Source organism: Carcharhinus amblyrhynchos, chromosome 10 (genome assembly GCF_965287045.1).
Source record: "Carcharhinus amblyrhynchos chromosome 10, sCarAmb.v2.hapA, whole genome shotgun sequence".
Classification (NCBI taxonomy): Eukaryota; Metazoa; Chordata; class Chondrichthyes; order Carcharhiniformes; family Carcharhinidae; genus Carcharhinus; species Carcharhinus amblyrhynchos.
The window spans coordinates 43,271,389-43,396,749 of NC_137333.1; the positions used below are offsets into that span (position 1 = coordinate 43,271,389).

At 40.9% G+C, this 125,361-nt stretch overlaps 1 protein-coding gene across 4 annotated transcripts; it reads right to left on the reverse strand.

Annotated features, from left to right (window-relative positions):
- Positions 1-6,106: 6,106 nt before the first annotated feature.
- On the reverse strand, positions 6,107-118,734 carry cep126 (centrosomal protein 126). 4 transcript variants are annotated; one of them, XM_080196938.1, is made up of 12 exons: positions 118,523-118,734; positions 101,032-101,148; positions 90,000-90,151; positions 83,373-83,484; positions 79,997-80,204; positions 48,856-51,169; positions 37,915-38,076; positions 29,954-30,084; positions 19,287-19,362; positions 12,917-13,126; positions 11,243-11,304; positions 6,107-10,806 (listed from the first exon to the last, which is right to left on the reverse strand). In XM_080196938.1, the coding sequence occupies exons 1-12, from the start codon at positions 118,549-118,551 to the stop codon at positions 10,696-10,698; spliced, it is 3,684 nt and encodes a 1,227-aa protein (XP_080053064.1). In that variant the 5' UTR covers positions 118,552-118,734; the 3' UTR covers positions 6,107-10,695. The 4 variants fall into 4 exon arrangements, with proteins under 4 accessions (XP_080053064.1, XP_080053065.1, XP_080053067.1 ...); XM_080196939.1 differs by lacking the exon at positions 37,915-38,076; XM_080196941.1 differs by lacking the exons at positions 83,373-83,484; positions 90,000-90,151; positions 101,032-101,148; positions 118,523-118,734 and adding an exon at positions 81,904-82,015.
- Between the last annotated feature and the right edge of the window lie 6,627 nt (positions 118,735-125,361).

The window sequence follows — 125,361 nt, forward strand, 5'->3', positions numbered from 1 at the left end:
AGTGCAGTTGGTGGTGCCGATTGGAGCTGCAAGGTTTTGGCTGTGTTAAGCCCTGCCCACAAGCCTGTGCAGCGTGATTCAGAATTGCTGATATTTTTGTAGGCAGTGTGCATATGGAGGCACCCGAGAACGAGTCTAAAAGTTAGCTCTGTAACATTCCCAGTTTCAAGTTTGCCCAGTTAGAATCAAAATGGTAAAATAAGACCAAAAATAACACAACATCCATGTGGTAAGTTAGTTTGCAAATTCTACATACAGAGCAATAACTGAGATTATAGTTAAAATCATTGATACTTTGTATGAAACCAGCCATGGAAAATGTGGTTAAACAGTTTCAAACTGGAAATCAATTTTTCAGTGTCTCATAGGCTTGAATTTTACACTTCCTCCAGTGGTTATCGAGGTCGGGGAAAGAGCATGAAACTGCATGGACTGGATTCTTTCCTGGATCCTGCCTGCTCTGACCTGAAAGCAATTTTACAGTGGGATGGGCAGGGCATCACATAGGAAGTGTGCCCTTACCCTAATTAAGGCCATTAAGTGGCCACTTAAGAGTCTTTTTCTGACCAGCCTCAATTTGTAGGCTAACGGGTGTCAGATACTTTTCAATCCTTGATCTTAGACAGGGTATTGGAGATGGAGGTCATCTTTTTCAGAAGCCTCTGTCTGACTGGGTGCATGCTATCCTCAAGGAATGGATAGACAGTTCTAGACTTCCCACCCTCAGCCTATTGAAAGGTACCCCAATGACCTCCCCAGGAGTACTCTACCTTCTCCAACCCGGGACCCCTGCCACTTACCTGACTCCCATCTCCCTTCACTTAGTTCTAGGTATGTTGCTGCCGTGCCTCTTCTAGCCACTGGAGCACTGTACCTGGATAGGGTGGAGAACTCTGGCTTCCGTTTGAGCATAAAATGGCAGTGGGCCTGTCCAAGTTGGCGGAGATGTGCTCCCCAGTGATTCTCTGAATGGCAGGTGTTGAGCCCCCACCATCTGAAAAAACATAAAACTTCGCCTGAAATTGTCTCTAAGTAGTTTTTACTGCAACAGATGATGTGACAGGGGAGCAGCATTCTATCAATTTTTTCTATGCAAGTGCAGAATTTTACTATATTGCCGGCCAAGGGAATCAGAGCAGGCAAGGGGCAGACCATGAAAACGTCTGTTAACCTGGGGCAGGATTTTCTGGTTTTGGGGTGAGAGAGGCTGGAAAATCCCGCCCCATGTGTTAAAATCCCACCAAATTAATAATTGCATTACTTAGATTGAACCAGGTTCACATGTTTCTTACAAGATTCAGTAACTACCATGTGAAAATGTTTTGTAATTCACTGTAGTTAATAAAGCAGGTATAATAAATCAGTCCTCAAATGACTCCAACATTCAGGTTAAAATTATAACTATACAATTAAACCATTGTTTCACTTATGGGAATATCAGAAAGACTAACTATGATTAATTGATTAAGATCAACAATGAATAATCTTCTCACAACAAAACGTAACTGCTGCTAAGCAACACAGTATTACACTGTGAATCAAGATAATGGTTAAACATACCTATATAATAGTTACGATGGTTCAACTGACCAAGTGTATGGGAAAGTTGTATAAGTTTTACATGGGAAGCTACACAAGTTTTAAATAATTAATTAAGACATTTTACTAAATTGCTAATGTTAATCAATCTCTGACGGTTTGTGTAACTACTGTACATTGTAAAAAAAAATTAGAGAAAAAGCATATATTAGATTTCATAAATCAGTGGATAAGTTAGCTTTACTTCCAACAATTTTTAAATATGTTTCTAGTAATAAACTTTTGTCCAGTTAAAAAAATCAGAAACATAAAAAAATATTCTTTTCGCTGTCTTGTAAGGCTTGGTCAAAATCAGGAACTAATCATTGAAGAAGAAAAATGATGGAAATTAGACTTAAGGAGGCCTTGAAGTTCAGTTCATCTAGGCCAATGGTAGCTTTACAATGGGGGTGATTAATCTACTTAAATTCCACTTCTCTGCTACACAAGAAATACACATTGAAGTACAATATGGCAGCAGGCCATTTGGCACAACTAGTTCACATCAATGACATCCCAGGAACTAGTTTTAATCATATTTATCCTACATGTTTTCACATCCCTTCATCCCCATTCAATTATTGAATGTTGATATAGTTTGTGCCTCAATTACTAAGCCCGGATGTAAATTATATAATCTCACAACTCTGAGTAAAGAAGTAAATAATCAGAAAAAAATCAGATACATAAAACCCGCTTGATAGTATTTTAAAAAGTGGTGGTGCTGTAATACTCTGGGGCTTTGGTGGAATGAAATTTGCATCACTTACAAGTAGTGCAGATTCTCCAACTTCAGTAGCAATAAACACACTGTGGACATGAAATTGGTTGAAAGTTGTGGTTTACAGTTTTATTTTTGGAGGTTAGACTTCTGCTAGCTGGGAGAAGCCCATCTGCACATGAAATAGAAATCTACATTGTCAAGTATCAACTGTAGAAAAATTGCAGCTGCAACTCTGATGCTGCTTTTGGAAGCACTGGCAAAAATCATCTCTGGAATCAGCAGCTTGTCCCCATTAACGTTCAAATATATGGCTGAAATTCTAGCTACTAATGCATGCAATGCTATAAAATTGTCATTAGTTTTAAGTGTTTTACATATTTGCTTTATATTAAAACATTAAATTTGATTTATTCCCTACACAATGGAATGATAGGAGGGAGTGCTGTTGAGTCAGTGCTGTTACCAAACTCCATGAGGAATTTGATGGACAGCAGCTTATAGGGACTTCTTTGCCCATTTGTTCTTTAGAATGATTAATTTCTTTTCGCTGTCTTGTAAGGCTTGGTCAAAATCAGGAACTAATCATTGAAGAAGAAAAATGATGGAAATTAGACTTAAGGAGGCCTTGAAGTTCAGTTCATCTAGGCCAATGGTAGCTTTACAATGGGGTGATTAATCTACTTAAATTCCACTTCTCTGCTACACAAGAAATACACATTGAAGTACAATATGGCAGCAGGCCATTTGGCACAACTAGTTCACATCAATGACATCCCAGGAACTAGTTTTAATCATATTTATCCTACATGTTTTCACATCCCTTCATCCCCATTCAATTATTGAATGTTGATATAGTTTGTGCCTCAATTACTAAACCCGGATGTAAATTATATAACCTCACAACTCTGAGTAAAGAAGTAAATATTGCTTCAAATTACACATCTCTTACACTTAACCTTGAAACATTAGACGCCTCAACTTCCGAAAAAATCTCACCCTTTCATTATTTTTAATACTTATATTGTATTGCCCTGGAATTTGTTCTAATGAGAAGGACTTACTTTTTTGAAATCTTTGTATTTGTACTTCCTTATGCCAGGCAGCAATATAGTGAACCCGTGTTTAATCTTGCCTAACACTGCAAAATTACACATAATGTTTCAGTCCAAAGTGGTGTCAATGTGCCAGCACACATTTGTATTGTGGTATACCAGACACCATGTTGGTGAGCATGGGTGCTGGGATCGAGTGCCAGAGATATGCAGAGTGCGCAGAATAACATATGCAGCAGGACGGACCATTCTGCTATCCTCTCTACCACCAGCACAATTTAAAGGGAACATTGACTTCAGGTTAGTTATTGTTCGATTTCTGTTGGATATCGTTGTTAGTTTCATGAACCAGAATTTTATACACCTCACAAGGTGGGTTCTGAGCTGGGGAAGCATAAAATTGTATGAAAGGGATTCTTCCCAAATCCTGCCCGCCCCAATCCTTAGACAGAAGCCCACTTATGCCCCTAATGGCCACTTTAGGGCTTTTTCTCACCCAGCCTCAACTTTTAGGTTGATGGGCATCAATTGGATCAGGGTGCCAAATAGAAAAAGTTAATAATCTCCATCTCAGGCAGGAAGGCAGGTGGGGTGAGGAGGGGGGTGAGCCAGGCATCCCAAACTGAAGTCCTCTTCAGATTTGGGCACCCTCTCCTCAGAGACCTGGGAGTTTCAATCCTCCCTCCCTCTTAAGATCATACCTCTCCCAACCCCCTTTCCTCCCACTCCATGGACCCCTGGTATTTGGCTGAAGTGGGTTCCTAGGACTTAGGATCAGGCATGGTGCTATAGTACCTCCTCTGGCCAGGGCAGCGCTGTGCCTGAAGGGGCTAGAAAGATATTTCTACAAGGTGGACTTTCATTCAAGGGCAGACAGAAGTCCTGCCTGCTGCCAATCAATGCTGAAATAGTATGTGAAATAGCAGCTGCCTTTCAGGGTCAGCAGGGATGTGTTCCCTGAGCACGTGCCATCCTGAAAAATTCAAGGTCTGTTTTTAACTATTATTCAACTTTAGTGAGATCTACAGGGAGTGATGTGGCATGTGGTGAAAACTTTGGTTTCCACTTCAAAGGTTCTGCTCGTATAGAGAAACATACGCAGAAAATCAAAGCAGGAGTAGGCCACTCAGTCCTTTGAATCTGCTCTGCTGTTCATTATGATCATGGCTGATCATCAAATTCAATACCCTTATCCCATCTTCCCTCCTCCCCCCCCTCACCCCCTTCCCCCAATCCCTTGATCCCTTTAGTCCCAAGAACTATATCCAATTCCTTCTTGAAATCATACAACATTTTGGCCTCAACTACTTTCTATGGTTGAATTTCACAGATTCACCACTGAGTGAAGAAATGTCTCTTCACTTCAGTCCTAAAATGTTTATCCCTTATCTTCAACCTATGACCCCTAGTTCTGAACCTCCAACCACTGGATACATTCTTTCTGAGTCTACCCTGTCTAACCTGGTTCAAATTTTATAAATTTGTATGAGATCCCCGCTCCCTTTTCTAAACTCCAGTGAATATAATCCTAACTGACTTTGTGTCTCCTAATATGACAGAGCTGCCAACCCAGTAATGAGCCTGGTAAACCTTTACTGCACTCCCTTTATAGAAAGAACATCCTTCTCCAGATAAGGATACCAAAACTGCACACAATACTCCAGATGTCATCTCACCAATGTGCTATACAAATGCAGCAAAACATCCTATTCTTATACTCAAATCCTCGCGCTCTGAAGGCTAACGTACCATTAGCCTCCTTTGCTGCCTGCTGTATCTGTGCGCTTACTTTCAATGACTGATGCATGAGGACACCAAGGTCTCGCTGAGTCTCCTTACAATTTACACCCATTTAAATAATAATTTGCTCTCCTATTTCTGCTAATGAAGCGGATAACCTCACATTTATTCACATACTGCATCTGCCATGCTTATGCCCACACATACAGCCTGTTCAAATCATGCTGAAGCATCTCTACATTGTCCTCACAGCTCACCATCCCATCCAACTTTGTATTATCTGTGAATTTGGAAATAATGCATTTAGTTCCTTTGTCCAAATCATTAATATATACTGTGAACAGCTGGGGTGTGGGGTCCTAGCACAGATCCTGCAGTACCCTCGTCACTGACTGCCAATTGGAAAAAGACCCATTTATTCCAACTGTTTGCTTCCTGTCTGCTAACTAGCTTTCTATCCATTTCAAGACACTACTGCAAACCCATGCATTTAGCTTTACAAGGTAATCTGCTTTGTGAGACCTTGGTGAAAGCCTTCTGAAAGTCAAAATAAACCACATCTATTGGTTCTCCCTGGTGAACTCTACTGATTACATCTCAAAGAATTCCAGTAGATTTGTCAAGTATGATTTCCATTTCATAAATCCATGCTGACTTTGTCTGATGATACAACTATTTTCCAAATGTTGTTTTATGAAATCCTTTATAATGGACTCTAGCAACTTCCTTACTCCTGATACTAGGCTCACTGCTCAAATTACTGCTGATGTGGGTATGCTGGCATTGGACTGGCGTAAACACAGTAAAAAGTCTGACAACACCAGGTTTTAGTCCAACCGATTTATTTGATAATAGACTCACAAGCTTTCGAGGTTTCCCTCTTCGTCAGGTGTCTGAGGCCAGAACTCTCCATTCACCTGACGAAGAGGGAAACCTCGAAAGCTTGTGAGTCTATTATCAAATAAATCGGTTGGACTAAAACCTGGTGTTGTCAGACTTTTTACTACAAATTACTGCTCCCAGTCATGAGTGCTGTAGTTTCCATCCCTTTTAGTCTGCACATGCAGAACACAACAAAGAGCAAGTGCTCAAAGAATGATGAGGGTGAGAAGGGCTCTTAGCAGGAGGTGACATCTGCCCAGAGTCTTCAGGAAGACAGTCTTCTACCCTAAGTGAGGAGCGTTGTGTGCAATGCCTCAGCTGAGGAGGTTATTTTGGAAATGTGGCAGGGAAACCTACAACCTCAGAACAGAGTGAAGGCAACATTGCCAATAGCTGTAAAGGTTATCAGAACCATGAACCTCTAGGGGGGCACTGGATGGCATGACTTGCATGCAGCATGGGAGGTTGGTGTGTGAATGAAAAGATTTGAAAGACAAGGACTAATATTAAGCAAAACAACTGGATGAAGTCCCAGAGAACTGAAGTGGGCCTTGATGTTCAGCAGCCCCTGTGACCACCACCAATCTGTATCCAAAGACAGTGCACCTGGCTCCAGCACACAACCATTGTCCCATCCCCACTCAGAAATGAATATCATGCTTTTTAAAGCATATTTTCCTGAAGCTGGTGGACCAAGTTGGAAATTTTTCCAATTCCTAACAAAAAATCCAGCAGAGAGACAGAAAACTCAAAATGTCGAAAATTTAAAAGTGACTGTAGATTTTGGCAAGGCAGAGTAAAATATGCCTTCAACAACTTGAATGCATTTTGTGATGCAGAATTGCTCTGTTTCAGGAAATGATCATGAAATTATTTGTGAATTCCAACATAGTTCAGTTTCAACAGATTATAAACCTGGCCTATTGAGTTATCCCAATCTAAACACATTTGTGTATATAAACAATCAATTTTCATTAGAAGAGGCAAGGAATCAGCCTCTGAGGTTTGACTGCTCATTTTTCATTCATTGGTAAAAAAGCAAAATATTTCATGAAGATGGGGTTTTAGAGTAATACATTCTCAAAGAATAGTCCCTGGATGGTGTTGTAATATTAAAGCAATTGAACTCTATATTAGAGTTGGAATAAACTGCCTTGCTAATATAGTTGTCAACATTTTAGGTTAACAAACAACTATTTTGGTATCCAATTTCATACTCTATATCTCCCTTACCTAAAACATAGCAGATGAGTTTCAGGTACGTGGATATTTTGGTTGTAATTTTCAAAAAGAATTACACAATTACAAAAGAAGAGAAATACAGTTCAGATGACACAACATATCAAAAATAAAACAACAATCAGGCAGCAGCATTCGCAACTGAGCTTGTATAATTTAGCAAATAATGCACAACTATACAAGCAAATAAGGTTACAGTCACAACAAATTTCAACAAACAAAACTTTGTAAGCAGGATCAATACACACAACACTGTGGTAAGGATCAAAATGTAACAAAGAAGTAACTTCAAGCTTACATGTTTAAATATGCATGTAGGCTTAAATTTGATTTTATGACTACACCACTGTACATCTTTGTGACTTGGAAAGTGTACAACACTAAATTAGATTGTTTACATCATTTTCAAAATACATTTTTCAAAATTCAATGCAATATTAAAGGATATTTTAACTTCAGTTTGTCATTATAAAAATCAAACTATATTCACATGTTAGGCGCATGAGCCGACTGCACCAAAAAAAAGTTTCAGGAAGTGTCACTCTGGTTTGTCATCCCATTAACCAAAAGCTTTTTGGATTTGTAGATAATCAGTCAAGATAATTATTCCTTTCTGATTCATAACATAGAAACTTTACATGGAATCTTCCCCATTCCCCCCGTGGCGTGTTTTTGGGCAGCGGAGGCAGCTCGCCATTGATTGGCGGCGAGATCTCTGGTCCCACTGATGTTAATGACATTTTGTGTTGTTTGTCGGTCACGCCACCAGGGAACCCACCGTGAGGGTCGGCATTGGTGAGACTGTAAGATCACGCTGTTGGGAAGGACCAGAAAATCCTGCACAGTTTCTGATCAAAGGGAAGAACCTGATTTTTGAATCTATCTCAGCTCTACTATTAAGAACAGCCAATGAGCCCACAGTTGAAGCATGGCAGTTCTGCATAGTTTTATATTGAGATAGAAAGACACATGGAAGCATGCACATGCAAGCACACACACACACACACTCACACACACCTTTACAATTTGCACGTTTTGCAATTTGCTTGTGCTTTGTTCAAGTCAGAAGCTGAAAATATTGCACCATTTTATAATTAATGTTTAGGATTCATCTAGCTTCCAACTAAATAGTCATTCGTCATTATATATCGATTGGAAGGAGAAAGGTATTACAAAATATTGGAAGAACAACAACTGGAATTGTTGTCCCTCAAAACTTTGATTATTAACAATTAATTACTTTCCCACAGAACAATTAGCAAGGTAAAGTGTTTCAAACTGATACTTTCTGCATCTTGACTAATTTAAAAATACAGAATATTCTACAATGAGCGTGCAAAAATGTTCCCCTTTTGAAAGAAGTATCTCTGTATACCTCAGCAATGATAAAATTGGCTTTCATATCCCTGAATAAACAGGCACCTCAAGTTTCTAATGCTGATTGCTACTCATTTATTTGTGCTGGATGTGTGCATATCAAAAAAGAACAAGCAAAGGTGGCCCCACATATCAGCTTGCCTGTTGACACTTACCAGCTCTTTTACAAGGATTACAAATGAAAATTATTTACAATGATGGAGATGTAGCTTCTGTTCACTAAACTTTACTATGGCAAAGCATATTTTTATAATTTCAGTAAGCAAAGTTAAGAGGCAAAATTATAGAAAAGAAAGTTACTTCAAAGTTCCAGAATCCCTTTTTATGGTCACTGATCACACCTGCATCTACCAAAATATAACAACATAACAATGAAGGTAATGGCCCTCAATGCTTCTTTATGTACAAATGGTACAACAATTTCAAATGCAATGAAATGTGCTGTTAAATGTAGTTATCTATAAGCTGTCTGTATAGCTATCAGCTTTACATTTACAGCATCCTGTTATCAGCCCTATCATTCAAATGCATTAAATAGTGTGAAGTTTTTTTTAACCCAATCCAATTCAATCAAATCAAGTCCAATTCAGAGTCTCAACAAGTGAAGCATTCCCGATCCAAGTTGACAAAACAGGGCTCTCACCTCCTTTCTAGGGCTTGATCTACATGATTCAAGCTGATTGGAGTAAGCATTGCACCTCCTCCAAGGCTTGATCTCATTTGCCAAGATGCTGCTTTAAAAAAAATGATGTGAAGTTGCATTATTTTCTTGATAAATACAAACTAAACACATCCATGGAAAGCCATGTCTTGTCCATTTCAGTCTAATTAACTTTTTAAGAATGTGATCATTGTTAATTATTGTCAATCAATCCCTTCAATAATGAAAATTAAGTATGGAGTATCACTTCTTCAGATTTCCACTGTTGAGATTCTAAAAGGGCAAACTGTAATTTTTATGTTTTTCTTTTCCTTTTGTTTCTTTACTCTCTCAATCCAATTTTCTTTCCTTCTGTTTTTGTACCTGATTTGACACTGAATTCACCAACTCTAATTTGCATTTCCTTCTTAGTTCCTTTGTTGTTTCTCTCACTGTGCTATTATCAGCTTGCACTCAGAGAAAAAAATTAAAACCTAAATGTGCAGGAGCAAATCTAATACATGGCATATGCCATGAAATTTCAAATTATTGCCCACTATCTATTTTGACATTAGTGGCAGAATGCTAAGTTTCACTGAACAGTGAGAGGGTGACAGAAATGGGTGTTCGTGTGATATGTTTTTCAGAGGCATGAATGAGGTAAATGATTAAATGAACAAATTGCCTTGCTTGGATCAAAGCTAATATCTATTGCTTTACATAATTTTTTTTAATATTTGATTTTGTTCTTATTCTATTCAGATTATGGATATGCACACTCATTGCTAATGAATGAATCAAGAAAACAAATCCAAGTGAGAATATGATAGATTTGCAAGTTAGAATCAATTTGTAGCATCCTCACTGCTTTTTTCTTGGAATAGTTCCAACAATTATATCTGGTTTGTCAATGCCACCTTTATGTCATTTTATAGAAACTAAATATTGTAGTTGTGCAAAACAAGAGTCTGCATCGTCTATACATAGTCATGGGAAAATTATTTCCTGTCTCCCCTACCCATCCCTGATAACAAGTTTTCATACAGCAAACAGGCTAACCTGCTTGTGACTTCCCATATTGCAGTTACATTCAGTGCAAGCAGTATACGCTACAGCAACATGACTCAATAAGTAATGTTTCATATGTACTCTTAGTTCAATCATCCAATGACAATCACACCAGGAACTATATATAGGGAAAAGTATTTTACTGTCATATTAATCAGATAGATTTTTCAGGCACTTTTTACTAATATTTTCAATGGTAATACGGAGAAATAGAGCAGGTAAAATTGGTAAACTTCACTACCTTTTGTCACCGAGGTAACAGCTTTCTAAACTAAACATTGATTTTGTTTTAAAGTGCATTTTAAACTTTAGGTACATGTTTAACATCTTCACCTTAGAATAAAGTCCATAGTACACAATTATGCAGCTCTTTGTGGTCAGCTAGTCTCATTTCTTCAATATTTTCTTTCAATGTGTGCATCAGTAACAAGGCTGCGATGTTTCTGTGTGCCACCAAAGGATTGCCCTGGCCTGGACCTTGAGCCAGAAACACCATTCGACATGACCTAAAAGAAAATTTTGACAGGAATGTTGCTTTATTAATAACATAATTTGTACAATTCACATGCACGAATGTGTTGGATGATAATGTAATACAATATAATATCAGTAGGTGGGTGAAGGTCAGATATTGTAGATTGGGAGGAAGCATTTTGTTTTTCTGCTGGCTGGCAAATGGGCTCTGCTATCCATCTTGCCCTCTATTCACTGCTTCCTGCCATCATTGTTACTGTAGTTAAAAGCAGGTCTAACCCCATTAATATTTGGCTTGATATCTGGGTAACATTCAATGAAAACATCTCATACTAACTCGTCAGATTCACAAATAATGTATTGGTGACATTTCAGAGTATTGGGTACCACATCATCATCAAAGGTAATTAGTACAGCAAAAGGCAGTTGGAAGAAATGACTTCGAGCAGAAGAGAATGCACTACTTACAAAAGGAGATGAAATCCGTGAAAGGCCATTAGATGGACTTTTCTGAACAGTTTCTTGGATATCTAAGTGAGGTTGAAGAAGAAAAGCAGTTTTTTAACTTTCCATAAATATTGCAGTGTGAATTTTCTGTAGGAAACCAAGCTTTCCTCGCTATCTAAACTATTATTTTGTGACTATAATGGGTTTGAATTTTCAGGTGTGGTTTCCTGAATGCGATAACTTTAGTAGAAGATTTCTCATCCCCCCACCAAGCCCTTGAGAAACAACATAAAAATTGAATGCATGGATCCTTCCTAATGACACATGCAAAGCATTATGTGTAGTAATCCTAACATATCAAGACAGGCCCATGTCCTGTTCTATGTTGGGTTGATTATTCTCAGGCAGAGTAGAAATTGTAGCAGGCAGTTTATCTTCACTGTTTTTGGGTTGGAAAAAGAACAGCAATTTGCTGTTCAAAAATGGACATTGAGTGAGACTGAGGATGGTTTTAATAAATCTCTTGGCTGAATAACTTGGTAACTTATACTTTCAGTTGGCAATTCCAGCTGCCTTCAGAAGAGGAGGGTAAAAATAAGAGTATATTTCAGTTCCTGTGTGAGTAATCTGTATTATTTGTGCACAATTCATTGGAAATAACATTCTTTAGATATATATAGTGAGTAAGTTTATTACTGTCAGTTGTTTGATTGCATCTCTTTTATTTAGTTCTTAACAGGAATGTAGGATAGCCCAATATTCTTCCTGTTTCCAGTATTTTGCCTCAATCAATTTGCTAAGGAGAACACCTGATCAATGTGGGTAAAATATCTAAAGTGTTCCCTCTAAGCAATTTTTCCTTCTTTTGATAACCCAATTAATTTACACACGAGAAGTCACGAGAGGAAATCCCAGCCAACACTATAATTCAAGTTTAGGATTGTTGATGGGAAATGCAATAAAAAAGTTGCATATGGTCCATTAGAGAAAGATAATTGGTTAGATATAGCCTAAGGTACACAACTCCATGTGGTAGGGCAAGGAGGCAAGTGTCCATGAACTACACAACTGGTGCCGGGATTGAACCCAGGCTGTTGGAATCATTCTGTATATCACATGTTCACCATTTAGCCAACTGAATTAACCCAACCTACAGCAAACAGAATCTAGGACCAAAATAACACTACTGTTTCTCATTAAAAGCAGGATGATTTTTTTTCCTGTTAAATGTAGAGTAGCAGATAGTTATAGAACAAAAGTTGGCATTTTTTCCAGCAAAATGCAGTGAGCAGAGGATAGTTACATACAAATTATGTAAGTAAAATCAATCCCAGTCACTTAGAGTTAGAAACATGATCTCCAGTGTAATGACAGGGAAACTATATTATAATGATCTCTAATCTGTCTAGGTCTAGTGGTGTCACAGCCAGGGGAACTAGGCAAGTGTGTTAAACTTGCAGAAAGGTCACGGTACCTCAGATTCCACTTACAATATTTGCATCACTCATTTAGATGAACAATGTACTACATTTACATCCATGATATAGCATAACATGGTCCTTTGAACTAAAACTATCAAAGTAAAGCCAAAACGTTTGTGAACTTTAACTCAAAGGTTTAATCCACTTGGGTCAGAATTCCTTACATTGGATTGGGAAAGTTTTAGTTCAAGAGTTCCTAGATTAAGCGACTTACAGCGCAATCTTTGATTGAGACGGTCTAATGACTGAAGAAGCTTTTGTTCTTCAAATGACAGTGCACTGAGGCCTAATCGTTGTACTTTGTTTTGAAGAAAACCATATCGCTGAGTCTCTATTGCTTCCATAGCATCCAAGATGTCACTGTCTACAGCAGATGTTTCTACCAGGTTTTCTGCTAGCATAAATTGTTCAGTGCTTTCTGAAACTGTTGAGGAAATAAGCAGAGAAAAACAGTTAATCTTATTCAGCTTTTAAAATTTCAATTTTAATGCTATTAATATATAAACTGAAAGTTAGAACTCCTCGTAGAAAATGAGGAACAAATAAAAGTTTATATCAGTTTAAAATGGGACTTTATACTCTTTATATTAAACAAAACTCACCACATTATTAAGATTGACAGCTTTGGTTTTAAACTAATAAAGTTTAACAACACAACCCTTCCCCATTGTGAAATTAGGTTTTATTCTGACAGTACCATTTAAAGACCCAAGTAAATTTAGGACACAATTAACAGTCACTTGGATATATACAGATGAATTAAGAAAAGCCAGCATGGATGTGTTAAGGTCAACTTGGGTTTAACAAATTTGATTTGAGTTTTTTTTTGATGAAATAACAGAGATGGTTGATGAGGGTAATGCAGTTGATGTGTTTGTTGTACATGGAATTCCAAAAGGCATTTGATAAAGTGCCACTCAACTGGCAAACTTGTAAGTGAACTGATAGTTCATGGAATAAAAGAGGCAGTAGCAACATGGGTATGGAATTGGCTGAGTAATAGGAAACAGAATTTTGGCGAACAGTTGTTTTTCAGACCAGAGGAAGTTTTACATTTGGGTTCCCCAGGGATTGAAAGGACCCCAGCTCTTTTTGATGTATATTAATGATTTAGATTTTTGCCATTCTAGGCAGCCTCTCCGTTGTAGGAAATGGATGCAATCTCTAAGTCCCGTTGTTGAGCACGGCATTTCCTATCACTGAGACAGCTGGACATTTAAATTATCAACTGCCTCCACTGAGCGGGATTTTTGAACCCTAGCTCTGGGAATCCCGGATGGACAAAGCAGACCAGTTGAGAGGAGGCCTGATCTTTTTAAACACAAATTAACTCAAAATGTCAGGTTCTCCAGGAAGTAACAAAGGATACAAGGTGGGTTGATGTGGATGGGGTAAGGGCAATGGGAGGTAGGAGGGGGATATGTTGTAGCATAGTGGGTATGTGGGGGATGGGTAAGGGGCATAAGGGTAGGGGAGGCCATGAGAATGGATGGAGGAATGGGTTGGCATAGGTTAAACCGTGACTTGCCTGGGTTTGCAAAACCTCACTTACTGTACTGTCTGGAGACAATACACATCTCTGTAACCTGTGATCAGTGCTCCTTCCACTCACATTGTCAGCCACTTCAGGTCTTGAACAGCAGGGTAGGTGTAAGGATTCGCATTCTAATCAGTAATCTTTAAACTGTCTGTGCTTTATATGCTCTGTCTGAGGCCAGAACTCTCCAATCACCTGACAAAGAGGGAGACCTCGAAAGCTTGTGAGTCTATTATCAAATAAATTGGTTGGACTAAAACCTGGTGTTGTCAGACTTTTTACGCCAGTCCAACACCGGCATACCCACATCTTGGCATAGGTTGGCATGGATAGCACACTGTGATTTTGTGTACGATATGGATTGGCATGATGGGGCTGAGGGAGTGTGCATGGGGTGGGAGGACGGCAGTGGAAGGAGTAAAGACTAGGTTTTCATTTGTTTAATCACTTTTTAAACTTTAAACACAGAGTCAGAGTCTCCTAGCCCACCTCTGCACCCATTCCACAATCACCTGTCCTGATTTCTATTTCTGCCTTCACACCCACCCAACCAAAAGTCCGACTTGTGGGCAGCCATTCTTAATGACTGGGTTTGCTGAGCTGGGAAATCTCGAAGCCAACCCAGGGACAAAAACTTGAGCCTTAGACTTTGGTGTACAGGGTAACATTTGAAAATCTGCAGATGACACAAAACTTGCAAGTATTGTGAACTGTGAGGATAGAGATAAACTTCAAGAGGGCATGGATAGACAGGTGGAATAGTCAGACACAAGGCAGACGCAGTTTATTACAAAGAAGTAAGTGTTACTTTCAGTAGGAAGAATGAGGAGTGGCAATTGAAGTAAAGTGTACATTTCCAAAGTGGTGCAGGAGCAGAGGCACCTGCAGTTATATGTACACAAATCGCTGAAGGTGACAAAGCAGGTTGAGAAGTGGTTAAAAAAGCTTATTCAAGGAGGTATAGAGTACGAAAGCAAGGAGATTATGGTGAAATGTTATAAAGCACTGCTTCAGCCTCAACTGGGATCTTGGCCTGGATTTTCATTCTCAAGGCAGATAGTGGGAATCTGGAAAATTCCTGGTTTGACCCACCCACCTTTGGAGAAAGTGTCCATAAAGGCAGGAACTTCAATGCTGGAGGGAGTGGTGGGGTGAGGGGTGGTGGCAGTTGAAAAGACCCACCTCATTGCTGTGGGGCTTTGTCACAGCTAAAATTAAAATACAGAGGCCCTCCGTCCCTTATCACTAACCTATCACCAAATACTCTCCATGCCTCATCATTCCATGTCACACCCCTGCCCACACCCGATGGTATCTGATGCCCCCATGCCAAGTTCTGTCTTTTCAACTATCGTTCCCCATGACCTCTCATGTCATCATGCCAAGTTCTGCCTTCCCCTTGACCTCTCATGCCCTAATCTGCACTTCCACCCACTCCATGGCCCCCATGTCCCCTTTGTCAACCTATTCTCTTCCATCCACCCATGCCCCCTATGCCAATCTATGGCATTTCTGTGCCCATTATCCCATTATACATAATTTGGACTAATGACACTGTGGTGATAGTCGGATGTGCGTTCATTACTTTCTCATATGAAGAAAAGAAAGTTATTTCTTACAAGCAAAAAGTGTCCATCATTCAGATTCTTTGAAGTATGAATAATCAAAACCACAAACCTTTGAAACCATTTAATTTGCATAAAAACACTGTGAAATTGACCTTAGAGATAAAAACCTGAACTCTCCATGAAACAATGTTTTCTCTGGGGGCTTAGCTGTTTCAGTAGGATTTAATGGACATCTGGGGGCACTCCCAAAAAAATCTAAGTGCTGAATTCTCATAAAAACTTGAGTAATTCCTGCTGGCTTTTTAGCAGGATTTTCAAAATGAATCTCTCACACTGAGAACTGCAGAGTATCTTAGAGAGATTCACATTGAAAATCTGTGAGATGGGCACATTCCCGCTGGAGACGCTGGCAACATTGCATTGAGTGGGCCACTGCATGTGTGCTGATCTGTCAAAGTGGAGTTTGGCACATGCACTGTAGCCCCACGTTACGGGTCTCTAGATCACTGGCCAGCTCGAATGCTGGCCAGTACTGCAACCCCATGCTCTGCTTTTGCTGACCCTCCCCTGACCCCTCCCTCTTCATCTTCTTTAATACATTAACAAATCCTTTCAGCAGCCGATCACCATTGTGGATTTGGGGTCCCACTACAGGGTGGCCAATGGCTGCAGCTGAGGCAAAGTAGACAGAGAAGCACCCAAAGCCTGCCTGGGGTACTGTCCCAGTATCTGTCTTGTTCTTGATGTTTCAGGAGGCCCAGAGGTCAACTGGAAAATTAATTGGTGTTCAATGATCCTTAATTGGCCATTTGCCACTTGCAGCCCTTACCCTGCCACTTTTGATGGGATTGTAAAGGTAAACCAGCATGCTGGCCTGTGACTTGAATTTGTGCCCACCTTCCTCTGTGCTCAATTTCACCGGGGGCTCAAAATCCTTCCCTTTGTTTTAAATTTGTGGCAACAATCCTGCTGTAAAATAAAAGTACTGGCCTTGAAATTGCAGACTGAGTTGCACTGTTGTGTCTTTCAATGGTCTAGAGAGGATTTTACACTAAACTTTGTGTGTAGCTAATTTCTGATTTAATTCCGAATTAGACCAGCTGTAACTTTAAAATTATGCCCCCATTGGCCTGATTCCCTCACAAGAGGAAATGTTTTCTCTGTTGCTACTCTATGGTGTCTCGTTATCAATTTGAAGTTCTTGACTATACTATTCCTTAACTTTCTAGACTGAGCACAATACAAACCAAGTTTGTGCAACCTTTCCTCACAATTTACCTCTTCATGTCCTAGTATAATGTGCAGTGCACTCTACTTAAAATCCAAATTTCTTTCTTGACATTTGGTGCCCAAAACTCAATGCAATACTCCAGGTAACATCTATCCAAGTCTCAGCATAACTTATTTTTTATTTATTTTTGCATTCTAACACCTTTGAAATAAATTACGACATGGGCACATGGATACCTAAATCCTTTCATTCCTCCATAATTCCTAATTTCTCACCATTCATGAAATAGTCCACTTTGTCTTTCATGGATCCAACTGGCTGGTTTCATCCTTCCTTACATTGAATTCCATCTGCCACAGTTTTGCCCACTGACTTAGTCTATTGACGTCCCTTTGTAATTTCCTACTCCTACAATTTACTCAGCTTCCTAATTTTGTGCCATCTGGATATACAGGTCTCAGTTCCTTCAACCAACTTATGAATATATATATTAGTGAAAAACTGAGGCTCCCATGCTGACACTGACAACTATTTGACTGCACTTCCTCATATCCTGTTGACTGTAAGGAGACTATTTTCCAGTTTTTTCCATCACTATCACATCTGTTCTGATGACGTCACCTTCTATATCAGTGACTCCAATATAGCCATTTCCTCAACCAAGGATTCTCCTTCACCACGGTGGATTGACCCCTTGATTGTGTTTGTCCAAGTTCCTGCACTTCTGCTCTCAGCATTCCCTTCCCTCCCTCTCTCCCAGAATTACAATAAGCATTCCTCTAACCTTGTCTCCACATTCATGGCCATTTCTGCCACCTCCACAAAATTCATCTTCCCCCTCCCCTTTCAGTAACTGAAAGGGCCATTCTTGCCCTGATCCTCAGTCACCCCGAATTACCCCTTTACTTTCTATAAGATTACCTTGTGCAATTGAAGGTGATGATACACCTGTCCTTTTACTTCTTCCTTCCCTTTGTCCAGGACCCCAAACACTCCTTCCAGTTAAAACAGTGACTTACTTGTACTCCTTTCAAGTTGGCATACTCTATTCATCGTTCATGGTACAGTCCTCTTGATACTGGGGAAGCCAAGTGCAGTTTGGATGATCATTTTGTAGAATACTTCCAATAATTCTGCAAGCATGATCCTGAGCTTGTCATTTTAATTCTCATCCCTAGTCCCACTTTCTGTCCTCAGCCTTCAACACTGTTCCAATGAAACTCAAAATAAGCTTGGGCAACAGCATCTTTTCTTTCAATTCGGCACTTTGTAGACTTTCAAAATCATCTCTGAGTTCAATAATTTCAGATCATGTCCTTTTTTGGACACTAGCTGTTGTAATATTCCTACTATATCCATATACATCTTCTCTAGAAATATATTTCTTTACTTGTCTGATTAATACCCCTTTTTAACTTGTACCATCTTTCCTTCATCAATTATTCTCTCCTGCCTTCCAGCCTATTGCACACCGTTCCTTTTGTTCTTTCCTGCACCTCTCACCTCCACCTACCTTTGCACTTGCTTAAAATCTGTTACATTTATATTTATTTCCAATTCTAATGAAAGGTCATTGACTTTTGAAATGTTACTTTGATTTCTCTGTCCACAAAAGCTGCCTCACCTGCAGAGTATTTCTAACATTTTCTGTACTTATCTGTTGCTCTCTTTAACCCTATTCTCTGTCTTCACCTCACTTATCAACCCTTACCACAACTGCAATGCAATCCACTTTTATTTTTGCTAATAATCTGTTGGGCATAACCTTATCAAAAGTCATCTGAAGTTCATAGACTCAAAGTCCACTGGTGTTTCTTTATCCACCATGTCAGTGTTCTCCTCAACAATCTCAATAAATTAGTCAGAAGTGACCTACCTGTCACAAGTAAAAGCACTGATCAAGAAATAACTAAAACATGCACAAAAACCTAAAAAAAATGAAGATAAAACATTAATGCCCTAATTAAAGCAATATTGCATTGAACTATCAGAAGTCTTAGCAATTTAGATTTATTTTTTGGAGTGAAAAAGGGACATTCAATACCGTTCTGCAAAGTAAAACTAGCTTTTAATTGGTCTAATAAACCAATGTATAGACAATACCAGTCACTATTTCTTTTACACCTAATGATTATCTCTGTACTTGTCAGCATTCAGAATATGTTATCAGTGAAAGAGTGTATATGTTCAAAGCAGTCTGCACTTAATAAGCCAACATCTGTTATTTTTCATAAAGTATAAACTGCACCTTTTTCAGTGTTTTGAACAGCATTTATTGTTTGGACTGGATCAAAGGCACTTGGAAGTGGACTAATCTCGATGTTCTGAAAAACAAAAAATAATTTACAACCTCTGAGTTATGATAACCACTATAGTTACGATAATTTTACAAAATTACCATGCAATTTTGGTCTGTATAATTCCCTTTCTTAGTGATAGGTTAACAAAGTAATTAATTTGGAAGAAATTTTGGGGAAGATTTCTAATATTTGCACTATTTCTAATGCAAATGATCATACGTTCAATACAAATTCTATTTTACTTGGTATTTTGATGGAGGCAAATTTGCATTATTGTTGCATGGTGAAGGGATCATTTCAAATACATTTCTGACATAGTTCTACACTGCATAGCTAAAGTTATAAAAGCAAAATATATTACCACATATATAGTAGGAAATTTAAAGTAATAATAAACGAAACCAAATTTTTTTTGGTTCAGGGACCCAGAAATCCACATTCATTTATAGACCATGTATGTATCCCAGGCTGTAAGTTCTGAATTTAATTTCTCTGCATTGCAATTCATCTACATTTCCTTTATGATGTGGTAATGATATAGGTTCTATTTCCAGATCACATCTCAATTTTTCACCATTATCCTCCAGCATCTTGTCCTCTTTCCAGCACCTCACACTGTTCCAAATCACTCACCTTTGTTATAATACCCTTATTTTCTACTGCTCTCCAAGTCCCAGCTTGAGTTTCACCCAAGAATATCCTTCCTTGTTTCCTCTATAGCCTCTACCGTTAGTGAATCTTATCGTCTGTAATTTCCATTTCCTTTCATCTCTGAATTTATCATTCCTTCATTACTCCCTAAATATTTCCCTCCATAATAATTTATAGATATGCCCTTGACACTCATTTCCTGTGGCCTCTCTACTCATGTGAAAGTTTTATTCTCTCTAATCCCAGTCATTCTCCTGACATAGCACCCAAGAGCCATAAACTTTAGCAGATCTGGTCCACAAATAGCTTAGCCATCTATCAGCAGCTATGGTTAGATGTCAAGTTTTATCTATGTCAATCCTCTACCAAAGCTCAGCTTTGGTAGAGCATTGACATTGAGGATTAATTCATTACATTTCCACAAGAAAATCCAATCTTTACTTTTATTTATCTGAAATTTAGATATTCATGCTTAATTAATCTTTCTGATAAGCAAAGGTCCTTTCAATTAATGAACTGCCCATCCTTATTTTGGGAACCTTCTCCCCAGTGTTTTGAATTCCTTTATTTCCATCATTACCAATTTTTATTAACTTTTTGTTTGCTGCTGCTTTTCTTTATTCTGTTAAGGCAGTATTAAATTCATTAATTTTAGGGGATGGTGGCATACTAATGATGTTACCAGATGAATATTCACAGCCTGGACTAATGCTCTGGAGACACGAGTTCAAATGCCACAAGGCAGATGTAGGAATTTAATTTCAAAAGATTAATCAATCTGGAATAAAATGCTCATCTCCTTAATTATGATCATAAAGTAACCAGATTGTGTAAAAATCCTTCTCATTCATGAATGTCCTGCAGGACAGGAAATCCTCCATCCTTATTCGGTCTGTCTGACGTGTAACTCCAGAAAAACACTTCATGTGACTCTTCACTCCATTCAGATATAAAAATATGATAGAAAATTTGACATACAATAAAATTGGACAGACCATATAGTCTCGCCCAAGCAGACACCAGAAACACAAAGGACAAACCCTGCCCTGGTGATCCTACAAACACCAACTCGCCAATATCTGTGTAATCATACCATGAATCATATAATGGGAACACATAGAAGCATGTAAAGATGGCATTCAACCCATTGGGCCTGATTTTACCATTGGTGTGAGGCGAGTAGTGTGACCCGTGCCCGCTTCCGCGCTGCTTCCCTCTTTACTAAGGCTCGAAAATGGCTGCAATTGGGACCGTGCCCGAACCAGGGGCAATGGCCATTTAAATGCATTTGCATGCATTTAAATTGATTTAAGGGGCTGCATGCCCAGCCTTACCAGCACTTCCCCCTTTGCCACTATGTTCACCCATTCAGATTCAGTGCAAAACAGACATGCTCTACAAAAGTCCGATTCAGGCACTCCAGTTCGTGAGGAGGTAAGTGCCGAGATCAGTGGAGGGGCAGGGGAAAGGGGGATCCGCTGCCACTCTGCTTGTGATCATTGAGGGGGACAATGTCGGGGGGTCTGTTGCCACTCTGCCTGTGATCAGTGAGGGGGAAGGAAGGTTCTGCTGCCACTCTGCCTGAGATCAGTGAGAGGGAAGGGGGGGGTCCACTGCCACTCTGCCCAAGATCAGTGGAGGGGGGCCCACGATCAGTCTGGGAGATGGAAGGGGTGGGAGGGATAAAGGGGTCAGTAATGTGTGAGGTTTGAACAATGTCTGTGGGGGCCAGGAGGAGGTATTAGCTGGCCCGGGAGCGATGTGGCAGGGGAGCACATTCTATCTTTTTTTTCTGTGCACGTGCATTTGGAGGTGCTGATTGGAGCCGCAGGAATTCAGGTGCATTAAGCCCCGCCAACAGGCTTGTACAACACCATTTGGAATTGCTGATATTTTTTCAGGCAGAGTGCATATTGGGGCACCTGAGAACTAGCCTAAAAATTGGATCTGAAACACTCCCAGTCTCAAGTCTGCACAGCACTTAGAATTAAAATGGTAAAATAGGGCAAGAGATGTTCAGTTAATTCCATCTTTCTTTTCCTCACAGACTTGCAAATCTCTCTTTTCATATAATTATCCAGCAACCCTCTGAAAACCATGATTGAATCTGCCTCCACCACATGATCAGCCACTGCATTCTAGATTCTACTCATTCACTGCATAAAAGGTTTTTCTTAATTTTGTCTCTGGTTCTTCTGCCCATCACTTCAAATTGGCCCTTGGTTTGGACAATTCTGCCTCTGGGAACATTGTACTGTGCCTCTACTTACAAAGCCAAAGATTCTCTATGCCTTCTTAAGCATCTCAAACTATCCTGCCACCTTCAAGATTTGTGCATATATATCTACAGATCTCACTGTTCCTGCAACCTTTTGGAGTTTTATATCCTATTTTATACTCCTTTTCTCATTGTTCCAACCAAAATGTATCACTTCATAGTTCTCTGTAATAGATTTCATCTGCCACATGCCCACCCATTCCACCAGCCTGTGTTCCCCTAAAGTCCATCATTATCCTCTTCACAATTCCAAATACTTCCAAGTTTTGTGCTATCCGCAGTTGAGATTGTGCCTAGCTCCCACAAGTTTGGGTCATTAAAATAGATCAAGAAAAGCACTGGTCCCAAAACTAACTCTTGGTCTACATTCCTCCAGTTTGAAAAGCATCACTGTTTCCTGTCATTTAGCCAACAACCTATCTATCCTGCTTCTGTCCTTTTCCTTCTATGGGTTTCAACTCTGTCTATAAGCCTGTTATGTTGCATCTTATAAGAAGATAAGAAAACGCAGAAGTCTATTCAGCTCACTAAGATCATGGGGCAGAATAATTCCAAGGATTCGTAATCCTTTGAGTGAACAAATCTCATCTCAGTTCTAAGACAAAGATCCTGCACGTTATTCTCCAGCCATGAGAAGGTGCCCTTTACATGACACCTGTAGACAACACAACTTTTGGAACTCCCAGTAATGGCTGTAATGGATAGATGGCAGTATCTATCCTTCTGACTATACCATCCCCAAAAGCTTGATCAAACATCTTTTAGAAGTCTATGTTTCCTGTATTGATCACATACCCTCATCTACCTTCTATGTTATTTCATCAAAAAACACAATCCATATAGTGTCCAAGTGACTGTTAATTTTGGTCCAGGTTGTTGGTGATTAAAAGGCTAGAAACAAGGTTAAACTGACTGGTCTGTAGTTGCTGGATTTATCCTTACAGCCTTTTTGGAACAAAGGTGTAACATTTGCAATTCTCCAGTCCTCTGTCCAAGAAGGGTTGGAAAGTCATAGCCATTGCTTCTACAGTATCCACTCTGACTTCCCTCAAAAGCCTGGGATGCATCTGGTCCTGGTGACTGACAAAATTTAAATTCAGCCAGCCTTTCTAATTTTTCCTCTTCTCAATGTTTAACCCACTCAATTTCTCAACTATCTCCTCTTTCGCTGTGATTAGGCAGCAGCTTCTTTCTTGGAAAAGAAGGATATAAAGAAATAATTAGAACCTCAGCCATGCTCTCAGTCTCCAGATGTAAATCTCATTTGGTCCCTAATCAGCCATAGTCCTCCTTTTATCACCTTTCTATTACTTATATGGCTATAGAAAAGACTTTTGGATTCTCTTTTATGTTAGCTGCAATCTCCTTCATGCCTTTCTTTGCTGCTCCTATTTCTTTACTCGTTCTCTTCTGAACTTTCCATATTCAATCTGATTCTCACTTGTATTATCAATCTGCCATATGCACCTTTTTTATGCTTCATCTCACTCTTCATCTTTTTTGCCATCCAGGGATCTCTAGCTTTGTTTGTCCTACCTTTCCCCTCGTGGGAAAATAATTCAACTATTTGTTCTCTTTAAAAACGACCCATTATTCAGTTATGGTTTTGCCTGCCAAACTCTGATCCCATTTTACCTGAGCCAGATCCATTCTTGCCCTTCGGTCCTCCCTCAAGCAATTGCATGCACTCTTGATTGTTCCTCGTGCTTTTCCATAGCTAACCCAAATCTAATGATACTATGAACACTGCACCCTAATGTTACTTGGCTAACATTTAGCCATTCCCTCATCCCATAGAGCCAGATCCAGCATACTGATGTAGAAAATTGTCCTAAACACCTTTAGAGACTGTTCTACTCTTCTCATTATTGTGTAACAATTTGGGCCTATATTAGGACAATTAAAAAGTCTCCCTATTATAACTGCTTGATAGTTTTTGCACACCTCTGAAATTTCCTTGCAAATATGTCCCTCTATAACTTTCCCAATAATTTTTTTTTAGTTTTCTATTTTATCTTTTATTTTATTTTGCAACTACTACACATAAGGCATGGTACCACAACAGATCAATGTACATAATCTTCTCATGACCAGCATCCGAGATGCCTTTAAACTGATGGTCTTAGAATAAGATATATAATCAGAAGCGTTGAGTCCATTTGCAATGTAAGACTCAACAAAGCCTGATCAGAACTACATCTTCAGCAATCGTTCACCTGAACCTCTTGCCTCATCTTTTGTCTTTTATACTTCAGCCTGCGCATAAGCTGCTTCCACCACTTAACTCTCATGTTGACAAGGATCAATTGATAGTGTAAGTATGTAGTTATTTTGTTTTTATTCCAATTCAATCCAATCAAGTCCAATTCAGAGTCTCGACAAGTTGAGACATTCCCGATCCAAGCTGACAAGACAGGGCTCTCACCTCCTGTCTTGGGCTTGATCTACATGATCCAAGTTGATTGGAGCAGGTATTGCTCCTCCTCCAAGGCTTGATCTCATTTGCATCTTAGTCAAAAGACTGAGATGCCGCTTTGAAAAATTGCTTGAAATGAAGCTGAAATGTAACCTAATGACTTCAACCAAGCACAGCATGTCGATACTACACTTAATCTTAGCCAAAAGGCCGAGAAGCGACGAACATGAAATTCTCAACCACGTGGATGCACTGCAGCTGCCACTCAAACCCAGAAATTCTGAGTTTGAGCTGCTCCAGCTGATGGCACTTATTGCATTTTGTGGCTGTCCAGGTCATGTGATCTATCCTGGAGTTCCTAAATTGAACAGGATGTAGTATATTAGACTATCAACTGACTTAACAGAAATAAATTTAAAGACTCAACAGCTGGATACTAATCAGCTGCTATCATTATGGCAACATCAATTTATTTTGTATGTATTTAATAGAAATGTATTCAATTCTAGTTATCTTTATATTGCAGTTTTAAATTACCAAAAAATTTAGAACCCTTCCATCGTCACAATGTCATGTTATTTAATTTAAACTTCATCCCCTATTTTTGATCAATTCATGGAACATTGATTGTAATTATGTGATAAATTAACAATTTGGTTTTAGTTTTTATACTAATAAATCGATCTAGTCTAAATTTATAATTGACTGATTTAACTTAAATTAAAATACAAGCTTACCAATATACTTGCCCCAATTGACTCCTGAAACTGTAACATCACGTCACGATTTTGTTATTTTGTTCCTCCTGTTCAATTTAGATTTATAGTAGTGTTGCTCTGATTTGGAGCCTCTCCTTTTGTCTGATTATTCAACAATTATTCAAGTTATATTAATTAGTTTAGCTGGTTAAATTATTAATTTGATACAGTATAGTTTACTGGTCCAAGTTTAAACCACTACACTAGTTTAGACAAAGGATTTAATACTTACTAGTGAATCATCCACCTGCTGTCCTGTGAAATCACTTTTTTTTTACATATACGCTTGTAAGAAATGCCTTGTGACTATATAAATTCAGGAATTAATTGGATATTTTAGAAATAGGTCTGTCTCTTTATCCTCAATGAAAACAATTCTTCAGCAGTCTGCTAGACCTTCCAGAATAGTTTTTGCTTTCATCAGGAAGCCAATTATCTGATTAAGGACATAACATATAAACTAGCCTTTGTGTAATCATTGGTAGACTTGATATAGCGGAATTCAAGCCCACTTACTAAGTAACTGTCAGGGTGAAAGTAACCAGACGTCTTTCCAAGATGTAACCCAAAGGGTAACCTGATTGGATCAGAGGTTGGAGTGAAAGGGGCATTTTTGAGAATCTATCCTTTGATAAATGGACAATTGAATGGGAAGATGTCATTGAATTATGGACTGGCATGAGATACCCACCTACCCCAAGAAATAACATTTGTAAATGAATAGCCAAAATGGAAAATTTGAGGGTTGCTAGTTTCAGCTCAACATTTTAAATCAGCCTAAATCATAGAATCATAGAATCCTACAGTGCAGGAGGAGGCCATTCAGCCAATCAAGTCTGCACGGCCATATTCCCACCCAGGCCCTATCCCCATAACCCCATGCATTTACCTTAGCTAGTCCCCTGATACTAAAGGACAATTTAGCATGGCCAATCAACCTAACTCACACATCTTTGGACTGTGGTAGGAAACCAGAGCACCTGGACGAAAGCCACACAGACACAAGGAGAATGTGCAAACTCCACACAGACAGTGACCCAAGCTCAGAATCAAACCCAGGTCCCTGGCGCTGTGACGCAGCAGTGCTAACACTGTGCCACTGTGCCGTCCCAGATGCACAACAAGTTGTTACAGTAGATAGCAAAGGCCAATCAAAGATATGGAAACCTTTTCACCTGTCACAGATCATGTGTCTGCTACATCTATCCAATGTTTTAGACTCGAATTGTCATTTCTCAATAAAACACTTTTAACCTTTAAACTGAACTGCTTTCACTCCTCAACTCTTTTGAATAATTTGTTACCCTGATTAAATCTTATACCTGCAACTGCCGGTCCTGTTGATCAAGTTCGCACTGTTTCCCACTCTCTGTTTTGTGCTCCACCATTGCTGCTGGCGCCTCCAGTCAGGTCAGCGCTCTTTGGGTATGTTCTGGCTTTTTGTCATCAGCAAACTTGGATATGTTACTCTTGGTTTCTTCGTCTAAGTCATTAATATAAATTATAATTTAATCTGAGGCCCCACCACTGATTTTTGTGGCTCTCCACTAGTTAAAACCTGCCAAATTGAAAATGTACTATTAATCCTACTTGCTGCCCATTAACCAATCTTTCATCTAGGTTACTTTATTACACACAAATCTGTGAGCCCTTAACTTGCGTAATAACCTTTTGTGTTGCACCTTATTGCTTGGCTTTTGGAAATCCAAATATCTTACAGCCCTTTTATCTATCTGACAAGTTACAGCCCCAAAAGGCTCTAATACATTTGATTTCCTTCTAATACAAACTATGTTGACTCTGTCTTAACATATAATGATTTTCTAAGTACATTGTTAAAACTTCCTTAATAATAAATTCTAACATTTTTCCAATGACTGACATCAGACTAAATACCCTGTAGGTCCCTGTTTTCTTGTTCCCTCCTTTCTATGAATAGTGCTATTACATTTATGAACTTTTCAATCTGCTGGAATATTTAAGGAATTTTGGAAAATCATGACCAGAATAATCTGTGTAGCTAACCTTTTTGAAACCCTAGAAGGTTTGATTTGTTGGCTTTGAATCCAATACTTTTTCTCTGTTAATATTAATCCTATTTTATGTTCGTCACCATTAATAACCTGTTGGTTATCCTCTACGCTTGGTAGGTAAATTGTTTTCTACTGTGAAAACAGACACAAAGGATGGGATTTTTCCAGAAATTGGCAAAGGCCAACGATGGGTGGGAAAGGTGGCACTGAAGCTGCCAATGGCAATGGTGACTTCCTCCACTGTATACTGCAGCACTTTGAAAAACAATGTTTAAGAATTGAGTCCCACGATGTACTGTTGGTGGCACCTCTGACTTGCCCACTTCACCAACAACTTAGAAGCGTGAGGTTTAAGCACCAATTTTAAAGGTCATCCCAGTGCACAGTGAACAAACCAGTTAACCCTGGGCAAGCTTTGTGTCTTGCACTCATCAGGACAATTCACAAGAATTCTGAATGCCAAAGGAACAATAATTTATACTGAAGAGAAAGTGCTGATTGGGTAACAAGTGGACTCTGATTGGTAGAGATGTTGTCATGGACAATGTATCAATTAGCTGATGTCAGTTAACTTCTAAGCTTTGATAAAATTCAAATCAGGCAAGTTGACTCTGATTTGACAAGTTCTGAGTATGAACCAGAGAACAGATGTTGTCTACTTTGTTTAGTTGAAATAAGCGCAACATGTGTACATGTTCTTCTGTCTGCAAAGGACAGGGCCCTGTGTTTTAAAATATGTAGTCTCAACCACATGTAAGTTAACCACTCTGCAAGCTCAACTGATAATCTTACATTGGTTGTCAATGTAATTCTTAGCACAATCAGAATTGTTTAGCAAACAGTCATCACATCACAGGTGTCTTAATAACTATTGTTTCTTAATTCTGATATCAATCATTACATAGGTGGGGAATATTCAAAGAAGACAGAGTGAGAACAGTTTGAGGCAATAACAGCCATTTTCCTGTACACAGGTTTGGGGTGGCCAAATTTCAAAATAAATTGTCACCTTTAGTGCCTTCACGTTAATTGTGGCCAGGGTCACAGCTCATATTGTTAGAATGATTTCAAAAAAGAAAATGCTTGATAAATTCAGCAGATCTGGCAGCATTTGTGGAGAGAGAAACAGTACGAATGGGCCCGATTTTATCATTTTAATTCTAAGTGCTGAATCTGGGCATGATTCAGATCCGACTTGTAAAACTGCCCTCAGGCACCCCCATACGTACTCAGCCTGAAAAAAAAAAGTGAGGCTGAATTGCGCTATGGGTGGGGCTTATCGCACCCAAAATGCTGCTGGTCCCTTTGATCGGGGCATTCAACTGCACATGTGCAGTAAAAAAAAATTGCAAAATGCTCCCCTGCCACATGTATGCACCCCAGGAGTGATGGCCTCCACAATCCCCCTTATCCACCCACAATCCCCGCTACCCAGACTGATTGCAGCCCACTGCCCCACTCCCCCTCCACCGATTGCCTGCAGTGTGGTAGCAGATCCCCCCATTTCCCCTCCCACGCATACCCCACACCCTGCCTCCTCACCAGAGATCCATCTAGCCCACCTCCTCATCCCAAACCCTCCATCCCACCAGAGAATAATCTGGTCTCCCTCCTCCTCCCCCTCATCACAGAATGATCGGGCCTCCGTCCTTCCCCCCACCACCAGAGATACATCTGATCCGCCTGCCCCCTCCTCCACCCTCCCACCAAAGAACAATCTGGCTTTCCTTCCCCCCTGCCAACCCCCCACCACCAGGGAATGATCTGACCCACCTCCCTCCTCCTCCCCCCAAGCAGAGAATGATGTGGCCCACATCTCTCCTCGTTCCCACTCCCCCCTCCCCCTCCCCCACCGTTCCCCACCACTGATCTGAGTCAGAGAGCCGCCAGAAGCTCTGAACTTACCTCTTCAGAAGCTGGAACGCCAAAACAGACCTTTGCTGACCATGTCTGTTTCGTGCCAAATCTGGACGGGGCGAATACGATGGAAAGGGAGGAAATTCTGGTAAGTTTTGGCATGTAGCCCATTAATTCCCAAATTAATAGCCTATTAATAGCCGAAAATGACATTGTGCCTTTTTCAGACGCAGTCCCGATCACGTCCATTTTCGGGCCTTGGTAAAAGGGCAATCGGCACAGACACGGGCACGGATCGTGCTATTCGCCTCACGCCCAATTTTACCAAGTTTTCATGCCCGAAAATGGGCACAGAACAATGGTAAAATCGGGCCTAATGTTTCAAGTCCATTTGATCCTTGGATTCAAAACATTAACTCTGTTTCTTCCTGCCTAGATGTTACTAGAAGTGCTGAGTTCGTCCAGCATTTTCTATTTATACTTCAGATTTCCATGAACTGCAGTATTTTGATTTTATTTATTTCAATCTTTAAGAAGCAAATTTTCCAGGTAACAAGCCCTACAGTTTAATGGAAGCAAGACCAATTCAGAGACATTCAGGTATGGTATTATAAGAAAGTACCTGTCCTATTTGATCAGATTTATGCATGGCCGAACCAATACTCATTCTCCTTTGCTCAAGAAGAGCTCTGTGTTTTGTTCCATTGTTGTGAGTATCTGTGGAGTACTTTCTTCTAGAAGCAGTCACAAATGCTTCAGGAATAAAAGATATAACAATAATTAACAATTGAAAATATAAGATATATTTCACCAAAAAATTAAAGATATCCCAATCCATCAGCTTGGTACATTCTGGCACATTGGAAGAAGGTCAGCACAATAACTCTGAGATGAGAACATTTCTCATTTCCATTTCCTGCATTAGCTAATATTTTCTCGTTTCACATTTTCAAGTCTAGATTCTAGAGCAAAATTTTCAGTTAGTATAATTCTTTAATATAAAACTTCACTAACAAAGAATAATATCTGGTTAATTCAATTATCTCTCTCATCACATATCCTTGGGTTAAATTGAAAGCAATGTTTACAAGGTAAACATCAAAATCAGTATATTCCTTAGCACCTTACCCTGCTTTTTAACCTTGATATTATCCTTTCTTGCAATATTGGACACAACCTATTACTTCCCATCACCCCATTTTATTAAATCCTAATTATTCTGCATCTGAATTCATAGAAAAGCTTGTTCACAGAAACAGCTCTTCAGCATTGTTTGCATGCAACACACAATCAGTTGACAGCTCGGTCGAAAGAAATCCAAACTTGCCTTAATCTTGGACACGAGTCAGAAACTTGGACTTTCAATGCATGCACAGGCTGGCAGTGGGCCGCACATGCACGGTTCTATATTTTTATGTTCTTCAGGCCCAGGTCTTGTCCAATATGCCTGTGCATAAGAAGAGAACTGCTGCAAAATCTCATGTAACTGGGTGCAGAGCACCGCAACCAGCATGTGTCCCAGAAAGACAGACATGGGAGCAGGCGGGGATAGGTCCCAAAATGAAGGGAAAGGACAAAGGCAAGGGGCAGAAACAATTCCTAGTTAAGCAACGGGAAAGAGGAAGAGAAATAGGCTCCAAGCAAGGAAAAAGGTTGCAGGGAACAGACTTTGAAGTGGGCTTGGGAGAAGCCCTGTTAATTAAAATGGACTAAGTGGAAGCTCTGGAGGTACAAGAAAGCTGAGGTAGATTGGGGATTCTATACTGTGACCTGTTGGGGCAAAGATACCCCTTTGGAGCCATAGTGTTTTGCTTGAAATGGTGGAAGAACTGAAATTGTGCTTGTGAATTGGGTTTGGGTGTAGACTTGGAAATCTAGCAGAATGGAATCTCAGAAGATGAGACTGAAACTCTGAGAGATGGGCCATCTTTGAAGTGGTCTGAGTTGGAGAGACATTTGGACAAAATTTCAAAGTGAGATGTCAAAGGCAAAGATTGGAAACTCGCATGAGGGGGACAGAGTTTCAGTGAGAATGGTTGTTCTGCAAGGTGACTAATGTCTAGGTGGGTTGAGAAATCCTTTTTGGTAGCATCTGTCATTTATTCTGTGATGTGCTGTGTCTGACCACATTTTGCCCATTAATTTATATGTACCTAATATTTACCTTCAAAGTTAGAGTATATGATAGATATTGTACATTGTTTTATCTTTCTAACGTTGTATAATAAAGATTATTTTTGTTTGTTCAATACATATGGAATCTTATGGCTTGATTCTATGGCAAGTATCTTAAATCTCAAACTTCATTTAGTTTAAACAAAATGTTATTAATCCCTAACCACATTTCACCAACAACTTAGGGGCCTGGCCAAGGATCATAACAAATTAGAAAAGGTCTTAAATGAGAATACAGCAATTGCATTGGGATAAGGGTTGGCTATGATAGATTTAGAAAATATATTACAAAATAGTACTATAAATAAGCAATGGTGAATACTTAAAACAGGATTTCACAAAAATTTCAGGCTAAGGAACCATTTTGACCTTGCAAGAGTACTGACGGAACCCCTTAGAAATATTCCTATTCAGTTGAAGAGTTAAACCACAAAAAATTGAATTGTTTTAGATAAACATATAAAAATAAATTTATAAACTTCTTTTTTATTTCTCATATGTATTCATTTTCTATAAAATATTTAACCTTTTTGTCCTTTTTCTCTCTTGCACACACTCCCACCTCTTCTCTGTCACACACACACACACAAACACACACACACACACACACACACACTTGAGTGTGGTTTTTCACTACATTGATTGTTCAGAGGTTCATTAGAGCCTATGTACAGTCAATGCAGGGAGAAACCAGCCTCTGAATGGATAAACAGCCCCATAGCATTTTTCAGCCTGTCCTACCACAGAATCCCTGGATGCATCCAATAGAACTCAGATTGGGAGTCCTAATTTAACTAATTAATTAATTGTTCACAACAAACATTAATTTCCTTAAGGAATAAAATAATGATAGGGCGGCATCGAGGTACAGTGGTTAGCAGTGCTGCCTCAATGCACCTGGGACCAGGCTTCAATTCCAGCCTTGGGTAACTGTGTGGAGTTTGCACGTTCTTCCTGTGCCTATGCAAGTTTCTTCCAGGTGCTCTGGTTTCCTCTCACGGTCCAAAAATGTGTGGATTAGGTTGATTGGCTATGCTAAATTGCACCTTAATATTAGGGAGATTAGCAGGGTACATATGTGGGGTTATGGGGATAGGGTCTGGGTAGGATTGTTGTCAGTGCAAGCTCAATGGCTGAATGACCTCTTTCTGTACTGTAGGGAAACTATGATTCTATGAAAAAAATGGTGGAAAAGAACAAAAGGGTGAAAGACAGGTGAGATCAAATGACAAAAGGGAAGTTAACATAAGGCAAAATGAGACAATCAAAGGGAATGGTAAAATGTAAAATGGTAAAATTAAAGGGGAAGCACAGTGGGTAGCACTGCTGCCTCATAGCGTCAGGGACCCGAGTTCAATTCCTGTTTTGGGTGACTGTCCATGTAGAGTTTACACGTTCTTCCTGTATCTGCATGGGTGTCCTCTCGGTGCTCTGGTTTCCTCCCACATCCAAAGATGTGCAAGTTAGGTTGCTTAGCCTAAATTGTCCCTTAATGTCCCAACAGTAACTTCATTGCAGTGTTGATATATGCCTACTTGTGACTAATATATAAACCATACTTTTACTTTACTTTAAATGTATTGTTCAGGAGAATTATAAGGCTGAATACATGGGGTTCTGGGAAACGGCCTGAGTGGGATTGTGGTTGGTGCAGAGTAAATGGACCAAATGGCCTCATTCTGCACTGTAGGGATTCTATGATTCTAAAAACATAAAACATATTTTAAGAAGCCTTTTTAAAGTTCTTCCTTAATCGCCCTTGAACTGATAACTGGTGTGATCAGCAAGTTTGCGGATGACATCAAGATGGCTGGACTTGCTGATAGCGATGAACATTGTCGGACAATAAAGCAGGATATAGATAGGCTGGAAAATTGGGTGGAGAAATGGCAGATGGAATTTAATCCAGATAAATGCGAAGTGGAAGATCTAACTTAGGGGGGAGTTATACAATAAATGGCAGAACCATCAAGAGTATAGAAACACAGAGGGACCTAGGTGTCCAAGTCCACAAATCCTTGAAGGTGGCAGCACAGGTGGAGAAGGTGCTGAAGAAGGCATATGGCATGCTTGGATAGGATGGGGTATAGAGTATAAAAGCTAGAGTCTTCTGTTACAGCTGTATAGAACATTGGTTAGGCCACATTTGGAGTACTGTGTCCAGTTCTGGTTGCCACACTACCGGAAGGACGTGGAGGTCTCAGAGAGAGTGCAGAGGAGGTTTACCAGAATGTTGCCTGGTATGGAGGATCTCAGCGATGAGGAGAGATTGGGTAAACTGGAGTTGTTCTCCCTGGAAAGACAGAGAATGAGGGGAGACCTAATAGAGGCGTTCAAAATTATGAAGGGTATAGATAGGGTGAACAGTGGGAAGCTTTTTCCCAGGTCAGAGGTGACAATCACGAGGGGTCATGGGCTCAAGGTGAGAGGGGCAAGGTATAACTCAGATAACAGAGGGACTTTTTTTACACAGAGGGTGGTGGGGGCCTGGAATGCGTTGCCAAGTAGGGCGGTGGAGGCAGACACGCTGGGATCGTTTAAGACTTACCTGGATAGTCACATGAGCAGATTGGGAATGGAGGGATACAAATGAATGGTCTAGTTGAACCAATGAGCGGCACAGGCTTAGAGGGCCAAAGGGCCTGTTTCCTGTACTGTACTGTTCTTTGTTTGCTCGGCATTTCAGAAAGCAATTAAGAATCAACCACATTGTTGTGGATCTAGAATTACATATAGGCCAGATGGTAATAATGGCAGATTTGGATAGAAGCAAATTACTGCAGACGCTGGCATCAGAAACCAAAAGAGAAAATGCTGGAAAATCTCAGCAGGTCTGGCAGCATCTGTAAGGAGAGAAAAGAGCTGACATTTCGAATCCAGGTGACCCTTTGTCAAAGCAGATTCCCATCTCTGAAGTGCATCAGGGAAACAAGGATTTTTACAACAATCAATGATAGTTTCATGATCATCATTACAAAGACTAGTTTTAATTCCAGATTTTAATTTGAGTTTAAATTTCTCTAGCCCTCATCTTGGTTTTTGAACCAGTGTCCACAGAGCATTAGTCAGGATCTCTGGACTACAACATTGTCTCTCAGGATTATCCAATGAGGGAAGATTGAGTAAACAGGTCCTATATTTCCTAGAAGTTAGCCGAATGAGAGGTGATCTCATTGAAACAAGTAAAATTCATAAGGACCTTGATATGTTAGATGCTAGGAAGATGTTTCCTTTGGTTGGGAAATCTGGAACTAGGGGTCCAAGTGTCAGAAATTGTTTTAAAACTGTTTGCCTTGGAGAGGTCTGGATGCTCAGCCACTAAATATATTCCAGACAAATCAACAGATTTTTGGTTTCTGTAGAAATTAATACCGTGTGTCACATGTTCTGTAGGTCTCATGAAGAGGTTCTGAGTTTTGCATGGTTGAATATTAAGTGTTTATTGATAATACACAACTGCTATGAGCTAATTCCATGCTTGCTTCTACATAGGTCTCTGTCCAGTCCACAACTGGTCTAATCTCAAGTCATATGACTTTTCACATCACCACAGTGCGCATTACTGTTTCCCAGCCCCACATTAACCCTTGCTATTTCAGATACCCTTCTGCTACAATTAATTTGGGGTTGGGGGGAGGGGGGGGGCAGAATTCACCCACCCTGCCATGCTAATTTTCTACTGCAGCGGGGTGGGAGAATCTCGTGGCCAGGCATGAGTGGCGTTTGCACGTGCGTTCCTGGCCCGAGGCATCTCCCAGTGCCGGATTTCTGGCTCCATCAGATCCGCGCTGGAAACCGGTGGGAAGATCAGGTACGTCATTTAAATCTGTTTTCAATATCACTTAAATGTGATTACTGGGCCTGGGACTGAATTCTCTGGGCCTGCTAGCCTCTCCCACAGTAGGTCCCCACTTTCAGGGAATTATCAGGATGACTCCACTGGAGTGAAGGGGGGGACAGTCGGGGCCCCGCCAAGGGTCGGGTGACAGGGGGTGGCACCCCTTGGGCATTCACATCCTGGCAGTGCCAGCTTGTGCCCCTGGCACTGCGCAAAGGGAGAAACACCCATGCCCTGGGGCACCTTGGCACTGTCTACCAGGCATAGGGCAGTGCCAAGGGGGCAGGGCAGATGGGTTGTGGTGAGGGGGCATGGCCTAGGGGTGATCGGTGGCAGTGGGGGCTCCTGCTGCCATTCTGCATAGGGATTGGTTGGGGCAGGAGGGAAGCCAGCGATCAGGGTGGGCTGGGAGATAGGGGTGGGGTCAGCCGGGGGAGTCTGTCTCCCAGGGAGCCTGCACTGTGGGAGTGGGGGGCAATCATCGCAGGAGGGAGTGCTGGAGATCAGAGCAGGCTGGGGCTGTCTGCTTGCTGAGAGTTTGCCACTGCCTGGGGGCCGGTTGGGACTGTTTGGGGGGAAACTTTTGGGGGGGGGGGAGGGCTGAATATCAGGGTGGGTCAGGAGGGGCTGGGGGTCAGGGCTTGGCCTGGGGATGGTTATGGGGTGTTGTGATCAGGCCGTGAGGGTGTTGGGGCCAGGACTGGGCCTGGGAATGGTCATGGGGGGGGTGGTGTGTGATCAGGCCATGAGGAAGTTGAGGTTCAGGACTGCTGGGGTTCTGGGCTGGCCAGTGATTGAGCTTGCAAACAAACAGCAGGCTAACAGTTGCGGGCCACTGCACATTGTAGCCAAACAGGCCACCTAAATTGGCGTTTTGTAAAGCACTCTGGGATAACTGGGCAAGAAACTAAACCGACAGGCTGCAGTTTAAAGACAGACAAACAGGCTGCAACCCTGATGAGCGAATACACAGGATATGGGCCATCTCCAGGATGAAAGAGACTGTCTGATCACACTGGGTTGTGTGCCAGACATAAAGGCACCGTGAATCCTTATTTAGGAGGAAGGTATGTGACCTATGTGCCTACAACACATACAGGCATGGCCGCCAGGGACACACCCAGAGATAGGTGTGGTAGCACCTGATTGGACTCTTATCAATCAGGGTGATCAAGTCCTGATCGATTGATTGGCAATGGCCAAAAAAAGGGCGTGAAACCAAACGGAGTATAAAGGATGCTGCACAACCAGGAATCTCTCTCTCTCTCTCTGATCCCACGAACGAGCTACAACAATGGTGAACATCGCCAGCAAGAGGAGAGCCACCACACCCGAGAAGGAAGAAAGAGAGACTACAGCCAGAATGCCAGACCAGAGCAAAGGACCAAACTACACAGACAACTACCAAGACCAGCATACAGATAAAGGCCAGTATCTGTTTGGGTATTTGTCAGTCACACACAATTAAGTCAAGGTCTTGTATTGTACTTGAATTCTAGTATTTTCTGTAAGATAACTTATTGTTGGTCGGGTGGGTGATTATTGATTTTGTGGGTTTAAATAAATATTGTTTGTACTAATAAGACGTCTACTCAAAGTTATTTGTCCACCGTATAAGGGTTAAAACAGGCTGATTTTTACAACAGCATGCGCAGAGTCTTGCTGATGTCAGCCTCCTGGGCAAGAATAGGCCCCACCCCCTGAAAACAAATGATATTCATGTTGGTGGCCCCTGCATTGCATAGAGTATAGGAGATTCTAGTGTGAACTCGCACTGAAAAATCCAGCATGAATTACTTCAGTTCTCCCACAAATTCAACACTTAGAATTTTTTTGGGTGAATTCCGGCCGTGATATGCGACAGTACCAGAAAGTGATGTTGATTTTGAAGATCAACCATGATCTGACTGTTCAGCAAGCGTGAGGTGTCAAATGGCTTACTTCTGTTTCTATTTATTATGTGTACTGCATGACCTATGACCCCTGGCAAAAGTTTATACCAATGCCTTTCTTTCTCAGGATACTAAAAAGTGCCTGATAGATTCACTCAGAAGTTGTTTGTTTGGGATATAGATAGTTACGCCAGCATTCCTTCTTTTCCTCTATCCCCTCACAACTCTTAGTTTAGTAATTCATCATATATAGAATCAATGGGAAAGAACCAATGTCTTATCAGCTGCCAAGACATAGCTGAGCACAAATTTCCAATTCAAATATTCAAATTAAAAATCATTCAGATTGATTTGGAGATAAATAATCCACTTCTAAGAATAAATATCAAATCGAGGTAGTGAATGTTGTTAGTGGGAAACCCTTAGCTGACTTTATCAGTCTTAAGCCAGAGTCACCATGATATTTGGTGCTGAGATTCATTACAACGCCAACCTTCCTCTTCCATAAACCTTATTTATGATATAGAGATCAGATACAGATTTCATTAAAAATCCTATTAGATTACACACTTTACAATTCTGTGCTCGTTTTCCTTAATTACCTGAACTGAACTAGGTACTTGATTCTAAACACTAATCGATCCAATATATATTTAGCTTACACTGAAAGATTCTTACCACCAGAAGGAGCAGAAAATAATCGGCCTACTCTGGAAACTGATTGTACGCCATTCAGTAAGCTGCTTCCATCAATGGTCAATTGAGAAACATTAGTTCGGTGAGGTTGCAAATTTATTTTACGCCCACTGTTCCGAGATGATGGGTAGTCTCGAGAATCACCTTAAAAAGGAAATTCAAATTTTGCATCACTGTTTGCAGCGCCCTGCCCTTTACATGCTTTGTGACCAAAGTTACAATATATTTGTTTTATATAACTGGATTGTTTATGAAACAGTGCAAAGTTGGCAACAAATGTAAAAATTGCGAATCAACATTTTTCTCCTCAAACTTAGGGCAGAATTTAATTGGCCCCAAGAGTGCAGGGAGAGAGGCAGGCAGGGGAATTTAACCGGGCAGGAGATGAAACATGATGTTCCCAACATCAGAACAAATTTGCCAAATTGAGTTTGTTTGGGGAAGCTCACTGGAACAGTGAAGATGCTTCTTGTAGTGTGGGTTATGGCTGTCCATGGGAGGGTGTTGGCTAAACAAAGTAAGGTTGTGGCTGACAGGGGGAGTAAACTGGATGACGGGGAGGTCAAGATTGACCCAGGGTGCTCAACCTAGATCAAAGGGAGATCAAGGTTGTTGGAGACAGATCAAGGGTGATTGCCATTGAGGACAGTTCGAAGATAGGGAGAGGGTTGAGGATGAAGGTGGCCAGGTTGAGGATGATGAGTGGGGTGGTTCAGGCTAAGGGTCACAGATGGAAGATAGGGGGTTCAAGGGTGATAGTGATAGAGGATAATGGATGGAGGGTCAGAGGTAATGAAGGGAAGATCGGGAGTGACAAAAGGAGGGCGGAGAGTGGTGGCTGGTAGGCTCAAGGTTATCTGGGAAAGTTTCAGCAATAACAGGCTGAGGGAGCAAGCAACTACATGAGATAGAAGGGGTCATGGTGTGTGGGAGGAGAATAAGGTGTGGGTGACAGAAAGCACAGGGCTTCCCACTGGTTCACATCAAGGAGTCATGTAGATAATGGTGCACGTACCTTTGTCTGCTTTCTGTCCACATTCACTTCTGAAGGATGCATGGGTCTATTTTATCAGTATTTTTGGAAATTCAGACAGAGAAGGTGAGGAACTGGGAGAGAATGACTTGGCCCATGAGCATCAATGTCGAGATCTACAAGTGATAGCACAAGAGGGTACGACTGCTCAGAATGCAGACAACTATGGGCCAATGTGACAATGAGGAATGGTGTATCGTTGATTGTGCTAAATGCAAAAAAACTTTAAGATGTCTGACTGACAATGTCAGAAATGATTAAGGGTGGCACTGACGGTGTGCACTTATTCATGAAGATCTATAGCACCATAGAATGGAAGGCAATCCAATGTCAATTCCCTCAAAAGTCATCATGGCATTGAATTTTTATGCCACTAGATTGTTGCAGAGCTCCACAGAGGACACGTGTGCCATCTCACTGGCAGCCACTCACAGATTTATCAGGGAGATTATCAATATCCTGTTCAAAAGAGCTGATGAATTAATTGGATCCACCATCAATTTTGAGAACCAGATCACAAGATCTGTCGTTTTTGTGGTCATTGCAAGGTTCCCAAAAGTGCAAGGGGTTATATACGGCACGTATGTGGGAACAGCTAGCAGCATTCATCAATTGCAAAGATACAACATCAAGGTGTAACTTGCCTGTGACCACTGCAAACAAATCCTCCAAGTAAGTGCTTAGTTCCTAGGGGCTCTCATGATTCTTACATGTTCCACCAGTCACAAGCACCACAGCTGTTTGAGACACCTACACAAATGCAAGAATAGATCTTGGGGACAGGTGCTATCCACAAAAAACATGGCTCATGGTACAAGTATGAAATCCACAAAGTCCAGCAGTGGACAAGTACAATGATTCTTATTGCTCCACTCAATAATCAAGCAGGCCACAGAATGTTAAAGTTGAAGTTCTGTTGCTAGCACTGCTTAGATATCATGCCTTAGTATGTACCTCAGAGGCAATCCAGGTTCATTGTGGGCTACTGCGCATTGCTCAGTCTTATGCTGCATAGGGATGAGGAGTTGTCAAGCTGGATGTTGGAGGAGACACACTCCTCCTTGGATGAGGTGGAAGAGGAAGATTCAAAGGGTCATGAGAGCAGGCATACTGTGTCTCAATTAGGAGATGCCTGAGTGATGGAGAGACGTGATGGGGACCTGTGATAGTCTCATTCTGACTACTTCTAGCCAGTTGAAGCCTCTGAAAGCATTGATGGTCACTGACTTACACACCCACTGTCTTGCACACTGTCTTATGCACCCAACTTGCCAGCCTCCCTCCAGAACATCCCATTGACCCATGACCCCTAACACCTGGAAGGGAAAGGGCTGCAGTCATTTTGGAATCATATCTCCACCTGTAATATCCCCCAAAGCCGCACACCCTCTTGACTTGGAACTAGATCATAAATGCCTCACTGCCACAGGCTCAAGATCTTGAAACAGTCTTCGTAACAGCACCATGCATCTACCTATTCCAGATGAAATGCTGCGGGTCTGGCAACACAGCATTTTCTTAGGGGAAATAAGGGAGGGGAATTATATGCTGGCTTGCTAGTGATGTATACATTCTATGAAAGAAGAAAGCACAAGAACATTTTATCATTGATGCAGACATGCCACTACACCCTTGCCAACTCAATAAATGAGGTGTTACCAACTCTCTTTCATCTATAAATGATTGCCATTTTTGATGTAAGCCATCACCTACCTAACCAAGTCTGATTAACATGACCACTTGCCACATATGAATAAAGTGGGAAAAAGCATATATTTATACATAATATAAAAATTCAATCTTGGCTGGGCCAGAGGCTGGAGGGATCCATCCTGGTGAAGATCTTCTGTCTGGCTTGTATGGATTTCTCCATGATCCATATAAGACAGTGTATAACCTCTAGCATTTTTGCTGGATTCCCCTGCCTGTTCTTGCTTCTCCAGCAGGTTGTTTGTGGTGAGGCTTATCATGATCCTGGTGTCCAACAATCCTCCAACTTTCACATCCCTCAACTGTCACAACCCCCATAAACTGCTGCAATATTTGCTCACCAAATTGACACTCTAAGCCTAATTGTGAAAGTGTGCTCCCCGAAATGACTGCTTTGGTGTTGATGGAGGGTGCAGGGGAAGGATATGATGGTTTCATCCTCAGAGGTGGACTGCTGGGTTGTTGTTACTAGAGTTGGCTGTTCTTCCAGAATACAAGGGCATGCAATGGGGAACACAAAGAGTTAAGTTCAAGCCATTCACTTTTCTGATTCCCATTGCTGTATTGTGTGTGTTCTATGGGCCAGTGGTTAACACCAAGCTGAAGCGGCTTCCCTTTGTGTTCCTGCCTTGCCATTTGCATTGATAAGGCTGCTTTGCTCCCTGGTCAGATCCACACTCTCCTCCTCTGTAGGGGCTAGGATATGAATTTTGGCCACTTCTCCACCCATCTTTGCATATTTCTTTTCGTTATGCACCAGTTTCTCCTGTTGGCAGAGGATAAGATTTAATGTCATCTCAATAGGTATCTAACACCCTTATCTGCATATATCCCTCTATCAGATAATGAGGCCTGTCTAATAAGTGGTTCACACATGCACTTTCTTGCCACTTGAACAACTTTGTCTGCCTGATCTGACTTAGGTTCACTCAGGCTTCATGCTACATATGGTGCTAAAAACACATTCTCCCATCTGACCTGTCTGTCCCCTCACAGTGGATGCATTGCTTGATGACTTCATGAGAGCCAGTTTGCTGTAAAGTCATCATTACACTCACCCTTGCAATGAGGAGTGGGTCATTTATCCTTTTCCTACATTGGACCCAAGTGCACCTTTGGATCCCTTGGCTGCTGACCGCCGCTGCAATCTGTGTTCAGGCTTCCTTCATCAAGCAGGAGAGTCTCTTGATGTTGTTCTTGGGGAAAAAGATCTCCTGTTGTTCCCAAGCTACCTGGAGAGAATCTGTAGGGAGGCATCACTAAATTGTGGGGCCACATGTTGTCTGCTCTGAGTCATATTTCATCTTATTCAGGCAGTTAGGTGGAGGTGACAAAGGGCAAAGGAACAGTCTGGAAGGCAACTGTGACTCTGAGATTAAGGTAGATTCTGAAGGCCAATTGGAAATCCTGTGGCTCTGCAGCAGACTCTTCAGAACAGATATTGCTGGCTTGGATGCAATTCATACTTGTCCAAATGTTGGTTAAATATGGTGCCTGGAACTTCAATCTCATCAGCTGAGTATGGGTTCATTAACCTTCTTCCCTTCCCAACCACACAGCTGACTGACCACCTCCGCCGTTCCCCCCCCCCCCCCCCCCCCCCCCCCCCCCAATCTCAAACTTCTACAAATCTAGTTGGCTGGCTGTGTAATTGCAGAGTAAGAAGTCTCACAACACCAGGTTGAAGTCCAACAAGTTATTTGGCAGCATTAGCTTTCGGAGTCTCAAGCTCCTTCATCAGGACTCACTGATGAAGGAGCTTGAGACTCCGAAAGCTAGCGCTGCCGAATAAACCTGTTGGATTTTAACCTGATGTTGTGAGACTTCTTACTGTGCTTACCTAGGTCCAATGCCGGCATCTCCACATCATGTAATTGCACACAGCTAGCTTTTCCCTAATTGAAAATGCACACAGCAGTTGCAAAAACAGCAATTAAATGAATGACCAGTTAATCTGGTTCTGAAAAAGGGTCATATTGAGCTCAAAACATCAACTCTTCTTTTCTTTCCATAGGTGCTGTCAGACTTGTAGAATTTTTCCAGTGCTTTGTTTTTATTTTGACAGGAAAATGTCAGCAATCAAACTCTATCAATTTTATGACCTTTACCACTGTACTGCATCCTACTTCCACTTGGTTCAAAAAACTCTGCCCTCTGTCTCTAATAACACCAGGTTAAAGTCCAACAGGTTTATTTGGTATCACAAGCTTTCAGAGCGCTGCTCTTTCATCAGGTGAGTCATCACCTGATGAAGGAGCAGCGCTCCAAAAGCTCTTGATATCAAATAAACCTGTTGGACTTTAACCTGGTGTTGTGAGACTTCTTACTATGTCCCCCCTCCAGTCCAACGCCGGCATCTCCACATCATGGCTACGTCTCTGATGAAGTTAGTCTCTTATGATCAGATGTAAACAATTTGGATAATTTAAAATATGATACATTACTAGAAAGAATTACCTGACGTAGTAAGATGACCTAAATCACTACCTTTGAGTTCAGAAAATATACAGTATAGATCTCACCAGTAACAGCATACACATTTCTAAAAATGATGCACATGGGCTGCTTTACTTCCTAATAGCCATTTAAACATGTTTTTTCTTGTTTAAAGGATAAATAAAGGTCATATTTACATTAAAAAGCCCGTGTTACATAGAATTGTAATGTATATTCTTTCAAAATATAGTGTACTAGACATAAAGATTCACTTTTCTTCAATACTTGTGTTCAAAGCTCAAATATTGATGCAAACAAATCTGACTCTGTCAAGTGAATTACGTGGGGAAGAAGTTTGCCAGCTTAGATTTATAATGATTCCCTGAAGCTATTATTGAAATGGTGCAGTCTGCCCCTCGGAAATTCACGTAGTCTATGTAGTGCTAGTAGCAAGTGGTGCGAATGCAAACATATTCTTCCCCCCTATAAAGTTGATAGATATAACGCAACAGAAAATGGAATACATGGTCCACAGATACCATTTGTTATCTCCCTTCATCAGAACAACTTTAGATACTCTTCTCTTTTCTAGGTCTCCTTTCATTATATATCATATTCCAGGTGAGAAAGAAAGCAAACTGACTTCAATTAATCACTGCTAGATGTAAAATAACTCTAGCTGCTGCCCCTAGATTTTTGTTTGGAGAAGTTCCCGGTTTCTCATCATCTTAGGTCACCATCCTGGTCTCAACATTCAGCATACCTAGAGTAGACATTTACTGCACTAGCTTTGCTTTAAGGCCAATGTTACTTGTATTAATCTGCATCTTGTTTCTGTTTATAGGTGTTTGTTTATATATACGCTTCATGCAACAGGTCTGGTTAAAAATCCACTTTCATCTCTATGGTGTCCTAGAACACAGAACATAGAACATTACAGTGCAGAACAGGCCCTTCGGCCCTCGATGTTGCGCCGACCAATGGAACCAATCTAATGACCCTCTAACCTAAACAATTCCAATGTTATCCATATGCCTATCCACTGACCATTTGAACGCCCTTAAAGTTGGCGAGTCCACAACTGCTGCAGGCAGGGCATTCCACATCCTTACTACCCTCTGAGTAAAGAACCTACCTCTGACATCTGTCCTATAATTACCACCCCTTATTTAAAGCTACATCCCCTCGTGTTAGCCATCACCATCCGAGGAAAAAGGCTCTCACTATCCACCCTATCTAACCCTCTAATCATCTTGTATGCCTCAATTAGGTCACCTCTTAACCTTCTCTCTAACGAAAATAACCTCAAGTCCCTCAGCCTTTCCTCATAAGACCTTTCCACAATACCAGTCAATATCCTGGTAAACCTCCTCTGCACCCTTTCCAATGCCTCCACATCCTTCTTATAATGCGGCGACCAGAACTGTACGCAATACTCCAAGTGCGGCCGCACCAGAGTTTTGTACAGTTGCAACATGACCTCACGGCTCCGAAATTCAATCCCTCTACCAATAAAAGCTAACACACCCGACGCCTTCTTAACAACCTTATCAACCTGGGTGCCAACTTTCAGGGATCAATGCACATGTACACCGAGATCTCTCTGCTCGTCGACACTACCAAGAGTCCTTCCATTAGCCCTATATTCTGTACTTCTGTTACTCTTACCAAAGTGAATCACCTCACATTTTCCCACATTAAACTCCATTTGCCCAGCTCTGCAGCTTATCTATGTCCCTCTGCAAACTGTAGCATCCATCCTTACTGTCTACAACTCCTCCGACTTTGGTGTCGTCAGCAAATTCACTAACCCATCCTTCTACCCCCTCATCTTGGTCATTTATAAAAATGACAAACAGCAGTGGCCCCAAAACAGATCCCTGAGGATCTGAACTCCAAGTTGAATATTTCCCATCAACCACCACCCTCTGTCTTCTATCAGCTAGCCAATTCCTGATCCAAACTGCTAAATCACCCTCAATCCCATGCAGCTGCATTTTCTGCAGTAGCCTACCATGGGGAACCTTATCAAACGCTTTGCTAAAATTCATATACACCATGTCAACTGCCTTACCCTTATCCACCTCTTTGGTCACCTTTTCAAAAAACTCGATAAGGTTTGTGAGGCACGACCTACCCTTCACAAAACCGTGTTGACTCTCCCTAATCAATTCATTTCTCTCTAGATGACTATAAATCCTATCCCTTATAATTCTTTCCAAAACTTTGCCCACAACAGAACTAAGGCTCACCGGTCCATAATTCCCAGGATGGTCTCTACTCCTCTTCTTGAACAAGGCTATCCTCCAGTCTTCCAGCACTATACCTGTAGCCAATGACGACATGAAGATCAAAGCCAAAAACTCTGCAACCTCCTCCCTAGTCTCCCAGAGAATCCTAGGGTAAATCCCATCCAGCACAGGGAACTTATCTATTTTCATACTCTCAAGAATTGCTAACACCTCCTCCTTATGTACCTCAACCCTGTCTAGTCTAAAAACCTGTATCTCAGTATTCTCCTCGACTACCTTGACTTTTTCCTGCGTGAATACCGACAAAAAATATTCATTTAGTACCTCTCCTATCTCTTCAGGCTCCACGCACAACTTCCCACTACTGTCTCTGACTGGCCCTAATCTTGCCCTAACCAATCTTTTATTCTTGACATACCTATAGAAAGCTTTAGGGTTCCCCTCGATCCTATCTGCCAAAGTCTTCTCATGTCCTCTTCTAGCTCTTCTTAACACTCACTTTAGCACCTTCCTGGCTAATTTGTAACTCTCCAGTGCCCTAACTAAGCCTTCATGTCTCATCTTTACATAAGCCTCCTTCTTCCTCTTCACCAGGGATTCAACTTCTTTAGTACACCACGGTTCCCTCGCTCGACCACTTCCTCCCTGCCTGACAGGTACATATTTATCAAGGACTTGCAGTAGCTGCTCCTTGAATAAGCTCCACATTTCAGTTGTTCCCAGCCCCTGCAGTTCCCTACTCCAACCTATGTATCCTAAATCTCACCTAATAGCCTCATAATTACCTTTCCCCCAGCTATAACTTCTGCCCTTCGGTATATACCTATCCCTTTCCATCACTAAGGTAAACGTAATCGAATTGTGGTCACTATCACCAAAGTGCTCACCTACCTCCTAGTCTAAAACCTGGTCTGGTTCATTACCCAGTACTAAATCCAGTGTAGCTTCACCTCTTGTTAACCTATCTACATACTGTGTCAGGAAACCTTCCTGCACACACTGGACAAAAACTGACCCCTCTAACATGCTTGAACTATAGCTTTTCTAATCGATATTTGTAAAGTTAAAGTCCCCCATAACAACTACCCTGTTACTTTCGTACCTATCCAGGATCATCTTTGTAATCCTTTCCTCTACATCTCTGGAACTTCAAAAAGGCCTATAAAAAACTCCCAGCAGAGTGATCTCTCCTTTTTTGTTTCTAATCTCAGCCCATACTACCTCAATAGACAGGTCCACATCAAACATCCTTTCTGCCACCGTAATACAGTCCTTGACTAACAATGCCACGCCTCCCATCTTCTACCACCTTCTCTGCTCTGACTGAAGCATCTGAACCCCGGAACCTGCAACAACCATTCCTGTCCCTGCTCTATCCATGTCTCTGAAATGGCCACAACATTGAAGTCCCAGGCACCAATCCAGGCTGCAAGTTCATCCACCTTATTGCATATGCTCCTCGTATTAAAGTATACACACTTCAAACCACCCTCCCGCCTGCCAATACTCTGCTGCGACCTAGAAACCTTATCCATGACATCCCTATTCTCATCCTCCTGTACATTGGAGCTACAATTCAGGTTCCCATTCCCCCTCTGAATCAGTTTTAAACCCCGAATAGCATGGGCAAATTTGCCCCCCAAGACATTAGTACCCCTCTGGTTCAGGTGCAGACCATCCCTTTTGTAGAGGTCCCACCTACCCCAGAATGAGCCCCAATTGTCCAAGTATCTGAAACCCTCCCTCCTGCACCATCCCTTTAGCCATGAGTTCAAATGTTCTCTCTCTATTCTTCTCCATGCTATCCCACGGCACAGGTAACAAACCAGAGATAACAACTCTGTTTGTTTTAGCCCTAAGCTTCCACTCTAACTCCCTGAATTTCTGCCCTACATCCCCATCCCTTTTCCTACCTATGTCATGGGTGCTTACATGAACCACGACTTGGGGCTGGTTCCCCTCCCCCTTAAGCATCTCGAACACTCGATCAGAGACATCACGGACCCTGGCACCTGGGAGGCAACATACCAACCGCGAGTCTCGCTCGTTCCCACAGACTCTCCTATCTGTCCCCTTAACTATGGAATCGCCAATCACTAATCCTGGTTCAGGATTTTCCCACAAAACTTGGGAATTTCATGAGGCTAGTATTCCAGAGGCCACTCTGGGATGTGGTTTTAAATCCTACCATGACAGTTGATGGAATGTGAATTCAATTAATAAACATTGAACTTTGTAAAAATCATTTAGTTCACTAATATCCTTTAGAGATCAAAACCAGCCATCCTCACCTGATCTTGCCCACATGTAATTCTAGACCCACTGCAATATGGTTAACTTTTTAAATGCCCTCTGAAATGGTCTAGTTAACCACTTTCAGGATTCCGTGAAGGGTCAAAGGAACCACCGTTGCTTCCCCGGTCCACAAGGAGCACTCTAAATAGCCTTCAGCAGCTGGAGTAGGTTATTCCCATCTCCATTTAGCTGTGAGGTTTCCCAAGTCTTGTAAACACAGCTGGCATCTGTTAAATTTAAATCAAACTTGTCCAGTGTTTATTGTTTAAACATTGTAATGAAATACGCTATTTCTCCAAGCCTTGCATGCCACGGAACTTACCATTGAAGAAGCAATTTTATTTTAGGCCTGCTTATTGTGGAGGTGTTAAGATTGGGAGTCTGCATATATTAATTGAAAAAAGTAATTACTAAGTAGAAAAATAATGCTACGGATCAATATCATATATATTTCTCCATGAACAAAATGGTGAATGCTACTTCTACCTGGATTATACCAGGTGAAATCAAGGCAATTCTAGCCCCTACATTTTCCAGAACTTTGACTTAGCAACCATGAAGGGACAGTGGTACGTACTCAAGTCAGTATGGTACATGACCTGGAGGTGCTGATGCACCTGTTGTCTTTGTCCCTTTAGCTGTTGTATGTTAAGGGTTTGTAATATGCTGCTGAAGAAGCCTTGTAGATTACACACACTGCAGTTACCCAACATGGCTGGTGGAGGGGTTGGACATTTAGACAAGTGAATAAAATGCCGGTCAAATAGACTACATCATCTTGGATGACACCATGCTTCGAGTAGAAAACAGAAAACAACAAGTATTCTATCATGCTCTGACTTCCATCTTATTTAAGTGATAGGAGATTTTCAGTAGTCAGGAGGCGAACATCTTGCTTAAAATTCCATAGCCTTTAACCGGTTTTAATAGCAATGAGTCTTGCTTACATGTGGCTTCACATTGTGGTTGACACTTATTCTCTCTAAAGTGGCAAAAATTACAAAAGCAATTATTCTTTGAAGGACAATTAAAAATTGACATTGAATATGACAGAAAATATTATGCTGTAAATGTGGCCCATGTACCTCAATATAAAAATGATTTTGAAAATAAAAAGCACTACACTTTTTATGAAAGAATTATTTTTAACATTCTTCCATTTTTAAAAGGAAATGACATATTAGTAATTTTTCTCACCACTTGCTGAATCCTTTTGTGTCAAGGCACTGCGCACTCCCTTCCAAAGCAATGTAATTTCTTCATCAGTTGGTGTGCAATCCAAACACAATCTATTCCCTCCATAATTAGCGTCTTGTTTTGTGCCATTATATATATCATCTTTCTGGGATAGAGTTTTGGCAGCATTTACTGAATAGCTTGCTTTCATAGCAGTTTCACAAGGAGACACTAAATAGGATGAAGGAGATGTTGTGATGGTGATAGACCTGTTATTCAAAAAATCTACCTGAGGCCAAAGGCTGGGGACTACAGCATTCTCTGCACTGTTTTTACTGGAAGTATGATGATCTTCTGGCGTGATTTCCCTTGGTGACATGGAACAGACATCAATAACATTAGCAGGGTGTATCTGTGATTGCCAAGTACTATTAAGATTTCCAGTTGGCCTTTGGCATTGTTTACTGTCAATGGCTGGTTTGGGTGGAGGATGGGGTACCATTATTTTACCCTGAGATTTTATTACCTCACCAGCAGACTGGGGCCTGATTATGGTACCTTTCCTGCAGTTGCCTCCTGAACGAAAATAATTCTTAGCAGAATGGGCTCTTTTGATCACTTTGGCATGTTCTACCCTTGCCAAGGGTTTCTCGGGTTTGGAAATAACATTCTTTGCTGTTATTTTGTGGTCTATGCTTCTAGCTCCTGTGGATACCCAAGCTTGTTCAGTAAAACGAGAACCAGGTGATTTAGCTGGTGTTATTCCATTGGACACAGAGTTTGGTTCTGTGACAGGAGCTGTCACTTTAAAGGCTTCCCAAGTTTCATTCTGCTGGTGGCCAGGAAGATTATAGTCTACAGCAGAATGTAATGTATTCCATTTTGATTCTGTTCTATTATTCACAATTGACTGAACACTATGGTCATTACTTGCAAAACAAGATGACTGTAATCGAGTCTGATTTGTTGATCCTGAACTTGTATCTATTGTTCTTTCCGGTTCTTCTTCAGCAGCTCCACCTTTCCCCTTTTCAAACTGATTGGTTTGTTCAACCTCGTCAAGCCATCTCAGCTTTTTCTTTGTTAGAATTTTGTCAGATTCTACTTCTTTCATTTTTATCAACTCCACACTGTCCCTGATGGAGGATGCCATTTGAATCCCAAGAACACCACTTGTAGACAACAGAGATTTAGAATAACCATTTTCGTACTTTGAAACTTTCTTAAGTATCCCCTTCAGTAGACTGAAATTATTTTTTTCATGGCAATACTTTTTATTGGCTTTTAATTTTGTAGTAGACATTGATGAATGTGCTAATAGTTCATTTTCTTCTGTTGTATTATTTCCAGAATCAGGTTCTGATGGATTAAATGTTGCTTGAGAAGGAACAGGTTTCTGACTGGCTCCTTCCGAAACATGTCTGCTTTTAACGTTGAAATTAAGTTTGTTGAAAGAAGTATAGCTGTCCTCGGTTTTGCTGAGAATGTCAGTGTTTTGGCTCAATGTGAAAGGAGAAACAGTAATTCTATTAGCTGCATCATCACATGCCAATCGATGCATTTGTTGGATCTTTTCACTATCTTTTATACTGTCAGTTCTTGTTCTGTCACAGCATTTTTGAGATTTCTGACTCAAGGTTAAAAACATAGGTGTTGCAAAAGGTAATTTTAACGGATGCATCGATTCAAGTTCATTTTGATGAACAGGTTCTAATCTGTCATTCACATCCGATAGTTGTGTTGTTTCCTTAAGTGTTGGATCTGGCATGGACCAGGCATCACAAAGTACTGTTGCAGAATGAGCGGGTCGACAAAAGGAACTTTCAGAAGAATCTGTGGTTGTTGGATGATTTTCTATAGGATGGGAATTACTAACTGCTCTTTTAGGTTGGTTACTATTATAAAATTTGGTTGAATATATATTCTGATCTCTTTCAGCAGAAGAAACAAAACTTGAGTTAAAATATTCAGATCCAGTACTTTCAGAAGCTGATGCACGTAGCTTATCATTCAAATATTCATTTGCATTTGAAGTTTCAGTTTTGTTTGTTATTGCAATCCCTGAAGAGAGGTGAGTTCTACTACACTCCAAGTTGTTGATCCATGCGCTAACATGTGCCTTTTTTAGAGGATGAAAATCACTCTTACAAGAATCAAGGAGATTTTTTACAGGTGGGTGTGGCCTCATTCCATTATTGGAAAGATTATTTTGTATTGGAAGAGAAATTGAGTCATCTGATTCAGGGTGTACAATATGTTGTCCCTCAGTTTCTAGGCTGTCAAGACTTGATAAGCTTTCAGGCTGATTAAGCTGGTTGATTTCTTGTTGAAATTCCTGTGAAATTCAAACATACAATTACTTGTTTATTAATTTACAAAAATAGAACATGGCCAAAAGGCTCAAGTAAACTGAATCATCTGACCTTATTAAATTCATCTATGCTTGTTAATTTCCCATAGCTGTTCAACAGCTATGGAGCAGAATTAAATGCTAGTACAACACAACACTGAAGGAATGTTGCACTGTAAGAGGTACTGACTTCTGGATTTTTTGCTAAAACAAAGCCCAACCTGCCTAGATAGACAAAGATTGAGGAAAAGGACAGCATCTCCAATGACCAAATCAACAAACATCTCTCCAGGTAGACCACCAAACTTGATTATAAGATTATCCATCCATCTGCTATTTGTGGAAATTGTTGTTTGTAAATTTGCTATTGTATTTGGCTACTTAACAGTGACCACCTTTCAGTAATTTATCACACAGAACTTTAGGATATTCTAAGGGCATGTTTAGTGCATTTTAATGCAAGTAGTATTGAAGATTATGAAGAATCTGCTAATTCTTAAAAGTTTCTTCTGTTAAAATCGGCATTCTTGATCTCTTTAAGAGCTACATAAAAACCACATTCTGCACAGCAACAATCACCCAGATGGCAAAATCCCACTGATCTTTTTCCATGGCAAACAAATACTATTTCTCCAGATCCAGGGAAGTCCCAGCAGAGACTAAACTTTGGTCAGCAGCTCTTGGAGACAGAACATTGTGCCTTAGAGTAACGGGAGCCCCAGTATCAGGTAGTTAATTGCCTGAGTGCAACAGAATCCATGCAGAGCAGCTGAGTCAAGGTTGCCCCGGCTTACTTTTGAGGACTAGAGAGAACCGGACCTATAAGGGACACCCTCCTGGGAATGGAGGATAAACGGAGCACAAGGCTGAAGACTTTCACTTATCACTGGGGAGCAGAGAGCACAGAACCTGCGAAAGACATTCTTCTGGGAGCAGAGGATAAAGGGTGTAGGAAGCTTAGCGGTCTGCATGTAACACTCTTCTGGGAGCAGATGATAAAGGGAATGTGAAGCTCAGGTACCCTCATTTACCTTTGGGGAGCATGAGACTTGGGAACTTGCGAGGGACAGCCGCCAAACAGTGCGCTCACTTTGAAAAATCCAAGAGTGACATCACAAGAAAGTTATAAGCTGATCAGTTGGTGAGTAACTGATATTAGGGACGGTCTTGAAATAGCTGAAACTTAAGTAACTAAAAAAGGATAACAGTTAGGGAACAAAGCTAGGAGGATAAAGGAGTAAATATAAAGTGAATCTAACAGTAGAACCAAGTGGTTAAAGGACTGTAAGAAAAAGCAGAGTGTAAGTTACATCTCCTAAGGAAATCTAAACAGCTATTTGGTTGAGTACATTTGGGCAGGTACTTACTGCTCCTGGTTATAATTGTTAAAATATCATTCTGTGATTCATTGTTTGTAAGAGACATATTTTATAATAACAAAGAGCAGAGAAGAAGGGCCATACTTGATATTGTTTAATATTTAAAGGGATTAATTTAACTTAACTGGGTAAGATGTGTTAAGGTACCAGAAACTCCAAAGTATATTATGAAGATTGACTAGGCCCCCAGCAATTTTTCTATTTTGGCATTAATGTAAGAATAGGATTTTTCACTTCAGGTATGGTTCTAGTGACAAAACCAAAGCTTTTATCAAACAAATTTTATTTAACAACACAGATTTACTATAACAAATGAATTAGCTTAACTTTTAACAATTGAACAATACTTAAACATGGCAAGATACAATTCTTAACTAATAACTCATCACTGAGATCCAATCAAGCAAAATTTTCCTAATGGACTTAAACCTCTCTTTATAATTAGTGAAACACAGATATTGCTTGTGACTTAGGTTAACAGACCCAGAGTTTTCATAAAACCTCTAGAGAGAGAGAGAGAGGAGTGAGACACAGAGAGACATCTATTTCTTCTAGCAGTTCCAGGCAGCAACTGCTTGTATTTTTAAAATGTAGATGAAATTAGGTTTGCCTGCAAGCTTAACGCCTCCCATTAATCACATGACTCTGCCTTCAATCAAGCTAATCAAAAACTCATTCTGTAAACCTAATATAAAATCTCAGAAGAACCTAAATAAACACAAGGTCCATTCACTCTACAAAGTAACACATTCCCAAATAAAATCAGTTATTAGACTGCATTCTTAGCTTCTGCTACATATTTACAAGACAAATCGACTTTCGTAACAAAATACTTCCTCTTTAAGCAACCCCACCTTAAACATAATGCATCAAAATAGCACAGTATCATCACACATGGCAGGAAAGTTCCAAGTTGTGGTCTGCTCTTCTTGCTCCATGTGGAAGACCAGGAATGTTTACAGTTCCCAGGACCAGAATGTGTGCAGAAAGTGTCTCCAGCTGCAGCTCCTGGCAGCCTGAGCTTTGGACCTGGAGCAGCGTCTGGGGAAACTGTGGAACATCCGCAAAGTGGACAGTTTTGTGGATAGCATGTTTAGAAAGGTGGTCACACTGCAGACTCAGACTCCACAGGCAGGAAGGGAATGGATGACCAGCAGGCAGAGCAAAAGGACTAGGCAGACAGTGCAGGAATTTCATGTGGCTATTGCCCTGCAAAACAGATGTATCATTTTGGATACTGTTGAAGGGAATGGTCTCTCAGGGGATAACAACAGCAGCCAAATTTATAGCACAATGGTTGGCTCTGCTGCACAGGGGAGGAGCAAAAGGCACAGAAATACAATCGTCATCAGGGATTCAATTGTGAGGAGGATAGATGTTTCTGTGGTTGCAAAAGAGATTCCAGGATGATATGTTGCTTTCCTGGTGCTCAGGTCAAGGATGTCTCAGTGCATTTGCAGGACATACTGAAGAGAGCAGGTGAATAGCCAGTTGTTGTGGTACATATTGGTACAAACTGCATTGATTAAAAAAAAAGGTTCTGATGCAGAATGTAGGGAACTAGGAAGCAAATTGAAAGTACTTATCTCAGGATTATTAGCAATGATATGTGCTAGTCAGAGTAGAAACAGCAGAATATGTAGGATGAATACATGGCTGAAAAGCTGGTGTGGCGGGGGGGAGCTGGTGGTGGAATGTTTCAGATTCCTGGGCCATTGGAACCGGTTCTGAATGGGTTACATCTGGACAGGACAGGGACTTAGGGGTGTATTTGCTTCAGTGGTTGGGGAGGATTTAAACAAAAATGTCAGGGGGATGGGGACATACATATGGATCCAGAGCAGGGGGAATCAAGAATAAGAGAAAAAGACAGCAAGAAGAATAAGAAATCAAGGGCCAGAATCAGACACAGTGAACACAGTGAAAAATAGAAGGAACGGGAGAAGGAACATTAAAAGGACCAGCCTTAAGGTTTTGTTACTAAACGCTTGGAGCATTCAAAATACAATGAATGAATTTGTTGCGCAGATAGATATAAAGGAATATAATATAGTTGGGATTAAAGAGACATGACTTTCAGGTGACCAAGAATGGAAACTAAACATTTAGGGTTATTCAACATTTAGAAAGAATGGTGGTAGAGTGCATTGTTGATTAAAGAAGATATTGATAGAATGTTGAGGAAATATATTAACTCAGACAATGTGGAATTTGTATGTTAAGAAACACCAAGGGGCAAAAAAAAATTGTGGGAGTGGTATACAGACCACCAAATTATAGTGGTAATGTTGGGAACAGCATCAGACAGGAAATTAGAGATGCATGTGATAAAGAGACATCTATGATTATGGGTGACTTTAATCTGCATTTGATTAGATCAGTTAAATTAGTCACAACACAATAGAGCAGGAATTTCTGGAGTGTATACAAGATGATTTTCTACACCAATATATTGAGGAACCAACAAGGGAACAGGCTATCTTGGACTAGGTATCCCGCAAAGAGAAAGGATTAGTTGGCAATCTAGTTGTGGGAGAACCCATGGGGATGAGTGGCCACAATATGATAGATTTCTACATCAAGGTGGATAGTGAGGTAGTTTATTCTGAGACTAGGGTCCTGAATCTCAATAAAGGTAACAGTGATGATATGAGACGTGGGTTGGCAATGATGGACTGGGTAACATTACTGGAAGGAAGGTCAGTGAACAGGCAATGACATGCATTCAAGGAATGAATAGATGAACTCCAAAAGTTGTTTATTCCTATTTAGCACAAGAGTGGAAAAGGAACTGTGTCCAAACCTTGTTTTTCAAGGGAAATTAAAGATTGTATTGAATTGAAATAAGAAGCATACAAATTGGCAAAGAGGGAAAAACAGACCTGAGAATTAGGAGCAGTTTAAAACCCAGCTATCGTAGACCAAGGGCTTGATTAAAAAGGAGAAAATAGAGAATGAAATTAAGCCAACTGGGAACATAAAAACTGACTACAAAAGTTTCTATAGGTATTTAAAAAAGATCAACAAAAACAAAATTAGGCTCCTTACAGTCAGAACAGGGGAATTCATAATGGAAAACAAATAAATGGCTGAGGAACTAAATTTGTACTTTGCTTCTGTCTTTACAAAGCAAAGCATGTTTAATTTACTGGAAGTTCTGAAAAACACAAGTTTTAGTAAGGATCTGAAGGAAATCAGTATTAATAGAGAGATGGTTTTGGGGAAATTAATGGGATTGAAGGTGGATAAATTTCCAGAGCCTGACAATCTTCATCCTAGAGTAACAAAGAGGCAAACAATATAAAGGTGCAAAACAGGGCAGGCAGGGGTTAAGGATGTCCCCATCTCCTCTATGCTATGAAGGATATGGTTATCTGCATCATGGGGCTGGCAGTGACAGGGGCCTTGGCAACTAGTGGTGTGATACATAGAGAATGCTTTATGCTCCTTTTTAACATGCAGCTTGCCCTCATCCTGTTACCTGGCATGATATGTAACCTGCAGATCATGTGACTGTGAGCCTCATGCTTTCCTCCCCATCTTCTGACAATCCCAATCACTAGTTCCAATATATGTCCTGTGTGTATCTTCATGGCAAGTATAGCATTGCCATCTGCATGTGACGAGTCAGTGGTTTTGAGGGACTACAGTCAGATCAAGGAGAAAGGATAGTTTGTGCGCCAGCTCACCAGAGGATGAAATCACAGATGTGTTCTGCGACAGAGTACTTAGATGAGGATTTTCATGGGATAACATGCAGGAGAACACTGCTGATGCACTCTGCGATACTAGGTAGATTGGCTGCCCTGTTAGACAGCCTCCTTTCATTGTTAAGGAGTATGGTGTAGTCCAGTTCCAACTTGGCAAATGGTATCGCATGGAGCTTGTCCTCTTTACAGCCTCTACTCCAAATCTCTGCAGACGAACAGGCACTGCAATTATAGCTCATATGTCTGTTGCATATGAATGCACTTTCTCTAGTGAAGTGATAAATATCAAGGAAGACCAGAAACTTTTTAAAAAAATTCAAACTCAATTATTATTTGAAAGAATTATGCAATGATGTTTCACATTTCAAACAATATTTTTTACTGTACAAGAGTTAAACAAAGCATGTACTAATTACTGACCACTACATTCTGTAAACATTCCTTTAAACACAAAAATCTCAACAGACCACTTCCTGTTCTACTTTTATTTCCACCCAAGAGTTCCCCTATCTTTTACAAGATCTTGAAGGTTTTTCCACTTCCTCTGGGACCAAACCAGCTACAGCTCTCAATAATTCACTTTGATTTGTCTTCAGTGCGCCTCCTATTCTTTAAAGTAAGAAGTTTCTTAAGGTCCTTCCACCAGCATCCAGCTAGGCAATCTTCCAACTCTCCTTAAGCATTTCATTCTTGTAGACAACCCAGTTCAAGCAGGGGCTGTACTGTTTCCTTGTTCAGAAGCTCTAAAATTGAATTGCTTCAGGTCTACAGCTTTTGGCAGATTTCTCTGCATGAGTGAAAGCAGCTTCCACGCTCCAACTGACGGCTTCTACGAGAAATCATGCAGATAAAATCCAACCAAAAAACCCAGTTCCCTTGAATCTATCTCTATGGCAATGTAGCATTCCTGGCCCCCCCCAACAGGAACTGCACCAGGTGGGCTTTATTGTTGCTAATCACAAGTGCAGAATGGCATGCTAAACCCAAGGGTCTAGGGGAGGGGGCTAAGTGGGGAGAGAGATGAGTATGGGAGGGTTTGAGGGGATGTGGGAATCTGAGGGAGGTGTCTGAAGGGAGGGGGCTAAGTGCAGGTTCTGAGGGGGAAGTGGACTGAGCAGGGTGGCTGCAAGGGGGGTGTTGGGTTGGGTCACCCTCATGCCTGCATGGTGTGGGGGAGAAGTTTAACTCATTATTTCTGGGTGGAAGGAAGGATGCCCCTCTTTGGTAAGGAATTAGTGGTGCTCCTCTGGTCACTGGGGTGACATTACTTCATTTTTGGGGGAACAGGGCCAAGTCTCTCAGCGGGAAGATTGGGGTGCTCTTTTTAGCAGGTCTGGCCAATGGATTGTATGAAATGAGCTTATTAGCATCTTTCAGTTGCATGAATCCCATCTAACAAATGCTCCCAGTGCTGGCAGGAAACTCTCTCATTTTCCCACAGATGCGGACATTTGACTTGAAAATGGGAAAAATCTGTCCCTTGTCTTCACTAAGAAACTCAGAAAAGACTCACCCGTTGTTTAGTATTTTTCCACTTCCAACTCTAACTTTATCAAATAAACACATACCATCTTTTACTTTAAGTTTATTTATCAGCTTCTCATCAGGGGTTTTCATTTATCTTGCATTTAAAGCTTCAATCTTCAAACTGTGGTCTTTGGCCACAAGCGAGGTTCCAGAGGAATGGAAAATAACCAATGTTGATCTCTAGTTTAAGAAAGAAAGCAGGGATAAGCCAGGAAATTATAGGGGGTGAGCCTGGCATCATGGTGGGGAAGTTTTTGGAGAAGATACTGAAGTACAGGATATATGCACATTTGGAAGAAAATGGACTAGTTAGTGACAGGCAGCATGGTTTTGTATGGGGAAGGTCATGTATCACCAACTTGAGTTTTTTGATGAGGGAAGGGCTTTGGATGTAATTTATATGGACTTTAGTAAGGCATTGACAAGGTCCCACATGACAGACTGGTACAAAAACTAAAATCACATGGGATTCAAGTGGACTGTCTAGACAGATACAGAACTGGCTTGGTTATAGAAGAGAGTAACAGTGGAAGGATTTTGTTCAGAATGGAGGAGATTTGTACTGGTGGTGTTCTGCAAGCATTTGTGTTGTGACCTCTGTTGCTTGTAGTAGATATAAATGATCTGGAGGAAAACGTGGGTGGTTTGTGGATGACATGAAGATTGGTGGAGTTTCTAATAGTGGCAAGGACACAACAGGATATAGATAGATTGGAAAATTGGGTGCAGAAATGGAGTTTAATCCAGACAAATGTGAGGTGATGCATTTTGGAGAATCAAATTTAGGTATGAATTACACTATAAAAGGCAGAACCCTTAGGACCATTAACATACATAGAGATCTGGGCACGTACGTCTACAGTTCCCTAAAAGTGGCAACATAAGTGGCTGAGGTGACTAAGACACATGGCAAGCTTGCCTTCATCAGCCAGGGATTGAGTACAAGAGTTGGGAAATCATGTTGTTATATAAAATCTTGGATAGGCTGCATTTGGAATATTGTGTGTAGTTCTGGTCACAGCACCACCAGGATGTGGAAGTTTTGGAGAGAATGTAAAGAAGGTTCACCAGGATGTTGCCTGATCTTGAAGGTGTTGACTACGAGGAGACATTGAATAAACTAGGATTGTTTTTACTAGACAGAAGTTGAGGGGAGACCTGATAGAGGTCTACAAAATTATGAGAGGCATAGACAGGGTGGATAGTCAGAGGCTTTTTTCCCAGGGTGGAAATGTCAATCACAAGGAAGCACAGATTCAAGGTGAGAGGGGTAAAGTTTAAGGGGGATGTTTTTCACGCAGAGATTGGTGGGGGCCTGGAATGCACTGCTAGAGGAGGTAGTGGAAGCAAGCACATTAGCAACATTTAAGAGGCATTTGGATGGGTACATGAATGGGGAGGGAATAAAGGGATATGGAGTAAGGCTGGAGTTGTTTTTAAGTTTAGTTAGGGCATCATGATCGGCACAGGCTTGGCAAGCCAACGGGCCTGTTCCTGTGCTGTACTTTGTTCTAAAAGTTATATTCCTAAAGCATTTGGGTGGCATGGTAGCACAGTAGTTAGCACTGCTGCTTCACAGCTCCAGGGACCTGGGTTTGATTCCCTGTTTGGGTCACTGTCTGTATGGAGTTTGCACGTTCTCCTTGTGTCTGCGTGGGTTTGCTCCGGTTTCCTCCCACAGTCCAAAGATGTGCTGGTTAGGTTGATTGGCCATGCTAAAATTGACCATAGATGCATAGGTTAGAGGATTAGCGAGTAAAATATGTACGGATGTGGGGGTGGGGCCTGGGTGGGATTGTGGTCAGTGCAGACTCAATGGACCGAATGGCCTCTTTCTGTACTGTAGGGTTTCTATGATCTGAATCATGAAATTTGGTATTTTCACAACATGCTGAATGAACTTACATCCACTGCAAACATTTAAGTTTAGCAAACCTGGTATACCTGAGTGAAGTCATGACAGCACCAATTCAATGACTTCTAGCGATTATATTAGGATATCTACATGAACGCCCTTCTCAACTTGGCATGCTGTTTGGTCATGCTGAGAGTAGCTGGTGGCACAACTCATTACGTATGCTTGGCTGAGAGCCCAGACAATGATTACTTTTGTTGAAATAGCTGTGTTCCAGAAAACATTGTTTGATTGACAGCTCTGGTTCTCTGATCTAAGGTGTCAATTTCACAATATTTATTCTCACAAGGTTAAGTGATTTCAACAGCTTTTGGGTTTTTTAAAGTTTATAAAGTTTTAGTTTGTTATTATTGTTACAAGTAGGCTTACATTAACACTGCAATGAAGTCACTGTGAAAATCCCCTAGTTGCCAAACTCCAGCACCTGTTCAGTTATGTCAAGGGAGAATTTAGCATGGCCAATGCACCTAACCAGCACATCTTTTGAATAGGGGAGGAAACCGGAACACCCAGAAGAAACCCACGCAGACACATGGAGAAGGTTCAAACTCCGCACAGGCAGTGACCCAAGCCGGGAATCAAATTCAGATCCCTGATGCTGTAAGGCAGCAGTTCTAACGACTGCGTCACCTTGATGTCCCCATCCATCCCCCTCTCCCACCATGCTGCCCCTAATACTTGATACTTTAGAGGGTTTGGATAATTTACATTTGTAGAATAGAATGTCCATTTTAAAAATTAAAGTTTATTTATTAGTTACAAGTAAGGCTTACATTAACACTTCAATGAAGTTACTGTGAAATTCCCCGAGTCGCCACAGTCCGGCACCTGTTCTGGTCAATGCACCTAACCAGCTCCTGGAGGAAACCCATGCTGACACAGAAAGAATGTGCAAACTCAATACAGACAGTGAACCAAGCCGGGAATTGAATCCAGGTCCTTGGTGCTATGAATCAGCAGTGCTACTGTGCCACCCCTAGTGCAATTAGTGCAATATTATGAATGAATTACCTTTAAGAAAGCCTTTTTCACACATCCTATATTTATCAGTCTTATACAGGGTATAGTCATTCAATTGACATGGAAGTGCCATAGCTTGGCATAAGAAGCCATGGAGGGTAGATTGAAAGACACAGCTCGTTATACGGCACATGAAGAAGATCTTCTTAAAAGGTCCCTCATACCAACTAAGGTTCTGGATTCTTTAAAAATGTGGTCCAACTCCATGAAAATTGTGGAGAATTAGGACATGCCTATCGCTGCAATAGAGCCAGCCAAGTAAGCGGTATCTGGTCATGCTTTTGACAGCAGCCATCCTACACTCTTTAAAGCCACTCCAAAAAATCAGAAAGCCCAGGAATGTAGGTCAGAAATTTTGGAAATGGCACCCATCTACTATTTTTAAAGAGTTCTCAAGTGTTCCTGACTCAATAGGATTATCATCCCTTTAAAATGGCCAGGAGATTCCCAGAGGCTATTAAAAGCAGTCTGGAGAATTTTAAAGCGATAACATTTGGATTCCCTATTACTTAATCAATTCCTGGCAGCCTAGAGTCCATTTAATTGAAGACAGCACTCCTGGGCAGGTGCAGCCAGTTTCATGACATAAGACATTTACATCATAGCTGCATAGGCATACTGAACTTGTGGATATTGCTGCTTGCTGCCCTGCCTGACAGCACCAAGTCTGTCCGAGAGCAAGCAGAGCCAAATCAAGCCGCAGATCAAGTCCTCGAGTGATTCACTTGAGACTTAGAGAGGGAAAAATCAATAAAGGAGACAGCTTTGCCAGGGGGCAAAGAAGTGGGTAATAAGGCTGGGCAACTGATTTGTTTGAATTTTCACCTACTCTTGACTGGAAAATATAAGTCCTCCACCAGCCTGGCCCAACCTAGAAGTAGCTCACTGGATCCTGGCTGAAAAACAAGTTCTGAAGGAAGCCAAAATCACTCAAGATAAATTAGAAAGCTTCTGCTTCCAGCTTCTTGCTTCACTGCTGGACTACAAAGCTTGCATTGATTAAAAAGGCCTAAAAGACCTTATTGCTTTGGCAGAAAGCTGAGACATTTGATGATGTCACCATATTTGTGGGGGGGGGAAAAAGATCTCCCAGAATAGCTGTTTACCAAATTGGCATCTTCTGACTTGGTGAAAATTCAACCCAACGTATTTTTAGTCATCAATTTCATTCCAGCAAGCACTTGCATTATTTTGCATTGCAAAACTAGGAAAATATCCCAATACGTATCACGGGAGCAATGTCAAACAATGTTGACACTGAGCTACAAGAATTGATACCATGACAGGTAACCAGTAGTTTTGGCAAAGAGATTTTAAGAACATCTTAAAGGAGGAGACAGGGGTAGAGGAGAAAAGCAGTTTAGAGAGGGAATTCCAGACCTTGGGTCTAGGGCAGCTGAAGGCTATGTTCTATGTTTTTCATTCTATCTTACTCCCAGTGTGTTTACGTTACCCTTCTTACCTTTCCAACCTTATTATCCTTATACCAGTATGTTCTAAAGCTATGAAAGCTGTTAACTTTCAAAACATCCTGAAACTTCCAGGTTGATTCATAATCAGCAGTTTGCATTCAGAATCTTTGTTATACAGCTCCAGAACTTTGCCCTTAAACAATCTAACGACTCATCTGATTGCTTGAAAAATGTCCAATGGATTTGACAGGATCTGTAATTCTACGGTCTCCTGTTAAAGCTATTTTCATATATATCTAATTTCTTCCCAAGTTGCCCTAAGCAGTCACTTACTTGACTCTTTTAAACATCCATTAATCCGCCTAACCTTGACTTCACCTTCCTCTGGGGGTGAAACACCATCAGTGTGAGGTACACCCACAATGAATTAGCAGATAGGTTTTCACCGCACCCAATCTTTATTTCAGTAAAAAAAAACGATAGTTTAAACTTTGGAGGCACATTTCCTATTCTTACTGTTGTTTTTCCCTAGTAATTAAAAATCTTGACAATATTTCCAAAGGTAATGGAAAATAAAATTCTCTTCCAGCCCCCCCTACCCATTTCTCACTGCTGGAAAACACCAATTTCAACGGCTCAAGCTCTGGAAAATAACCCAATGATTTTATAAGCCTTTTCCCTAAATCCAAGTTCCCTTTCCTCTACTCACTACAATCTCTATGTGATGTCAAACTAATTTCAAAGACATTCTTCTAAAAATTTTCTCAGACTCCTGGAGAAATACAAAAAAAAGTTCTCTTTTTCTGATTTCTTTTTCTTTATAGTATGTGGCTACTGATTTATTGCCAATCCTGAATTGCCTCCTTGAAGATGATGGTGTGCTGTCTTCTTGAAGTTCTACAGTCCATGTTTTGTAACTGTTCAGGATTTTGACCCAGTGACAGTTAGGGAGCAAGAATTGTAGTTCAAAGTCAGAATCTTATAGATGGTATACACTTGCTGGCACTGTATGTCAGTGGTAGAAGGAATGAATATTTACTGTGATGGATGGAATGCCAATCTAGTGAACTGCTTTCCCCTAGATGGTGTTGGGTTGCACTCATTCAACTAAGTGGAGATTATTCCATCATGCTCCTGATTTGTGCCTTGTAAATGGTGGACAGGCTCAGGAATGAGAAGCTGAGTTACTTTTTGCAGAATTCCCAGTCTCTGATCTGCTCAGTTCAGTTTCTAGACAATGGTAACACTCAGGATAGTGATAGTGAGGGATTCAGCAATGATAGTGCAATTAAATGTCAAGGGGAGATGGTTAAATCTCTTGTTGGAGGTAGTCACTGCTTGGCACTTGTGTGGACACTTATCAGCCCAAGCCTTACTATTTGCCAGGTCTTGTTGTATACATACACAAACTGCTGCAGTACCTGAGGAATTGCGAATGGTGCTGAATAGTGTGTAATCATTAGCAAACAGCCTTATTTCTGACCTTATGATGGAACGAACATCATTGATGAAACAGCTAAAGGTATCTGGGCTTAAGACATTACCCTAAGGAATTCCTGCAGTGAGCCCTGAGATTGAGAGGTGACCTCCAAAACCATAATCATTTTCCTTTATGCTAGTAATGCTCCAACCAGGACAGTTTTTTCTCTGATTCCCATTGACTTCAGTTTTTGGAGGGTATCTTGGGGTCATTCTCAGTCAACTGCTTCCTTGATATCAAAGACAGTCACTGTCATTTCACCTCTTGAGTTCAACTCTGTCCATCTTTGGATGAAGGTTGAGGTCAAGAGCTGAGTGGCCCTGGCAGAACACAAACTGAGCATTAATGAGCAGTCAAGTAAGTACTACTTGATTGTACTATCGACATCACTTCTGCTGATAATTGAGAGTATGGGATAGTAATTCGTTGGGTTGGATTTGTCATAATTTTAGTGGACAGGACATACCAGAGCAATTTTTGCCACTGTTGTAGCTGTACTCCTCACAGGCCTTCAAACTCCCCCTTGCTATAAAAAAGAAAGAGAATGAAACAAAAGATAAAGAAAAAAGTAATTTCTCTTCATAAAGTGCTTTTCATGACAAAAGTATCACAAAGAATCAATAATGCGATCACTATTGTAAAGTAGGGAAACGTTCCAATTTATGCATAGCAAGGTCCGACACAAAGCAGTAATTGCAGATAATCCGTTTCTTAGCAATGCTGAGAGATACATGTTGGTCAGAACACCAGAAGAACTTCCTTAAATAAAAGCAAAATACTGTGGATGCTGGAAACAAAAACAGAAAATGCTGGAAAATCTCAGCGGGTCTGACAGCACCTGTGGAGAGAGACTAGGGCCAACATTTTGAGTCTGGATAACTCTTCATTACAACTGAAGACAAAGAAAATGCGATGAGATTTATACTTTAGAAGTGTTGGGGCAGAGGGGAGGTTGGTAATTGACAAATATGTCAATGATACAAAAAAGGAATGTAAATGGTGGTGATAAAGGCTGAGAAGGGTGCTAACAGCAGCCCAATAATAGATCAGAATGTGTAAATTACAGAACAAAATGGACATAACAAATGACGCTAGTGGCTTACAGGGTGGAGGGGTTGAAACAAGATGGAAAGCAAGATTTTAAAAATGGAAGAAATTAAAATTTAAATACAATATATAAAATGCTTTGTTAAGATGGCGGCATGGGCTCGTTGGGCCGAAGGGCCTGTTTCCCGTGCTGGGTTGTTCTTTGTATAATAGGATACAAAATAATAAAAAAAGATAAAATTTATTGAAAAATACATGGAAATGGGGTAAAGACGGAGGAGAGAGTTCATGCTCTGAAGCTGTTGAACTTCATGTTGAATCTGGAAGGTTATAAAGTGCCTAATTGGAAGATCAGGTGCTGTTCCTCCAATTTGTGCTGGGCTTCACTGGAACATAGCAACTGGCCAAGGACAGATATGTGGACAGCAGAGCAGGGTGGTGTGTTGAAATCGCAAATGACAGGAAGTTCTAGGTCCTGCTTGTGGACAAAGATGTTCTGCAAAGTGGTCACCCAGTCTGCATTTGGTGTCTGCCATGTAGAGTAGAACTGCATTGAGAGCAGAGAATGCAATAGACCAGATTAAAGGAAGTGCACATGAAGCGCTGCTGCACTTAAAAAAGGGTATTTAAGTCCTTGGCTGATGAGTAGGGAGGAGGTAAAAGGGCAGGTATTACATCTTCTGTAATTGCACGGGAAGGTGCCGTGAGCGGTGGGTGATGTGTTGGGCATGATGGAGGAGTGGACAAGGATATCCTGGAGGGAATGGTCTCAGTGGAATACAGACAGGGAGGATGTGTTTGGTGATGGCATCACGTATCAGTTGGCAGATACGGCAGAGGATGAATGTGAATGCTGGTGGGATGAAAAGTGAGAACAAGGAAGACCCTATCCTGGTTCTGGGAGGGAGGGGAAGGGTGAAAGCAGTGACACAGGAGATGGGTCAGACATGGTTGAGAACCCTGTTAACCACAATAGTGGAAACCATGATTAAGGAAGAAGGAAGGCATACCGGCAGCGCTATTTTGGAAAGTGGCGTCTTCAGAACAGATGCAACAGAGTCAGCAGTGCCATTTTGTTCTTTTCTAAATTGCTTCCTTGCTCTTCTGTAACTTGTGAAAATTAAACATTTCATCAAGGATATTCAACAGTGCAGCATTCCCTCAGTATTGTACTTAAGCTATATGACCATTCTAGTGAAATGCGCCAGGGATTAGTTATCCCTCAAGCTTTTGTTTAAATTCAAATCATGGAAGTTGATTCCAATTGGTCGAAGTGTTGCCACAGGGAATGCATCTGGAACTTTGTCCCTCAAGCTTTTGTTTAGTTGAAAAAGGCACAATGCCTGGATATATTCTTTCTGCCTATGAAGGATAGGGCTCTGCGTATGAATAAATGTAGCTTCTAGCACCCAATAACGAGCCACACAGTGAGCCCGACAATCTTGACTTAAAGACAAAATACTGAGAATGCTGAAGATCTGAATTAAAAAATATTTCTGAAGAAGAATTACATTGGACTTGAAACATTAACTGTTTCTCTCTCCACAGATGCTACCAGACCTGTTGAGTTATCCAGCAGTTTTTGTTTTTATTACTGATAATGTTAAATTGGTTGTTAGCATAACAGGCATATTCTAATAATTGCAAACAACTGTTTGATACAATCCACCATGTGTTGGGATGTAGCCTAATACTTGATATCACATTAGCACTGAAATTCAAACACTACATTGGTCATTTGTGTGGCAGACAGAATAACATTTTGGCTTGAAGGCAATCATCATGTTAATGGAGAAAACCACCAATATTACCACTGCATAGTGGCAACATGAAATAGCTGGAGACACTTTACTCTTCCAGGGTAATCTGAGGTAGACTCAGAATTTTAATGACTAAATATGGTGGTCTTTGGCCCATTCATGATTTTGAGCAATATACAGTGAAAATTCTGTTTGGGATGGCCATTATTCCACAGGGTAACCTTAATGTGCCCATCTTTGGCATCATGCTTGCATGGTGAGCAAAAATGGCTCGGGCCTTATTTACAATGTTGCTGAAAAGGCCAGTTTTGTAATGCATGGAGCTATAGGAATCTCGACATGTATACTGACCAGTGAAGGCAAACTTGTAGTGGACAGCAGTATAGAATCGATTAGCAGATTTCTCAACTAGTCTGTTGACAAAAGGGAGCTAATTAGACAGCTCCATTTCAAAGGTGAATTTGAGCATGGGATAAGACACAGTAAGATGTTTAAGGCACTTTTACATGCAGGTGCACATTGAAATATAGCAAATTTATACTACAAAGCCATCCATGTACCGGAAATAAACCAGGGGTAGAAAGTTAGGGGTCATTCTATCAAAAAATGAATCACAGAAACTAGCAAAAATGTTACTAAACCGGGCTTAGAGACAATCTTATAGCAATAGCATCTTTTTGCTGTTGTCTGTATTTGGCCTAAAAGCATAACTTGTTTTCTTTTCTTTAATTTGTCTTCATTATTACTCTCAATGCTTTTCTGAACCTTTTCTTTTGTTCCTTTGAAATATGCTGTTCTTATGAACCCCACTGATGTTCAATGGGCCTGATTCTCCCATCCTGACATGCATGTTTTTTGGTGCATCGGGTTGGGAGATATGAGTGTTGGCCATATGTGGGATCAGCTGGAGAGCAGGCACAGTCGAGACCTCACTGGAAAACGGCAGGAAGACAGGTAAGTGATTTGAATCTGTTTTTAGTTTTATTTAAATGTCATTATTGGGCCTGGGGCTGAATTCTCCAGGTTCAGTAGCATCTCCCACCCTGCCAGGGGTTTTTCATTCTGGCGAGGCGTAGAGTACTTCCCCACTTGCGGGAAACTAGCAGGAGACCCTGCCAAAGTGAAGTGAAGGGCAATCATAGCCCCCCAGGGGAGTAAGGGCAGTAGATGCATGTTGCCTCTGGTCATGGGCACACTGACAGTGCCAGCTTGTGCTTCCAGTACTGCTCAAGTAGCAAAATGCCCATGTCCAGGGGGCACCTTGGCACTGCCCACCAGGCACTGGGCAGTGTCAAGGGGTGGCGCCAAGGGGACAGGGCCTAGGGGTGATCGGTGAGGCTGGGGTGTCTCACTGCCACTCTGCAGATAGGAGCGGTTGGGGTTGGAGGGAGGCTAGCAATTGAGGTGGGCTGATGGGGGTGGGGGGGAATCGTCACTGCAGGAGGAGAGGGAGATTTGGAGATTGCAGTGCTCTGGGACTGGGGAAGTGGGGGGAGGGGGGTTTGTGGCTGGCCTGGGAATGCTTATGCGGCCTGCAATCAAGCCATGGGGGTGTTGTGAGGGGCAGCAGTGCTAGGGTCCCAGCCATCGAGCTAACCAGCAAACTGTAGTCTGACAGTGCAGGCACACTGTGCATGCGCAGAGTAAGAAGTCTCACAACACCATGTTAAAGTCCAACAGGTTTATTTGATAGTAAACGCCACAAGCTTTCGGAATGCTGTTCCTTCGTCAGGTGAGTGGAGAGTTCTGATGAGAAACAGGGCATATAAAGACACACACAGTTTACAGAATACTGATTAGAATGCACAGAGGCCCAGAACTGTCAAACTCTGGCATGAATACGCCCCACCCCCAGAGCTTTTAATGATATTCACGATTGTGACCTCTGGATTGCACCGAGTGTGGGAGATTCGAGTCTGAGGTTGCACTGAAAAAACAATTGTGAATTACACCATTTCTCTCACCAATTCAGCACTGAGAATTTTTTTTGGGAGAATCGGGCCCAATTTGAGCACATCCCAAATCCCAGGAGGAAAACTTGGAATGCTGGTTCTTAACTATTTATTATTGTGATTTGGAAAAATAAGAGAAAAGAGATTAACCCCAGTGAGAAAATGGGCTAGTTTTGTTGTAAATTATTCAAATAACAGAACATTTATTAAACTTTAAAACCCACAACAAGGGTAAAGAACATTTATAATTAACTACAATAATGGTTACCCAGACCATTATAGTATGCTTACATTACCACCTAATCCAAATCTACTTTCCTTAGCTGAGGAAACACTTCCCCAAAACAACATCCCGTAAGTTTTAACACTCTAAGCGAAATCCAGCACATAATTATCACACAGGACCTGTAGTTTTCCTTTGTGAAACTCTATTTTAGTTTTGGCTGGAACCAGTGGGGTCTGACATAGGCAGACATCTGCCTTCTTTCTCTGCACAGCAGTTTGATTCTGTCAGAGAATTCTGCTTTGCAACTGGGAATGGCTATGATTCAGGTCCTTACACTGGTAGTCTACATCTTGCTTAGCAAAATATGTTTCATCCTGCTACTAGGTTAATCTGCATCTGACAAATCCACAGCACAGCTAAATCTCTATTATTTCTTTTTTAGCCAACTTCATTCCAACTTCCTAACATTGTTCAAACCTTTCTTTTCCTGACTTATATTTCCATTGACAGCCCAAAAGGTGGAATCTTGCCCAGTCTTTCTTTCCTCCTTCCACTCTTAAAACCAAAAGTTAATGTCACCTAATTTTATAACATGAGATTTGAGATATTTTACAAGTGTTTTTGGAATTGAATTCTGCCCAGATTTTTGGAAGAGCCACAAAACGGATTATGTTGAAGGATGCCAGTGCTGAAGTCTTGATACAAGGCTGTGAAGATGTTAATACATCACTAATTCCTGATATATTTAGTTTTTTTTAATTCCTTAAATGGTGAATTCACAATTGACTCAATTCCTACATTATGATTTCACAATTAAAGTAAAACAAACATGAAGATTTTTAACGTAGGCCGGAATGAACTCCCTGATTGAGCTCATTATTGTCTGCCTAATCAGGGAGTCTTTCCTGTATATATAACTGGGAATGTCACCTGGCATTTCAGATTCTGACTGTGAACCTGAAACACTTTATGAACTGGAATAGAGCTTGTAAATAAAAGGGAATCTGGTGAAGGGACATCAGCCTCTGAAAACTTATTTCAGAAACCATTCACGCAAAAACCCATCTGGTTCACTAATGTCCTTTAGGGAAGGAAATCAGCCATCCTTATCTGGTATGGCCTATGATCCACAGCAATGTGGTTGACTCTTAAATGCCTTCAGGGATGGGCAATAAATACTGGCCCAGCCAGCAATGCCCACATCCCATGAACGAATTTAAAAAAAGGCAGGGAGACATAAGAATCAGAACATCAGAATGACTCCAAATGTTCCACAGATCATGCGGGAACTGACAAGTGTGGCAAGATGCAACACTACTGTACCAATCAAGGACATTATCGGTAAATGAGCAGCAGGAAATAAGGTGGGTGGAACATTTTTGGAAGATCATCAAGCAGCCCAATCCCAGCTCTGTGTTTGAATTCACTAACACCCTCAGCAACTGAACGTTATCCTGGGAGAAGCTGCCACATCTGATGTTCAAAGAGCCAGAACTGCCTGAAGAAAACCAAGCCTGGGCTTGATGATATACCAGCAGAGCTACTGAAACATGGCAAGAACAATATCACAACAGGATTCAGGGACCTTTTCAATAAGATCTGGACTGTTGAGGATATCCTAGAGATGAGGACTAATCAGCAAGCTGCCAAAGAAAGGGAACCTCAGTGTCTGCAAATTGGAAGGGCATAACACTGCTGTCAGTACCTGGCAAGGTCTACAGAATAGTGCTCCTCAATAGACTGAAGGCAGAAACAAACAGTGTGCTTCGTGAAAAATGGGCAGGTTTTTAGCATGGCAGAACAAGCTGGGATCAGATCTTTACCCTCAGGAATATCATAGAATAGAGAAGGCACAAATTATCAACTTCACTGATTTCAAAGAGACTTTTGAGAGCATCCGTCAGCAGATACTCTGTACATAAGACAGTATGGCATGCGGAATAATGTATTAACATCTTCACAGCCTTGTATCAAGACTTCAGCACTGGCACCCTTCAACATAATCCGTTATGATTCCAGTTGATGTCATAACTGAACAGGAAGATCCCAATTGGATCCTTGGTTCAAAAGACCGTAACTTTTACTTTTTTATACAAAGTGGAGGAACAGAGTCATAAGCCCGCTAACTCATTTTAACAAGAAAAAAGCATGTATTAAACATGAAAAATTGGATTATGATACAATAGTCCTTTACTCCACTTTTAGCTTAACAACTACACACAGATTTTAAAATTAACACGAAATACAACGCAAGCTATAATGGTCTCATTAATACACAAAGTCCCAATTAAGCATACAAGATGACTGTGGTAAGACACATTCCTCTATGAACCTAAGTGAATGCCAGTGAAGCTTTCCTCAAAATCCCCCCAGTTGATTTTTAAACCATGAGCCACCTTGTCTCATTGAACTCTGGCTTCCACGAGTGATTTCAAAATCCACTTTCAAAAAGCACACTTTCAAATCTTTTCTTAAATTATGCTTTTCTTCCTCTGTTTCCATCAATGTTTCATTTTCAGATTTTACACCTCTTTCTTCAGGTTTTTTATGTCTTAAAGGCTTTCACCCAAACTTCAAGGTTCAGCCACTGATTCCCACAATAATTTCAAATAATGTCTCCAAACTGGAGTAATTTCTCACAAACCTGAGCACTACTGCAGGTAACTTTCTGGCTTATCATGATCCTATGCCTTTTAAACTCCCTGTGACTTTACTGAACAGTAATCTGTTCTGGTTCCAAGTTTCCCCTGTTCCATTAACTCCAGACTTGGAGCTTCTCTAGTTTCCTTAACTTGCTAAACCTTCCGGCACCTGTTTTCTTAACCATTACTCCATAAAATGACATTTCTTCTAACAAGGCTGAGAGACGTTCTTTCTTTAGCCTTTTAAAACCAACTACCTCTAGCAGAACTGTGAGAGTGCCTTCCTATCTATCTCCTGAAAACAAATTAATGAAATGAAAACTTAAAAGCTTCTTTACCTTATAAGGCCCCAATTGCTAAGTCACCAATGCTCGTTTATTTACTTTTAACACTATTGCCTTCTCTTAGCACAATAGAATCACAGTTGGAATTGAAAGCAACCCGCACAAATACAAAAACCTTTGTTCAGTATGGATATAACTATAGCTTTTACCCTTCAAGGCATAGAAATATTAAATGAAACACATGTAAAACTATTTCTTATGTAACCAACATAAATATAAATCCCTTAAATCTAACTTCATTTTCCTAACACATCACAGGAGAACAGCAAACGGCTGCATATCTTTCCCATTTCTGTTCCTGTTGGTTATTGATTTTATCATGAGGAAGGTAATGGTGGATGCAGACTTCGGCATGAAAACACATACCCTTCTTAATATTCATAGAATTTATCATCTTGAGATGTAATGGTGAGATCAGAAATACTCCAGAAAACATTTCTACATTGCCAAAAAGAAAGCATGACAGTGACTACACTGAATATTTGAAACAGATAAAAGACAATTGTCTACAAAAGTATTGTAAACAAACAGCGTAACACAAGAAGGAATTGCCTAACAATGTTCAGTGCAGGTTAGATAAGGATTAGCTGTCTGGAAATAGATAGTTATCTAATGTTTATGACATCTTTTGGCTCCAATCAGCAATTATGTCAAATGCCTGATATTTTGGTAGGCCTGTACAAGTAAGTACAGTGATTTTAGTTAAAAAGATACTCTTAAACTGCAGCAAGAAAACACATGCAGCTATACTACAAAAGCAGTAAAATAGATACTATAGAGGATGCAAAAACATGTTCTATGTATTCATGGGATTTGGGCCTCGCTGGCTAGGCCAGCATTTGTTGCCCAACCCTAAATGCTCAAGAGGATGGTGATGAGCTGTCTTCATGAACTGTTGTAGCCCCTGTAGTGTGAGTACACAGGGCTGTTAGGGAGGGACTACCAAGATTTCAACCCAACAGCAGTGAAAAAGTAGCGATATGTTTCAAAGTTAGGATGCTGAGTAGCTTGCAAGGGAACGTCCAAGTAATGGTGTTCCCATGCATCTGCTGCTCTTGTCCTTCTAGATAAGAAAAGTTGTGGGTTTGGAAGGTGCTGTCAAAGGAGCCTTGGTGAGTTCCTGCAATCCATCTTGTAGCTGGTAGCACTGCAGCTACTGTGTGTTGGTGCTGATGGGAATAAATATTTGTGGATGGGGTGTCAATCAAGAGGGCTGCTTTCTCCACTCACCCAGCTAAGTAGAGAGTATTCCATCACATGATTGACTTGTGCCTTGTAGATGGTGGACAGGCTTTGGGAAATCAGAAGATAAGTTAGATGCTGCAGGGTTCTGAGCCTTTGACCTGCTCTTTCAGCCAAAGTATTTATATGGCTAGTCCAGTTTAGTTTCTGGTCAATGGCAACCCTCAGGATGTTGATAGTGGAGAATTTGGCAATGGTCATGTCATTGAATGTCAAGCGTCGATGGTTAGATTCTCTTTGTTGGAGATGGTCATTGCTTGGCACTTATGTGTCACAAATGTTACTTGTCAGCCCAAGCCTGGAGGTGGACTGCTTCAGTATCTGAAGAGCAGTGAATTGTGCTGAACATCAGCGAAAATGCCTATTTCTGACCTTATGATGGAAGGAAAGTCACTAATGAAGTAGCTGAAGATGGTTGAGCCTAGGATATTACCCAGAGAAACCGCTGCAGTGATGTCCTGGAACTGAGATGATTGACCTTCAACAACCACAACTTTAGTGCTAGGTTTGACTCCAACCAGCAGAGAGTTTTCCTCTGATTTCCATTGACCCCATTGCCTTAGAAGGCTGTGGAGGCCAGGTCATTGAGTGTCTTTAAAACAGAGATAAATAGGTTCTTGATTAATAAGGGGATCAGGAGTTATGGGGAAAAGGCAGGAGAATGGGGATGAGAAAAATACCAGCCATGATTGAATGAAGGAGCAGACACAATAGGCCGAGTGGCCTAACTCTGCTCCTATGTCTTATGTTCTTACGGACTCCAGCTTTGGCAGGGCTCTTTAATGCCACACTCAGACAAATGTTGCATTTTCATCACTCTACTGATGATCTTGAGTTAGTTGGTACATGCTTTCAGACTTCTGTATCTTTTTCATGATGGAAGAAGGTGGAAGGGAGTATTCCCAGGGTGCGTGGGGATCTTGATTATGCTGGCTGCTTTGCCATGCAGCAGGAAATGTAGATGGAGTCAATGGATGGGAGGCTGGTTTGTGTGATGGACTAGATTATGTTCACAACCCTTTGTAGTTTCTCGTAGTCTTGGTCAGAGCAGGAGCCATACCAAGCTGTCGGGAAAGAATGCTTTCTATGGGGCAATTGTTAAAAATTGGCGAGAGTCATAGCGGACATGCCAAATTTTCTTACCTTTCTGAGAAAGTGCAGACATTGGTGGGCTTTGTGGTAATGGTAGAGTGGGGAATATACTGGACCATGAGATTACAAATTGTCATTGACTGCAATTCTGCTGCTGTGAGGACACAGCACCTCATGGGTGACCAGTCCTGAGTTGCTAGATCTGTTCAAAATCCATCCCATTTAGCATGGTGGTAATGCCACATAACATGATGGAGGGTATCTTCAATATGAAGACTGTGCAGTGGTCACTTCTACTGATATTGTATTGGACAGATTCATCTGCCTCAGGCAGGTTGGTGAGGATCAGGTCAAGTATGTTTTTCACTCTCATCACCTACTGCTGACCAGTAGGACTCGGCCAGCTTGGTCAGTAGTGGTGCTACCAAGCCACTGTTGGTGATGGACATTGAAGTACACAAGTAATGTTCTGCATTCTTAGCACCCTCAGTGCTTCCTCCAAGTAGTGTTCAACATGCAGGAATACTAATGCCTAGAGACTTCAGGGGGTCCAGAGTTAATATTGCAGTTTCTGAAGGAAACTCCCTTCCTCCTGGTCCTGGTGGGATAGGACAAACCTTGAGATGGTGATGGTGGTGTCTGGGACAAAAGCTATAACAAATGATTCCATGCACTTGGCTATGTCCAGCTGTTGTTTGACTAGATTATAAGACAGCTCCCAATTTTGGGAACAGCACCCTGATATTAGCAAAGAGGGTCAAAAGCGTTGAGCTTGTCATTGTCATTTTGTGCCCCTGTCAATATGGGGTGGCCCATCCAGTTTAATTCCTTTTTGTGGCTTTGCAGCAGTTTGATATAACTGAATGTCCTTCTAGGTCATATCAGAGGGCATTTAAGAGTCAAGCACAATCCTGTGGATCTGGGGTCGCATGTCGATCAGGCCAGGTCAGAATAGCAGATTTCCTTTCTTAAAGGACCAGATGGGTTTTCATGACAATCAACAATGGGTTTATGGCCATATTAGAGTCTTCAGTGAATTCAAATTTCACCTCAAACCCAGGTCCCTCCCCCTGCCACTCCCACCTCTCCCAACACACACACACACACACAGATCTCTGCTAGTCCAGTGATAATACCATTAGGCCAGTGCCTCCCCTGTGATGAGTGGACCAGCTGGAAAACCAGTAAGTTTTTCTTAATGTAAAACACGTGTTACCTCCCTCATAATCCAATCTCACAGACAAATTAACAAAAGAAACATGTAATGTCATAGAATTTAATCAACCCTAAATCAGCATATTAATAATACGTTGTGTGTTACATAGTAGAACTCTGAGTGATAAAACTAATTATAAAACAAAATCCAGTGATGATCCACTATTTTTATAGAAAATGTACAAACAGGCCTGTAACTGCCTCAGAGTGGCAATCTTTGGTGGATTGCTATTTTTGACAGACTTAACCTCGCTGTAATTATAAAGTTTCAGAGGTAAGTGGTTCAGACATTGGGAGGATTGGTGGGTTGGGTCGGAATGAAAGGAGGGGATTTGGACTGGCGGGGGATTGGATCAGCAGAGGGAGTTGGGTCAGGGTGCGGGTGTGTGAATGTCCCACATTTGGCTGGAATTTAAATTGTTTTTTTTCCCCTTCCAACTCTTCTAAAGTTAGCGATTTAAATTGCTTCTGTCAGATGGTTCCCAGATTGGTGCAATTGTCCAGGGGAAGTTAACACTACTGGATAATTGTTGGGTCAACCCTTAAACTGGAATTTCCCAGAGTGATTCCCCAGCACATCACTGGGGTACCCCCTAAATGTGACTCTGGGGAGCTAGGAAGTTACAGGCCACTTTTTGTCATACTTTAAGTGGAAAACAAACACTTCACACAAATTTCATTGACTTAATTTGTTCTACCTAAATTCAATCTTTTTTACACTTTATCATTTATCTGCAATCTTAATCATTATATGACTTTATTAATTACAATTTGGTCACATGGATAATTTTAGAAAAAGCAGACAGAACCAATCAAAATGTCCATCTGCCATTTTTCTCCCATAGCCCCTTATTAAAATCATAAATAAACTAACACACAAACAATGTTTTAACTCAAGACAGAAATGTGTTGATTATGTTACTGAGGGACCAAATTTTGTCATGGCTGAGGACAGAAACCTAAAGCTCACTCTGAACCATCATGCACCATTCCAGTCAACACTTAACTTATAGTTGTGCTTTTTTTCCCATCATGTTCATTCCTACATTATTCAGATCTGCGGCTAGTTTTACAGTGGTATGCAAGACTACTCAAACTTATGAGGATATGTAATTTATTAATGTTTACAAATTGATAAATAAAGAGTCTATATAATTGTAGCCTGGATTTAAGCTGATATCGAGACTCAAAGATGGATACAAAGATGGGATGCAGTGAATACCATGGTCAAGCAACTGTTTGGAGCCGCCCCAGTACCATCACCAAACCCCCCTTGGTGCCCCTTCCTATGCAGTCAGAACATGGAATGCTCTACTAAATTCTGCATGGGATCTTACTTGATCTTGGTGCTGCAAGATCCTGCAACTCAACCAAACAGTGGTGGTGGACCCAACTTTATGAAATTCCAAAATTCCACTTTTGCTGATCATCCACTCATGCTGCCAAAATCTATGGCCTCAAAAATGCATTTCCTTTCCAGACTACTCCCACCATAAAATTGGAGACAGTCTGCCTAAATGGTTGGAAAATTTAACTGGTCGAGTGAGAGTCTCCAGTTAGCCTTACAAGGTCTTTGGTGCGGAAGGAGAGCAGGGCATGTTAAGTGATTCCCTGCGTTGATAATTCTCACTTACTCTGCCACTAATGAGACCCAGCGTAAGTTGGAAGAGCTAAAGCTTGAATATAGAATCCAGTTGGAACCGCGATCTGAACTCCAGGAAAGGCCAATTTTGCTTTCAGAATTTCAATGCTGCCCTTTTACAAATTATTGGATCTCTTGTAGACACTGAAGGATTATAATTATTTTAATAGTCTTTCGAACTTTCAAACATAAAGGTTTAAGAAATCTCTTAACTGATTCCAGATAGATTTGCTGTGGACATCAACACACCAAATTCTACAAAATTAAAACATTAGCTTGCAAATATGTTTCTGATGTGAATCATTCGCAACAACACACACCATGGAATGTACAGCATCACACAAGAAAATAGCAGGCAAGCAGAATTCAGATCATTTCTGTGATCAGAGTTATACAGTGTACGTCTTTATATTTATCTTAATCTCCTGGGATAACAAAAATAAGCATTGCTTCATGTTTATCCCCTCAGTACCAGTTCTGACATCCTATTATTGTAAGGGATGAAATGTCACTGTTTGTTAAGAATTCTTATAATTTATTTCTTAATTCATTTACGGAATGTGGGCTAATTCACTTGGTTTAAGTGCTTTAAAGGCTACAAGTTAGAAGACTAGATATCTCCTTCGAAATGCAGTCATTTTTAATTGAAATGCTTTGTCAGAATGACTATCTTCAATTCGCCAAACCACGGTTTGCAAGGAGTCAAACACTTAAGATACTTGACTTGTTTTATTGTCTATAACCATTTAGTATGATTGTGTGTACAGAAAAGGAGGACTGATAAAGATCTTTCAGCAGCCACAATGAATGGGAAATTGCTGAATTTAAACATATGCTCATTGCCAAGGAATGTCTATCATCATTACTTGAACAAAGAATTGGATGCCTCATTGGATATTTGTAGTTTATGTTCACTTTTGATAGGACAATACAATCTTGTCCCATCAAACATACAGCCTACATTGGAAAGAAGAATTTCCAATAGCAGGAAGTTCAGAAACCAGAGACACAGTTTTTAAGATAATTGGAAAATTAGAAATCTTTTCCTTACAATTTTTAAAGATCAGGAACATTTAGCAGATTTAAATAACTGAGGTCCAAGCCCTAATCCCTTTCGTACTGGCTGGTTACAGCCTGCTAAATGCTCAATGACCTGTTTATCCCTTTTCTTCATGAAATTCCAAAATTCCACTTTTGCTGATCATCCACTCATGCTGCTAAAATCTATGGCCTCAAAAATGCATTTCCTTTCCAATAACTAGTTTTCAATCCATGGTAATATTTTGCCTTCAAGCCCATGCATTCTATTGCTGTGTAATAAGCTCTTGCATGGCAATTTTTTGAATGCTTTGAAAATCCAAGTATACTTTAGACACTGCTTTCTTTTATCTACACTCCTAGTTACAGCTGTAAAATCAATGTTGATGACTCCTGATAAAATGATGATAATTTAGTCGGGTTGGCACTGCCAGGGTTTCAGAGGATACTACTAGAGCACTGCCCAGCCATGTGCCTGGCCAATGAGGGCTCCAATGGCTTCCAATTCTCTGGCATGGTCAGATTAGTGCACTGGCCATGTTAAATTCTCCCTCAGCGTACCAAAACAGATGCTGGAGTGTGGTGATGAAAGGATTTTCACAGTAACTTCATTGCAGTGTTAATGTAAGCCTACTAGTGACTAATAAATAAACTTTATCCATTCATGGAAACCAGTAGTGATTCTTGCCAGCTTCACATTCCACTGGTGGGTGGGATAATTGAAGGGGGCCAGGTGAAAGCAGCTTAAAGTCGATTCTCCATATTTAGATGCCCTTCCTGGGCATGAACCAGATTATGTTGTTGACCAGGAGGCAAAAGCATCTCAAAAATGAGTTCACCCTGGCACAAATCGCATTATGGCCCCTCTCATAAGATTCTCACTCCATAATGCGATTTGCACCTGCTCGCACGAGGCTGGAGAATCGTCCCCTGTGACTGAGAATGGAGATGATTTGTCCATTATGCTGCATCACGCTTCAAGTCCCAATATCTTAATGATGAGGCAGAGTGATGGCACTAAAAGGAACAAAAGGAAGCAAATCGGGTACTCTGGATTCCATTACCTCACTTACCTAATGATCTGTGGCTTGAAAATCAGCTGGCTCAGTCACATGGAGATCCATCGTAAAAACTCCTAACCCTGAGTAGGTGTCACCCTCGAATCACCAGATGCCACATCAAGATGACAGCCAGGTACCAGGACAAAGGTGTAAAGGTGGCACGATGGTTAGTGCTGCTGCTTCATAGCGCCAGAAACGCAGGTTCAATTCCAGCCTTGGTGATTGTCTGTGTGGAGTTTGCACATTCTCCCCATGTTTGTGTGGGTTTCTGCCAGGTGCTCCAGTTTCCTCCCACCAGTCCAAAGATGTGCAAGGTGGCAGACTGACCATGCTAAATTTCCCCTTAATGTCCAAAGATGTGTAGGTTAGGTCGATTAGCCATGGCAAATGCACAGTGATGTGGGATGGGGTGAGAGGACGGGTCTGGGTGGGATGTTCTTTCAGAAAGTTGTGCAGACTTAGTGGACCGAATGGCCTCCTTCAGCACAGAAGGGATTCTATAGTTCTGTGAAACCAGGCCTGGGATTAGGTACAGACAAAGGTTGAATAGGGTGCATAATTAATGATTGTCTATAGGACAAATGTCCCTGACAGATACAACTAGTTTTTCATATTTCCAGTAATCTTTAATACTCCTTTGTGAGAACGCCACTCCCATTTACTGCAGCAATTAATGTTTCTATAACCTCTACAACAGCAAATTTTATGCAGTTAGACATCCCTCCAACCCCAACATTTTCTTCTGAATGCTTTTATTTGAGTGTTGGAAGCAGTTTGTTCTTTATGTTCCCATGATTTACTTCCTTAATTACAATATTTTCTTCTTTCCCTCACTACTTCCTCCTTACTTATAGTGGATGACATAGTACATATACATGGACAATCTCTAATTGTTGTTAATATTGAAATACTCTTTATATTGTAAACAAATATCAAAAGATTATTAAAGTGCATATTACGCAAAAGCTTAATTATTTTCTGGTTGTATAAAATTGCGTTCATTCAGGACAATTCTAAGTTTTGATTTCCTCATTATTTTTGCATGTAAAGCAGTTTACTAAAGAAAGCTCATCAACAAACATTAGAAACATTATATCTTCTACAGTACCTGTAAACCATTCAGTTGCTGCTCTCCCAGAAGACGTTGCGCCTCCTCCAACTCCTGTTGAAAGCGTAACCGGCTGTTTTTCAGATTGGCCCCACTCTTCTCTTGCATAAGTTTGGCATAAGCCTTAGCTGCTGAAAGTTGTTTCTGATAGTGTGAACCATTTCTAATCTCTCCACGAGCTGACAGACTCAGAAATGAATCAGTTGTCCTAAGAATACAATTCCATAGAAATTATGTACAATTTTTTTTTAAGACCGTGTGATGGAATTGCGTTATTCATAATATTAGTCAAACTCTTAGTTAAACATATATGACCAAAGTATTCTATGGGGAAAAGCTTAGTGGAAATGGATACAGCATAAAAAACCCTCCAAATTTTGCTGTGACACATTCCTAACATATCAAAATAAATGCAGATATTTGGGACCAGAATATATAAAAGGAGGATTGAATTTACATCTGCACAATCAAATTACACAGTGTAATTTGGAGGCGATCTTACCAAAAGAATTCTAAATCCAGGACGGGTGTGAAAATGGGACAGTTTCAGATCAATTTTTTGGGTGAGTTCAAATCTGCTACCTTATCCACTTAAGAGTAAAAACAAAACAGCAGTAATGGTTTTCTCATCTATAGGGGAGGGAGCAGGATGCTTAAGTCATCCAAACACTGGCTGAGAGCAGCAGAGAGTGCCATTGCACATGTGCAGGTCTCTAACAGCAGAGACTTGTCACTTAGCTTCTGCTGTGCTCAGCCTGCCTCCAAGAAAACATTCTCCCACCATCTACTGCAGGGGCCTGTGGCCTAATGTGACCCCCACAACATGTCCAAACGATTGATCCTGTGACAGCCCCAGGGGACCCCGATCCCCCCTACTGCTGATCAGCTACCCAATTACACCCCCTATAATCAGCCACCTGACTCAACACTCTGGTCAGTGTCAGTCTGACCCTCCCACCCACGGCCAGCCCTGATTGTCCCCCTCCCTCCCCAAGATCCCTGAAGCAGAGTCGCAGTGGGTGCCTCTCCCTTCCCCATCAATCCTTAATGCAGAGTTCACATTGGTTTCCCCCCCCACCACTCCTACCACTGACCAGCTGCTCCTGGTCTGGCTCTGCCCCCTCTGACCCCCACACCCTTGGCACTGCTCAGTGCCTGGTGGGCAGTGCCAGGTTAGCACTGCCCAAGGGTACCCCGTTGCCTCCAACCTTCGGAGGGCCTCAATGGCCTTCAGTCTTAACAGTGAGGCCATAACAACTGGTCCCCATTGCTGGGGGACCAGCTGTGACCCATGCCATGGAGAACCTCTCCTTACAAGGTCACACGGGTAACTGAGCCTGGGCTCATGAAATCAATATAAATTCAAATTATAGCAAATTTAAATGAATTATTCAGCCTCGCACCCGAAATGGGCGTGAGGCTGATTGCACCAGACATCCAATGCCGGTAAGATCGTGAGAGATAAGAAATCAGGCATAAACCTGCCCATCAACCAGTGGGGCGCAACGGGAAGATGCGCCTTTGAACCTACTTCAATGGAAGACCCCATCAGGTCCTCACATGCTCTACTATGAGAAATCAATATGTATTGTATGTGTGTAGTACAGGGATAGCAAATAGTGATTCTGTAGCATTACAAAATGAATATTCTTTTAAAAAGATGCAAGAAAGGTAGTTTCACTCGTTATTTCAATAGCAACTAGTTGCAACAAATTTAGTATGATCACAACAGAGGCAAGAATAATTGCAGTGGATTTTGGTTGTGGACAGGTTTTGAGTAGAATGACTGAGTAGCTACAGGCTGTCTGATCATTTAAAAAAGGTGTTCAATTCGTTTTGACAAAATGATTTTGTTATCGGACTTCTGATGTAAAATGATTGCCTTAGAAAAGCTCATCAGCTCTTACGTTATCACCAGGCTGGAAGGTAGAAAGCTGGTGTCGCAGTAGCCCATGTTGTGTCAGTGGAGCCTGGAAGAGCATTCATGCACCTTCTGCCTCCACAATAATGAATTACAAGTTGTCAGCCAGATTCTTCTTTAGCTGGACCACCAGTTGATACTGTACAGATTGTGCATAATGCGCATGCGGTACTATTATGGTCCTAAATAATAACAAAAGTTTTATCAGTGTCGTAGGAGTCTCAAGCAAGAGCTCCCCCACAACCCACAAGTAACAGGGGATTCTGAATTTGGTATTGGTCAGGTGTTTGAACAGGACTATATACTTTTTCCCACCATTTTAAGAGTGTTATTTGTTTCTGTCCAATGGTGCATCTGAAAATCAATCTCCCTGTCTTTATCTGGAGGGTAGTTGGAATATTACATCCACTGTCACAGGCCATTTCTGAATCAAAGCCCATGTTTAAAGAAAGGGGATAGTTACGTAACAAAAAGGCTATGAGGAGAAAGCAAGAATGGGATTAAACTTCAAGGTTTAGAGAGGAAAAAACACTACCACTGATATTTTGCAGATAGCCTATCACTCTGGAATAACTATGATTCTACTTATCAAAACATTTGAAACTTTGACAAGTGTCAAAAGTATTTTACTTTTAAGCTATGGGCAGAATTCTCCATAAGGGGCTAAACATGGGGCAGGGAAGGGGAGTGTTACCCATGACAGGAAACGTCACATCTTCTGGCCCCAACCTCATTAATTATGCACCTGGGAGTTTAGTGCCCTACTCCCTGATGGGGCAGGCTTGATTGGAGGTGTCCTGCCATTATATCTGACTGCAATATTTAAAAGACGGTGAACATCACTGAAATAACGTTGAAGAAAGAAGATAGACCTTTTGAAGAAAGAAGATGGATGTTCAGGAAAATGCTAAGATTAGAAGATGGATTTCCTCAATGACACAGAGGCTGGAGAATTCACCCGATAAATGCTTCCCCCACTTGAGGTATTCAAGGGAACAGTATCGCTGGTGGCCTCCATCCCAAACTCTGGAGATAATCCCAGGCATTCTTCTGGTATGTCCCGATGCAAATCAGTTTTGTGTTGGCCAAAGCGATTTCCAATCTGCTATGAAGGGCACCAGCGGAAGACCACATGAAAATTCACACTGCCGTAAAACCTATTTTTGGGCCTGCTGCCAAATTCTATCCCCCTAAATCAAAAGCTTATAGGCATCATTAAGTGAGACAAAATAACGCAATATAAATATATGCTTCAATTTTATTTTAAACTAGATATTCATCAAATAATTTTTTAAAATTTTGTGCCACCAAATGCTTTGAATGGGACTCTGTCGCATATCTACCAGTCTCTTTGGGAGTTAAGCAACTTGCTTACATTCATATAATATAAGCCTTTTGCTGTTTTAAAAATCTGCAAGATACATTCAATGCGATAGAGAACACTCGCCATCTTACCCTTCATTGACTGTGGATCTGGCAACAACAGATGTTGGAGGTGCTGATACATAAGGTGAACTTTGAATCTGTTCGAGAGCTTCGTCTAATCGAGTGGCCTGTTTTCTATAGCCTGAACAAATGAGAAAATATTTGAACAATTAAATGTTGATTTAGCTTTCATAAATATAATTATCATGGGCATGGTTATGGTGAATTGGAGCACACATTGCTTAATAATAGGGAGTTCGGGTTTAAAGTTGCTGAATAAGTGAAATGTCATTTTTATTGTATGGTATTCTTGGATTTTTACTGATTTGCAGATTGAATTTCACAGCTCTTGCTTATTCTTTGGTGAAAGTTTTAAAAATTTGAACTTTAAGTACATATTTCTTTACCTATATGTGTTGCATTTTTATTTCAACAGTTTCAACACTGCAAATTTATAGCCAGACATACCAGATGAAATTTTACATCTCATATTTAATGGTAGTGGATGTGACAATAGGGCTTGGCTATACTGGAGAGAATCTTGTATTTTAGTAGCACAGTGGGCTGTTCTGAACTGTGGTATTATTGGAGTTGGCTCCATGGCTTTGTCACAGACAGACTATCTGGACAGACTCTACGGCACTGAGAGCTGAGTTTGGGCTTTGGAAAAACTGGAACAGAGTTCTGGAATTTGGCAGCATATGAAGCATGCCCTGTGATCCAGAATCACTGTGGAAGAGAATCCTGGGATTTCACAAGCTGGGGACAGAATCATGTTACTCATCAGCAGTGAGGAAAAGGGAGAAGCATTTACAGGCAGCATTGGTTGGGGCGGACATAGAGGGCATCTCTAGGTCTCGCAACACTGACTTGTAATTTCTAAGCGGTTTTGGCAAATATTAAATTTGATGTTGTGATTTGCTTCTGTACATCTCTCTGTACCTGTATATCTCATTGGTTTCTGCAAATTACAATTTATGTCAATAACAGGGAAATTAGAAGCATTCTGCACACTTTCAAAATTAAACTCATTTATTTAAAACAATGATTGAATTGTGGTGACACCATTCATCTCCTATCTCATATTAACACAAAATATTTGAGTTTACAGCGTGTCTATACTTCGAACAGAAATGCTACAACAGGTGTATAATCAGCACTGTATTATTATTTTGAAATTAAATAAAAGCTCTATTATTATTTTACTAACACAAATGCATCCTGAGAAATTGAACACACTGGTTAGCTCAAGTCACTGCTCTTTTTCAAGTGCATGCCCAAGCTTTTGGAATAGACTAAAGTCTTCATGTCAAACCTTTACTAAAATATATCAACACAAAACCACTCCACTAATCAATTTAGCAATCTATTTTTAAATATGTATTTCCTTAACTTCATTTTCCTTATTAGAGACTTCAGTTGTTTATGAAAAGGTGTTTTTTTTCCTGTAGAAAATATTCAACAAAACCGAGAGAGCTTTTTGAAAAGGTAGTTGATTTGATGTATGGGGAAAAAGTGTAGTGGACATGAACTTTCAGAAAGTCCTTTACAAGATATGGCCCAAGAGACTACTGGAGAAAATTAAGGGGTATGAAACAGGATTACAAGTGGTTTACAAATTTGCAGATTATTCTACAATATGTGACATTGCAAATTACTTCTATACACTAAATAGAAGCTGAATGGGCATGTGAGATGGCTGAATACTGTTAGATAATGCTCCAAAGGCCAAAAATTGGCAGATGCAATTAACATTAGGAACCTTTTTGACAGCAATGCATGTGTATCTAGACCAGATGGAATGCAGCAGTTCAAGGACACTGCTCACCATCACCTTCTCATTGGCAATTAGGAAAGGGTAATACATGTTTGCCAGTGACATTCATATCCCATGAAACAATTATTTTGAAAAACTTTTGTTAAAAAAAAAACTTTGGGGGAAAATCGCTTGATAATGAAGGGCAGAAAAAAAATGAAAGTTCAATTTCACAAAGACCTTAAATACAGCAGTTTACACTTAAGGCCATAAAGAAAAGCAAAGGAAAGGCATAGCAAATAAGAGTTGAAAAATGACAGTGAAATTATATAAAAAATTCCTAAAGTCATAACTGGGAAACTGTGCGCAATTAAGGACTCCAGCGTGTAGGAAGGATGTTAAGACACAGAGAGGGTACTACAAAAATCTAGGACCACACTAACTGGTTTGAGCAAACACAAATACAAAACAAAAGCTCAAATGTAACTACTTTAGACAGGATAAAGGAATGGTTGCTATGTTATTAAAATTATAATGGGCTGGGACAATGCAGCTAAAAACAGCAAGTGAAAAGTCTAGATCAAGAAGGGTTAAGGCACAGGAGATGGTAAGTGCCATACTGCCCAAATTACACAAGGAAACTTGAAGCAGCTGCAGAACTGTTTTGCAATTTGTGTATTATGAGGAGGTTTTCTGAAGTCAAGATAAGTAACTCTCAGACCAATTGCGATGCTAGTATGTTAAAGTTAAACATTTATTAAAATAAATTAAGATACACTTAAAACATTAGACAACCTTTACAGTTAACAGTACTTCAAACAAAAAATTCCTAAAAGATTTTGGCTAAAATACATTCATAAGCTAATCCCTGTTTGATGGCAACAGTCCTTACAGATTTTCTAATCTTTAAAATTCCAGTACCTTTACCAGACAATGCCTGCTACTATAGGGTGTTCTTTGAGGGCAAGAGCTAACTCACATACACAGGTCTGACTTCATCCACATTCTCTTGTTCAAGATCTCACCAACCATTATACACACTAATTGTCTTCAATGTTTCCTCTAATATGTTTGTCCCATTTGATCTTACACTTCATTGTGTTCTACAATCGTTTAGAAGTTCCTTTTCCTAGAATTGATCAATACGCCTTTTTAAAGCTTACTGGCTACTATATTTTAAAAGTAAACTTCCACTATTTTACCTAATCTATCTAACTTAATTTATTTGCAAACTTCCAACTGTATATGTTCCCTTTTGAAATACCGGCAACCAACTTCAATCCACTTATTTTCTTTACTTTACATATTTCTATCCAAACTCTCCTGGCTTTCTGTTCGTTGCCATTTCAAACCAAACCATAAGATCAAAGGCAGGAGATGAAAGATATATAAGAATTTGTGATTGAAGTAATGCCATTTTAACATTTAAGAATAGGTTAAATAAGTAGTTGGACAAAAAGGGAAAAAGAGAATACAGAAACAGAACAAAAACATGAGATTCAATTATTGTGGAAGATATACACCAAGTCCCTTGGCTGAATATTTCTGTGTTGTAATTGCTATGTGATACTGCTCTGCTACAGTACTTTGAGACAAAGTTGCTATGACATCATGCATCTTGGAGTTATGGGCAGTAATGGTTGAAGCTGCAATTTTCTTTCCATCACATGGTTAATCGAGAACATTTCCTGCTCCTGTCAACTGCTATTGGTGTATGTTGGATGAACTTGCAGGTTAATACTCAACCTTTTAGTTGCATCATGAACATGCCTTCCTTGGCCATCAAATCCTGGCTAGAATAAAAACAGAAAATGCTAGAAAAACTCAGCAGATCTTGCTGTTTCTGTGGAGAGTGAAGCAAAGTTAATGTTTTGAGTCCGTAGGTTTCTTCTTTAGAGCTGGGTAGGTGGTGGGTACAACTTGATCCCAAAACATCTGGCTCAGATTGCAGGAGTGTTACACATTGTGCCACAACATCTCCTTTAGTTTCTAGGCAACGTGGCTAAAGATACAATTTTGTTACTATGGCTCCATCTGCTGGGAATCATGTGTTTGGATTTAAATGATCCTGTGTCCTTTTCAGCATTATATTTAGCACTTTACTCTTATACAAACCTAACAATTAATACATACAAGTTACAAAAGGACAATGAAAGAATTACTGAATAAAACAAACTTGGCTATTCTCCTCTTTGAATGCAGCAGAGTGGAGGATGAATTCTTTGTTCAAATATGGGAAATGTTTAATGTATTTGCAAAGGAATTTCAGGGAATTGTTCTTTTCTGAGAAAGGAAGTAGTTTTGGTGAAAGAACAGTATCACACAGATTGAAATGGGAAAATGTAGTTTAAAGCAGAATATGAAATGAAAAAAAAAAGGTGAAAACACAGTTCAGCTTCAATATTGTAAGAAATTCAGTACTGAAAATGGAAATTAAAGGACATTAAGGAAGAATTAACACTGAAATTGTAGTTAAATACATTCTTCTAACCCAAATTAAACAACTGCTCTTTCTTCCACTAGTTCCTTTCTGATTCAAATTGCCACTCTTCCTTTCCAGTTCCGACTGATGTTTCCCCGGCGGTCAATCCCCTAAATTAATGCTGGCAGGCTCCTTTCTCCTAAACCATGAAGAGCATGGTAAACTTCAAGAGGACATAGGAAGCTGGTTAAGTGATTAGGAAAGTGTTAAGTGATACATTTTGGTAGAGGCAATATACAATAATGGGTGCAATTCTTAAAGGAGCTGCAAGAATAGAAAGATCCAGTGTATATGTGCACAAATCTTTGAAGGTGGCAAGGTAAATTGAAAAAGTAGTTAAAAAGGCAAACAAGATTTTGGAATTTATAAATACAAGGTTCAGAAGCAAGGAAGACATGATGTCTCTTCGTAAAACATTAGTTTGGCCTCAACTGGAGTATTATGCCAATTCAGGCCACCACTTTAGGAATGATCTGAAGGCCACACACCATCCTGACTTTGAAATATATTGCTGTTCCTTCACTATCACAGAATCCCTACAATGCAGAAGGAGGCCATTCAGCTCATCAAGCCTGCATCAACGACTGTCAAACACAGGCTCTATCCCTGCAACCCACGTATTTACCCTGCTAATCCCCCTGACACCAATGGGCAATTTATCATGGCCAATCAGTGTCACCCACACATCTTTGGACTATCCCTAGATCAAAATCCAAGAACTCCTTTCTTAACAGGACAATAGGTATACTTACACCAAATGGCCTGCAATGGTTCAATTATGCAGCTCATCACCACCATCTCAAGGTAATTAGAAATGAGCAATAAATGCTGGCCTTTCCAGTTTCACTCACACATATGAAATAATAAAAGTTGCGGAAAAAATTTACTAGAATGGTTCCAACGATGAGGGTTTTTAATTATGATTATAAGATTAGGGAAGTTGGAGTAGTTCTCCTTAGAAGAAAGAAGATTGAGAAGAGATTTGGTGGAAGTGTGCAAAACCATAAGCAGCCTTAACAGAGTAAATAGAAAAAAATTGTTCACATTAGCAGAAGTGCTGAGGACCAGAGGATATCTATATAAGAAGAATGACAAAAGAAGCAATGATGCCTTGCCAGGTGAGGCTGGTTAGATTGGTAAAAATGGCCTGGGAGGATCATGAACGGCCCAATGAGGGTGCAATTCATGTTTTTAGCCTTCTGCTCAAATTCCTTACCTGGCTACAATAATCGACCAGAGCAGCAGGGTGGAAAGACTGTGCCCAATATGTTTCTCTTTTATTCTACCTGCCAAAATGTATAATTTCACATTTTTCCACAATATACTTCATTTGCCAAATATTTGCCCACTCACTTAACCTATGTCCTTTTGTATTCTCCTTACGTCTTCACAATTTACTTTCCTACCAATCTTGATGTCGTCAGCAAATTTAGCAACCATATCTTCAATCCCTTCATTCAAGTCATGTATATTAATTATAAAAATTTGAGTCCCCAGCACTGACCCCTGTGATGCATCACTAAGCCTGAAAAAGACCGGTTTAAGCTACCATCTGTTTCCTATTAGCTAGCCAATCTTCAATCTATGCCTGTATGTTACCAATTTCATCATGAGCTTTTATTTTCCTCAATAATCTTTGATGTGCACCTTATCAAATGCCTTCTGATAATCTAAGTACTATACATCCACTGGCTCCCCTTTATCCAGAGCATGTTACTTCCTCACAGAACTTAATAAGTTAGTTAAGCATGATTTCCTTTTCACAAAGCCATGTTGATTTGCCTGATTATCTTGAACTTATCCAAATGTCCTGCTATAGCTTCTTTGACAGATGTTGAGCTAACTGATCTGTAGTTTCCTGCTTTCTTGAATAATACAATAAATATACCATTCCAATCAAAACCTATGGCGTTTCAGAAAATTAAAACCAATGCATCAACTAGCCTCTTCTTTTAAGACCTTAGGATGAAGTCCAACAGGACCAAGGACCATAAAAAACTGTTTCCAGCAATTGCTCCTACCCTCATTATCAATTTCCTTTTCTTGAATTTGCAGAATTAATTTGATCTCACTTCAGTATCATTTCTACCCAAATAACGATTAGGTGAGGTCATTTTACCTGCTGCATGACACAGGCAGAACTTCCTGTTGCTCAGTCCACTGTGGCTCTTATCACTTCAAATTTAAACAGACCAAAAAAGTAATGACACTGAGAACCTATGCACGGACAATGTTGGCTTTTTGTCTACCAATGTGTGCTCCTAAAAGCATCTCTCCGAACAATTAGTAAGAATCTCGACTACCTTCCATACTACTTCAACATATTATAAATCTAAATACTATTCAGAAATAGAAAAGACTAGAGGTTCACTACCCCAATGCTAGTCATAAAGTTTAGTTAATAAAGTTTATTTCCAACCACTTCTGTTTTGCCTGCGCTGAGCTGGTGGGAGATGGCCTCGCTGAAATCTCTCTGTTGCATCTTGTTGCTTCAGTTTTCGTTCTTGAAGCACCTCCTCCCGAAATCTCTGTTCTTTTTCCTCATCCTCTTTGCGTTTCTCCTCAAGGGCTCTGTAAGTAAATCAAAATTTTGCGTGGAAGTGCAGAAATGATTTACAGAGAATTTCAAAAGTTTTATTTAAGCACCATAATAGGTCATTGAAACCAAACAAAAACACAATCTGAACTGATGTAATTCTGCAGGTCAAAGTTCAACAAGTTGTTTCATCTAATTTACAGCAGCTCAATCACTAACTCAATGCGCTTAACACATTATAGTAAAGAACACTGAACCAAGATCAAAGCACATACAGCATTATCTAACATTGCAAATGTTGGAGATATTGGAATCAATTATATGTTATAATGTGGTTCCTCCATATTCCATAATTTTCTAACTGCCTTGTAAAATCATTCGTCATTGATATTGTAAAGCATTTAAGAAGAAATTTCACCAACCAATGGAAATAATTTTTTTTTACCATTTACTCTTCTTCACTACTAGAACAATAAAACATGTCAAGGCACACTTAAATTATAAAAACTCAAATTAAATTAAAAATTGTCCGTTTTTCAAACGATTAAATAAAAACATAAATTAATCATTAGTAATTTTGTACAGCCTTAATATGCTTGAACCAAATTTTTCTTATTCTATTTTCTGAATGTACTAATTGATTCAAAAGTAATTGATGATAGCAATTTGTACCCCAACTTCCTATTACATGAAGACAAATTTGGCGCATTACTGTTCAGAGTCAAGATAGGAAGGAATTAATCTATAGGGATATTTTCACTCATTAGCTGTCTAATTTTCACCTGGGCAGCAGGCATTTTAAGATCAGGGTGAACCATGGCTGCCTAAAATCCACCTGATGTAATTTTGAGGTGGACCTGTAAACGATGAGCAGCAAAATGTTTAAAAAATAGAACCCATCTACCTCAATCTTAAAATTATTTAAAAACTCTGCTCCCACTACCTTTTGAGGAAGAGAATTCCAAAGACTCACCACCTTCAGAGAAAAAAATTCTCTTCATCTTTCTCTTAAATGAGCAACCCCATATTTTTAAACATTGAACCTTAATTCTAGATTCTCCCACAAGAGAATCCTCTACACATCCACCCTGTCAAAAACCCTCAGGATCTTAAAGGTTTCAATCCTCTTACTCTTCTAAACCCCAGCGGACACAAACTTAGCCTGTCCAATCTTTCCTCAAAGAGCAACCCACCCACTATTTGTATCCGTTTAGTAAACCTTCTCTGAACTACTTTGAATGCATTTACATTGTTCCTTAAATAAAGATACTAATACTGTAAACAATACTTCAGATATGATCTCTCCCACCTGTATCCAAAACAGCTGAAACAGTGAAGTACTCCGACTTCAAAGTTAAATTTAAGTCCCCCCTCAAACAAATGACCATTGAGTGCCCCGCCCCTGCCAAAGACAGGGAACACTCCTGCAACTCCTACACGCAAAAGGGGAAGCCCCCCAACCCCACAAATGGAGGAGGAGGATAACCTTTCTTTCCAGAGTTCCCTGCAGAAGAGCACTGCCAGTAGATACAGCCAAGGTGCCAGGGCAATGCCCGTGTCCCTCAACCTTGGGCCTACAGACACCCGGCATGATCATGACTGGTTTTCACTGATCACGCCACCGAGGGGGGGGGAGCAGTAGGTTGCATCGTGGTTAGATGCTATGGCGCCAAGCCCTTTAATAACATAGTAATATATTTTAAAGTATGGGAATCAGCTTCACATCATGTCACTGGTGGGGATGGGAGGGCTGAGCGAGGTCTTGAACTGGAGATCTCGCCATCACTAGCTCAGTTTTGGCCACTCACGAGATTTAATGGCCATTGAGATTTGCACTCACAGATAAACAGGGCCGCTAGATCAAGGCCTAGAATGCAATCCATCAGGATTCTGAGATTTGTGGTACAGATCCCACTTTCCCCAGTACTGGTGCCAGTGCCCATGAATTGGAACCCAATTCCCACCTGTTTCAGAACCAATCCCAATGCCATCCCTTCTATGTCAATTTTCCAGCCATGGGTTCAATTGATCAATCCTTCTATTTCCATGCTTACTAGCATACGGCAATTCCCACCTGTTTCAGAACCAATCCCAATGCCATCCCTTCTATGTCAATTTTCCAGCCATGGGTTCAATTGATCAATCCTTCTATTTCCATGCTTACTAGCATACGGCAATTCCCACCTGTTTCAGAACCAATGTCAATGCCATCCCTTCCATGTCAATTTTCCAGCCATGGGTTCAATTGATCAATCCTTCTATTTCCATGCTTACTAGCATACGGCAATTCCCACCTGTTTCAGAACCAATGTCAATGCCATCCCTTCCATGTCAATTTTCCAGCCATGGGTTCAATTGATCAATCCTTCTATTTCCATGCTTACTAGCATACGGCACTTTCGCAAGGGTAACTAAGGTTTGGGCAATAAATGCTGACATTGCCAACAGCATCTACATCTCTTGAAAGCTTTTTTTAAATGATCTGTTTAGTTTTAGCACACATATTGCTGTGGTATTTTGTGAGCTAAATGACAACATAATTTTAATAAACCTAATGCTCTAGCTAAATTGTTCAAAGTCCATAACTTAATTAGTGTCAGGTCTATATATCGTTGGACAAAGCCATTACAAAGCTTGAATATTTTGAATGTCCCATTGGTTCCGGTCAATATTTTCCTAAGCGTGGTTTCCTGTATAATTAGGGTTAAGAAAACATATGAGCTACTTTGGTGTTATTCAATCAAACCAACTATTCTGAAGTGCATCCTTTGATCAATAGTGAAAGAAGGGTCAATATCCTAAATTATTTGTCTGAGGTTATGGTATGTTTCTCTCATCAGACTTATCTACATCATAATGTTCTTCTCCAAATGCTAATAGAATCCATGTTACAATCGAAAAAAAACTGGATATGAAAGAATCATGGACTGGATTTTATGCTGCTTCATCAACAGGTTTGAATGCAGGGGGCCCGTTAAATCCAGTGAGCAGCTTGTCAGCCACCTACCTGCACCACGCAATTAAATCAGTGAAGGCAGCCACCCTGAGAAAGGCCCACTTCAAGCAGCCAGCCCAGCAAGTCAGCATGCGGACTGGTGGCGTGCAAGGGGGTGTTCCTCCATAAGCGGTCCCATCCGAGGTTCTGGGTCCCCATCTCCCCCCAAGACTTTACCACATCTCTCCTCGGATTTTTTAAAAGTTTATTTTTAAAGTTAATTTATTAGTGTCACAAGTAGGCTTACATTAACATTGCAATGAAGTTACTGTGAAAATCCCCTGGTCGCCACACTCCAACACCTGTTCGGGTACACTGAGGGAGAATCTAGCATGGCCAATGCACCTTATTAGCATGTTTTTGAACTGTGGGAGGAAACTGGAGCATGCACGCAGACACGGGGAGAACTTACAGACACCGCACAGATAGTGTCCCAAGCCAGGAATTGAATTCAGGTCCCTGGCACTGTGAGGCAGCAGTGCTTATCACTGTGCCACCATGCTGCCCTCCTCTACATGGTTCTCAAATCCCAGTTCCCCATGGTCTTCGCCCCATCCATTTTCTCTCTGGGGTCTGCCAGTTTCACACCTGGCAAGACCACCAAACACTTCTCCAAATTCCCATCAAATGCCACAAATTTCTCTTCCAAAATGCTAAAGAGCTGCCAGTCTCTCTGTGGTTGGCAAATCTCTGAGACAGGACATCATAGCCTTGAATAGCAGAAGCCCTGCTTCAAGCCTACAAACTACCAACTGGCTGTTAAATAGCTGTAAGGCAGCCATTCTTCCCATTGGCAAACTCTCCTGATATATTGCCAAAAGATAAAATGCTGGAAAATCTCAGCAGGTCTGGCAGCATCTGCAGGGAGAGAAAAGAGCTGACATTTCAAACCCTGATGACCCTTTGTCAAAGCTTTTGTCATTGCCCCAGAAACAAGGGGAAAGATTGCTGATGGCAAAGCTTTGACAAAGGGTTATCTGGACTTGAAACATCAGCTCCTTTCTCCTTGCAGATGTTGCCAGGCCTGCGGAGATTTTCCAGCATTTTCTCTTTCGGTTTCAGATTCCAGCATCTGCATTAATTTGCTTTTATCCCCTGATATATTGACTGTGTACGCAATCAATACTCAAGATTTTCTTTATATATGCAGGATCAACATTTTGTTGTGATACCTGCAGCTGTGACCACCTAAGACATGCTTCACACAACAAGCAAAATATGCTCAGCTTCCAATGAGTATAAATCTTGGTGGTGAGGATTATATGCCTATAAGCTTGAATCATATATAAGATTGCATTAATGGGAACGACCACTGGATCATATTTAAGATTTTCTTCTCAAATGCATCTCAAATCAACATCCAGGTTTTGAAAGTATGCATTTTGCAGTATTTCCTATGAAGCTATTTGTTTATTATGTCAAAGCTGATGCAACTAACCATCAGCCTGCAGACAACAGACTGTGACAAAAGGAGGTCTGAGATACTTCAGGAAGACTCCTGCTCCTATTTCTTATGTTCTTATATATTATGTTTATGAGGTGAAAGGAAGAGGAGGCATCCTGAACCTATTCACTCCAGCCAGGTTGCCAGACAGCACACAACTTTCAATGAAACTGTTTCCTTTTATCACCATAGAACTATCATTTCCTATCATCACATCTGAGTTACCCCATCACAGAATCTCCTGGGGATGAGTTTCTCCCAAGATGGATACACTGAACCAGAAGATTTCCTAACCCCTGTTACCTAACTTGAGAGTAAAAATCCAGGTTACAGTCCTTCAAAAACATCTGTAGAGTATAAAGTTATTGTTATGAATGTCTTTAGCAAATGGTTGTACAAGAACCACCATGAAGTAGGCCTTGTAACTTAAACACTGAGAACTCTTTATTACAGGTGTGCACCATCCACAGTCAAATCCCTGACTGCTTAACCAGATTCCACAGTGGGAGGAGCTAATCCCAAAGGTCACCTGACACACACTAAAAGGAGCAGAATGCACCCCAAAATCTCAACATACATTACCAAATTTCATATAGCTGTGATATGTGTGTGTAAAGAGAAATTGCATTGTTAAATCATAATTCAGGACCTACAATAATGCACTATGCTTTCTTGTAGCTGTAAAAAGGTAATGTACACAGCAAATTAATTTAATGATAGTATTCTTATTAAGCAATGAAAACCCATTTCTGTGGCAGAATTCAGCAAGATTCAGAAATTTAGAGGACAGAATACTGAACTCATATTTCTGCCAGTTGAAAAAGGAATAGAGCTGGTAAAAAACAATCACATTAAATTTTCTTTGTTGTTAGCGACCTGTTGATTTCAATGCATGGTCCCTTTTAATATTTTTGCATTGTACCTTAAAGGGATATAATATTTTGCGAAGCTTAGGGAGTACACTGGTAAGCATTTATTGGACTGTCTCAAGCTCTCGTTTGTAACTGAACTACATACAAAGCAGAGTTTGTAAAACATGTCTTACCACCTGGTATCAGTATAAATTCAATTCATGTAAAAATTCTCTTAAAGTGAATTACATTTAAAAAATGCAGCAAAGGCTGTATATGTATGAACATGATCACATAAGTAGCCTGTAAGTGGAAGCAAAATGTACATTTAAAAGTACGTAAGATTTTTCTCAAAAAGTTGACCTAAGTTTTGCCATTTGAATTTATTTTTGATATTCTCTTGGATCATTACCCCTGTAATTTCCTGTCTGTAATAAACGCACTTAGGAACAAAGAGGAGAAAGAACAGATGCAAAGTAAATACCACACCTAACAACAAAGAACTAAACATATGATCAACAGTAATTAAGTAGTAATTATGTCATTAACTCCAAAGGAACTTAAGTAAAAGAACTGAAGTTAAAGACTGATCAAGTTTCTGCAATCAGTGAATCAGTGCAAAAAATTGTAGAAACTTAGCATAAGTGAGGTCAAATAGGAAATGAGTTTCCAAGATCTTTAATGTTGGTTTAAAAATCAAGATCCCCAGAGCCAGACCCAACCACAAAGCTGGTCATGCTCCCGACCAACATAATGAGCCTGTGCGTTTCTGTTGATTGCTCTTCAAAGAGAGTCTTCAAAGTGAAATACTTTTATATTATGAATTTCCGTTTCCTTTTTACCTTGCACAAAGGGCACGTGTGGGCACATTTTTTGAAAAAGTGTTCTGATGTTAAATACCTTTGGTTTACTAAAAAACTGAAAAGGTTGGATAAAAAGAAAATGGAAATTCAAAGATGTAAAATTTTGCATTTTTAAATTTCCCAAAAATTAAATTCTAAAGGAATAAAACTCTACAAATGTAACACTTTTCATTGTCATAGAGATTAATTGGCAGTAATTATCACAATGTTCTACAGTGGTCTACTTAACAGCTCCCAAGCAAATACAGCAACTTTATGCCGTTGAACGCATTTCCACAGTGAGGCAAGCAGCAAGATGCAAATTCCACAAGGAGAATGGCAGGGTTACATACCTAGAACAAAAACTTATGGACTTCCATGTTTAACCACATAACTGCTCATTCCTGAAATTGCTGTAGCATTTGCTAAATGCCATTACACTTGATAGTATTCTGACAGCAAATTAGGAGTTAATATCAAAAAGGGACAACATTCATAATTCTGTTACTACAACACATATTCTTTGTTATATGCTTGTACAGTTTGATCCCTTATGATTTCTGGATCAAGTACTTGCCCAGACATGTCTCATTATTAATCATTTAATATTTGTATCACAAACATTACATCATGCATTATGATTCTTCTGTCTTTACTGTATATGTAGAGTTGAAATTCATTTACATAAGTGTCTCACTTAAGTACCATATAACAGTTCAATAAAAGTAAAACTTGAGGAATCAGCAAAGGAAGAGCGACTGAGCATTTGTAGGATCAAAATTAGCATTGCATATATTGATTGCAGTGTTTCAATTTTAAAACTAGCTAATTCATTTCCAAACCCGCCATCTAAACTTCAAAGTTATTTTTATTTAATTGCGTAGTTATAAAGCAAGAAAGAAATTAACTTTTTGACATATTTAAACTTCTTCTAACTCAGAAGATTTTCAAGAATGCAGCAAGGTAATTCTGAAGAGAAGTGAATGGAATTGAATATTATCTGATAGAGTCCATTTTGAGAATCCTTCCATTTTCCAAGTGTTACAAAATGTGTCATATTAAATTACTCAAGATAATGTTTTGAAATTTTAGTGATTCAAATACTAAGACCATGTGGTACACAAGCAAAAACGAACAGACTAAGCGAGAAGCTGAGTTGAGAAGGTTAGAACATAGAACACTACAGCACAAACAGGCCCTTCAGCCCACAAGTTGCACCGATCACATCTATACCTACCAAGCCATAGAACTATCTGTAACTTCCAATCCCATTAGATCCCATATACTCATCCAGAAGTCTTTTAAAAGACCCCAGCGAGTTCGCCTCTACCACCACTGACGGCAGCTGATTCCACTCACTCACCACCCTCTGAGTGAAAAACTTACCCCTAACATCTCCTCTGTACCTGCTTCCCAGTACCTTAAACCTGTGTCCTCTCGTAGCGACCATTTCAGCCCTGGGAAATAGCCTCCGAGAATCTACCCTATCTATTCCTCTCAACATTTTATAAACTTCTATCAGGTCACCTCTCAACCTTCATCTCTCCAGGGAGAAGAGACCTAGCTCCCTCAACCGATCTTCATAAGGCATGCCTCCCAATCCAGGCAACATCATTGTAAATCTCCTCTGCACCCTCTCAATAGCTTCCACATCCTTCCTATAGTGAGGTGACCAGAACTGCGCACAGTACTCCAAGTGGGGTCTGACAAGGGTCTTATAAAGTTGCAGCATTACCTCCCGACTCCTAAACTCAATCCCTCGCTTGATGAAGGCCAGTACACCATACGCCTTCTTGACCACATCCTCCACCTGCGAGGCCTATTTAAGAGTCCTATGGACTCGGACCCCAAGATCCTTCTGCTCTTCAACCCAGCTAAGACTCCTACCCTCGATATTGTACTCCTGTATCCCGTTGGTCCTGCCAAAATGGACCACTACACATTTATCCGCGTTGAAGTCCATCTGTCACTTCTCCGCCCAGTCTTGCATCCTATCTATGTCACGCTGCAACTTCTGACATCCCTCCAGACTATCCACAACACCACCAACCTTCGTATCATCAGCGAACTTACTAACCCATTCCTCCACTTCCTCATCTAGGTCATTTATGAAAATGACAAACAGCAAGGGTCCTAGAACAGATCCCTGGGGCACTCCACTGGTGACTGACCTCCATGCAGAAAAAGACCCATCCACAACCACTCTCTGCCTTCTGCAGGCAAGCCAGTTCTGGATCCACAAGAACATAAGAACATAAGAAATAGGAGCAGGAGTAGGCCATCCAGCCCTTCGAGCCTGCCCCGCCATTCAATAAGATCATGGCTGATCTGTCGCTGCTCAGTTCCACTTTCCCGCCCTCTCCCCATAACCCTTAATCCCCTCTCCTATCAAAAACCCATCAACCCGCGTCTTAAAAATATTTAGCGAGGCAGCCTCCACCACTTCAACGGGCAGAGAATTCCAGAGATTCACCACCCTTTGAGTGAAGAAGTTCCTCCTCAACTCCGTTCTAAACCGCCCCCCTTTTATCTTGAGGCTGTGCCCCCTAGTCCTATTGTCTTTTTTGAGCGGGAAGAGTCTTTCCACCTCTATCCTATTCATCCCATTCATCATCTTATACGTTTCAATGAGATCTCCTCTCATTCTTCTAAACTCTAACGAGTACAAGCCCAGTTTATTCAGCCTCTCCTCATAGCTCAACCCTTTCAACTCCGGTATCAGCCTAGTAAACCTCCTCTGCACTCCCTCCAAGGCCAAAATATCTTTGCGCAGGTGCGGCGCCCAAAAATGCACACAGTACTCCAGTTGCGGCCTCACCAATGCCCTATACAGCTGCAGCAAGACCTCCCTACTTTTATATTCAATCCCCTTCGCTATGAAGGCCAGCATCCCATTCGCCTTCCTGACCACCACAAGGCCAAAGCCCCTTGGATCCCATGCCCTCTCACCTTCTCAAGAAGTCTTGCATGGGGGACCTTATCAAACGCCTTGCTGAAGTCCATGTAAACCACGTCCACCGCTCTTCCTTCGTCAATGTGTTCAGTCACATTTTCAATGAACTCAACTAGGCTCGTAAGGCATGACCTGCCCTTGACAAAGCCGTGCTGACTATTCCTGATCATTCTAAACTTCTCTAAATGCTCATAAAGGTTCCGGGAAGAAATTTACCATTGCATGTAAGACTGCATGGGCAGACTCCTGTTAATGTGGACACTGCTGCATGCAGCGAATTGGCTAAGCCCTTGAGGTAAAAGGGATTGGAATTCTGCTCGGAAGAACCATGTGGCTGAAAATGAGACCATACACGCAGAATAAACTGCCTACTATTAAATAATCTTTGTGTTGTATCTGCTATTACATGTGCAATTTACAGATTATAACAACCATAATTTGTCTGTCAATTGGTGTCTAATTTGTTTTGATTCTGATTCTTGTTAAAATTACAAGTGAAATCTTGTCCAGTAATTTCTTCATCTAGGGATTAGTTTAATACATGTGGTTATTTTGGTTTATTGATCCCCATGGGAATTGTAACATTAACCTGTTTTTGTAAGTATTAAAATCAGCAATCAATTTCCAAATTTAATAGTAATAAATAGTTCCAGTGATCTAAAGAATACTAATGTTTATCTGTAGGCTTCATCTCATGCTGAAATAAAAATTAGGCTGGGAAAATGTTATCACCACTATTACTTCTAATAGAAAAACTGCAAAAGAAGCAATTTAATTTGTCAAGGCACTTCTTGGGAATACTTGCTTGGTTTTCAAATGCCAGCATTTACTAATTCCCACCCGTAACATTAACAAACATTCAGCATCTATCATGAAAGCTGCACCATACTGGAATGTTCAAGATTATCCTATTGCATAGTCAGGTGTTCAAGATTTTTATTTATTTTTGTTAAACAGCCTCACTCAGTTCAACCCACACATTCAAAGATTGTGTTACTTAAAGTTACGGACAAATGTTGGGCACCTAATAGATCACTTAAGGCACTGACATTTTAATCAAACTGCAAAACACTTTTAACATCAGGGAATAAGGAGCATTAGATTGCAAATTTGTTTCTGTAATTTTTCACTCAATCATTCTATTAGGGAGCTGCTTCAAGAGCACTCAAGGAATATTAGTGAGAAAAATAGGTTGACCAAAGCAATGTGTATTTACGTGGTAATTTTCATGTTCAGCATGACATTTCAAATCAAGGAAAAGGACAAGGACATCAAGCAGGAAGAAAACAGCAAAGCAATAAGCAAAGTTAGGACGGGAAACTGAAGGGATGATCAAAGAATTTTGAGATTTGTGAAAATAGGGAGAAACTTGATAAGCCACAGGATAATGAGCAAATGCAATGAAATTCAGTTAAAAAGGGAGACTGAAGCTACAATTAGCAATATAAGGCAAAAGATTCCTCAGATGTTGAGGCAGGGCTAAGCAGAAATTTGAAAACACAGATGAAAAATTTGAAATTGATACGCTGGTTTACAAGGTATAAGTGGAACTTAAACAACAGGGTAATTAGTGTGGAATTAATGCAGATGGGCATGGCATTTTGGATAACAGGAAAACTAGTTAGGTTTTAGAGAAGACTGCAAGGCTCTCTGCCATGTCATGTAGGTCAGGGAATAATATGTAATACATGAGGGAGGACATTCAAAAATAAGATCAAACAAAACACAAGTGCTATTATCTGCAAAAGATGAAAAACCTTAAATAGCTTTATATTCTAAGGAGCAAAATTCATCCATCTTGTAGTTGCTGATTCTTTAGACTGTACTTACTTTCGTCTTCGGATTGTCTGTAAAGTAAGTTTACGAGCTTTAATTCGGTTTATTCTTTGTTCTTCCAATAATCTTTGTCGTTCTCCGTCCAAATCTTCCACCTGTGGTTTTATATTTCTACCAGAAATGGAAGTTAAGAATAAAGTTTAAAAACAAATGAACCAATCTTGTATCAGTAAAATCCATTTCTGTCAAAATCTTATCTGATTTATCTGATAAATTTGGCTAGAATATTTCTAGCCAAACATTCTAGAATGTTTCTTCAAGCCATAGATTTTACACACAAGGTGTTCTGAGGGCCTAAATGAAAATGTACTTTCTTCTTCTCAATTTTCTTAATTATACATATAGGAGTTTCAGGTACAAATCTAAACACATGCATGTACAGCAAATTTATAGGGGACTTCATTCTGGCCTTCAGGAAGACTTTAAGTAAATTTTAATTCAAGACTTGCAAAGAAACAGGGTGTAAAAAGAATGACAGGTAAAAATGATGGTTCAGGTCTGACTCTGCAGGCAAATAATGGAGTAACAAGTACCTGTGTCCTATTTGGGGATGGTTAAGTGGAGGTTGTGTTTCATGTGACAGTTGAGGACAATTATCCTCTATGATTCTCTACAGCATTATTCATATTTGTCAGTATTGCAACAAGCCTAGAAGATGGAGCCAAGTTTCCAGCCACAATTAACCACTACTTTTGCTATTTGTTGTTCCTGTGTTTGTGGTTGCTCTGGTTGTCCTGGCAGAAAATGGCCCAGCCCTGAAGCCAATTGTTTGATGGTCAGAATAGATGTCCATGGTTACTTTTAAGTAGGTGTATCAAGGCCTGTAGAAATGGATGAGGAATGCTGATTAATCAAGCATTGATTAGCCAAGCATTCACTTATCTTCATAATACCACCAGGCCTTTTAATCACAGATTATTGTGGAAATAAAATTCTTCTCAAAAGAAAACACTTGGATTATATGGCATATATCAAGACATCAGACTGTCCAACAGTGCTTTACAGACAATTACATATTTTTGAAACACAGTTACTGTTCTAATGCAGGAAAGGTTATGTTCATGTCCACCTGTTGATACAGGTCTGGTGAGGATTGGTGGTATGGCACAATGCATCTCTCATGCAATCTGCTCTTTTTGATCACCTTCCATTAGTCTTCTTTCCACATACTTCATTCAGGAGGATTCTCATGTGTGCCAGTTGCTGTTCAGGACAAAGAAATATATTTGGGGCAAAAGACTAATAAGAGAAAAATGATTTCAAAAAATCCTAAAAACCGCAAAATTAGTTCACTTACTGTGCCACTTACATCAAAATACTGCTTGCAACTGTCTCTACAACAATACTAGGGGTCCATTTCACAAGACCATCATTTAGAACCAATATCTACACAACTAAACGTTGATAAGTGGCATACATGACAAGCCAACATCTTTTATCAAAAATGTCCAGCTGTTCCTGTCTCCAACTTTGGGATTGGTGACCCTTTAACCAGAATGTTCAACGTCTCCTGACTCTAGCCTTGGGTTCTGTGAGTCTTCGCCACCAATATAAAGGGGCTCCTGTCTTCAGTCTGGGTTTATTTATCTCCTCATCCCTAATTTCTAGGTTCTGTTTGGGTTTTTCTTGTTCATTGTGACAGTAGCAGCTTGGCCTTTTAAGGGTTTTTCCCAAGGAGCACATGAGCAGCAAGGAGTCTATGGGTCATCCCAGTGGGGAGCTGAGCCAACTGGCAGGAGGGTGTACACCACTGATCGAGGAGGGACTTGCAGTTAGAGCCAGCGAGTCGAGTAGCGCAGTCACATTGTAATTTAGTCTGAATTTATTGTATATATTATTTTTTATTTGGTAATATGGCCTTTGTTGATTCAAGCCATATTGAGTTACCCTAGATCTGTTACAGTTGCTCACCATTATTTACATGGCACAAATATTACCTGCCATTTGTCAGTCCAAACCTGGACATTTTCCAGGTCTCCATTAAGGCTGAGGTATGCTGCTTCATTGTTCAACTCCACTCACAACTCCTTTGACAATGTAGAGTTGTCCCACTCCTGACCTAATGACTGATGGGGAGATTACTGATGGGGATCAGCTGAAGATTGCTGAGCAAAGAATATTTCCTGAATTAATGTCCAGAAGTTGCCTTTGGCAACCACACTTTCCGTAATGAAGAGGTTATGATTCCAGTCACTGAAGTATTTTCCCTTTAATGCAACTATATTCAGTTTTGTTTGGAAGTATACTCAATCAAATATTGCCTGACATTAAAAGCAGCTACTCCTAGCTCACCACTGGCATTCAGTTTTTGCCTTCATGTCCTGGTCAAGCTTGTGATAAGGTTGTTAGCTGAACTGTTCTGCCAAAGCTCAAATTGAAAACTGCTGATGAGTACATTTTACTGATGGTGTCATTCTGGGCCGTAAAAGTTCGGTGTTCCTACCAACCTTTGCATTCCTTCCCCTTTATAATCATCTTATCTAATTATTTCACCACCTCCTTTCATTTCTATTCATTCCTACTATAATAGCCAAGTTATCCTGCAGAAAACCAATCCTGTGTTAATCCTGGGTCAACTCCCTTCACCTTTCAGGTGTTCTTAATAAGAACATGAATAGACATTTCTCCCTCATATGTTGAACTAATTTTCATCAATGGAAGGCTATTAGTGTTTCAGAGAATTCTGTGATCATTTTCAAATACCATAAAAGCCTTAAATTCAGTCATATTGTCTTAACATTTATTCTAGCAATAGGATAAACCTACCATTCACAGCATTCCCTTATTTGATACAATTCCCTAAATAACAACATTTACTGAATGACCCTCAGATGAATACACCACCATCAAGATTCCATTTTTTGCACCTTTTACTTCAACATAAATCAAAATCCACCTAAATCAAACATAAATTAACAGGCAATTAAGGTTGGAATTGTCAAGAGATAATGATGTGCAACTTTAAAGGGAGTTGTATCTCAAACTTCAATCATTACTATCTCTACAGGATGTGATTTTTAGCCTCACAACTTATAATCAAGCAGCAGGATGAGAGATCAGATGTATTATACTTAGTATCCTGGGTGAACTCAATCTGTATATAGTACTATTTTCAAATAAAAAACCTGCATTATTGCTTCATGTAATCCTTGTGTATGATTAGCATTGGGGCATCCCTGGTAATGTAAATGGGTATGGTATGATAATAATGTTTTTCTCTTTTCATTCACAGGTTTTAAGTCGGTCCACCTCGTGTCCCGTGAGGGGACGTACTGGGGCTGCTCTTGGTTGTTCAGGATTGGCCTAGTGCTTCATGTCGTTAGTGTGTGCCTAAATTGGACAAGATACTGGGCAAGACGACAGCTCAGTGACTATCGCTGATTGCTGTGCAGACACATGGATTTGGGCCGGTGTCTGTGGGAGTTTGCGCATTCTCCCCGTGCTTGCGTGGGTTTTCTCCGGGTGCTCCGGTTTCCTCCCACACCCCAAAGATGTGCTGTTAGGCTGATTGGCAGGAATAAATTGTCCCTAAATCAGTTTCCCTCAATCTGGATGGCCATAAAACATTAGACAGGAGTCGTGCGGGACTGGTGGTGTTGAGATGGCGGCGCTGGCTCGTTGGGCCGAAGGGCCTGTTTCCGGGGCTGATTTTGTTCTTTGTTTTTTGATTGTTATATTTATATTGAGGAGAAGAAAAATGTACGAGGCGGAGGAGGCAGCATGATTTTGAAAATTTGTCTGAATGGAATATGAGCCTCAACTTCTTCACATCCAGCAGAAAAGTAACTGGTGTGAAACTGAATCAAGCATCAAAATCCACCGCAGATAATTCTGCAACTCTGAAGGAATCCTATACACATTGCCCTTTTCTCCTGGGATCCCACTTTGCTCCAGCCAGCAGTTACCAAGTCCCAGTAAGACTGTTTAAAGTTTACCTGCTGCAAAGTTTAAGCAGGAACAGAAGTTAAACAATAAACTCCAGGGTGGTCTCATTTTAAGCAGAACTCCACAGGCAGGAGAATTCTTACTGTCCCTACAGGAGGTCTGGGGGAAGCAAAATACTGCAGGCTGGACTGGGAAGAAAAATCTATCCAGTGACAGTAGATGATTCATCTTGGCCTCCACCTGAGGTTCACAACATCACAGATGCCAGGCTTCAGCCATTTTGATTCACTCCATGTGACAACAAGAAGTGACCAAATTCACTGGATACTGAAAAAATTATGACAAATTCTATTGCCTGATAAAATTCTGGTAATAGAAATGAAAATCTGTGTTCCAGAACTAGCCGTGCCCCTAATCAAGTTGCTCGAGTACAGCTATAACAGTGGCATCATCCCGCAATGTGGATAACTGCCCCAGTATGACATATCCACAAAAAGCAATTACCAGCCCATCAGTCTACCCTCAAACATTATGAGGGGCATGGACAAAGCAGATAATCAGAAGCTTTTTCCCAGGGTGGAAGAGTCAATTACTAGGGGGCATAGGTTTAAGATGTGAGGAGCAAGGTTTAAAAGAGATGTACGAGGCAAGTTTTTTTACCCAGAGGACGGTGGGTGCCTGGAACTTGCTGCCGGGGGAAGCAAATACAATAGTGAGTTTTAAGGGATGTCTGGATAAATACATGAATTGAATGGGAATAGAGGGATATGGTCCCTGGAAGGATAAGGGGTTTTAGTTCAGTCCAGCAGCATGGTCGATGCAGGCTTGGAGGGCCGAAGGGCCTATTCCTGTGCTATAATTTTCTTTGTTCTTTGTTTTTTTATTAGCAAAGCAATGGAAAGTGTCTTCAACAGTGCAATCAAGCAACACTTACCCAGTATTAACTTGCTCATTGATGCTTAGTTTAGGGTTCTGCCAGGCCACTCAATTCTTGAGCTCATTACAGTTAGAAGAAATTTAAATAGCTGTCATAAAGCATTCAAAATCCTGAAAAAGGCTAAAAAAAAGTGACCACAAAATTTCCACTCAATTGGAAGGCGATGGATCTCCTATCTGAACTTACTATTTTCTGACAATGCGCGAGCTGTTTTTTCTGGGACTCAACATTTTGGAATTTGATAAACAATAGCCAATGCAGGCAAACCTAAAAAGCAATATGGATGGTAAGTCTTATACATGCACCCAGAAAATGCCAAGCTCTTAATGCTGTATGCAAGGCATGAAGTACCAGGGGAACGCAGGAACTGCCAATGCAAAAAAATGCCAACATAGTGATTCAATGTCACAAGAAGTCATAGCCAAAATCTGAAGAGGTACAGCATTATAAACATCAAGGGCATACTCGAAAACAGTATCAAGACGAGATCCACAAAATGTCCAGCCAAGCCAAGCAGTCAGGTAAGGAGGGTGACCAGACCATCAACACACAATCTAAGCTGACATTCAGCACAGTGAACAAACAGTGTATTGCACAATGGTACCAACAGAAAGCAGCCTTTGCCAGGGAACTGAGTTCAATTCCAGCCTTGGATAACTGTGTGGAGTTTGCACATTCTCCCCATGTCTACGTGGGTTTCTTCCGGGTCATTTGGTTTCTTCCCACAGTCCAAAGATGTGAAAATTAGATGGACTGACAATGCTAAATTGCCCCTTAGTGTCCAAAGATGTGTACATTAGGTGGATTAGCCATGGTAAATGTACATGATTACGGGGATAGTGTGGGATCAGGTGGTAGGCCTGGGTAAGATGCTCTTTCGGAGAGTTGGTGCAGGAAAATGGGCCAAATGACTTTCTTCTGACATCATCTTCCAGTGCTTGCAAGCCTACTAATTCTAGTCATCATCCCCAGCATTCAAACTTGATGACAGAAGACAACAGAACACAATGACACTCCAAGTATCTCAGTCGCTGACATCATATTCTTGTACCCGGATAAGAATTGGGTTGAAAGGACTGGAAGTTTCAAGATGATTCAGTGTTACATCCACATGCAGAATGATACACCACCCATCAACTTGCCATGTAACATTCACATCCAGAACAAGATGAAAGCCAAAATGGATAAGAGGAGATGGAACAGTTCAGTACCACATAGATTGGTGTAGGTTGTTCATGAGTGTCATTAAGAAAGATGGCTCTCTGAATGCAGCTCTAAAACAATGCCTCACAAAATTTCCACACTGAGGAGCTGAATCCCAAGTTTGCGAACGTTAATTTCTTCTCTAAACTCAACGGTAAGATTGGCTTCTTGTCATTGCATCTGGAGAAGGCATACAGCAGCTAACAACATTTCATACACCACTTTGGAGAAACTATTTTCAAACGTTACTGTTTGTGCTTCCATAAGCTAGGATAATTTTCAATAACTTTGAAAATTATTTCAATAATTTTTAATTTTCAATATAGCAAGGATCATGCACAAGATGTCAGGATGCATCTGCAGAGCAGGTGAAGTCAGCATTATTGGAACAACAAAGCAGGAGCACAATCGCAACTTGCTCCTTCTGATGGAAACTTCATAGAAGTCTTATGTTTAATAGTTAGAAGTGCAGCATCAATGCCACACAGATCAAATTTTTCAGATCCATCTACTCTGGCACAGACATCTGCCTGACTCTCGCAAGCTGGAAGATGTCAGTGCAATGCCCTTGCTGCAAGGCAAATCTGTCAATGCTGTTGCTTTGGTTTGTTTCATTTCCTTTCATTCCATGTACTTTAGTTTGCACAGAAAGCCTCTGAAAGCTTCTGAGGAAAGAAGTGCCTTTTGTTTTGTCGGACAATCAACAGATTTTTAATTACTTTACAAAGTATTAACTGAAGGATTGTCTCTCTTCAGCTTTACAACCTGAAGAGACTTGAAGTTGAAGTTGATGTATCCCAAAATGCACCTGGGGCATGCCTCCTCCAGAAAGTGAAGCCTATTGTTTTTGCCTCTAAGAGTTTGCCCAATGTCCAAGCTAATTACTCAGATATAAAATGCAAAATGGGGCATTTGTATTCAGCATCCAGCAGTTCCACACCTACTTACTTGGAAAACAGCCTCCCATCCATTGATTCTGTCTACACTTCCCGCTGCCTCTGCAAAGCAGCCAGCGTAATTAAGGACCCCACGCACCCCAGACATTCTCTCTTCCACCTTCTTCCGTCTGGAAGAATATACAAAAGTTTGAGGTCATGTACCAACCAACTCAAGAACATCTTCGTCCCTGCTGCTGTCAGACTTTTGAATGGACGTACCTTGCATTAAGTTGATCTTTCTCTACACCCTAGCTATGACTATAATACTACATTGTGCACTCTCTCGTTTCCTTCTGTCTGTATAGCGCGCAAGAAACAATACTTTTCACTATATGTTAATACATGTGACAATAATAAATGAAATCAAATCAAATCAGACGTTTGTTGTGGAAACTGACCATTAGACACTTCACATCACCTACTGGTCAAAGTACAAGACTGTGATACTCTACAAGTCAAGTAATTTCATGGTTGTATTAAATACTAAGCCACCTATATAACCTATTAAAAACTGCAGATATTTCCCTAAATCTGCAAGCTGATCTTGTAGACACTGAAATAGAGAACATTCTGCATGTTGACCAACCTAGGTGCAAAGTGCTAGTGCAGGCAACATCCAATGATCCTGTACTACTGTAAGTATACAAGACAATGTCTGGCAGATAGCTGGGATCCTTCCAGGAATTCCATAGGATGTAGGATCATTTTGGTCCTACAAAGATGAACTTGGAATATTTCAAGGAGTCAACTTTAAGTGAAAGCAAATTGTCATCCAATGCAGCCTGATATCCTCCAATTGTTGCACATAGGTACAAATGGGAATTCCCAGAACTAAAAGATTGGTCAGAGAGACGGCATACTGGCTATGAATCTACCAGGACATTGAACATAAGAAATAGGAGCAGGAGTAGGCCATCTAGCCCCTCGAGCCTGCCCCGCCATTCAATAAGATCATGGCTGATCTGAAGTGGATCAGTTCCACTTTCCCGCTTTCTCCCCACAATCCTTAATCCCCTTGCCTACCAAAAACCTATCAACCCGCGTCTGAAGTATATTTAGCGAGGTAGCCTCCACCACTTCAACGGGCAGAGAATTCCAGAGATTCACCACCCTTTGAGTGAAGAAGTTCCTCCTCAACTCCGTTCTAAACTCCCCCTCGCTTATCTTGAGGCTGTGCCCTCTAGTCCTACTGTCCTTTCTGAGCGGGAAGAACCTCTCAACCTCTACCCTATCCATCCCCTTCATCATCTTATACATCTCAATAAGATCCCCCCCTCATCCTTCTAAACTCCAACGAGTACAAGCCCAGTTTATTCAGCCTCTCTTCATAGCTCAACCCCCTCAACTCCGCTATCAGCCGAGTGAACCTCCTCTGCACTCCCTCCAAGGCCAAAATATCCTTGCGCAAGTGCGGCGACCAAAACTGCACACAGTACTCCAGCTGCGGCCTCACCAGTGCCCTGTACAGTTGCAGCAAGACCTCCATACTCTTATATCCAATCCCCCTCACTATGAAGGCCAGCATCCCATTCACCTTCCTGATCACCTGCTGCACCTTTAGGCTGGGTTTTTGTGACTCATGCACAAGGACCCCCAGGTCCCTCTGCACCGTAGCATGCTGCAGCTTTTCGCCCGTTACATAATAGTCCCTCCTACTATTATTCTTGCCAAAGTGGACAACCTCACACTTGCCAACATTGTATTCCATCTGCCAGATCCTTGCCCACTCACTCAGCCTATCTAGATCCCTCTGCAGACTTTCTACACCCTCCGCACAATTTGCTTTTCCACTTATCTTTGTGTCATCAGCAAATTTTGACACCCTACACTCAGCTCCCTCCTCCAGATCATCTATATAAATGGTAAATAGCTGAGGACCCAGCACCGACCCCTGGGGCACTCCACTAGTCACCAACCGCCAATCCGAATAGCACCCATTGACACCTACTCTCTGCCTCCTATTTGACAGCCAATCCTCTATCCATGCTAACACCTTACCCTCAACTCCATGCCCCCTAACCTTCTGTAACAACCTTTTGTGCCGCACCTTATCAAATGCCTTCTGAAAATTGAGAAACACCACATCCACCAGTTCCCTCCGTCCACCACACTAGACACATCCTCATAGAATTCCAATAAATTCGTCAGACACGACTTCCCCTTAACGAATCCGTGCTGTGTCTGCTGTATCAAACAATTCTTCTCAAGGTGCCTCACTATTTCTTCTTTGATGACGGATTCAAGCATTTTTCCTATAACAGACGTTAAATTAACCTGCCTATAATTCCCTGCCTTTTGCCTGCTACCCTTTTTAAACAGCAGCGTAACATTAGCCGTTTTCCAATCTTCCGGCACTTCCCCAGAATCCAGCGAGGTTTGGAAAATAATCACTAAGGCATCCACTATCAGCTCTGCCATTTCCTTCAGAACCCTGGGATGCATTCCATCCGGTCCTAGGGACTTGTCCACCATCAGTCCTGCTAGTCTATTGAGCACTACCTCTTTAGCAACAGTGATCGCATTCAGGCCCTCAACTCCTACCATCCATCTATCTTTAATACCTGGCAAACTACTTGCGTCCTCCTCCGTGAAGACCGAAGCAAAAAACTTATTTAAGGCCTCAGCCATTTCCTCATCCCCCACCACTAAATGGCTATAAAGGAAGGCAGGGCATGTCAAACCCTCATGCCCAGCAACCAGAATGAACCACTATTTCCTATGAGGTGCCACACAACCATGGGCCAGACTTGCAACTAATTTGTTAACCACCATCTCATTGTGATGATTTCTTGAATGGAATGGATTACTTCTCCAAATTCCCCATTACCTGTCAATTACAAACAGATCTAGTACAACTGTCACAGACACATCAAGTTCAATCTTCAGTCTGTTTGGGACACCACAGGAATTTGTTTCTGACAATGGCTCCTAACACAGCACATGTTCCTTTAAAATAATGTGTAGGAATTGTGGAATCAACCATATTACTTCATCAGCGCAATATCCCAGATCCAATGAAATGGCAGAACATATGATTTGAATTCTAAAATCCTTAACTATTAAGTACCATCAAACAAAACTCAATTTTCCAGTGGCCATATATCTTACAGAAACATCGCTCACTGCAACCATTCCTTCGCCCGCGGAATTGCTTTTTGGCAGACAGGTGTGGGCAAACCTCCCAATGATCACTCATCCTTCTATGCATTACTTGAAAAACAGGGGAAAGTGAAATTTGTGCATGGCTGGCATGTGGGTAATGAATTACGCTACCTAAATATCAGGCAGAAATTTAAAGTATAACACCCAACTGATGGTACATAGGACACAGCAAAAATTGTCAGCATGTGCCCAGAAAGAGTGTTGTACCAAGTACGAACACCAAATGGCATGACAGTGATAAAATAGATACCAAATCAGGATAATATCAGAACTAGAAACACCAAGTAACCCTATTATATCCAGAACACAGTCTAAGAATCAACTCAAACAAACCAACCCTAACCAGCAAATATCACCATTACTAAGTCTGCTTGGATAAACAAACTGCCAAAACATTTGACTTGTAAGTTTATTGTCCTCTGTTAAAGTACATTCAGACACAATGTTATTTCATTTTCATTTCATGTAAACAGTTTGATTCTTTAAGAGTAAATGGTTAGCTGAAAAAAGGGCATATTGTGAGATGATGACATACACCTTTAAGGGGGTATATTTTAAACTACTGTGAATGATTATCACCTCAAGATGTGATGTATTAGCTCCATGGCTTATAGTCAGTCTGCAACAGGAATAGGGATCAGATGTTCTGTACTTAGCCTCCTAGTAAACACTATCTGTATAATAATCTTATCTTCAAGAAATCAAATTTTTGTTTCACTAATCCTCATGTATGATTGGTACATTTACTTCCAGATATGAACTATGAATTGCACATGGAATAGCAAATACAACAAAGATTATCTCATGAGATTACGTTGCTTCTCATAAATATGTGCACCATGTGCAATCTCACCATCTGTCCAACTTGGCCTCTAGAACATAGTACCACTCACTTTTTCTATTCAGCTCTCAATTCACATTCACCAGCAGTGCATTCCATCCAACTCCCCTGAGACAGTCGTCACTCAAGCAGCACCCTCTTGAAGAACATCCTTAGCTGGGTTCACAATAGTCTTGATGGCACATATTCCCCAGGGGTTTCTTTATCTGACTCCTTTAATAAACCTCATTAAAAGGTCTGGTCAGATCTGGCAAAATTGAAGCACATCCGTAGAATTGTCCAATTTGCAATTTCTGTTGTAAGTCTGTCTTCAGTTTTCTGACATTTTTAACTGCATTATTTAAGCAGCTCCTTGTAAATGTGGCTTTTCTGTGCTTCTCCTCATGCAGCTCTTTTTTGTCACTGCCCACAAGGCTTCTATATTTTAACTTCCTTCCTATTGGTACAAGGTCAAGAGTCGCCAGGGCGTATTGACCAGTATTATTTAAAAGAATTACAATTGATCCCTTTATAATTGATGCAGACTCTGAAAAGGCCTTTTCAATCATTCTTAAGAACAATTACAGATTCCACTGGTATTTTAAACAAATGATGAATTTTCCTCATTGTACTGCTTTGTATTACATATACTTTTTATGTTATGAGTTCCGTTTCTGTTTGATCAGCTTTGTTTATTCCACTACTAGTTTAAATCTGATAGGATTGCCCTACTTACCACCTCAACAAGAATGTCATTACTAATCCAGTTTAGGTAAAGCTCATCCAACAGTTTTGCTCTATATCAAAGTTTATTTTATATCCTCAGAATGTGAAGCACTCCCTTTCATACTAGCTCTCCAGCACACATTGTTGATGACATTGTTGTTATTGATACCAGCTCATCCATTGAAGCAGGAAGCCGTGCAGCTATCAAAGGCATAAAAAATGGCAAAGACCCCTGACATGACTCTCTGAAGGCAAAGCTGTTGAAAACAGATGTGAACATGGTTGCTAAAGTACTTACTGATATCTTCTGTAAGATATGGGAAAATTAAGTCATACCAGGGGATTGGACTAAAGGCCTCATTTTCAAACTGCAAAAGGGGATCTCTGCAATTGTGGCAGCTGGTGAGAAATTCCACGCCTTTCAATCCACAACAAAATCTTCTGCAAAATTCAGCTCAAGTAAATTAACAATGCCATTGATGACAATATAAAGGGAAAAGCAAGCCGGGTTCCACAAGGGCAGAAGATGTATAGACCAGATATTTGTTTTGTGCACATCACTGAGCAATGCCTTGAATGGAATGTACCCCTCTGCATTAACTTCACAAACTTCAAAAAGGTATTTGACAATGTTCACTGTGTGTGTTTATACAAAGATTCTTGGAGCTTATGGAATTCCACTCAAGATTATCAATCTCATTGGGAAAATCTATCAGCACGTTGATAGATCATCCTCAGCAATACAGTGTCTGAGTGGTTTGAAATGAAGTCCGAAGTGCAACAGGATCACATCCTCTTTCCTATTTCTCATCACAAGTGACTGGGTCATGTGTTAAACAACATCAGATCATCCAAGAGGAATTCAGTTTTTTCATACTTGGACTTTGCTAATAAGCTTGCTGCCATCTCTTCAAGATGCATCCACCTCCAGGAGACTCAGCATGAATGCAAACCAGACTGGTCTACATATCACCAAGCAGAAAACACAAATTATAAGCACCTCCAATTCCCAGCAGCACCCCTAATTACCATGGATGGAGAAACACAAAAGTATGTTGAGGATTTCTCTTATTTCAGGATCCTTATCAGCAACAGCAATAATGCTAAGAAGGCTTGACTGAATAAAACCAGAAATGTATTTAGCAAACTTAGAACCATCTAGAAATCTAAAGATCAAAATCAGACTGTAGAACGGTAATATAAAGTCAGTCCTGTGATTATGGATCTGAATGCTGGTGAGTAGTGACGACAGACATGGGCAGGGGCCTCTCATAATACTCGCCTATGTAAAATCTGAAGCATCTTCTGGCCAAATAAAATATCCGATGAGGCGCTGTACAAGAATACTGGTTGCTGCAGCATGCCCTTGAGATCAGGAAACACTAGATAAGATAGTTCTGATGTGTGCTAAGGATATCCCAAGAGCAAATACCGAAGGTTGCTCTAAGATGGACACCAATAAAGAAAAATAAATGGGGCAGGCCAAAAACAACATGGTATACGACTATTGTGACTTAGCTGAGACAGATGAGAGTTACACTGGGAAAGTCACAAGCCACAGCACAAGATAGGGCCTAGCGGAGGAACTGTATTGTAGTGTGGCTGGAATGAGGCTGGAAGATTTGCCTAGCTGCAGTATAGGAAAAAGTCTCCATAAAAACTTGCACCTTGAAAGACAGTTCTGAAATTAAAATTTTACAGCTGGAAGAGAAAGATCAGAAGTAAACCTTTGGAAGCTAAGAATCATTTTGGACTGATTCTGGAAGAATTGAATGTCTATTTGAGCGACAAGGTAATGCATACCTAATAGTGGATTCTTCAGTTGTGTTAAAATTTCTGCTCTGTAGTTTAAAATACAAGTTGCCTATAAAAATAGAGTTTGGTCGGTAGAGCTTTTAATCTGTTTGTTACAGCCAATTGTCTTAAAAACATTGTTATCTCGTTATCATCTTTCAGCTTTAAATTGAAAGTTCAAATTCCTCTTTTTTAATATTCTTTCATGGGATGTGGGCACTGCTAGATAGGCAATAAATAGCAGCCTTTCTCCAATTGCCTTTGAGAAGGTGGTGGTGCGCTGCCTTCTTGAATACTGCAGTCCGTGTATTGTAGGAACATCCACAGCGCTATTAGAAAGGGCATTCCAGGATTTTGACCTGGCAAAAGTAAAGGAATGATGGCAACATAGTTCCAAATTAGCATACTGTGTGACTTGGAGGGGAACTTGCAGATGCTGCTCCTATGCATTTTCTGCCCTGTCTTTCTAGGTGGTAGCGGTAGTGAGTTTACAAGGTGCTGTGGAAGAAACCTTAGTGAGTAGGCTGCATCATGTAGTTGGTACACACTGTGCCATCCTGCCAGGCAGTGTGCTTTAATGACTATCGTCCGGTGGCTCTGGCATCGATCATCAAGAAGTGCTTCAAAAGGTTAGTCATGGCACAGATTAATTCTGGCCTCCCAGATTGCTGGGATCCACTATAGTTTGCTTATTGCCGCAACAGGTCCACAGCTGAAGCCATCTCCCTAACTCTACACTCAACCCTGGAACACTGAGATAACAAAGAAGACCAACGTCAGACTCCTATTTATTGACTACAGTTCAGAATTCAACACCATTATTCTTAGAAAACTCTTCTCTAAACTCCATGGCCTGGGGCTCGGCTCCTGTCTCTGCAACTGGATCCTAGACTTCCTAACCCACAAACTGCAAGCAGTAAGAATAGAAAACAGCATCTCCTCCATGATCATCCTCAACACCGGTGCCCACAAGGCTGTATTCTCAGCCCCTTATGGTACTCCTCATACACATATGATTGTGTGGCCAGATTCCCCTCCAACTGAATTTTCAAGTTTGCTGATGACACCAGAGTACTGGATCGGATCTCAAACAATGATGAGATGGAGTACAGAAAAGAAATAGAGAACATAAGAACATAAGAAATAGGAGCAGGAGTAGGCCATCTAGCCCTTCGAGCCTGCCCCCCCATTCAATAAGATCATGGCTGATCTGAAGTGGATCAGTTCCACATTCCCGCCCTCTCCCCATAACCCTTAATCCCCTCGCTTATCAAAAACCCATCAACCCGCATCATAAAAATATTTAGCGAGGTAGCCTCCACCACTTCAACGGGCAGAGAATTCCAGAGATTCACCACCCTTTGAGTGAAGAAGTTCCTCCTCAACTCCATTCTAAACTGCCCCCCTTTATCTTGAGGCTGTGCCCCCTAGTCCTACTATCCTTTCTGAGCGGGAAGAGTCTCTCCACCTCTATCCTATCCATCCCATTCATCATCTTATATGTCTCAATGAGATCTCCCCTCATTCTTCTAAACTCTAATGAGTACAAGCCTAGTTTATTCAGCCTCTCCTCATAGCTCAACCCCCTCAACTCCGGTATCAGCCTAGTAAACCTCCTCTGCACTCCCTCCAAGGTCAAAATATCCTTGCATAAGTGCGGCGACCAAAACTGCACATAATACTCCAGCTGCGGCCTCACCAATGCCCTATACAGCTGCAGCAAGACCTCCCTACTTTTATATTCAATCCCCCTCGCTATGAAGGCCACATCCCATTAGCCTTCCTGACCACCTGCTGCACCTGCAGGCTGGGTTTTTGCGACTCATGCACAAGGACCCCGAGATCCCTCTGCACCGTCGCATGCTGCAGTTTTTCGCTACGTAAGTAATAGTCCTTCCTACCATTATTCCTACCAAAGTGGACCACCTCACACTTGCCAACATTAAATTCCATTTGCCAGTTCCTGGCCCATTCGCCCAGCCTATCTAGATCCTTCTGCAGACTCTCCACACCCTCCGCGCAATTTGCCGTTTCACCAGTCTTGGTGTCATCAGCAAATTTCGACACCATACACTCGGCTCCCTCCTCCAGATCATCTATATAAATGGTAAATAGCTGAGGCCCCAGCACCGACCCCTGGGGCACTCCACTAGTCACCAACCGCCAATCCGAATAGCACCCATTCACCCCCATTCTCTGCCTCCTATTTGACAACCAATCCTCTATCCACGCTAACACCCTACCCCCAACTCCATGCCCCCTTACCGTCTGCAATAACCTCTTGTGAGGTACCTTGTCAAACGCCTTCTGAAAATCAAGAAAGACCACATCCACCGGCTCTCCTCTATACACTGCCCTAGACACATCCTCATAGAATTCCAATAAATTTGTCAGACACGACTTCCCCTTAACGAAACTGTGCTGCATCTGCTCTATCAAGCAATTCCCCTCAAGATGCCTCGCTATTTCCTCCTAACAGACGTTAAACTAACCGGCCTATAATTCCCTGCCTTTTGCCTACCACCCTTCTTAAACAACGGCGTAACATTAGCCATTTTCCAATCTTCCAGCACTTCCCCGGAATCCAGCGACATTTGGAAAATAACCACCAAGGCATCCACTATCACCTCCGCCATTTCTTTCAGAACCCTCGGATGCATTCCATCCGGTCCTGGGGACTTATCCACAATCAGTCCCTCCAGTCTGTCGAGCACTGCCTCTCTAGTAACAATAATGTCATTGAGACCCTCCAGTCCTACCACCTTTCCATCACTAACACCCGGCAAATAGAGAAACTGGTGAACTGACGCGACATCAATAATCTCTCCCTCAACAAGATGAAGGAGGTAGTCACTGACTTCAGGAAGTGTAGTGGAGGACATGCCCCTGTCAACATCAACGGGAACGAAGTGGAAACAGTTAATAGCTTCATGTTTCTAGGTGTCCAGATCACTGGCAACCTGTCCTGGTCTCTCCATGCCGATGCTATAATTAAGAAAGTCCACCAACTCCTTTCTCTGGAGACTAAGGAAATGGCAGAATAGCATGTCAGCTACCATTCTTACCAATTTCTACAGATGCACCATAGAAAGCAATTTTTCTGGTTGTATCACAGCTCGGTATGGCTCCTGCTCTGCCCAAGACCGCAAGAAATTACAAAGGGTTGTTAATGAAGCCCAGTCTATCACAGAAATCAGCCTCCCATCCATTAACTCTGTTTACATTTCCTGCTGCCTCGGAAAAACAGCCAGTGTAATCAAGGACTTCACACACCCTGGACATTCTCTCTTCCATCTTCTTCCATCAGAAAAAGATACAAAAGTCTGAGAATATGTGCTAACCAACTCAAGTACTGCTTCTTCCCTGCTGCCATCAGACTTTTGAATGGGCCTGCTCACGTTAAGCTGATCTTTCTCTGCACCCTAGTTATTTATGGCTGTAACACTACATTCTGCATTCTCTCCTTTCCTTCCCGATGTACTGTATGCTTTGACTTCACTGTATACATAACACATGTGACAATAATAAATCAAATCAAATCAAGGAGTAAATGGTTATTATAGTGAAGAGAAGAACTAGATCTTGCAATGTCTCTTTCCTGATTGGACTGGAAACACGAAGAAGACAACACTCCTGAACACACTACGGAAACTTTTTCCTTCCTCTGCCTTTACAACATTGCTATTCCAGCTTACAGTCCAATATTGGCAGTCCCCATTATCGCCACTGTTGTCCATGCAGTTTGTTAATTCGTTTAACTTGGTCCCAATTTCACCTTACAGATAAACGCAATTTCTCTATGGCTCAAAAATGTCTGCACCGTTGTTGCCGAATCTTAATTCGCATGAACAGACAGTAATTTCACGAATAGACTGTGGATAAATACAAATGATTTCGAGAAAGTGCCATCGACTCCACTTATCAAAACATTGTGATTGGTAACCTATGGTAACCAGACCTCCCTCACCCCCAGCAGCGCCCTGACCATGTTCCCGCCCCGGCCGCAGACGGAAAGGATACGAATATGAAGCGGGCCGCTGTGTCTGCATCCTGGAGGCTGCCTCAGCGCCGCTTCCCCGCCGCCTCAGGCTGTCCTCAGCCGGGCAGCGCCCTCCAACTTAATCGATGTCCGTCCGCTCGGCTGATGGCGGCGATACCAACACACCATTTTTATTGCTCAGCACCTCAGAGGACAGCAGTTATTAGCGCTGAAACTCTGCGGGAAAGGTGAGGGGGAACGGATTGTCCCCACTGCCCGGCCCCGCACCAGCCTCGCCATCTTGACAACCCTGAGACGCGGCTTCCCTAGCAACGGCCGAGTCTGCGCACTCAGTCCCAGCAGCAGCAGCAGCTCACTACAATGCACTCGCTCACTCCCAGCAGCAGCAGCTCACTGCAATGCACTCGCTCACTCCCAGCAGCAGCAGCAGCAGCAGCTCACTGCAATGCACTCGCTCACTCCCAGCAGCAGCTGACTGCAATGCACTCACACCCGGCAGCAGTTCACTGCAATGCACTCACACTCCCAGCAGCAGCAGCTCATTTCAATGCACTCACTCATCCCCAGCAGCTCACTGCAATGCACTCACCCCCTCAGTAGCAGGTCACTATAATGCACTCACTCATTCCCAGCAGCAGCTCACTGAAATGCACTCACTCACTCCCAGCAGCAGCAGCTCACTGCAATGCACTCACTCACTCCCAGCAGCAGCTCATTTCAATATACTCACTCATCCCCAGCAGCAGCAGCACACTGCAATGCACTCATTCACCCCCTCAGCAGTAGCAGCAGCTCACTGCAGTGCACTCTCACTACCAGCAGCAGCAGCTCACTGCAATGCACTCACTCATCCCAGCACGGCTCACTGCAATGCACTCACTCACCTCCAGAGGCAGCAGCTCACTGCAATGTACTCATCTCAGCATGGCTCACTGCAATGCACTCAAACTCCCCTAGCAGCAGCAGCTCTGAAAGGCATCCTCACATTCACAGGATGTCGCCCATGGGAAAAATTGGGATGGAGCAGTGATTTTCCACTCACTGCGATGGTCATCCTGACATTCATGGTGACCCATTTATGGAAGAAATTGGGATGGAGCACTGACTTTCCACTCATTGCAATAGTCACCTCAGCATTCAGAGAGGCTAATCCATGGGAGCAATTGGGATGGAGCAGTGACTTTCCAGCTGCCACCTTTCCACCATTTATTTGCACATGTAGCCATATGTGACAAACTGCCCCGAATGTCACCCTGATGCAGGGTGCAGCATTTATGGATCCAAAGTAAGCCAACAGGTATCGTATAGAATCCTTACAGTGCAGAAGGAGGCCATTTGGCCCATCAAGACTGCACCAACCACAATCCAACCAGCCTCTATCCCCGTAACTCTGTATTTACCCTGCTAATCTGTCTGACACTAATGGGCAATTTAGCATGGTCAATCAACCATGTGATAACTTCAGTGTGGTAGTTTCCATCTCTTCCCTCCAGCACACACCCTATCTTAACTTCGCCTAGCTGACCGCATGCCAGCAGTGAGAAGGTGCCCCCACTAGCGCTATTTAAAGCAATGACCAACAAGTATGTTATTAGTAAAACATTGCAGATCTGGAATCTGAAAGAAGAAGGAAGTAGGTCTGTCAGCATCTATCAGGAGAAAAACAGAGTTAACATTTTACAGTCCATAGAATCTTGGTCAGAAATTAAAGAAGGGAGAATGTAGAAACTGCAATGAAAAGTAGCAACGTTAAGAACAAAAGACAGATGGCTTGGAATGAGAGAAGAAAGGGGGGGTTGCATTGAAGCAATATATATGGAATATTTAAAAAATGAAAGGGGGGTTAAGATGAAGGAGAAAAATAAAAATATAAAGTTTTCAAATGCAACATTGAGTCCGGGGAGGCTGCAACATACCCTACTGGAAGATGTGATGCTGCTCCTCCAGTTTGCACTGGGCCTCACTGGAGCATTGCAGCAGTCCATGGACAGACATGTGAGCATGAGAGCAAGAAACCAAGTTAAAATGGTTCACAACAGAAAGGGCAGGGTTGTGCATGCAGACAGAGTAAAGGTGTTCCACAAAATGGTCATCCTGTCTGCATTCAGTCTCCCCAGTGTAGAGGAGACCGCACTGGGAGCAATGAATACAATAAACCAAATTGAAGGGAGTGCAAGTGAAAGGCTGCTTAACCTGAAAGGAGGGTTTTGGGGCCTTGAATGCTGGAAATTCACAGCTTGCTTTTGGCTGCTGTTAGGAATTTGGAAGTTAACAAGGTAAACAACGAACTTGAGATGAAAACAAAAATAACAGACAAGCAATATCATTACCAGGCATCGAGAGGAATATTATGTTGTGATTTGCCCAGTAACAAGATTAGTTGGCGTCTAGAGAAATTGAGGTGTGAATTGCCATATCAGAAGCATTATTTATCAGAGATCAGTGAGGCTATACAAAATTGATAACTTCTAAAGACATGATATTTGAGAGATCAACAGCCAGATCCACAGGAGGACATTTTAATGCAGCTGAACAGTATATCTGCTAGCGCCCTCTTGAGGAAAGGGAATAATTTTCCGTCTAACAGTCAGGACAAAGTCTTCACAGAGGCCAGTTCCATCTGTGATCAGAGCCTGGAGCCTCTAACATTGAGAGCCATGGTAAATTGCAAAAATTCTGCTCCAAGCTGCAGTTTTGTATCTTTGCTGAACCAGGAGATGTTTTTTCTAGACTTTGTTATCTAAGCTGTACTGTGTGGTAACTATGAGCCAGATTTGACTTATGGAGTTGCTAATGTGGATGTTTAGGAATAGGGGTGCCTTAATGAGTTCTGGTAAAACAGTGTATTATTAATTTACTTAAGTGTCATATATTAGCCTTTGTTGTGTTTTTTTCTTTCACTTTAATAAATACTATTTATTAATTGTTTACGCAACAATTGGACTGGTTCCTCACATTATTACAAACAAATATACACCACTAAGAACTAATGTTTCAAGTTATCCTTCAGGGTTTTGAGACACTTGCAGGTGACATCAGGGGGTTCTTAACCATCGCCAGAAAGTTTGGTTCACTATAGAACCTTCATTTATTTGATATGAAATGCACCATCCTGATGAGAATAATCATAGAATTGTTATAGCTAGTCCTCCCATTCCCCCAGCTTTTCCCCCAGAGCTTTCCAGCATTTTTTACATTTTATTTTCAGCTAATTATGCAATTTGCTTATTAAAAGCCACTGTTGAATCTGCCACCACCACACTCTTAGGCAGTACATTCCAGATCCTAATCAATCACTGTGAAAATTTCTTCATGTTTTCTCTATAGTAGTGTCTGTTTATATTGAAAAACACATCTTGTGCCAAAGCTGTGGTCTGTAATAATAAAACAGCTCTGCACAGTTCACTGGCTGCACTCAGCAGTATGGTCCTGATTTAGCATGTTGATTTAACTAATTAAAAGCAGTCTGCATCTCTTTAAAGGGAAGGTGCATATGACTCCTGGATGTGATATCAGGAAGTTAATAACTTTTGAAAATGTTTTCAAGATGTCTGAACCTTTGAGAGAGAATGCACCAAGGTTTTGTGATAGAACAATGCAGGTCTTGGTGTAAGATAATAGAGAGGAGGAGAGATTTCTTGTATCTTTACCAGGGAAGAAGACACTGAGACTTTGGCACTCAATCTTACACATGCAGTCACCAGTTCCAAGATTGACACTAATTGATTGGATGGAGGAGGATTTAACAAGTGGTGAGATATCAGGCACAAGTGTGTGGGAGCCAGGGTGGTGGGGTAAAGGATAGCAGGGTTAGAGAAGCTCACTATAGAGCAGCACACCACTCTGCTGCAAAGTATTCAAATAAGGTTTACTGGAGAAAACTGATGGGAGTAAATGTCAAAATCAGGCTTGTGCAACCTTTTAATGGCGGGGTGGTGGGTGGTGGGATGACACATTTCAAAACTTTTCTTATTCAAGGGGCCAATGAACAAACTTCAGAAAAATACATTTTAGCACATTAAACATGAATTTCAAAAGAATCTGCAGAGCAAAAAAAATGAGTAATACATAAAGATGAGAATTAAAGTATAATAGCATGAGAGAATTTGTTTCCAGCACAGTTCCAAGCAAAGGATGCTCACTCAGTCATCCTCACCCACAGGTCAGAATTTTCCAGCCCTTTCTGCTGATTTGAATAGAGATTTCAATGGCCCCGCCATGGATTCTCCTAGTTCCAAATTGGCAGTCATGGTTTTCAAATCAGTGTTCTCACAGATTCACATGATTATACTGGTTTTCTGCGTGCTGATCATTAGGCTTATGTGTGTATCATGCACACTTCCCATCAGAAATGTGTACACACATCTTGGGCCCCATTTTTAGGTCTTAATCAGCCACTTAGCACTTAAGCCTCATTAACTCCCAAGATATCTGATATTAAGAGGAAATGAGGCTCCAATCCAGGTTGTAGTTGATAGAAGGAGGCTAAGATGGTGTGAACAGGGGTGCAAAATCAGAGATTAATAAGGGTAAGAACCTTGGATTTAAAATGCCGAGATACAGGGAGCAAAGAGCTCTAGAGCCAGGGGATGTCAGCTTGAGATTGGCAAAAGAACCACAAGCAGCATAATTTTTTTTTACACAATGAATGGCTAGAATCTGGGATGCACTGCCTCAGAATGTGATGGAGTTGGAACCAATCATGGATTTCAAAAGGTAATTGGATAAGCACCTGAAGAGAAAACAAATTGCAGGCCTTATAGGGAAACAGTGGGCTGCGACCATTTGACAATTCTATAATATTTCACACTGCCATGTGCTCATTCTCCACGTTCCCTTTCTGGTCTATTGTACTTAGCAGTTAGCCAAGAGTTGGAGAGCGCTTGGTTGTACGTCACTGAGGCAAAGCTTTGCTCCATCCTGTGTAAACTGGCCTAAATCACCGTACACTGAGTTCCCTGTTATGTCTTATACTCCATGCATGTGGGCACTTTTTCCATCGGAGCTGATCATCAGTGCAAATGCTAGAGACATCTTGGCACTACAAACATATAAACTAGAACCAGGAGTAGGCCACTTGGCCCTTCAGGTCTGCTCTGCCATTTGATAAAATCATAGCTGATCGGATTGTAACCTCAACCCCACATATATGCATATCCCAATCATCTCTCACCCCTTTTGCTTATCAAGAATCTATCTAGCTTTGCTTTAAAAACATTCAGAGACTCTACTTCCACTGGCTTTTTGAGAAAGAGAGTTCCAAAGACTAATGACTCTCAGAAAAAAAATTTCTCATCTTTGTCTTAAGTGGGCAATCCCTTATTTTAAAAGTGATCCCCAGTTTGAGGTTCGCCAACAAGAGGAAACATCATTTTCACATTCACTGTCAATATCTCTCAGTCAACTGGACGGACGGAGCCAAAAAATGCCAGGACCCTCAAACTGATTTTAAATAATAGGCCTCCACACCTCCCTCCACAAACATCAGTGCAGTCACTCCCCCACAAAGGCAATGGTGCACTCACCCCTCAACCACACAAGGGGAACTCCACCCAATGGGGCTCCCCAGAGGGCCAGCCCCAGCACTATCCCCGGGCACAATCTCTGGCAGTGTCAGCAGGCAATGCCAGAGTGCTAGGGGCAGTGCCCATGTCCCTCACTTCCTGGGGGCTACATTTATCTGTGCGTCTCTGGCATGGTCATCACAACTAGTTTTCATTTTTTAAAATCAGTAATGATTTGCGCTGGCATGGCATTATGCCAGCTGGGTGGGACAGCACAGAGAGGGTGAGCCTTGCAGCATCAAACCCTAAAACTAGATTTAAAGTTATGTTAAAATATTCTAATCAAGCTCCTACCCTTCCTGAACGTGAAACTGATTGCATCACAGGAGGGCAGCTGGGAAGGTTTTATTCTGAGAACTCACTGGCACAAATCACATTTTAGGTTTCCTGTGAGATTTGATGATTAAATTAAGTTAATTAAAATGATTTGCACCCATGGTTAACAAAGCTGTTAGATCACAGCCTTGCCAATGCCTTGATAACTGAAATATAACTTCCTTACTTTTGTATTCAATTTCCCTTGTGATAAATGATAACATTCTATTAGCTTTGCTGATTTCTTGCTGTACCTGCATAGTATTTTTTGAGATTTTTGCTCTCGGATATCCAGATCCCTCTGCATCTCAGAGCTCTGTAGTCTCCTGCTTAGGTAATATGCTTCATTTTTTATTCTTCCTGCCAAAATGGACAATTTCACATATTCCCTCATTATACACTATTTGCCTGCTCATTAACCTTATCTATACTCCCTTGTTGCCTCCTTATGTCCGCTTCACCACTTACTTTCCTACCCAGCTTTGTGTTAGTGTTGGACTTCTTCAATCTCTCTCTAATTTGCTTCTGGAAATGCTTACTTTTTTCATTGCAATTCCATAAGTTCCCTCCTCATTGGTTCAGTATTTACATCGCACTGGGCAGAGATCAGGCCGATATTCTGCATTCGGATGGTGACCAAGGAGAAATAAAAATTTTCAATATTTGGTTGGGATTCTATGAATTAAGATCACATTGGGATGGAGAATTTTCAGGATCTTTGGGTGTTAGGATGGAGATCGGGGAAAGATTTGCATCTTTGGGAATTGGATCATGAAATTTGGGAAGGATTCAGAATTTTGATCAGCTCAACTGGATGTGAGCAGACTGAAGTTGATTTGCTTTTTATCTTTATCGCTTGAACAGTGGCTCTGTGGAGTTAAAATTCTCTCCCTACTTTGTATTCCATTGCTAACATTTTTCTCGGTTTTGATCTGGCCAATGTTTTAAGGCCTTACTGCTTCTGTTCTGTTCACACTTAA

What these genes read in the sequence shown, in the direction of transcription:
- cep126 (XM_080196938.1), bottom strand. Translation starts at nt 118,551, where the DNA reads ATGCAGACACAGCGGCCCGCTTCATATTC. An exon ending in GCGCAGGCAAAACAGAAGTG is followed by an intron (nt 83,485 to 89,999) that starts GTTGGAAATAAA and finishes TCATTTGTTCAG; the next exon opens with GCTATAGAAAACAGGCCACT. An exon ending in ATTTTCTGCTCCTTCTGGTG is followed by an intron (nt 30,085 to 37,914) that starts GTAAGAATCTTT and finishes TTATTCCTGAAG; the next exon opens with CATTTGTGACTGCTTCTAGA.